Genomic DNA, 144,179 nt, shown 5'->3' with positions numbered 1-144,179 from the left:
CGAAGTGGGTTCATTCAGAGGGAATGTGATTGGGTATCAGAGGAGGGCTGGCATATGCTGTGTGGGTGGAGGAGGCAGCAAGGTTGTGGACTACTTGAATCTGTTGGGGCTCAAAACTGGTGCCCTGAGCCAGCATGAATTCTACCACAGTAAATGTGGTAGGCAACTGAGGGTGGGCAGAGACACACAGGATGTCATACTTGAGACCAATTAGGCTTCATTTAACCAGTGAGTTTCATCACGTTGATTTTCATAGTTTATTCTCATTCCCTTGTTCATCTGTTCATTATAGAACACTCCAGTCAGAGCCTTTCAACTTGCTTGAGCATTTGTTTATTAGCTTAGTGGTGTTGGTTTTGGTTGTCAGTACAGCACTATTCATTTTTGGAGTAGTATCACTTCATACTAAGGCAGTTGTTGCCTATTGATTGAACAGGCCCGTTGTAATTTCTCTGCACTCCATAGCAATATCACTTTTCTTCAACCCAGGAAGGGTTGATTGAATAAGCAAGTTGCTTCCACTTTTAGTCTTTGAGCTGCCACTTGGATACTTACCATACTTTGAATCCACTTGCCAAACTATCATGACCCTGTTATCCTGTGTGCCCACCAGTTATATACATATTATCTTTCCTTACTATCTTGCATATGCTGAATTTTGACTTTCTTCAAATTTGGTTACCTTGGATAATACCATTACTACTTTGGTTTTTAAAGCCTTTAAAAGTCTTTTGGGACTATAAAAGGCACAGGGCTCTAGAAATGGAATCCTCAGATTTTGGTGTGCATAAGATTCACCTATAGCTATATGAAATGCAGGTGCTTGGCTCCATTTCTAGAAAATTCTGATACAATTTATATGGAGAGAGGGGGTTTTGCAAATCTGCATTTTACAGGAGCTACAGTTTCTACTATGCTTAATAGCTATTCTGTGTTGATTCATCATAATGCAACGCAACTATGCACTTAAACAAAAACTAAACCTTTTTTTGAGAATATTAGATTCATCAAACAGTTGCAGAGATAGTACAGAGAGTTCTCATATACTCTTCACGCATCTTACTCTAATGTTACTATTTTACGTAGTACATATGTTAAAACTAAAAAGACAGCGGTGCATTACTTTTAGCTAAACTCCAGACTTTATTCAGATTTATCGATTTTTTTTTTACAATTATGTCTTTTTTCTGTTCTCGGACCTAATCAAGTATATCACATTGAATTTAGTTATCATCTCTCTTCTATGGTCTCTGACAGGTTCCCAGCCTTTCCTTGTTTCCCATGACCTTTATAATTTTGAGAAGTACTGGCCAGCCTTTTGTAGAATGGCCCTGAATTTGGCTTTGTTTGCTGTTTTTCTCATGATTAGACAGACCAGGGTTTTGGGGGTTTTGGGGAAGATTACCATAGAGGTGAAATGTCTTTCTCATCACCTTGTGTCAGTAATGACTTACTGGTGATGTTAACCTTGGTCACTTGGTTAAGGTGAGGTCTGCCAGATTTCTTCACTGTGAAGTTACTATTGTTCCCTTTCCATAATCTATTTTTTGGAATCCAGCCAATACTCCTAAGAGGGAGTTTAAGCCCCATCTCCTGGAGGGAAGAGTATTTACATATGTTATTTGAAATTCTTTGTAAGAAAGATTTGTACCTTTTTCCCCATTTATCTATGTATTCAGTTATTTCTATCAGTATGGACTCATGAATATTTATTTTATATTTCTCTATAACTTTAAAGTTTAATTAATTTTATGACTCAAATTGTTCCAGCTTAGGCCATCAGGTGCTCCTTCAGTTGGGTTCTTGTGTCCCTTTGATCTGCCTCTATCCTTTTGATTTTTGAGTGCTGCCTTATTTCCTGGCCCTACATAATGCTCCAGGCTCATCTTGTGTTTTCATTGCCCCAGGCCTAGAATTAGTCATTTCTCCAAGGATGTCTGGTTTTTGTTATTTTGGAGAACCATGTTTAGAAACTAAGGCCTGGATGCTAGATGTGTTTGTTGCTACTTGGTGTCATTGTTTCTAGTCTGTCCGCAGAGTTATGGAATATATGCATGTATATTAACCAATGTATACACATATCTATAATCCTTTCTATAGGTGTCTATCTCTATACCTATTAAACTAAACGTGAGTTCATACTAATGTCTGACTCTAATCCAGTATCACATGGTTCATTCTAGCTTTTGCCTCTTGCTTATTTGTAACTTCTTTTACTAACAGTGAGAAACCTGACTCAAATTATTTACCATTTATTTACTTATTTGTTCTACACTAGTGTAAATGTGTTTTCATATTTCTTAACTGTATTCCTGTGAGAAACAAACTTACCAACTAAAATGGTGTTTATGTACAGTTATTTTTGCACCTAGTCTTAGATTTACCAATCAGAACATCATTTTCCAAAGTCACTTATGTCAGTTCCTTTTTCTCCACCCCCTTCAGTGCCGTTTTATCATATATTGGGAATACAGTTAAATTTATTTGTCACAGTATGCATTACATCCAGGATACTCTGATTAAAAATTGCATACATTAAAGTTCACCCTTTGATGTACTATTCTACGTGTTTTGACAGATGCGTAGTCATGTATCTTATGCCTAGTACCATACAGTACAGTTTCATCAACCTAAAATATTCTCTGTGAGTGGCCTTTGTAGTCATTCACTCCCAACCTCTGACAAATGCTGATTTGTCTTCCATCCCTATAATTTGTCTTTTCCAGAATGTTGAATAAACGGCATCATACAATATGTAGACTTTTGAATTTGGCATCTTTGACTTAGCAACATGCATTTAGGATTCATCCATGTTGTTCTGTGCATCTATAGTTTCTTCCCTTTTATCCCCTGAAGTATCCATCATCTCGAATACCAAGTTTGTTTATCCATTCACCTGTTGAAGGATAATATGATATGATTATTTCCCGTTTGGGACAATTATAAAAAAAGCTGCTATAACCATTTGGGTATAGGCCTTTGTGTGAATATAGGTTTTCAATTAGCTGGGGAATATGATTGCCTGATCCTATTGTAAAACTATGCTTAGCTCTGTAGGAAACTGTCAAACTGTCTTCCCAAATAACTGTATCATTTTATATTCTCACTAGCAATGAATGTATGTTCTTGTTGCACTTCAACAGCATTTGGTATTGTCAGTTATCGGATTTTAGCTCTTCTAATAGGTGTGTAGTTATATCTCATTGTGGTTTTATTTGTATCTCCCTAATGACATATGATGTTGAGCATCTTTTCATATGCTTATTTGCCATCTGTATATCTTCTTTGGTAAAAATATGTGTATATGTATTTTTCTTTCTTTTGTTCTTATAGATTGTGTGTGTGTGTGTGTGTGTGTGTATACACACACATATAAAGTTAGGTTGCTTGTTTTCTCATTGTTGAGTTTTAAGAGTTCTTTATATATCCTAGATATGAGTCCTTTATACAATATATTATTTTGGAAAGTAAAAAAAATGAAATGGATACAAGGTACAAATAAAAGTTTTAATCAACAGTCATATGAAAAATTTTGAAGCTGCCCAGTTGAACTTTAGGATATTTTAGAGAAGTGAATACTCATTAGCTTGCTAGTTACAGTATTATTAAAGGGAATGGTTGAAACATTGGCTCTTATATAAGTTCCTCAGAATTTTTCTAAGTAAGGAAGCTAAAATTATACCCTTATGAAAATTCTCTTACTATATAAATAAACATGAAATCTACTAAATGTCTTGAGACTTTAAAGCATATTCCTATAAATAAATGAAAATATTTGTGAGATATAAGAAGATCTCTATGACTTTTGCTTCCCCTTTATGCGTTGAATATAGTTTACTTCTGTTTTCTAATTATAATTATACTGTATGAAATAGCAATATTATACTTATTATACAATACAATTATACAATATTATTATACAATACAATTATACAATATTATGCTTATTCTGAGACAGATAACATGCAAAACCATGTTACATAAATTATATTGATTTACAAATAACCCATTTGTTTGATTTCATACGAAATTTAGAAAGAATCTATATTGTGTCCAGTTTACAGAGGAAGAGCCAGAGGCAAAAGAGGCATTTATCATTCCTCATTCACAAGGAGAAACTAAGGCATACTTGTTAGTTAGGTAGAAAACATCATTCAGCTACATCTAACAAAGGAAATGATAAATATTCCCTTGACAAGTTAATAAACATGTTTAGAACAATTAATTCTGTCATGAAAAATACTGTGATAAAAGAATAATCCAAGATGAATCAAATCTTTAGAAAACAGCTTTTTCATGGGCATTGTTGTAAGCACCATAAAAGAGATAAAAATCTAACTGTTATTATTCATGGAAAAATCAAGGATTGCAATTGGATCTATAGAGTAACAAATATAAATCTGTGATGTTAATCACCTACTGCTTAAGAGGTAAATGTCTCAGTTTCCAAAGTCTTATGTATTTATTTATTTATTTTCTTTATTTTTAAAAATGTATTTATTTATTAATTTATTTTTGGCTATGTCGGGTCTTTGTTGCTGCATGCGGGTTTTCTCTAGTTGCAGCCATAATGTATTTATTTTTATTTCTTTGGAGATTTATTTTCTTCTTACAGATCATATGGTATCACCACTGTTTAAAATTCTCATATTATTCTTTCATTTAAAAATTATTTTGCGGGCTTCCCTGGTGGCGCAGTGGTTGAGAGTCCGCCTGCCGATGCAGGGGACACGGGTTCGTGCCCCGGTCTGGGAAGATCCCACATGCCGCGGAGCGGCTGGGCCCGTGAGCCATGGCCGCTGAGCCTGCGCAGCCGGAGCCTGTGCTCCGCAACGGGAGACGCCACAACAGTGAGAGGCCCATGTACAGCAAAAAAAAAAAAAAAAAAAAAAATTATTTTGCTAAAGTACTTAAAATTTTTATACAATATTAAAGGTTACTTTCCATTTACGGTTATTACAAAATGTTGGCTATATTCCCCGTATTGTACAATATATCCTTGAGCCTGTCTTACACCCAAGAGTTTGTACCTCCCACTCCCCCACCCCTATATTCCCCTTTCCCCTCATGTCTGGTAACCACTAGTTTGTTTTCTATATATGTGGGTCTGCTTGTTTCGTGTTATGTTAATTAGTTTGCTGTATTTTTAGATGATACATATAAGCAATATCATACAGTATTTATCTTTCTGTCTGATTTATTTCACTTAGCATAATGCCCTCCAAGTCCATCCGTGTTGCTGGAAATGGCAAAATGTCATTCTTTTTTATGGCTGAGTAGTATTCCATTATATATATATTTGTATATATATATTGTGTATATATATATATATATATATATATATATATATATATCACATCTTCTTCATCCATTTATCTGTTGATGGACACTTAGGTTGCTTCCATACCTTGGCATTGTAAATAACACTGCTTTGAATATTGGGATGCATGTATCTTTTTGAATTAGTGTTTGTTTGTTTGTTTGGTATATACCCAGGAGTGGAATTGCTGGGTCACATGGTATCTCTGCCATTTGTTTTTTGAGAAAACTCCACTGTGTTTTCCACACCGATTTACTTTCTCAACAACAGTGTACAAGGGTTCTCTTTTCTGCACATCCTCACCAACATTTGTTATTTGTTGACTTTTTGATGATAGCCATTCTGACAGGTGTGGAGTGATATCTCACTGTGTTTTTTATTGGATGGGCCAAAAGGTTCGTTCAGTTTTTTCTGTAAGATGGCTCTAGTAGCACTTAGTTGTCTTTAACTTTCTTCAAAACAATTTTGTTAGATTGTATGTGACAGCTGTCATATCAGCATGCATATAAAGAAAGACTTATCAAAATTGGTAAATTTTTGTGTAGCCATTTTAATATTGAAGATGGAAGAAAAAAGCAACATTTTTGGCATATTATGCTTTATTATTTCAAGAAAGGTAAAAACGCAACTGAAATGCACAAAAAGATTTGTGCAATGTATGGAGAAGGTGCAGTGACTGATTGAACATGTCAGAAGTGGTTTGCGAAGTTTCGTGCTGGAGATTTCTCGCTGGATGATGCTCCATGGTCAGGTAGATCAGTTGAAGTTGATAGCAATCAAATCGAAACAGTAATTGAGAACAATCAACATTATACCACGTGGGAGATAGCCAACATACTCAAAATATCCAAATCAAGCACTGAAAATCATTTGCACCAACTTGGTTATATGACTCACTTTGATGTTTGGGTTCCATATAAGTTAAGTGCAAAAAATCTTCTTGACCATATTTCCACCTGCGATTCTCTACTGAAACGTAATGAAAACGTTGCATTTTCAAAACACATTGTGATGGGTGATGAAAAGTGGATACTGTACAACAATGTGGAATGGAAGAGATCATGGGACAAGCGAAATGAACCACCACCAGCCACACCAAAGGCTGGTCTTCATCCAAAGAAGGTGATGTTGTGTATATGGTGGGATTGGAAGGGAGTCCTCTATTATGAGCTCCTTCCAGAAAACCAAAGGATTAAGTCCAACAAGTAGCGCTCCCAATTAGACCAACTGAAAGTGGCAGTCAACAAAAGCATCCAGAATTAGTCAACAGAAAATGCATTAATCTTCCACCAGGATAACACAAGACCACATGTTTCTTTGATGACCAGGCAAAAACTGTTACAGCTTGGCTGGGAAGTTGTGATTCATCTGCCCTATTCACCAGACATTGCACCTTTGGATTTCCGTTTATTTTGGTCTTTACAAAGTTCTCTTAATGGAAAAAATTTCAATTCCCCGGAAGACTGTAAAAGGCACCTGGAACAGTTCTTTGCTCAAAAAGATAAAATGTTATGGGAAGATGGAATCATGAATTTGCCTGAAAAATGGCAGAAGGTAGTGGAACAAATGGGTGAATATGTTGTTCAATAAAGTTCTTGGTGAAAATGAAACATGTGTCTTTTATTTTTCCTTAATAACTGAAGGCACTTTTTGGCCCACCCAATATTTGCATTTCCCTGATGATTACTGATGTTAGGCATCTTTTTATATGCCTATTGGCTATGTGCATTTCTTCTTTGGAAAAATGTCTATTCAGTTCTGCCCATTTTTTAATTGGGTTGTTTGTTTTTGATGTTGAGTTTTATAAGCTGTTTATACATGTTGGATATGAATCCTATATTGGTCATATCATTTGCAAATATTTTCTCCCATTCAATAGGTTGTCTTTTCATTTTGTTGATGGTTTCCTCTGCTGTGCAAAAGCTTTTAAGTTTAATTAGGTCCCATTTGTTTATTTTTGCTTATATTTTCTTTACTTTAGGAGAGGAATCCGAAAAATAGAGCAGAAATAAATGAAATACAGTCAAAAAAAATCAATGAAACTAAAAGCTGGTTCTTTGAAAAGATAAACAAAATTGATAAATCTTTAGCCAGACTCATCAAGAAAAAAAGAGAGAGGGCCCAAATCAATAAAATCAAAAATGAAAAAGAACTTACAACGGACACCACAGAAATACAAAGGATCCTAAGAGACTCCTATGAGCAACTCTATGCGAATAAAATGGACAACCTAGAAAAAAATGTACAAATTCTTAGAAAGGTACAATCTCTGAAGACTGAACCTGGAAGAAATAGAAAATATGAACAGACTGATTACCAGTACTGAAATTGAATCAGTTATTTAAAAACTTCCAACAAACAAAAGTCTAGGACCAGATGGCTTCACAGGTGAATTCTACCAAACATTTAGAGAAGAGTTAACACTGATCCTTCTGAAACTAATCCAAAAAATTGCAGAGGAAGTACCACTTCCGAACTCATTCTTTGAGGCCACCGTCACCCTGATACCCAAACCAGACAAAGATACTACAAAAAATGAAAATTACCAGCCAATATCACTGATGAACATAGATGCAAAAAGTCTCAACAAAATACTAGCAAACTGAATCCAACAATACATTAAAAGGATGATACACCATGATCAAGTGGGATTTATCTCAGGGATGCCAGGATTTTTCAGTATCCCAAATCAGTCTGACACACCACATTAACAAAGTGAACAATAAAAGCCATATGATCATCTCAATTGATGCAGAAAAAGCTTTTGATAAAATTCAACATCATTTATGATAAAAACTCTCCAGAAAGTGGGTATAGAGGGAACCTACCTCAACATAATAAGGGCCATATATGATAAGCCCACAGATAACATCATACTCAACAGTGAAAAGCTGAAAGCATTCCCTCTAAGATGGGAAACAAGACAAGGATGCCCATGCTTGCCACTTTCATTCAACATAGTTTTGGAAGTCCTAGCCATGGTAATCAGAGAAGAAAAAAAAAAAAAGGAATCCAAATTGGAAAGGAAGAAGTAAAAACTGTCACTGTTTGCAGATGACATGATACTATACATAGGAAATCCTAAAGGTGTCACCAGAAAACCACTAGAGCTCATCAGTGAACTTGGTAAAGTTGCAGGGTACAAAATTAATATGCAGAAATCTGTTGCATTTCTATATGCTAACAATGAAATGTCAGAAAGGGAAATTATGGAAACAATTCCATTTACCATTGCATCAAGGAGAATAAAATACCTAGGAATAAACCTACCTGAAGAGGCAAAGACCTGTACTCCAAAAACTATAAGACATTGATGAAAGGAATTGAAGATGACAGAAACAGATGGAAAGATATATCGTGTTCTTGGACTGGAAGAATCAATATTGTTAAAATGACCATACTACCCAAGGCAATCTGCAGATTCAGTGCAATCCCTATGAAATTACAAATGGCATTTTTCACAGAACTAGAGCAAATAATTTTAAAATTTGTATGGAAACACAAAAGATCCTGAATAGCCAAAACAATTTTGAGAAAGAAGAACAGAGCTGGAAGAGTCATGCTTCCTGTTTTCACACTATACTACAAAGCTACAGTAATCAAAACAGTATGGTACTGGCACAGAAACAGACACATAGATCAATGGAACAGGGTAGAGAACCCAGAAATAAACCCACATACTCACAGTCAATTAATCTGTGACAAAGGAGGCAAGAATATATAGTGGAGAAAAGACAGTCTCTTCAATAAGAGGTGCTGAAAAACTGGATAGCTACATGTACAAGAATGAAATTAGAATGTTCTCTAACACCATGTACAAAACTAAGCTCAAAATGGATTAAAGACCTTAGTTTAAGAGTGGACACTATACAACTTCCTAGAGGAAACCATAGGCAGAACACTCTGACATAAATTGAAGCAATAGTTTTTTGTAATAATACTTTTAATAGAATTTTAAAAATATGAACATGTGGTGGGAAAATTTTCTTCGCATTTGCATTTTTTTTCTTTTTTCACAGAATTGGTCATCTGACTGGGTATAAACTATTGGTATAAAATAGTTTTTATCAGGCATTATTCTGTGGACGTCTAGTATCCAGCAGTTCTGGTAAAGGGTTAGATGTACATCTGATTCCTTAGTAGGTCCCTTGTTTTTCTGCTCTGACATCTTTTTAGAAAGCCTTATACTTAAGTTTCTGAAATTTCATCAGCGTATGTTTCGCTATGAATCTTTTTTTAACACTTTGAACTCTGTACATTACTCTGTGGACCTATTTCAGTCTGAAAACTCAGATATTTGTTCAGCTAAGGGATGTCTCTGATGATTTCTTCTCTGTTTCTTATGTTAACTGATTTTAGAACTTCTGCTAGTTTTGTGTTGGACTTAATCACCATATTTCTTAATTATCCCTCATATATTTAATCACTGTAACTTTTATTTAACATTCTGTAGTATTTCCTCAATTTTATTTCCCTTTTGTCTGATTCATTGCATTATTCAGTTCATATACTGAAGATTTAAATTCCAGAAATAGTATTTTAGTTATTTATTTATAATATATAAATGTAATATTGTGTTAATTTTTATAACTTGCTTATTCTGAATTGTAAACACAGATAATATTCTCTTACCTGGTGTATTTCCAAAGGATGTTCCACTTGATATTTGAGAGTTTAATAGGTATTACTTGAAAAACAAATCTTTTCTAAAGTCAAATGAGTTTAGGAAACACTGCGCTTAACAAATATTAAATTTATTTCTTGAATCCGTTATTGTAAATGGCATTTAATGAACTCATGGGCATTGGGAAACTCTTAAGAAGTGATTTTATAGGGCGAATTTTTCAGATTTATTTTACTAAAATATTTATAAATTAAAGAACATATTAAGGCACAGGGCAGTTTAAGAAATGGAACCATGTCACTTTAGAATATACAGCATTGGAAATACATTTTTTACAATCAAATTTTGTTAAATTTAGTCTGGTATAGTATTAGAAATTTCTAATATCTTTGTATTAAATAAATAAATTAAGAAGTACTTTATGAAGATAGGAGCAAGGGAATATCATTTTTTCCTCCATGCCCATTTCATTTCCTCCTCCAGGATTTTGAAACTAATTTATCACATCTTTATTTTGGTGACAGGTTAAAGTTTGGTTGTCTTTTTCTAGATGATAGTAATTATATTAAATGAAGGGAATTAAAGTACTACAGGAAGGCTTGACTAAGTTTACTTTAGCTTTCCTCCTTATCACTATTAGGAAAACAGTATTCAATCAAGATCTGTCGGTTTGGAGACTAACTGTTGACAGGGTCTAAAAAAACACTGTGTTAAAATTATTTCTGGTATAAAATTTATTATAATCAGATCAACAGTGGGCAACAGAAATAGCTTTTTAAAAGTAAAACCAATCAGTCAACATATGTATTGACTGCCTATATATTTGTAATAAGAAGAGCTGTATTGTATATTGACTGTTTTGCTGCCAAATTACAGGAAAAACCACAGTTGTTTACAGCAGTGACTTTTTTACCCAGCAGGATGGACAAAACATTCTCAGAAATGTTATAAATATTTTCAATGTAGTCAATTTTGTGGTTGCAACTGTATTTATTTTGATTGATTTAACTCATGGTTAAGTGTTTGCAAGGCCCTTTGTATGTAAGTCTGTGGTGCATTATTGTGCATTATTGAACTAGAGTTCATTAGGTAATGGAGTTTTATGAACTTTATTAACTTTTTCATTTTCTTACCCAGGAGTAAATAAATAAGGTTCTTGCTCTAAATAATAATTTCATGAACTATTGGTAAGATGACTTTAATTTTAAAAAGGCTAGCAAAAATAAATGAATGAAAAGCTTGTTGCTGTGTTCTGTCATCATCATCTTGCAGAACACAAATTTCATATTCACATTAAAAAGACATATTGCTCAAGTTGATCATTAACTAGGAAAATGAGCCATAGGGTGTACATTATGCTAAAGAACAGTGAAGTGAGAAAAATTCCCAAGACATTTGCCTCTTGAAAACAGCCTATAAGTAAAACCTTTTAAGCACCATGCTGTCATTTGATAAACTGTTATACTGAAAAGGTAAAAGTCAATACCCAAATTTGAGATGTCACCACACACATATACTGTGTGACTTCACTTGTCTGTAAATTGAAGTCCTCTTTTTAATTTTAGTTATAATAGTCAATATTCTGGTAGTTAGCAGGAAGTTAACAATAATAGCTTAATGATAAAATAGCAGCCCTGGGAATTGAGATAATTCATGATCTATATATATTCTCAGTGTACTGCTCCTTCATTTAAGATATATAGGTACAAAATGAATGCAATAAGCAGTCTTTATTTCTTTTGCAGGTATGAAAGACTTGGGCTTCTGTGTCAAAAAGTCCTCAGTTGAAAGCTTGTTCCAAGCTATGTGAACTTGCATATAGTGATTTACTCATCAGAAGAATGGGGCTAATAATACCATATATTATAAGTATTAAGTTAGATGATTCATTTAAAATGATGCTAATGTTACACTTAGCTCATTGGCTTCAATTAATATGTGGTAGCAATTATTTTTAAAAGACTGACCTTGATAAAGTAGTCTATTCATTATGAAAAAACTCAAGTTCATTTTTAAACTTTAGGTTCTTCTGTTGTGAGTTTGGAAGGCTAACATAATACCTTTCCCCCCTTTTTTCTTTTTTTTCCTTTTCCAGCTAGTCACTGAAATCTCATTTATATTTTTTCTTGTAGAAGTGTTAGTAGGTAGCACATTTCCAGCATGTGAATAGCTTTTGGAATCAATAAATCCTGAAGATTAGTTTGAGACAGAGGAACTAAACTTCAAAAAGTAGCTTATCAAGGGCTACATTTATATGGCCTTTAGACATTTCTTATATTATTGTCCTGAATTTTTATTTAATTTCAAGAGTAACTGTCTTGTCTCTCTAAAAACAGCAGAAAAGGAACCTTAGATATTGTCTGTGTTTCCATTACAGATTTTTCTCTCCCAGAGGCTCAATAATAATGGTGTAATAAGTAGTAGATCTTATGGAGTTTTTTAGTCCACTGAATACAGATCCACTAAATATTGGTACTGATGCACTGTACTCTGAAAATTTTGAAGGTTCATCATGCTAAATTTGCTTTTTAAAAAAATTGGAGGAAAGATTGCAAACATACAATATATAGTAGATTTCAGTGGTTTTTATTTTTTATTTATTTTTTAAAATAAATTTATTTATTTATTTTATTTGTGGCCACATTGGGTCTTTGTTGCTGCGCGTAGGCTTTCTCTAATTGTGGCAAGCAGGGGCTACTCTTTGTTGTGTTGTGTGGGCTTCTTATTGTGGTGGTTTCTCTTGTTGCAGAGCTTGGACTCTAGGCTTGCAGGTTTCAGTAGCTGTGGTGCATGGGCTCAGTAGTTGTGGCTCACGGGCTCTAGAGCGCAGGCTCAGTACTTGTGGTGCACAGGCTTAGTTTCTCTGCGGTATGTGGGATGTTCCTGGACCAGGGCTCGAAACCGTGTCCCCTGTATTGGCAGGCAGTTCCTTTTTTTTTTAATTTTTGAATTTTATTTTACTTTTTTATGCAGCAGGTTCTTATTAGTCATCAATTTTATACACATCAGTGTATATATGTCAACCCCAATCGCTGAATTTATCACACCCCCACCCCCACCCCCCTGCAGCTTCCCCCCTTGGTGTCCATACGTTGTTCTCTACATCTGTGTCTCAACTTCTGCCCTGCAACCTGGTTCATCTGTACCATTTTTCTAGGTTCCACATACGCGTGTATGACAGTCTCTAGGTCCATCCACGTCTCAACAAATGACCCAATTTCGTTCCTTTTTATGGCTGAGTAATATTCCATTGTATATATTACCATGTCTTCTTTATTCATTTGTATGTTGATGGCCATTTAGGTTGCTTCCATGACCTGGCTGTTGTAAATAGTGTTGCAGTGAACATTGGGCTGCATGTGTCTTTATGAATTATGGTTTTCTCTGGGTATATGCCCAGTAGTGGGATTGCTGGATCCTATGGTAATTTTATTTTTAGTTTTTTAAGGAACCTCCATACTGTTCTCCATAGTGGCTGTATCCATTTACATTCCCACCAACAGTGCAAGAGGGTTTCCTTTTCTCCACACCCTCTCCAGCATTTGTTGTTTGTAGATTTTCTTATGATGTCCATTCTAACTGGTGTGAGGTGATACCTCATTGTAGTTTTGATTTGCATTTCTCTAATAATTAGTGATGTTGAGCAGCTTTTCAGGTGCTTCTTGGCCATCTGTATGTCTTCTTTGGAGAAATGTCTATTTAGGTCTTCTGCCCATTTTTGGATTGGGTTGTTTGTTTCCTTAATATTGAGCTGCATGAGCTGTTTGTATATTTTGGAGATTAATCCTTTGTCCGTTGATCTGTTTGCAAATATTTTCTCCCATTCTGAGGGTTGTCTTTCATCTCGTTTATGGTTTCCTTTGCTGTGCAAAAGCTTTGAGGTTTCATTAGGTCCCATTTGTTTATTTTTGGTTTTATTTCCATTACTCTAGGAGGTGGATCAAAAAAGATCTTGCTGTGATATCTATCAAAGAGTGTTCCTCCTAGGTTTTCCTCTAAGAGTTTAATAGTGTCCAGTCTTACATTTAGGTCACTAATCCATTATGAGATTATTTTTGTGTACGGTGTTAGGGAGTGTTTGAATTTCATTCTTTTACATGTAGCTGTCCAATTTTCCCAGCACCACTTATTGAAGAGACTGTCTTTTCTCCATTGTATCTCCTTGCCTCCTTTGTCATACATTATTTGACTATAGATTAGTGGGTTTATCTCTGGGCTTTCTATCTTGTTCCATTGATCTATGTTTCTGTTTTTGTGCCAGTACCTTATTGTCTTGATTACTGTAGCTTTGTCATATAGTCTGAAGTCAGGGAGTCTGATTCCTCCATCTCTGTTTTCTTTTCCCTCAAGACTGCTTTGGCTATTCGGGGTCTTTTGTGTCTCCATACAAGTATTAAGATATTTTGTTCTAGTTCCATAAAAAATGCCATTGGTAATTTGATAGGGATTGCATTGAATCTGTAGATTGCTTTGGGTAGTAGAGTCATTTTCACAATATTGATTTTTCCAACCCAGGAACATGGTATATGTCTCCATCTGTTGGTATCATCTTTAATTTCTTTCATTAGTGTCTTACAGTTTTCTGCATACAGGTCTTTTGTCTCCCTAGGTAGGTTTATTTCTAGGTGTTTTATTCTTTTGTTGTAGTGATAAATGGGAGTGTTTCCTTAATTTCTCTTTCAGATTTTTCATCATTAGTGTATAGGAATGCAAGAGATTTCTGTGCATTAATTTTGTATCTGCTACTTACCAAATTCATTGATTAGCTCTAGTACTTTTCTGTTGGCATCTTTAGGATTCTCTATGTATATATATCATGTCATCTGCAAACAGTAACAGTTTTACTTCTTCTTTTTCAATTTGTATTCCTTTTATTTCTTTTTCTTCTCTGATTGCCATGGCTAGGACTTCCAAAACTATGTTGAATAATAGTGGTGAGAGTGGACCTCCTTTTCTTGTTCCTGATCTTAGAGGAAATTCTTTCAGTTTTTCACCATTGAGAATGATGTTTGCTGTGTGTTTGTCATATATGGCCTTTATTATGTTGAGGTAGGTTCCCTCTATGCCCCCTTTCTGGAGAGTTTTTATCATAAATGGGTGTTGAATTTTGTCAAAAGCTTTTTCTGCATCTATTGAGATGATCGTATGGTTTTTCTTCTTCAATTTGTTAATATGGTGTATCACATTGATTGATTTGCGTATATTGAGGAAACCTTTCATCCCTGGAATAAATCCCACTTGATCGTGGTGTATGATCCTTTTAATGTGTTGTTGGATTATGTTTACTAGTATTTTTCTGAGTATTTTTGCACCTATGTTCATCAGTGATATTGGTCTGTAATTTTCCTTTTTTTGTAGTATGTTTGTCTGGTTTTGGTACCAGGGTGATGGTGGCCTCATAGAATGAGTTTGGGAATGTTCCTTCCTCTGCAATTTTTTGGAGGACTTTGAGAAGGATGGGTGTTAGCTCTTCTGTAAATGTTTGATAGAATTCACATGTGAAGCCATCTGGTCCTGGACTTTTGCTTGTTGGAAGATTTTTAATCACAGTTTCAATTTCATTACTTGTGATTGGTCTGTTCATATTTTCTATTTCTTCCTGGTTCAGTCTTGGAAGGTTATACCTTTCTAAGAATTTGTCCATTTCTTCTAGGTTGTCCATTTTATTGGCATAGAGTTGCTTGTAGTAGTCTCAGGCTGTGTTGTATTTCTGCAGAGTCTCTTGTTACTTCTCCTTTTTCATTTCTAATTTTATTGATTTGAGTCCTCTCCCTCTTTTTCTTGATGAGTCTGGCTACTGGTTTATCAATTTTGTTTATCTTCTCAAAGAACTAGCTTTTAGTTTTATTGATCTTTGCTATTGTTTTCTTTGTTTCTATTTCATTTATTACTGCACTGATCTTTATGATTTCTTTCCTTCTGCTAACTTTGGGGGTTTTTTATTCTTCTTTCTCTAATTGCTTTAGGTGCTAGGTCAGGTTGTTTACTCGAGATGTTTCCTGTTTCTTAAGGTGGGATTGTATTGCTATAAACTTTCCCCTTAGAACTGCTTTTGCTGCATCCCATAGGTTTTGGGTCGTTGTGTCTCCACTGTCATTTGTTTCTAGGTATTTTTAAATTTCCTCTTTGATTTCTGCAGTGATCACTTCGTTATTGAGTAGTGTATTGTTTAGCCTCCATGTGTTTGTATTTTTTACAGATCTTTTCCTGTAATTGATGTCTAGTCTCATAGCATTGTGGTCGGAAAAGATGCTTGATACAATTTCAATTTTCTTAAATTTACCAGGGCTTGACTTGTGACCCAAGATATGATCTATCCTGCAGAATGTTCCATGAGCACTTGAGAAAAATGTGTATTCTGTTGTTTTTGGATGGAATGTCCTATAAATATCAATTAAGTCCATCTTGTTTAATGTATCATTTAAAGCTTGTGTTTCCTTATTTATTTTCATTTTGGATGATCTGTCCATTGGTGAAAGTGGGGTGTTAAAGTCCCCTACTATGAATGTGCTACTGTCGATTTCCCCTTTTATGGCTGTTAGTATTTGCCTTATGTATTGAGGTGCTCCTATGTTGGATGCATAAATATTTACAATTGTTATATCTTCTTCTTGGATCGATCCCTTGATCATTAGGTAGTGTCCTTCTTTGTGTCTTCTAATAGTCTTTATTTTAAAGTCTATTTTGTCTGATATAAGAATTGCTACTCCAGCTTTCTTTTGATTTCCATTTGCATGGAATATCTTTTTCCATCCCCTTACTTTCAATCTGTATGTGTCTCTAGGTCTGAAGTGGGTCTCTTGTAGACAGCATATATATGGGTCTTGTTTTTGTATCTATTCAGCCAATCTGTGTCTTTTGGTGGGAGCATTTAGTCCATTTACATTTAAGGTAATTATTGATATGTATGTTCCTATTCCCATTTCCTTAATTGTTTTGGGTTCGTTATTGTAGGTCTTTTCCTTCTGTTGTGTTTCTTGCCTAGAGAAGTTCCTTTAGCATTTGTTGTAAAGCTGGTTTGGTGGTGCTGAACTCTCTCAGCTTTTGCTTGTCTGTAAAGGTTTTAATTTCTCCATCAAATCTGATTGAGATCCTTGCTGGGTAGAGTAATCTTGGTTGCAGGTTTGTCTCCTTCATCACTTTAATTATGTCCTGCCACTCCCTTCTGGCTTGTAGAGTTTCTGCTGAGAGATCAGCTGTTAACCTGATGGGGATTCCCTTGTGTGTTATTTGTTGTTTTTCCCTTGCTGCTTTTAATATGATTTCTTTGTGTTTAATTTTTGACAGTTTGATCAATATGTGTCTTGGCTATTTCTCCTTGGATTTATTCTGTATGGGACTCTCTGTGCCTCCTGGACTTGATTAACTATTTCCTTTCCCATATTAGGGAAGTTTTCAACTATAATCTCTTCAAATATTTTCTCAGTCCCTTTCTTTTTCTCTTCTTCTTCTGGAACCCCTATAATTCGAATGTTGGTGCGTTTAATGTTGTCCCAGAGGTCTCTGAGACTGTCCTCTGTTCTTTTCATTCTTTTTTCTTTATTTTGCTCTGCATCAGTTATTTCCACTATTTTATCTTCCACCTCACTTATCCGTTCTTCTGCCTCAGTTATTCTGCTATTGATCCCATCTAGAGTATTTTTCATTTCATGTATTGTGTTTTTAATCGATGCTTGATTCATCTTTAGTTCTTCTAGGTCCTTGTTAACTGTTTCTTTCATTTTGTCTATTCTATTTCCAAGATTTTGGATCTTGGAAATAGAATCTTGGATCATCTTTACTATCATTATTCTGAATTCTTTTTCAGGTAGACTGCCTATTACCTCTTCATTTGTTAGGTCTGGTAGGTTTTTATCTTGCTCCTTCACCTGCTGTGTGTTTTTCTGTCTTCTCATTTTGCTTATCTTACTGTGTTTGGGGTCTCCTTTTTGCAGGCTGCAGATTCGTAGTTCCCGTTGTTTTTGGTGTCTGTCCCCATTGGCTAAGGTTGTTTCAGTAGGTTGTGTAGACTTCCTGGTGGGGGGGACTAGTGCCTGTGTTCTGGTGGTTGAGGCTCGATCTTGTCTTTCTGGTGGACAGGTCCCCGTCTGGTGGTGTGTTTTGGGGTGCCTGTGGCCTTATTATGTTTTTAGGCAGCCTCTCTGCTAATGGGTGGGGTTGTGTTCCTGTCTTGCTAGTTGCTTGGCATAGGGTGACCAGCACTGTAGCTTGCTGGTCGTTGACTGAAGCTGGGTGCTGGTGTTGAGATGGAGATCTCTGGGAGATTTTCGCCGCTTGATATTATGTGGAGCTGGGAGGTCTCTTGTGGACCCGTGTCCTGAAGTTGGCTCTCCCACTTCAGAGGCACAGCACCGACTCCTGGCTGCAGCACCAAGAGCTTTTCATAATGTAGAGAACATATCATGGGAAGCACATAGACAGTTGTTAAGCTTCTCCACTGTATGATAAAATTCTTGAATTATTACATTATAAACCGGTCCGGGGAGGAAGGCGTCATCCGGGAGCGCGTAAGGGCTGCGCGGCGCAGGCGGCGGGCAGGGCCGAGCGGTGGCGGCGGCGCTGTCCTAGGAGAGGTACTGGAGCCGGGGGACGCCGAGGCGGCGACAGCGGCGGCGGGGGCGCGGGGCCCTCTCTTTGTGTCTTAATGAACAAGGATAACTGGGACTTTTTTGAAGTCTTTGCTTGAGTTGAAGACACAAAATGCAACCTGTACTCTTATAATATGTTCAGTTTATCAGTACACAAACTTATAAACCGTGAATTTCCCTAAAGTTATTATACCATTTAGAAGATGTTTGCTGGGACGTTTACTTAAAACCAAACAATTGAGGTCTATAGGTCCAAATAATTTCCTTCTCTCTTGCTGTCTCCATTTCAGTTTCCTGAGTTTCTGGGAAGGCCTGGTTTCCCCAAAGGAACGATTTCTGGTAGAAGTCTGAAGGTCTGACCCAAGAAAAAAATCCAGTATAGCCAATGAATTGAGGACAAGAAGGTTTCCAGTCAGGAACATTTAATCTCATACATTACAATCACCTTAAGTAAGGTGTGCTGATAGCTGGATATGATTTAACTTCTTGGAAAAAGATGCATATATAACCTGCCCCACAAGGAAGCTGTTCTCAATTCCCTTAGTGGTTGTGGTGTTTATCAGAGAGTGCCTTGGGGGAAGATGAGTACAATAACAGTATGATGCTTTTCTTTTCATTTTTAGCTCATTGTTGCCACGTACACTTGGTGATCTTGGTGCCTGTGGTTTAATCCCAGGAGGTTAGACATGTGGAACAGCACATTAACCCTTTTTAGTATTTTCTCCCAAGACAAATCATTTTTATAGGTTGTCTCCATGGTCTTCTAGTTGCTTATCAAAATTAAGCATCAAGTCTTCTAAGTGAGCAATAGCCCCAGTCAGTGTGAGGAAATCAGCTTGGTTCTTATTGGGGCACAAATTCTTGGTCTTGGCACAAAGTGAGTTCACATAGGGAGTTAGAAGGAGAAGAATGGGACATGCGAAAGGGGAGTTCTCTGTTCTCATTTACCTATGCCTGTTGAAACTCCACTAACAGTTTTATTTTCATTAGCAATTTGTGATAAAAACTTAGGGTAAAGGGAATAATGAAGCTGTCCCATTATATGGCAGGACAAAAGATAGCAGTGACATCAAAATCAGGGCCTATACATCTCATTTGCAGTTATATACTCAGTGTTTAGCATAGCATTTGACCCCTCATCAGTATTCAATAAGAAGATGCGTGTTGAATGACTTAGGGATGAATTAATGAATGAAAAAAGTTAATATGGTAGAAAATGTGTTTTATCCTTGTATTTTCGTGTGTTGACTTCTGTATTTCAAGACCCAGCGCTGTAACTGACACATAGAATATAAGCAGTAAAATTTGCTGAAAGAATGAATGAGTCCCCAGAATTCTAAGAAGAATTTTAAGACCAACACCGACCCCATATCTGCCAAGGTCTATGACAGAAGTATCCAGAGAAGAAAGCCTGATCTCAGCTAGTGGTAGAGCTGACAGAATTTATCTAGTTTTAATAATTTACAGCTCATCCCATTACATCTAGGCATAGTACCTACGTGAGCCATACAATTAAATGTTGACTGAAAAAAAATGCACAATCTAAAAGTTGAGAATTATGTTTTATTTGGAGGACATACTGAGGACTTAAATCAGGAGACAGCCTCTCAGATAGCTCTGAGCGACTGTTCTGAAGAGGTAAGGGAGGGCACAGGATATTTAGGGGTTCTTGCAAAAAAAAAAAAACCCAGGTAGTTGGAACATCAAAAGATTACTGTTAATTAAAGAAACTAGACATCTTAAGTTAATAAATTTAGTACTTTTCTATATATGGTGAGATGCAAGAATCTGGTCTCATGGAAATCATTCCCTTGATATGCACTTTAATTATCTAGGGCCAGTATCCTGTTTTCTCCATCCTGAATCCCCTCAGGGTGCAGCACTGGGGGTGGCTTCAGTGGCTGATGGCTTGATGGCTATAACATCCTTTGTTACTGATACCGCAGGCTACATTCTTTGTCCACGTAAATGACTTGAATATGGATAGTAAATCTGTGGATTTGCAAAACGTAATTCTTGGAGCATTTTTAGAAGGACAAAGTTAAGGGCAATTTCAGAATCACTAGCAGCTAAAATTGCTATTTATACTTTTCCACCGGTAGGTAGTAATCTGCTGTTGCTATCTTCAGTATTCCCAAGGGATAACAAAAGCCATTTAATTCAAGAAAGAAATGTAAACTTTAGCACAATGCAACTTCCACAAAACCAAACACACAAACACACACCCAACTCTCGCAGATATGAAGTAATAATCTGAAATAGAATCCTAGAACTAATTGCAAAAAAAAGAGCAAATGTACTCATATTAGATTTTATTCTTTTATTAATGTTTGATATATATATATATGTATTTATTAATAAAATTCAGAGTTGCTATATGGAGAAATAGCTTTGTACGAATATTGTCTTTGTAGTGTTTATCAATAATGTATGAGATTGCCTCCTATGCTCCTTTTCCTTTATTCTCTTGCAGGCAGTAAATGTAGTTATCAGTTGTTTTTAAAATTTCTAGGCAGCCAAAGGACTAGTATCACTTAAATAAAGAAGGCAAATTGTCCCAAAGTAGGAACAATTTCCCTTCATTATGGAACATAAAGTCCTCATATGAAGGGGGAAGAATTTCATAGCTGAAAGCTTTCAACTACAGAAGATTTATGAGTAACTATGTATGTTGTTTCAAAGTGGACTCTCTATAATTAATGTCTAGGGGTTATCTTTGGTATATAATGGATTTTGATTTTTTAAATATTATTAGATAATATACAGAAGAATATATTTAATTGTATGTAAGTTATGAGAAATAATAAAAAACTCCTGCAAACACACCACCAAAACTAAGAAGTAGAATCAAAACTGCTGAGTCTTCTCTCTGTTCTCTACCCTGATCCCACCTTCCTGCTTTCACCAAAGAAATCACTCTGACCTTAGCTTTATGTTCAACATCCACATAATTTTTATCTGATTTTGCTTATTATTGAGATTTATAAAATTGATATCATACTTTAGTCTTCTGTGCTTGCTTTTTTTACTCAACATTATGTTTCTAAGGTTCATCCACTTTACTTTAACTAGTGTTCATTCATTTGTACTACTGTATAATATTTTATTGTATAAATACAAGAAAATGTGTTTATTATTCTATTAATGATATTTGGGTTGTTTGGGGCCTATTATGGACAATACTTCCATGAACATTTATTTTAATGTTTCCTGGTACACATGTGCAAGATTTAGCATAAGTAAAAGAGTAGACATGCTAAGAGTAGAATTGCTGAGTTGTAGGGAATTCAAATATTCAACTTTAAAAATTCATGTCAAAATGTTTGCCAAAGTTATGGCATCAATTTTCAGCCCTTTTGCTCTATAGCTTCACCAGTTAGAATGGCCATTCTAGTCTTTTGTTCCTTGTATTAGTCTGCTCAGGTTGTCCTAGCAAAATACCTCAGATTCAGTGGCTTAAAAAACAAGAGATTTATCTTCTCACAGTTCTGGAGGCTGGAAGTCCAGGCTCAAGATGTTGGCAGTTTTGGGTCCTCCTGAGGCCTCTTTCCTTGACTTGCAGATGACCACTGCTTTCTTGCTATGTCCTCACATGGCCTTTTCTCTGTGTGTATACATCCCTCTTATCTCTTTCTCTTCTTACAAGGACACCAGTCATATCAGTTAGGGCCCCACCATTATGACCTCATTTAACCATAATTATGTTTTTAAAGTCCCTGTCTCCAAACAGCCACATTGGGAGATGGGGCATCAACATACGAATTTTAGGGAACACAATTCAGTCCATAACAATTTTAATTTGTATTTCCCTAATTACTGATAGGCTGAGAATCCTTTCATCTGTTTAATAGTTGCCTATGTTTCCTATTCTGTGAAGTCCAGAGAATATCTTTTGTCCATTTTTCTACTGTTTATCTTTTTCTTACTTATTTGTATTGTTTTTTAAATACAAGCAAATAATCTTTGGTCAGCTATATATGACACAAATAAGTTATTTCATACCTTCTAACTTTTTTAATGTTGTCTTTTGATAAATAGCGGCTCTCAATTTTAATGAAATCAAATTTATCTTTTAGCTTAGTGTCTTTTTGTTCTACTTAAAATGTCCTTCCCTAGTTTAATGCTACCCAGATATAGTATATTTTCTTCTGAAAGTTCTAGTGTATCTTTGTTTTATATTCAAGCCATTAATGCACTTACAATCGACTTGTCTGTATTATCCAATTTCTTTGTTTTCTTATGAATAATTAAGTTTTCCAGGACCATTTTGGAATGAATGGATTTTTTAGGTGTGTCTGAGCTGTTCTTGACCATTCACATAAATTTCAGAATTGGCAATCCTGTAAAACCTCTATTAAGTATTTTTATTGTAATTGTATTGACTATATAAATTAAGTTGGGGGAAACTTACACCATTATGATGAGTCTTTTCTATCCATAAACAAGATGTACCTCTCCATTTATTTAAGACTTCTTTAATATCTTTCAATAAGGTTTTATTTTCTCCATAAATGTCTTGCACATTTTTATTTAGATTTATTCCTAGGTAGTTTTTTTTTCCATTTTAAATAATTTTTAAGCTCTCTCTTTGTTCCTGGGTTATAGAAATCCAATAGATTTTTGCATCTTGAGCTTATATCTAGCCATCTTGCTAATATTGTTTTTTAGTAAGAGAGGATTTTCTTAGCAAAGAGGAATAAATGTAAAATTAAATAAAAAGGTTATGGGTCAGCTCTGGTCAATAGAACTTTCCATGATAATGGAAATGTTCTTAGTGCTGTCAAAAACGACAGCCATTACTCACATGTGTTTTTAAATTTTTAAATGTAAGTTCAATAAAATTAAAATTTCAGTTCCTAAGTCAAACTTGCCCACATTTCAAGTATTTAATAGCCACTTGTGACTAGTGGACACTATACTGGACATTGTATCTCTAGACTATTAGACTGTGAAGCCATGGCGTCCCGGGATTTTATCTTTGTCAATGGCATAGTGAGATCTTTCATGTGACAGTTATTCTGTTATTAAAAAGAGGGCCTCCCTGGTGGCGCAGTGGTTGAGAGTCCGCCTGCCGATGCAGGGGATACGGGTTCGTGCCCCGGTCCGGGAGGATCCCATATGCCGCGGAGCGGCTGGGCCCGTGGGCCATGGCCGCTGGGCCTGCGCGTCCGGAGCCTGTGCTCCGCAGCGGGAGAGGCCACAACAGTGAGAGGCCCGCATACCGCAAAAAAAAAAAAAAAAAAAGAGAAGTTACTTAACCTAGTCATCCCGAACTTTTTGAAATAATCCAACATAGCTTTCACCATCCATGAATTTCTTGAATCATATTTATGTTTCTAAACTATTTCTTATGTCATGTGTTCACTTTGTAGCAAGTTCATTGTCCTAAAATGGCACATACCAAAGTATCAAGAGGTTCCCTTATTCCTGATAAGCTGTGATTGGATGAAGAAGACCTTGTTACCCTGCCTATCTGATTTTTATTATAATCAGATGTTAATCTGTATCAGTCTCCATATTCAAAATTCACCTTCAAAATTATATGTTATTCCCATGATGGTTGTCTTTATTTCATTTAGCTAGTATCATGACCTTATAAATGCAGTTTTGGTCATTTTCTACTAAAACCTCATATTTATCTGTGTGGAAATACATCTCCTACTTGTTTGCCCTCTTATAAACTCTTCCTGTAATTTAATCCTCATGAGCTTTATTTCCCCGAATTTTAATTACTTAATATTTTGTAAAACATTTAAGAGATCACTGGTATGCTCTTTTTTTCAGTCATCTATACTTTTAAACAGTGTGTTGCAATAAGAAATAGTACTGGTAATCAGAAGACCAGAGTCCTAGTTTTACCCATAAAAATGAACTATATGTGCATTTAAATAAGTTTTATATAAGGTTATATAAGGTTTATTCTGATTCTAAAATTGTTATGATTATTTAGAAAATTATGTTTGAAATATGACATTATTCAAAACCAATAGAGGTTTGAAATCTATTAAAAATCTACAAAGAATTCAACTATTTCACCTTTTTCCCTGATTTGATATTAAACTGTAATCCTTCATCTTTCACTTAACAGCATGCTGTAGCTGCTGTTGACACAAAGACAAAATATAATGTCTAAATATTGTGTACTTGTTTTTAAATGAATACTTTTGTTTAAAATTGTCTTTTACATAGATTCTTGATTCCCTTTTCACAACTTTTCCATTCCCCATGCTACTGCAATCAATCACTCATGATAGAAAATTATTCTCTTTTCTGTTTGCTAAAGCTCTTTTTAAAATACCAAGTTTCAAATGATCATCAATTCAAGAAACTTTGGGAAATGAACCTCATAATTTCCAGAATGAATATTTTGTTTCACTGGCTACCAGGACACCATCCTCTCCTAGATTTCTCCCCTCTCACTCACCATTCCTTGGCAGCCTCCCATGGTGATGCCTCCCATCCCTCAACGTCTGTTAGAATGCCCTAAGGCTCATTCCTGGCCCCCTTCACTCTCCATCTACCTTAACTACTCATGAGTTTTAATCTAGTCCCATTACTTTAATGGGAAGATGACTTATGACTCCCCAGTTCATACTTCTAGCCCTAAGCACTCACCTAACCTCCAGACTCCTAATTCCAATTTCCCACTAAATATCTCCAATCTATGCATAATAGACATTTCAAACTTAGCAAATAAAACTAAATAGTTTGCTTTGATCCATCCATTGCACTCCAGTTTTTCCTGGCTCCATAACTCATCCAGTTGCTCAGGCCAAAAATGTTAGATTCATCCTTAAACTCTCACTTTCCCACAATTCCTATGTCCAGTCCATCAGAAATTCTTGCCAGTCTAACTTGAAAATACATCCTGAATCCACCTACCTCTCACCTTACTCTTGCCGTCTTTTCTTACTCCAAGCCATCATTGCTTGCCTCATCTAATGCAATAGGCAGCCTCTTCCACAACCTCCTTGCTTCCTCCCCTCTTGCCCCAATCCTTATAGTCTCTAACCAATACAATAGCCAGAATAATCACAAAAAAACCATGAATCATATTACATTATTTCCCAAAACCTGTTCCCATCACTTTAGAATAAAAATTAAACTTTTTACCTGTCCCACATGCTTTATTCAGTATTTCTTCTGCCCTACTCTCCAAGCTCGTTTACTACTACTATTCTCTCACACACACATCCAGATTTTCTTTCTGCAGTGGCTTTCCCAACATCAGGGCCTTTGCACTTGCTATTCCCTAAAACCTGGAAGATTTTAAAAATCTGTAAGATTCCTCCAAGCAAGATCTTAGAAGGTATTTACCTTTCATTTTGGAGAGACATTTGGTAGAAGACATTTTTGCAGAAGATTGATACATTTTACTTTGGCGGCTATTCACACATCTGGCAATTTCCAAGTTGGTTAAATAACAAATGTGAATTGATGAAACTAAAATAAAAGAACTGTAGTTGGTGAGACCTATGTGTTTTAAACCGTGAACTTTGAGGAATTGTAGACATGCAAACTACACCATGGTTTCAGTGTTAATGTGTGAGAATTAGCTAAGGTATTTTCCAAATACTCATTACTCTCTAAAGAGCTTCTGAGCAGGAAATCAGAACAGGGCCTGTGGACCTGAATTTTATCTAGTACCACAGTTGATTCTGTTGCAGATGGTTTTCAGTCAGCCCTTTGAGAGACACCAAGCTGGGGTATTTGCCCAGATATGATTACCAATGGTCATGCAAGTCACCAATGAGATACAATCGAGAATCAACAAATGACTGAAAAGAGTGACAAAAGAAGAAGAGGATCCAGTAAGGACCAGTAGAGACGCTATCCCAAGCACTCGTGGCGAGGAGTTTTACAAATCCATTCATATAAATGGATGATAGTTAACAGCCAAATGGCACTGCATACTTTTTTAAGTTGCTGAGTATTAAAGTGTATGGCTAAGCATCATAAGTTTTGTTAAATTATATTTTGGTTGCTATAAAATTAGGTGTACATTGTGTGTCATAGATGTAGGGATACAGATGTGTAAATATATGTCGTTGTTTCAGTTCTTCAGCTGATACTTCATAATGTCTTTGCAACTTCTAAATGAAGGACCTCTTCAAATATTGTTTAGAAAGAAAAGATGCCTGTTCATCCCTGTCCACCTCCCTTTCTTCATCCCCTTCCTTGTCCCTTCCCTTCTTTTTTTTTATATCTTTATTGGAGTATAACTGCTTTATAGTGTTGTGATCCCTTCCCTTCTTGAACAAATTAGTCCATTAAGTGAGGTAAAATAACCCTTTGTCAGCATGGGGGAGGTGGGCATTCAAGGAACCACATGACTTGGCATTGGGTCTCAGAGTCTGAGAAAGGGGAGAGGATGTCTGCATAAGGGAGCCTGGAGTTGACTGCTGAAATCTGATTCGTGTGAAAGGGCATCCACATGAGGAAGTGGCCTTGGCAACCACTCTGTACAGATTGTCATAACCCGTGCCAGGTGGAGAAAATGTGTGGATGGGAAAGTGGCAGCTACAAGAATTTACTTAAATACAGGAAGATTGATCAAATAATTAAGGATATTAAGAATATGGTAATCAGTGTTATTTTAATATCTGTGGAGGGAGTTAAAATATGAAAAGGGCAAAAACTAGAATGAAAGGGTGTTGAAAGGGAATGGAGGATGTTAATGTGAACATATGATTTTCAATATAGAGACATTATAGAAATAAACATAGACTATATGTATGCATATGTTTATGAATGTGTTTGTGAATATGTGTAAATGGTTATGAATATGTGTTTTCATATGTGTGTATGTATATATGTACATAAATCCCCTAGCTCTGCCTATTGAGAGTACCTGGGACCACTGCTTCCCAAGAGCAATGAATACACCTAGTGTCCAGATCTTGGTTTCTAAATACAGCTCTCCAACTGAAGGAACTAAAGGTCTTTGGAGAAATGGCTGATTCTAGAACCACTACAGGGAAAATATAAGATGACCCTAGAACATACTATTGTTTCAAGAAGTAAGGGATCAGCCATAAAAAGAAACGAAATTGAGTTATTTGTAGTGAGGTGGATGGACCTAGAGTCTGTCATACAGAGTGAAGTAAGAAAGAGAAAGACAAATACCGTATGCTAACACATATATATGGAATCTAAAAAAAAATGTCATGAAGAACCTAGGGGTAAGACAGGAATAAAGGCACAGACCTACTAGAGAATGGACTTGAGGATATGGGGAGGGGGAAGGATAAGCTGTGACAAAGTGAGAGAGCGGCATGGACATATATACGCTACCGAACGTAAAATAGATAGCTAGTGGGAAGCAGCCGCATAGCACAGGGAGATCAGCTCGGTGCTTTGTGACCACCTAGAGGGTTGGGTTAAGGAGGGTGGGAGGGAGGGAGACGCAAGAGGGAGGGGATATGGGGATGTATGTATATGTATAGCTGATTCACTTTGTTATAAAGCAGAAACTAACACAACATTGTAAAGCAATTATACTCCAATAAAGATGTTAAAAAAAGAAGAAGAAGGGAGATATCAAAGAATAATTGGGAAACATCAAAGGATATAGAAGCCAAACTGAAGGGGTTTCCACTGGACAAATCTTGAACAATCTAAGCCTCAAAATAAATAATGGTAGAAACGTATTATAGTCAATTGAATAAAATAGGAGTCTATGAGTTCATACTGATTTAAATAATTAAATTGAATAAATTATGTTTGATGAGGAACAGGATATTTACATAATTACAAAGTGCCTTACCACAAAAATTATTAATAATGAAGGAGAAAAAAATAACTTTACAATGGAGAAGACTGGGTGATATACACCTTAATCAAATGAGTAAAATAATATTCCAGTAAGGTTACAAGTTAAAAGTTTGCCAAAATTGTTTGATAGGAAGCAGTGAGAAGAACAGAGCTTTACCACTGTGTTATTCCTGCCAACTACACATATCCTGAATAATCATGAGACAAATACAAACAGCTAAATCCTACAAAATAGCTGATCCATATTCTTTAAAATTTTCTAGTTTATGAAATTCAAGGGAAGCCTGAGAAAATTTTCCAGATTAAAAAACTAAAGGGCTTCCCTGGTGGCGCAGTGGTTGAGAGTCCGCCTGCCGATGCAGGGGACACGGGTTCGTGCCCCGGTCTGGGAAGATCCCACATGCCGCGGAGTGGCTGGGCCCTTGAGCCATGGCCGCTGGGCCTGCGCGTCTGGAGCCTGTGCTCCGCAACGGGAGAGGCCACAACAGTGAGAGGCCCACGTACCACAAAGAAAAAATAAATAAATAAATAAAAAACTAAAGAGACAGGACAACTAAATGCAACATGCGACACTGGGCTGATCCTTTCATTATGAAGGACATGATTGGGATAATTGACAAAACTTGAAAGGGGTCTGAGGATTAGTAGCTCTGTAGTCATGTGTCAGTGTTAATTTCCTGATTTTCATGATTATAGTTGGATATATGTTTGTAGGAAATACTAGAGGATTTGGGGGAGACATTGCATTGTGTTGGCAACTACTCTCAAATGGTTTGGGAAATAAATTATTTTTATTGTCATTTCAACCTTTCTTTAATTTTCGAGATTGTTAAAAGAAGTCAAACAAAGGAGAAGACCCCTGAGTCAGGTAACCCTCCTTTTCCTGGCGACTCCCATAGTTAAAAGCTCAGTTTACAATGGTGGTCAGTTTTGCAGTCTATTTGTGCTAATTTCTGTTACTAACAACATAGCATCTTATTTTCTATTTGAGGTTTTTGGATTTTTCCTAATTATGCTTTTGCTTTTTATTCTATCAAATGTCTATGAATTTAATAAAGTCCTCGGTATTAACACAAAATCAGTAAGATTCATAAAAATAAAAATAAGTTCTTGGAGAAATTTATAAATTTCTACCTGCATTCAAATTGGAGTAAGTTGGCAAGAAATTTATAAGGGGAAAATACTATAAGGAGCACTCCCATTCAGAAACTCAAAATGGTTGCACGTGTTTATCCTGTAAGAGGTCTGTGATGAAACAGCAGGATGAAGGCTGTATGTCCAAACTTAAATGCAATCTTTTAAATCACCTTTCATGTCAGGCCATGTAAGAACTGGGCAATTCAAGAAGTAAATTAGGGCTTCCCTGGTGGCGCAGTGGTTGAGAGTCCGCCTGCCGATGCAGGGGACACGGGTTCGTGCCCCTATCCCGGAAGATCCCACATGCCGCGCAGCGGCTGGGCCCGCGAGCCATGGCCGCGGAGCCTGTGTGTCCGGAGCCTGTGCTCCGCAACGGGAGAGGCCACAGCAGTGAGAGGCCCGCGTACAGCAAAAAAAAAAAAAAAAAAAAAAAAGAAGTAAATTAGAACAATTCTTATTTTCAATAATTTCTTAGGTCAACACTTAGAATAATGAAAAACTTATCTTTAACTCCAAGAAATCTGGACAGTTATTAAAGCAAATGTGTTGTCCTACTGGCCTACACCTGGTTATAAACAGCAGTACGACTTCAGAAAACCCTGGACACTGAGTGGACTTTCTAAATATAGCTTTTTCTTTCTATAAAGGTGTTTTACAAGAATGCTATCTTTTGTGAAAATGTGGCCTTTATAAAGGGTACACTAAGGTCTGTGACTTTTAGACCTAGAAAAGATTTGAAATATTTTCTTAGCCTGGGAATCCACATTTTAGAGGCATAGAAAGAGAAACCCAATGAAATTAAATATTTTGCCCACCATCAAATGGCAAACAAGCAGTAACGACAGCACTCAAGCCTCTGTCTTCTAAATCCATTGAATGCAGCATAAATAGATTGCAATAACTGCTGATTTTCATTGTCCTCAACACTACATTTCTTCTGTGCCTTATCCCTTTTCTTTTAAGAGGGATGACAACATTATCTGCAAACTTTATCTATAACTATTTTTTTTTAATTTTGCTGTTTAGTAACTCATTTTTGAAAAATTCTGTTTCTATGTTGAAAATGTGTAAGGACATTTACCTTCTTTCTTGAAACACCTTTGCCTGCATTTATCACATTTTATTTTGAACTATTGTGTAGCAATAAGTACAAAAGCGCGTCTAGTAGAAGAGATAATGTCAGAGGCAACAAGGTGTGTGTATGGGGGGGGTCGGGGTTAGAGTTGACATACCTTAAGGGAGATGAGGAGAGAGGGAAGAGAATAGAAATTTTATTTATTGGAAAAAATATGATGGCAAGTTAGAGAATTTTGGCTAAACTTAATACAATATAGCTTTCCTTAACTTAAATTCCGGGTTAACTTCCACTGTTTACATTGCCACAGACTAGGGAATAAACAAAGCAAAAAGATTTTTGGTACCACCATTTTGTGTTAATTTCATAAAGATTTCTACAAGACTTTTTAAAAATAAATTGAAAAACGAAAGTCTTGTCTTTAGCTTATTTTCCCTGTGTGCTTGCACTTTAATAAGTTGATAAATGATATTTAAACTCAATAGTTATGATTAATTCTGTCCCACAATTTTTAAAAGCACTGGGGATTGTGTGCGCGTGCATGCGCGCACCTTTACAACCAGTAAAACAAAGTTCTTGATCAAAAAATTATTATCACTTAGACTATTGAATAAAATCAGATATGATAGAGGGGCGAGCTGTTGATAGGTTTAAAAGTCACCCTAGGTGATTAATTCATGCAGCAGTGTTGCACGTTTCTCTTTAGATGAAGCACTTAGAAGTATAACCAAGCTTGGCTCTAATTTCATATCTGAGACCTGTTTTATTTAGAGTTCTTTGGCAAGTGCTTGCTCTGTGTTTTTATAGTCTTTGGTTGTGCTATAAAAATGTCAAAATTATGAATTAACAGATATGCAAAAGTGAAATCCTAGAAGATAGGATAAACATGAAGTCCTCTAATTATCACTCAAATAAGTTTGGTTGACACAGAACTGGGAATCAGATAAAGACATTAATAATTCATAATGCTGAAGTTAAAATCTTCTAGTTACAGTACAAAAGAAATCCTAATTTGTACCACAAGGTAATGAATTCAGTACTTTTCATTTGTTAAATATTTGCTTATTACCCTGCACCGTGCATATAACACTGTTGCCAAATTTGGAGGGCAAACAGGAAAAACAGACACTCTCTACCCTCAAGTTGTTTATACTGCAGTCAGTGAAATTTCTCTACTTTGAGATCTTTTAATTCCTCAGTTCATTGTAACATCTTCTTCAGATGAATTGTTTTTTGTTTGTTAAAACCAATGTTTAGCACTTTAAATAGTTTCTTCAATGTTCCTGATGGTGAAATAGAGTCATCATGCTAATTTCCAATACTAATTATAGAGTTGATAGGAGAAATGCTCAAGATTGATAGTAAAGTGATTTCGATAATCTACAAAATGTCTTGAGGTTTCCCAGATAACAACTTGTCTCCCAGACAAAAATGCACTTATTATTGATATTCCAAGCTTATAAAAATGTTTGTACTTTAATCATATAGCGATTTTACAACATCTTTTCATTCACATTTTAAGATATTTTGTTCAGTAGATTATCTCATTTTGAAACTATTGATTTATATATACATACTATGTAAATATTAGTATATATTTCTCAATGACTAGATTAGTGCTTTCTTAACTACTTAAATTTGTTTAATTCATATTGTTGTTCTTCAGCATTTCTTTTACTCACTGGAGCCTATCCCACTGACTTCAAAAAGCCTGAAAACTCTGAAAATCCCATTTAAAGTAACTGTATGGAAAATCGTTAAAATAACATATAATGGTAGAGAAGAAGTGTATTTAACATTGTGCTGAGATTATTCCATTAATAAAGAGATTAATCAATAATTCTAACATTCAGACATATAATAAAAATGAAAAACAATCATAATACTGAGCAATGACATTTTCAATAAAGGGAGATATTGAATATTGTATAGGAAACGAGAATCTGCAAAGCAGATAAGTTGGCAATGATTATACATATATTTAAAATACGTTGAAACAGTCATAGACAGTTTTTCTTTTTGGATGGAAAGAGGCATATTGAAGTGTTCAAGCACTACTTCAATTGGAATAGATATTTAGACACTATACAGAAAACACATGATTGCAGAAGAGCAGATATTAGCAGGTGTGTGAATGTGTATGTCTTTAATTAATGCATTTTCTTTTATTCAAAAAGGAGGAGAATGCCAAATTTACTTTAAAGGTGGCATTGTGATATGTTAAAGTTCCATTCTTAGACTTTTGCTGCTGTTACTGTTCCTTTAGTATTCACCAAAGAGTACCGTCCTGTCATTTATCCAAGTTAGAAATCTAGAAGCAATCCTGGGATTCTCATTATAGGGTCCCCTACCTTCATGCTCCCCCCTCAAGAAGTAACAAATTCTTGGCTCTCCTATATAGGAAAGCTCTCTCCAATGTACGCCTGCTCTGTAACTCTCCGGGTCTCGGCGCGCGGCTGGGAGAGCCGCCCCCGCCGCCCCGCATCCCCTCGGCTCAGGATCAACGGGCCGCCCGCGCCGCCGCCGCCGCCCAAGTCGGTCTCTCACTCGCCCAGGGCGCGCGCCCGGGCGGGGTGTGCGCAGCCAACTCGGTCCAAGCGGGGGAGGGGAGGACATGGGGCGAGGGGGACGCCACCCAAGTGGTCTGGGGTTCGGACCCAGCTAGGCGAAACGCGCCGGGAATCGATGACGGCTGGGGAAACTCGGGCAAACCTTTCTTGGGGAGTCACCCCTCCGACACCCCACCGCCCAGGCGCTGCAACGGAGGGTGAGCGGAGGGTGAGCGGAGGCTGGGGGAGCTCAAACTTGCGAGAGCTGGAGGAGGCGTCGGGCAGGCGGCTGTCGCCCGAGCGCTGCGCCTGCGGGGGGAGGGGAGGCGGCTGCTGGGAGGGAGGGGGAGGAGGAAGAGGAGGGAACCAGGGAGGGGGCACGCGTTGGGATCGCGGCGCGCGGCGTCAGACGGAGCCTGGGCTCCCAGCGGCGAGGTGAGGCGGAGCTACGCTCCTTGCTGAACGCGAACCGAGCTCGGCGGCAGCGGGGAAGACGCGCCGGAGCCCAGGCCGCGACCGAGAGCGGGAGCGAGGCGGCAGCGGCGGCGGAGGGGGAGCCCGCAAGCTGCCGGGCGGGGAGCCCAAGCCGCGCTGTCGCCGCGCAGGGAAGACTTGGCCAACACACTCACACACACACGTTCACACACCCAGCCCGAGCTGGCGCTCGCGGCTAATCGTCAACATGGCGCTGGGGCTCCTGCCCGAGCGCGCGGCTGTCGCCACCTGCCCGGAAGCTTTGAGCCCGCCCCGCCCGGCCCCGCCCCCGCCCCCACCCGGCCCAGAGCCCACCCCTCGGCGGGGCCGACCGCAGCAGACAGCGAGAGAGGCGAGCGGGTTGCGGGCAGCGGGGGACGGCAAACTTTGCTGTTCGCCGCGCTTCCCCGGCCCGGCCCCTTCTCCCATCGCGAACGTCGCCACCCCACTTTCCTCCAACCCCGCACACCTCTCCCCACCCACCCCACCTCCTGTCGCTCCTCCTCGCCGCCTCGACTCTGCTCCGGGGAAAACTTCAAAGCGCCGGATCGCAGGCTCCCTGCTTACTCCCCGGCTGGGGATTTCAGGTCAGTGCCCGGAACACCTTTCCCCGCGGAGGCCGCGCGGGCTGGCGGCCGTGCGTGCGGCGGGCTGCAGTCGGCCCCCTCCCTCGGGGCCCAGACTAGCGGCGGGTGGCTCTTCTGACTCTCGCGTACCCCTCGAAGCTTGTGCCTCGCGCTTCACTTTGGCTGCTTTGCTCGCTTTCGTTTTTATTTCCTAGCTGTAAGTTATTAAAAATGCAGCCAACCTAAGCGGCCCGGCGTGGGCTTCGGGGAGGGAGGGGCGCGGCGGGGGCGGACTGCCGCCCCCCTGGGGGCTGGGAGGAGAGCAGGGAGTTCGCGGAGTGGAAGTTTGCAGGCAGTGTGTGCCTGTGTGCGCGGGAGCGCGGTCGTCGCTGAGTGCCGCGAGTCGGGCGTGGGGGGCGGGGGGGTGAGCTGGGCTGGAAGTTGGGAAGCTCGGCTCGTCGTTAGCTCGCCAGCAGGAAAGGGAGGGCGGCGGGTTCCCGTCTGCTTTCTTTTTCGACTCGGGAAAGAACTGTAAAAACCCCCAGCCGCCGCTGCCTCGTCTCGCCTCTCCGGGGGCAGCTCGTTCTTGCTCGTGGAACGACGGCGTGTGCGTGCGCGAGGGTGTGTGTGGCGGGCGCCCCGAGCCGAGCTCGACCTGGCCGCCGCTGCCGCGCGACTCGTGAGGGGAGTCCCGGTTTTTTGTTGTTTTGGCTTTCTTTGGCTTGCTCCAAAGCGTGAATCACGTGGATTAAAAAAAAAAAATACTAGGAAATGGAGCAGAGCGAGGGGTTCCGACTCTGCCCGCCCGCCAGCCAGCCAGTCAGGTCAGACGCTTTGTTTTGTAAATGTTCTTTTAAAATTGTAATCTGCCACCCTGGTCCACCCCCACCTTCCCCGCGACGTCGTGGGGTTGGTTTTAAGTTGTGAGACCCCAGGGGTGGGGGTAGATCGTGCGGGGGCGGCGGCGGGCGGGGGGGCGAGACCTGGGTCCTCCTCTGGGTAACGTGGAGTCTGGTGGAAAGCCCTGTAGGTCGTGTGCGAGTCTGCGGCCGGAGGAAGTTGGTCCCACTCGGAGGGCGTGCGGCGCAGAGGCTGAGGGCGAAGAGGAACTTGCGCACCCGGGCGCGATCCTCGGCCGAGGCGGGGAGGGCGAGGCGCCGCTGCGCCTTGGGGCCCGCGCTCGGAGCAGGCGGGCGGCTGCGCTGCAGAGCCTCCGCCAACTAGGGGGCTCGGGGCGGCGGCGACGTGCTCCTGCTGTTTACCAAGCAAGCCCCGGGGCGCCGTGTGCGGAGTAGGGCGGCTCGAGGCACGCGTGGTCCCGGCGGGCTTCGCGCCGCCTGCACTCTCGAGTGGGCACGTCCCCGGGTCCCTGAGACGGCTGAGCCTGGCCTCGTGTAGGCCGAAGCCGGGGCGAGGCTTAATTTGCAGTTAATGAATCTTTTCCAGAAGTCCGCGATCTCCAGCTAGAGGCTGTGAGTGCCCGCGCGCGAGGGCGCGCGCCGCCGGCGTCTAAAGGGTTGGGGGGTTGCGGGGATGGAAGAGCGAAGGAGGGGGGAGGGTTATGTGTATTTAAAAACAAACCTTAAAAAAAGAAACCAGCGCGCTTCAAATAGGTATTCGTACAGCCTCTTGTGTCTAGAGTAGACAGCTCAGGGTTTTAGCTGCTTTTTTGTTTGTTTGTTTTTTTCTTTTTTTGAGAGAAGGCCAGAGGAGGGGTAGTGGTATTTGCTTCTAGGGGTAGTCTCTGGAGAAAAATCCGTAAAATGACTTAGGAATAAAAACGAGGAGGAAATGGCCCACCCCAGAAGGTGGTGGGTGGTGAACGCAGACAGACTTGGGTATTTGTAGCCATGTGACACTTGCTGTGGCACTGGAAACGGACACCGCGGGCCGAAATTAATCCTTAGGAGGTGTTGGATTCGGTTTGGCCAACAGAATTGCTTGTGTGGAAGGCATTTTAATTGTCGGCCTCTGAGACTCCTGTACGTGGACACTTGGAAAACACATTTGCTTCTCGACCCTTCCCACTCCACCCCCGACCCGTTATCTGGTCTGGGCTTTGCAGTGTCGGTTCCCGTGTTTATTATGGGCATGATTTCACCGCGAGGAGGAAGCGGGGAGATGGCGGTGATTAATATGCCGTCCAGGTTTAATCCGAGGCTGGCCTTTAGTGTGCGGGTTTACGCCGTCACTCACCGGGATTGCCTGGGGTAGTGGGGGGGGGCGCGGGGCTCGGGCGCCAGGCGCTCCGCGGGCAGGTCGGGGTTGGGGCTCGGACGGCCCCAGCGCTGTGCTTTGAGGCACTGTCACCAGTAGGTGACTGAGAGTTAATTAGGAAGTGTTCTCCGGATCAATGGGCCGCACAGCTTATTAGCGATTCTCTCCAGCCCTTTGCAGGGCCGGCCGGGCCTGTGCCTCCCACACAGGCCGGGACCCCGCGGCCCGGGCTGCGGAGAGCGCCTCTGGGAAGTGGGGAGGGATGGGCGGCGAGGGGCGACCGGGAGGTGAGTGTAACTTGGCCGGGCGGCGCGTTGCGTGCGGCGCCTCGAGGCCCGCGCAGCCCGCTCTTTCTTCCTGCTCTCGGTCGCCTCGACTGTGTCTTTAACTCGCTCCCGCTCGCGTCGCTGCCTGGCTGCTCCTCCCCGCCTCCCTTGCCTATCTCTTGTTCTCTAAGCACGACGCCTGTGCTCCCCGCCCAGTTTGGGATTAGACAAGATAAAAATCGGACTGCCCAGCGCGCAGAGCTGTGACTGTGCCCCGGCAGCCGGGCTGGCGGGAGCGCTGTGGGCCGGGGCCGGGGCGGACCCGCTGTGCGCTCGGGGCAGCCCGAGCCCGTAGAGTCCCACCCCGACCCTGCAGGCGCGGTCACGCTCCAGCGTTCTGTCTGTCTGGGGGCGGGCCGCGGAGGCGGCGGCAGACTCCCGTGAGCGAGCGAGCCTTTGGGCCCAGCGACCAGGGTGGAGGCAAGGCTGCGAGGGTTTCTCTTAACCCTTTAAAGACGATAGGGAGAGTGGGGGTGGGGAGCGTAGTAGCAATTCCTGGAGGCAAAGTAGCCCCCTGGGGAGAGGAGGCGGGAGTCTGGGCTTAGGGTTTTCCTTTCTCTTCTGTGTATGCAATCTCACATCCTGGTACATTGGGCTCGATTCTTCGAGGAACCAAACGCAGCTGCTAGGTGATCTAATTTGACCCGATACTTCTCAATGGGGAAGGTGTGAACACACACAGTGGGCACCCTCACTTAAGGAAGTGAGTTGGGGAGATGCAGAGGTTAGACCTTACCGTTCCCAGCGGCCCAGTATGTGAAGGTCTGCTCAGAGCTTTAGTCAGTGGGGCCTCTGACCGAGAGTGTTGCCTACCAAAGACCCAAGCCTGAAATGCCTGTCCACTGCGTACAGGTATGCGTCGGAGAGAGCAAAGGGGTCCTTGAGTTGTCTATGTAAATAAAAACACTTTTAACCATGAACTTGTGGAGAGTTCAAATAAGATATGTGCAGGGAGGCAGCCTCCAAACAGGAGTTGGACAGCGATGTGTACAAGGTCGATCATTTGTATACACATCCATGGGGTCAACATTGAATGGGTCTAAAAATTTAATACAACTCTGCAGGCATTGGTCTCGTTCTTTCCCTGAGGTAGACCCCTGAGGTAGGTGGGTTACCCTATAGAGAAATGAATCATTAGTCACATTCCTCTCTCCTTCCCCCTCCTCTTCCTTTTAGGGTTTGTAGTCTTAGGGGATCCTCTAGTTACATTAAACTGCAACCCCATATTGGTCTGGGAACGAGCCCCATTATAGGCAAAGCAAGAATGTAAGTCGTGGGGAGGTGTACGTGTTAGACAGGAATGCACAGATTAAGATGTGCGCCTGAATGACATGTGCTGAGACAAATCAAGACACTTGGGCTCTGGTGCCCACATGGAACAAGAGATAGAGAAGAGAGAAAGAACTGGCCGCGAGGAATGTAAACATGGGTATGCAAATACTGAGACCTAGAGCGAGATCCTAGGAGAAAATTCCAGACTTTGTTGAGCTGGCAACTGGAGCAGAATTTCTGTAAGTTCGTTCGAGAGACAAAAGCCCATTTAAAGGTGTGAAGAGGGTCACCTGGAAACACAAAAAGCATTCACATGCATACATCCATGCTTAGATACACAGGCTGAACGACAAAAACTCCTCAGTGCCTGATGAAGATTTTCCTGCCCGGTGAGACAGAGCAGGGCACGGAAGTGTGGGCCACACAACCACATTCGCACACTCATTCACTGGGAAATACTGTGTCTTCGGCTAGAGGGAAACTGAGGGCGACGGTGCCTAGCTAAGGGTGGATGGCCCTTGGTTACTAAGATTGCTTCTGGTTATAGTTTCTTCCCATCTGGAGTGGGGAAGAGAGTATGTCTTGAGCAGGTAGGAGGATTTCTGAAAGATTTTTGAGTTCTGGACCCTGAGAGGATGGATGGTGGAGGAAAAAGGAGTAGCTTTGCATTCTGGGTCGGAAGCAAGGGATGTTGCGCTCCTCTAAGCCCTGTTTGCTAAGGTGGCGCAGGGCCTAGTGAACTGAGAGAGACTGAACCGAAAGAAGTACGAAGCTCGGCCTCTGGGCGGAATCAAGGGGAGGTATGCTTACTTTCCCTTTTTTTTTTCCCCCTTGAGGAGACCGTGCGGGGACGGCCAGCGTAGAGAGGATTAGCAGGCGCCTCTGTGACCCCAGACGCGCGCGTAAACTCGGCTTGGGTTTGGTTTGCGCGTGGCGTCGGTTTGCCGCGGTCCTTCTTTGTCTGAGCCCAGCCGGGAATTCCAGCTTTTATTGGGAAGACAGCACTCGGGTGGAGCCCGCGCTGGGTTGGGCACGACAGCCGGGGCTGGGCAGGAGGCTCGCCGGCCTCCGAGCCGCCCGAACCCCAGGACGGTCCTCGGGAGTGCCCAGCGGCCCCGGCAATGCCACCTCGGTGGTTTCCTCGAGGGCGGCGGGCCCGGCAGACCCAGCCCGGCGGGGCGTGGGGCCTCACGGGTCCACTTGGGCCGCCGTACCGCCCCTCTCCCCGCTGGCCCCACCGCTCCCCCGCCAGCCCCACCGCTCCCCCGCCAGCCCGAGGCCGAAAGGAGCTCTGAAGGCCCTCTGTTAAGCTCCAGGGTCACACCCGTACCCTGGGGGCCGCGCAGGGGCGGGAGGACCTTCTCCTGGCTGGAGGCCTCCAGCCCTCGGCTCACACGGTTTGGGCCTGGAGGGGCCTCGCCCAGGCAGGGGAGGGGAGGCCTATCCCGACCGGGCTGCCTCGCCCGAGTGAACGGCTGGCAGGATTCCGTCTGTTTGCAAGGCTGGCTGCGCTGCCGGGGCCTGGATGGTGGCGCTGGCTTGAGAAGCAGCCGGGGCAGGAGTGGAAGGTCTTCTCAGGCCACCCCCGTGGCAGCCAAGCCGCCTGTGCCCCGAGCACTTGGCCGGGGACGTCTCCCCAACCTCCAGCCCGGCCCGTCGGCTTTCGCTGGTTGCCCGCCATGTGTTCCTCCGGAAGGGATAGCTGACTTTCTGTTGGATGGGAATTAACCAATGAGCTTCCCCCCACCCCCGCAACGTTTCTGTAGCAGGCCCCCTTTCCCAGCGCAGGCTCATTTCCGCCGGCCCCTATTCGAGGGTGTTGGAATTGGGTGGGGGCGTCCCCGCACTTTGTTATTTCTTAGAACCATGTCTCCCCGGCCAGCCATCGCCCCTCAGCACCCATGGGCTCCGGCGCCCCGTGATTAGACTAGCGGGGAAGTCCGCTAGGAGAAGATCCTGACAGCATTAAATAGAATTTGATCTAAAAGACAGTTTCCAGTATAATCTCGTTATGCATCACAGACTCCCGGTGTTATTTTGTGGAAGGCGGACAATGATCAATTGACATTGACCCGGGGCCGGGCGAGCTTTTAGATGGTAATTGCCATATTGATTTGCATGCAAAAAGGAGACCTGCTAAAGTTAAAGACCGGAAGCTAAATGAAACTAAATTTATTGTCTAGGTGCAAACCAGAGGAACTACTGGGGGGAAGAGGGTGAGTGAAGTCAGGGTGCCAGGGGCAGAGCAGGTGAGAGGCCCAAGAGCTCCGGGAGGTCACAGATTTGGGAGCGATCTTTGCCCTGGTGATTTCAAAACGTGAGGAGCGGGCTTGTTTAGGGTATGGGGACCCAGCAGGGAAAAGTTATAAACAGGCACTATTGCATTGAAGGCACTGGGATCTTTTAATGCTAATAGTAACTGCGAGGGGGGAGGAGAGGTTTATAGGGTTATAGGGGTCTTCCTGCACCATTTCCGGCACCCCCCATTTCTGTTGTTCTACCCGAGCGCTTATAACCGTGCCAAGGGCACCCAAATTCTTGCATCTGAAGAGTTACATTTTTTTTTAAAGACAGGCCTTAAACTTTCCCCGCCCCCCCCCCCCCCCCCCCGCGAGTAGGGGGCGGTTCTGCATGCCGCTGCGGGCAGACCTAGACGTTTGGAGGCTGCGGGAGTTCCTCCCCGGACGCAGCAGCAGCAGCCCCAGACTCGGCCGGACGCCGATCGCTTTGGGAAGCGGCTCGTTCCAGGTGGCCCAAGTGGCGGGGGCGGGGGAGGGTCTGCCGGGGCCAGGGACTCACGGTGCCGGGGGTGGGGGGATCACCTCCCTGGAGGTTGGAAGGGCCTGCACGGAGGGTGTGGAGGAGGGAAGGCGGGGGCTGGAAATCCTGTCCCAATCGGCGGTGATCGCCAAGGCCGGAAAGTTTAAAAAAGAGAGAAAGCCACTGGCTGCAAGCCAGGGGCTGCCGGGCCGCCGGGGCGTGTTTGGCTGACTAGAGGGGTGAGGACCCGGCTCCGCCATCGCCTCGGTCCCTCCCGCTGCGGAGGCCCTGGCTTGCCCCAGGCGCTCCTGGAGCCATTTCACGCATCCGGAGCCTCGGCCACTGGAGGAGCCACCCGCCCGGGGCCGGGAAGCCGCAGGGGCGGCTGAGTGTCCGGCGCTCCTGCCCGTTCCCCTTCCCACCGAGCTGAGCTGGAGACGGCCCTGGGTCGTGGAGCCTGTGGCGTCTGTGGCATCGGGTGTGGATGGTTCCCGGAGCTTCTGAAAGCCCGGGGCAGACCAGGAAATTGAAGATGGGGTGGGGAGGGGATGTTGAGCGCTGATCCTGCGCTGCTGGGATGAGAAGTTGGGGAGAGGAGAGAGAACCCCAACCTCCGGCTTGTCTCGGGACTTGGCTTTTTGTGGGGACCCCCAGGAGTCCAGGAGGGTCCAGCATCTTGCAAGCCGCTTCCCCCTCAGTTGCCTCCCCAGCCCACTTTGGTCCCTGGGTTTTTCATTAAAGTCCTAGGAAAGGTAGATGTAGGCAGTCTTTCCAAAGGGCTTTTGCTCTGTCTAGATAATTTGATTGATTGCTTTATGTGGCAAAACTAGTGTGGCAAGCCTTCTTGTAGTTCCAGGTGTCAGCACTTTTTCCAGAGACCTAAGAGTAGCACCCACCTCCCACTGCCTGTTCTGGGCTCCTGGAGGAGGGGAAAGTGGAGCCTTGTTGGGAATCCCTGGCCTCACAGCAGGGTGTTCCAGTGTAGGGAGATGGGTAGGATGTTGGCAGAAATTTCGAAAGACTTCACATGGACCAAGAGATTTCTGGGTGTAGGAGAAACTAGGATGCGGGCTCCTTGTGGACCGAATTTCATAGGTGTTAAGTGCTATCCTTTTACTCTGTATTGGAGTACAAGGGCTAAGGAAGCCTTCCGAACTTCTTGGGGATTCGGGATGGCACAATTTGACCGATAATTGGCTCCTCTCCGCAACTCCAGGACTGAGTTTGACCGTGGCCCATTTTTACTAGCTGTGTGACCTTGGGGACAGGTTATTTATGGCCTCTGAGCCTCAGTAAGTTTCTTATTTGTCAGACTGGGTATAATTTTCCACCTTTAGGATCAAAGAATACTTGGCACATAGTAGGCCCGGAGGATTAGTAATTGCTTTGAATGACTGGTCAGATTCCTATAGGTTGCTTCTCCGTTCCCTGCTGCCCCTGAGGTGCCCGCCGCCCTCCCCCCGCAAGACCTGCGTAGGCCAGTGTCTGGGGACCAACCTGCAGGTTAAGCTCCCCTCCAAGGGTATTCCTGAGGCTATTCCTCCAGGTCTGCCTCCGTGGGTTCCTCCTTCTTTCCCTTTGTTACAGTTCTTTGCATTCTGGGCTTTAAAGGAATCCATATGAAAAGGCTGGGATTTTTTTTTCTCCCCCTAAGTGGGATCATTTATATGGTTAGGAATTGATTCCAGAACCGGTATCTAGGTGCTCTTTGGCAAGTCCTCCCGTCATTCTTTCGGGGGGAGGGAACAGCAGCGGCTGGAGGGGAGAGACCTGGTGGGAAGAGGTGAAAGGGTCTGGCCCGCTGCAGAGGCCAGAGGTGCTGTGGTTTGTCTGATAGGGATTAAGTCCGGATGTTATGAGGTCTCAGTGTGGTTTTCAATAAAAGTCTGTCAGGGATTGCTTCTTTTCTATGGATATGTATTTTAAAAACTTTACTAGCATGAGAAGAAAACCAGACCTGTATGGATCCAGGCCGGTAGTAAGCTACTGTGATCAGGTTTCCTACTAGACTCCCAGAGGGGAAGTCAGCGTTTGATTGAAGCTACACTTGGTTCTTGACTCTCTGGGGATGCCTGCTCTGAAACAGGAGCCCTCCCTTTCTCTCCTCCCCCCCACCCCCCTTTTCCCTTCTTCCCCTAAAAGCCTTTGTGCTGAAAGAGCTTCAGTAGGCATGAGTCCCTGGTACCTCTCTAAAGAATGCCTTCCAGTCTTTGCTGACATTGTTTTGTGAACAGTGGGTTTTACCAGGCCAGCAGTTTTCCCCCGATCTTAGCTCACTATTTTAGAGGTTCGAGTATGCCCAGGATGCGCCCAACTGCAGTGCTTTCCAGTGTGTGTAGCCAGGGCCTTGCCTGTAATCTGAAAGACACCTTAACCTTTGCCCTAGGTGCCCCCCCGCGGGTGGGGGTGGTGAAGGTGGGGAGAGCAAGGACAGGGGATCTTGTTGAGGGTCTGTTTGTTTTCTCCAGCCACAGAGGCAGAGGGGTGGAGTGGGGCGAGGCCGAGAGTACGTTCCAGCCTTGGGTCTGATTTAAAACTTGGTTTAATTGGAGAAACTCTTAGGCATTTAACAGTTCTGTACAAATGCAAACTTGACATAGCTCTAGGCCTACGTCAATTAGGAAAGAATAAATGAAGTACAGAGATGTCCAAACTATGTAATTCCTAGAGTTGTCTGCCCTCCCGTAAACACATGACAAGTGCCAAGGCATTTCCAGTCAAAACACCCATGGAACCAGCAGCCTCCATCCTTTGTATTTATTATTTTATTAACAGCATTTTACAGAGCATTTAACAAGCACAGCCTGCCTGCTTTCCACCACAGCTCTCAGCAGACTGAGGGGTGGAAAACAGATGGGGGTGGCGAGGAGTGGTCTCTAGAAGAGACTTCTAAGCTGGAGACATCTCTTCAGATGGGCAAGGAAAAGGAACATTTGGGGTTCCTTTCTCCTGGCCCCAAAGAGAAGACAAAAGTAATGCTTTGGAGGAAGAAATCCCCTCTCCCTTCTCCGGAGGAAAGTTGTGCAGATGTGGTCTGTCTAGTCTCCACTTGGATTCCAGAAGGTGTGAAGCAGGGTCTGCTTTCCCAATACTCTGCCCATCAGTTATTGGTGCTTTTCAAAGAATAAGTATTTGTCTGCTATCATTATTCTATATCCTGGTGGAAAGTTTATAAGGAAAACTAATGCCTTTCTTAAGTCATAAAATGAGCCTTGTATGATTATTTAATTAAAATCTATTTAAGGACCGATTAGGCGTGTAATTTGCGCTAATAATGACGATGATGGAAATGTTCAACTTAACCAAAAATCATAAAAGGAGACATTTTGATCAGTGGGGCGACCAGGAAGGATTCAGGGAGTTGGACGGTTTTCCGAAACACGAGGCTTTGGGCTGCAGAAAGTGCCGAGCTGCCTAGCCTCTGGGACCACGGTAGAGAGGGCTGCAGGACCCCAGGCTTGGCCGGGGCAGGCCGACCCACGCTTTGCTGAGCAGAGAAACCGACCCTGGGAGTCTGAACAACCTTTATTCCCAGCTGAGGAAATGGGGGAGGGGGCCTGAGAGGAAGAAACTCTGGGAGAGAGCTGATGAACCCCACAGAACTCTGCGCGAAATGGCTGTGTTCTCTTGCTTTAACAATCAGCAGCGACACACGCATTGCTGTCTAGGCTAGCCTTGGCTGGAGCCTGGAAGGGTGGGGGGAGGGGGGGTCTCTTGTTCTGGAGAAACCTGCCAGCTGCTGGGCTTGGTGCGAAGGCAGACACAATGCTGCTGTTGGTTTGATCTCTAACTGGATTGTTAGTCTGGCTTTAACTGTGTGGTAAGGGGGGAATGTGAAGGCTGTTTACAGCGAGTGCAAATAATGTGACAGCTGTTGGTGCAGGAGCAGCGCTGTGCCTCCTCGGCGCTCACACAATGCGTGCACTGTGCAGGCCCACGGAGAGCTGCAGAGGTGGCCGCCCCTTGCTGGCCCGGGAGCCCTCGGATGCGCTGCGAGAGAGCCCTCCGGCGGCGGCACCCGCACCCCGCGACACGCATCTTTCTGGCTCCTGGGATCGTGGTGGACGTGCGCGCTGGTTGGTGTGTTGTGGATTAGGGAACTTGTTAGGCAGAGGTGGCAGGAGAAGGCCTGCGGGGTCATGAGTGTCAACTGTCTGGAGGGGTTTGGCCGGGATCTGTTGACCTGGGGCCTCAGTGGCTTGTGACCGGGTTGTTAAGATTTGGGAAAGTAACTTTCCACCCTAAAGCAAGCCTGTTGGAAAGAATGTATTAACTGAAGGCTTTCTGGAAATTGCAGAGGCTCTGAAGGCCGTTGTTCTTCCTCTGAAATGGCCCTGTTATTCAGACAAGTTCAAGAGACAGGCGGCCGCTGTGTTCTATGCCCTCGGCCCCGTTTCCTGGATTGGAAACACAAGTGTGTAGGTTCAGGACCCGAAGGGGGGTGAATGGGGGTGGGGAGGGGTGCAAGTCGGCTTTTGATCACCCGCCTCCCTTTGCCTTCCCGGTTTTTAAGAGCGCACTTGCCTTTCAGCTGCAGGACCAGCGGTGCTGTCTTGAGGTCTGCCCACAGCGCCACCCACTCTGTGACTTAATCAACGAGATGCCCACAGCCCGGCCTTCTCTGAGTTCCTGGTCCTCTGCCAGGCACTGCGGGGAGGCGCCAGGGTGGGAGGGAGAACAGTTGGTGGGTGGCAGCAATACCCCGCTGGGCCGGTCCAAGCTGGCAGGCTCAGGATGGTCCTCAGGATGGTCCAGAAGATGGGCCTGCCCCTGGGCTGTCCTGGGGCAAGCTGGGGGTAAGCACCACTCCCCCCAACCTCAAGGTTGAAGGCTTCCGCAACCCTGGCCCCCGGGCTTTGGAGGATCATTTAGAGCTGACTTAATTCTATATCCTGCCCTTCTGTGTGATTTCGGCCCCTGAGTGTACAGCTTGCAGGATATCTGCAAATTACGGGTCCACCTCCGCTCCCCCCTGCCCCCACATCTACTCTCTGAGTTATAATGTGGACTTCTACATCTAGTTGGGTTCCCTAGTGGGGAGCTGGGAGATGCTTCTGGAATGATACATGAACTTCGGTGCCAGTTCTATAAATTGGTCTCTTTTTAGGACGTGTGCCATTTTCTGTAGGAATGTTGCTTGCAAAACGAGTTTCGCCTTGGAGGAAAGGCGGAAAGATAAACAAGCCTGCAACGCCAAAGCGCTGGCAGTCTTTCCCTCCTTCCAGCTCTCTTAAAGCAGCCGGGCTGCATTTCCAGGATTAGACTCGTGCTTGTGAAGAGGGACTCTGGTTGGCTTTTCTTTCCCCCGAAGCAAATGCAAATTAGAGAAAAATAATTTTCTTTCAACGATATGCAACGTATGAGTCACTTGTTATCGTGCTCCGAGGCAGGTCTCATTGGCGCGTCTGCCAGCTCGCTCACATCTGCTGGGCGCTGTTTGGGGCATTTTAACCTTGGTGGTGTCGTGTCTGGTCCCACGGGTCAAGGAGGAGTAATTAAGCTCTGAACAGCTAGAAAAATTCACGGGCCCCCACGTCTACCGCAGTTTTCCCACAGCTTTGTTTGGGGTGTTCCGGGTTCCAAGATGAACAGACGTGGGGTTCCTATTGTTCCTCGTAAAGAAAGTGGGAGCCCCTGTCCTCCTCTGACCCTCATCCCCAGCCTTCCCAGGACTCCCAGGCTGCACACAATCAGCAGGGAAGCCGGGTGCAGGTCACAGGACCCTGTGTTTTATGCATCTTTTTTTTTTTTTTTTTTTTTTGCAGTATGCGGGCCTCTCACCATTGTGGCCTCCCCCGTTGTGAAGCACAGGCACCGGACGCGCAGGCTCAGCGGCCATGGCTCACAGGCCCAGCTGCTCCGCGGCATGTGGGATCTTCCCGGACCGGGGCACGAACCCGCGTCCGCTGCATCGGCAGGCGGACTCCCAACCACTGCGCCACCAGGGAAGCCCCTATGCATCTTTTATTCGTAAAAAGTTCCTTTGTGCTTCCTGTGTGTACTAATGATAGCTGTCGTTAATAGCTTTCTGGTCTAGCTTGTTCCTTGTGGGGGGAGGAGTTTGCAGTGAGTTCACTATTTCTACAAAGCCCTGATGGAGGCTGCAGTGCAGTGACACCCCGTCTAGAGTCGTGGTCTATGGATCGTTTATTCTGGATCTGCCTCCAGGTTGTGTAGACTCCAAGTGGGAACCCAGCCTGTAGGGACCAGACCCGAGGGGGTGTGGAGGGTGGGTGGGCGGGGAGGAGAGGAGTCAGGTTGATTGATTGCTTTCAACCGAGGTTTCCTGTCCTGGGCTGCTGCCTCCTGTTGAGGGACACCAGCTTCCAAATGGGGCCCCCTCTTGCATACACGCGTGGTTGTGTGTGGCACAACCGTGAAAGAAAGTGAAAGGAACAAAAAGCCGAGGCCTGGCGTCGGGAGGGGGGGTTGGCGGGGGGAAGGGGAAGTGTCTGAGGTTGGTCCAAGAGCTGACGGGGGGCCACGGCTCTGTTTTTTGGAAAGGGGGTGTGTGGCGGGCAGCCCCGGTTTGGCAGCGGCTCTCCCGGTCGATCCTTGCTGGTGCCCCCCTCCCCAAGCCCCCGAGCCCCCTTTTACAGTTGGCTACACCTGGCTTGCATCTTTGAATCGGGGAAGGTGGGGGAGGCTTCCACGGAGAGAACACTCCAGACTGGCCGAAGGGAGCGCAGGACGATGGGCCGGAGCGGTCTCCAGTCAGTGCCCACTCCCCTGGGGCGCGCCGCCGCACATCCTGGGTTCTCCGTGCGCCCACCCAAAGTTGCTTTTTGTCAGAGATTCAGCGGCAGGCGCCTGGGAAGGGGGAGCCCAGAGGAGCGCGCGGGCGGGGTGAGCTGGGGTCGGGGGCTGGCCGAGAGAGCCGGGGGTCCTGGAAGGTCGGGCGGGGGTGCGTGTGGGGGGGCGGCCCCGCGCGGGGACCTGGCGTAGGAGGGGCGCGGAGCCTGCGGCAGCGCGGGTGTGTGTGGTGGGAGAGAAAATCCCTTTGCTGCCGACCGATCCGTGCTCGGGGCTGAGGCGGGGGAGGGGGCGCCGCTGCCGCTGCGGGCCAAGTTCACTCCCGACTGACCCGAGTGGCTCGCGGCGCTATCCTGGCGCCCTGGGAGGAGGCAGGGAAGGTTCTGGTTGCTCAAAAGGTCAGGGCCAGCCGCGTGAGTTTCCCGTCCCCCACCCCGTCACACCCGCACTCCTGCTCCGCAGCTCTGTTACTAATGCAAAACTTGGGTCGTGAGTGGGGACGCCTCTGGAGGCGGCGACAGCCATGACTTGGAGTGTGCCAAGAGACAGCGCCTGGGCAGGCTGGATCACTCCTTCCACTCCTCACTCCCCCCCAGCACCCATGCCCGGCTGCAGGACCCGTCGGGCGACCTCCTTCAGCCACACCCCAGGACGCCTGCGACCCTCGCCCCGACCTGGGGGCATCCTTGGGGTTCCCTTCTCCCCACTGCTACACATACTGGGGAAAACATCCCAGGAGGACTTGCCCCAACGCTGCACACCCTGGACCGCTTTTTCTCATCTCCCACCTCCTCGCGGCCCCCAGTGCTAAAATAGGAACTTCTTCTTCCCTCCCTTCCTTGACACCAGTAGAGAAGTGTCTGTGTGTGACTCAGTCTGCGCTTGGAGCAGTCCCAGGAAGGGCTCCCGCGCCATGAGCTTTGGGCTTCCATGAAAGCCACACACTCTGCAGAAGGTCACCCCTCCCTGGCCCCCTCTGTGTCCCTGCCTCAGCCTTCCCTCTGCCGCAAGGAAACTATGTAGCCATTCTGGGGTTGGTTTGTTACGTAGAATGTTTAGTGGAGTCAGATGCTGTTTAATGGGTCAGATGTGGCCTGCACCAGCTATTGCCAGGCAGAACTCGAGTCCATAGTGCAGTTTAATCCTCTGGAAAACACGGTGCCAAATATTTACAGATGAGGGGGCCAGAGTTGAAGAGGTCCGGCCACCTGCCCAGAGACACGCCGTGGATGAGAGTGGGAGCTGGGAGGCTGTGGTGACTGCGCGCGCGCGTGTCCTCCACAGAGAACCAGCCATGCCGGTGCAGCGAGAGACACCCCTTCCCCGAAGAGGTCCCCAGCCTACTGAGGACCGTGGTACATGGCATGCTGGCTGGGAGCCCTGCCGTCTGCCCGGCCTTCTGAGCCGGAAGCTCCCCAAAACCCGTCCAGGTCTTCTTGGTCACTAACTGGATAAATGCCTGATGCGGCATGGGGTGCCTAGAGAGTGAGGCCCTAGGAAGGGGCACCGTTCGTATTGGAGTGGAGTTGGGATGGTTTGGTGGCACTGCTTCCCATTCCGTCGCTGTCACTTGACAAGCGTGCTGTGCAGACTTGAACCAATCCATCAGCGCCTCAAGGGCGGAGGCAGTGGAAAGTGGCCCGGTGCCAGGAGGAGCTGGGGTGGAGAGAAAGGAGAGGTGGCAGGAGTGGCCTGGTGCTGCCTTCCTCCCTGCGCTCACGCCAGCCTCTCACGGCCACTGCTCCTTCCTTTGCAGCCTGTTTGTTGCCTGCCAAGGGAAGTCGCCTTTAAAGAAAAAAAACAAAACAAACGTTCTCTCCTTCTCCTCATTCCATAATGGTGTCTTCATGGCAGGAATCGGCAGAACGGTGGTGGGTGCAGCTGGGGACCCGTGTGCCCCCTCGTGTCTTTTCACAGAGGGCCAAAGTGCCCTCGCTCAGGGATGCCGAGGTTGGGGGGACAGCTCCTAATCTTGGTCCCTCTGACCTCTTTCTGCCAATCAGGCTCTTCTCCCCAGCGTCCAGGCCAAGCTCGGATGCTAATCATAACTCTTGGCTCCCGGACCAGATGACTGCCCAAGTCTGTCGAGGGAGACTCAAGCTCTCCTGTGCTTGCCCCTAGGGCCAGACCGAAAGCCGGAGACCACGCGGCAAGTCTGCGTTTTGCAAGCCGGGTCTCTCCCAGAACTGGGTGTTCAGCGGGCAGCCACCACAATTCCTGGTCTGTTCTTCAGAAACCAGACGCTCTTCCGTCTCCCCGGCTGACCCCTTCTCTTGGCCACCTTCCCTCTTCATCCCTGTCCCACATCCTTGCCCCCTTCTCTCCACTGCTGGAAAAAAGGGTTAAAACCCAGAGCCAGGGTGTAGCTTAGCAGCTCCCACTGGAAACAGGTTGGTGCTTGTAAAGTGCTTTTCATGACTGGCTTCACACATCTTGGCACTTCCAGAAGCATCACCCACCTGTGGAAGAAAAGGGGGGGGTCGTTGAGAAATAAGGGCAGATGAGCCTCTTATATACAGCAGCAAAGCGCCTGCTGTGTCTGTCATCTAAATCACGTCATTTGCCCCCTGCAGCATGACCCACAGCCAAGGGTCAGGGAAGTCACTTTTGAAGAACTTTTCCTTGGAGGTTAAAAAAAAAAGAAGAAGAAAGTAAGAAAGACCCCCAACTATTTCAATAGCCGCTTCTAGAAGAGGAATGGGGTGAGCGTGGCGGTGTCTCTGACCCTATCTCTGTGTCCCTTGCGCCCACGATCCCCTTAGTTAGTTTAGTTCTACATCCCAGAGAGATGGGGGGTGGGCCCGTTCTTCAGTGATGGTGGGGTGTACGCAGTATGGCCTTTGCCCAGGATGAGGGTGTTCCTGCCCAGGATTTGGGCTGTCACTCTGGAGAAGGGCCTCACGCCAGGCAGGGCCCCCGGCTCCTTGGCCCTTTCCACTCAGGTCCATCTTTGGCCCGGAACCGGAAGAGAGTTAAAAGTCTTTAGCTCGTTGCAATGAAATTATGGCTGGCAGTGGCGCCGCTGTTTGTTCAACAGACCTCCACTTTTAAACAGTTCACAAAAAGTTCATGGGGCAGCTGAAGTTTATAAGTGTGTGGGTGTGGGTGTGTGTGTGTGGGTGTAGTCAGCAGGATCCAGTACTGAGCCTTGCCCCTCCTCCTCTTGTTTCTTCACGGCCAGCCCCCCGCCCCGCCCCGCCTCCACTCCCGTGACACCGGACCACGCTCGGGGCCTCAACGGACCACGCTCGGGGCCTCAACCCTCCATCTGACCCTGTGCACGTAAGAACACTTCATCCTGCCACTGGGTGTTATTTATCTGTGCGGCGTTAATATTGAAAACCCCACCAGTCAAGACCTGGAAGGGCGGGGAGAGGCTTTGAAAGCACCCCATGGTCCCAGGTGTCTCTAAAGTGCATTCCCCTCTCATGCTAAGTCCAGGCCGCCCTTTCTAAAGAAAAGCCCTTTCAAGGGAAGGGGGCTGCTGGCCCTTTTTGAGGGGAGGGGAGAGGGTTCAGTAGGATGATTGTGGCAGGGGCCTTTCTGTTTCCTCAGTCAGGTGCTCAGAGGTCCTTGTCCCAAGGTGACAACTGAAGGAGACATGTAAGAGGCAGCTTGTGTAAGTTTTGAAGACTGGAGCACCAGAAGAAGATTGGGGCTTCGAGGGCACACACGCTTCGTCGCTCATCCTTTTCTTAAGGGTTTGATGGAGTGACCCTTTGGCTTCTGGTATAATGTCCAAATTTCATCATGACACCCAGCCAGGGGGTGGCATGGTGTGGTCCTCCCGCTGCAGCCACGGCCAGGACACTTGCACCGAGGAATGTTGCTCCTCCACCTTTTAGATGAGGCTTCCCTGGACATCTTCCTTTTGGTCTTCCTTTTGTAGAAGGGGCTGCAGGGGTTAGGGAGGGGACACTTTGTTGAACGTGCCTTCTGGTCGGCCCTGCACTAGTGGTGGCCTGCCCCCAACTTGATTTGTATGTTCGAAACATGGAAGAACAGCCCGTGAGCCCCCCACAGAACCTTCCTTGATGCCCAAGTCCATCTGAGTCCACCTTTTCGGGGCACTGTGGCCAGCCACTGGAAATGCCCCAGTCTGTCTAAAGAAAGGGACGCTTCCTAAAGAAATAGCTTCTCTAGAATCCCACCAGGCCGGACACAACTGGGAGATCCCTGCCTCTCCTCCAGCTTCATCGTTGAGCTCTAACTACGCGCCGTGTGTCTGCGGCGTGGGGCTCTTGATGAACAGATGGTGTTCTCTTCTGTATAGGGGCCGATGGGGGATGCTGGTGGACAAAAGCCTGTGTTAGGACAAAGAAATGCAGAGGGATAGCCTGGCTGGCTTTGGGATTCAGGTCTCCCAGGTGCTCCCCGACCCCACCCCTAGTCACTCTCGGAAAAAGAGTCCCCAGTCCTTGGTGGCTCCCACCCAACAGACCTGGCAGTCAGCTCCGTGTGCTAAAGTGTAAAAGCAAGCATTTGCGAATTTTTTCCTGCTAACAAAGGAAATGTGTCGACTTGGGGAACATTTGGGCTTTCGGGAGCTGTGTGGGTGGGTGTGTGAGGGAGGAGAAAGAAAAGTTGCCCCCATGAGCTGCACACCAGTGATTTCACACTCAGGTTTGGGTCCTGTGTAAAGAGGCCGTGGCTGGGGGGGGGCCCTCCCCCGCCACCCTGCCCCGGACAAGGGAGTCTGAGCAGGGGAATTGCCTAGGGCCATCGGTCCCAGGCATTAAAGGCTCCCCTACTTATTAACCCAGCATTTAACAGCAGGATATGGAGCTGAAGCACAGTCAAAAGAAACGGCTCAACCTCCAAAGAGCAATTAAAATCCTGCACGAGGATAAATCACGCACCGTGATAATCCTGTGAATAAAATGCAGCTTGTCCTGACCCTTCACTCATGCAGCAAACTAGAATGTGGTGTGGGTGGGGCTGGTGGGCCGGGAAGTTAAGGAGGGGGCGGGGCTCTCCCCTGTGCCTCAGCAGCCTCCCCCCTCTTCCCGCTAGACGGAAAACGGGTGGCTTCTGCTTGCTCCCCGTGGGCCGGAATCTTGCAGCCCCAGCCCCAGCCCCAGCCCGGCAGCCTGGGCTGCTCCAATTTCTGCACTCGCTCCTGATTGCTGGTCCCCAGCGAGCAGGCGTCATTGAATTACTCAGCCCCCTCCCTCTGCAGCTCCCAGGCCAAACCACCCAGGTTTGGGGCTTAATCTAATCTAGGGCTCGGGTGGGGTGGCTCGCCAGCGCACTGACTCTTTTTACCCCTCCATCTGTAAGTCACACGCACCGCAGCCGTGGAAGTGAGTCGTAGTTTGGGCCACCACACCGGACTGTTGTGCCTTTTAGCCCACACCCCACCCCTGTCCCCAATCCTTTCAGCCACAAGAAGAGTCAATGTGGGGCTCCCTGGAATCTAGCACCGTCCACTTTCGATCCAAGTGTGTTCTCCAAAAGGCTGGGAAAGGGGAAGGGAGAAGGGAGAAGGGCAGGTTAAGGGTGTCATGTGCTGTACCTTGAATGGTGTGGCCTGTGGCTCTTGAACTCTCTGCATCCCCAGCGCCTCCTGCCAGGGAAGTTCCACCTCCCTCCTTGAACCTCTGGCTCAGGTGTGTTCCTTTGCTTCTGGCCATCTGTAGAACGTGGAGCAGGGTCTGCCTTCCCAAGTGCATTCTGTATGAAGTGCCTAGAAGGAGGGTTTCTCTTGTTCCCTCTTTGGCTCCTTTTTTATTCAACCTCCTGGGCTTCTTTTTGTTTTAAACAGACTAGACGCTTGAAGAAAAGCTGCCATCCAAGAAGACGACATGCTTTCAGCACACACACCCCCCGCCCCATATGGGAATGTTCACAGCTGGATGAACAGCGAGAGGGTCCGCATGTGTGGGATCAGCGACAACAGGTAAATGCGCGTGTCCGGCTGAGGCCTGGGGAGAGCGTGGGTCCTTCCTCAGGGCTCCTGAGCAGAGCCCCCCCTTCATGTCCTCACAGCCAGAGTGGGCCCTAAGGGGGTAGGGGGGAGATCTCCTGCCTAGCTGGTGGCCCTTGATTTACAGTTTTAACAGGCAACCTGGCTCAGCGAAGCATTGCCGCCCTTTAAGAGGTTAGCCCCTAAAGCGGCCTTTCAGTGCACTTTCGTCCTTAATTTATTATTTCATATTTACGAAGGAGAATTAATCCCAGTCTATATGCTGCTTTAACTCTAAATGTCAGGAGTGTGGGCCCAGGTGGATCGGCCTTCGATGTGCTTTTAAAACAAATAGTTTGCTCAGTAATAAATGGAACGATAGCCACCCTTCACACCATTGAAGCCCAGGGTTTCTCTGCGTCCTCCGCCACCTGTTAAGCGAGGCCACTGGCTCCTGGTTTCAGTCACCCGGCAGCTCTGTTATGCTTCCTCATCAGTAATTTTGGAGTGCGGGGTAGAGGCAGCTAAGCAGTAGATAATTGAAGCTGCTCTTCCGGGTAATGATGAAACTTCTCTCTGCCGCTTGTCAGTGATTTTATCCTGGGGATTTGGAAGTTGGCACCAAGCACTTTCTTTATCGATGCTCTCTGATAACAAGTTCCAGGGGCAGCCGCAAGCAGCCTGGCACAGATGTGTGGCTTCCCCTGGAGCAGCTGACATTTGTATGATATTAGTGTGTTATCCCCCATCATTTTGATAGAGGCAGTCAAATATGGCTTCATTATCACCATGGAAACCAGTTTCATAGGACATGGTACCTAACTTTGTTTGGGGAAAAGTTTTGAAAGCCTGTCCTCACGGGTAACACAGAAGTGATTGATGTAGCCAGCTCGCAGACTCCAGCCTTGAGGTCCCCACTTTGGCTTTGGACATTGTATTACTTCATTCCTGTCCTCAGGTAGAGCTTATAAGGGTCTGCTAGGACAGCAGAGCCCGGACTGTCCTGCCCGGCCTCTCTGGAGGAAGAATTGTGAGGGTGACGTGGTTGTGCAGACTTCCTGCCTTACCCACCTCGAGGACGTAGCATCTGTGATTTCACATCCCTGTTGCCCTGCCTTTCCTTTGTTTTTCCCAGTCCCGTTGAATCACCATTCGGGGACAACTTTCAATATGGGCCATTGGGGAGGATTTTTTTTTTTTTTAAGGGCAGTTGGAAAAACGGAGTTATTAGAAACTGGTCTATTCTGGGGCAATCTATGAAAGATGGATTAAGTGAGGAATGCTTTCATGAAGTTGGTGTGTCCTTCTAAATAGGAAAATTCCTGTAAACGAAGGTGACACTTCAAAGGCCGTACTGGAACTAAGGGAAGACAACCCCTTGAATCACAACGTGGTAAGAGATTAATGGCTTCTGTTGATGTGCTGAGTATCAGTGATCTGTAATCAATCGTGCATTCATTTGCATACCATTAAAGGGCCTTTTGGGGGCGGGGCGGGGTGTTTCAGGGCAGGGCTGAGTAGAAAGCCTAGGCCGCAGGACGAAGCCTCACCCAATTTCTTCCTGGCTCACTTTCTTGGCTGTGCTCGCCATTTACGTCCTCGTCCCCTGGTGACTGGTGGGATACGTGCCGCCTTTTCTTCGATAAGCTACGTGCCACATCAGTGCTCCCAGCTGGATAAATGTGTAGCCTCCAAGTAGACCCTTAGGGTTTCCCTTCCCAGTAAAATATGAAACAGAGCTGTCTTCAGATACCAGGGAGAGGAAGTCAAAAGACACAACTACAGTTTGACCCATGGCCTCTTTATTGATTTAGAAATGAGACAGCTCAAGTCCTTCATTCCTTACTGTCCCCCTGAAGATTGGTTTTTGTTATGTTAAAGAATGCCTCCCCGCTCCATCCGGGGAAAACGCAGTGCACATCGCCCCGCCCTAACCTGACTGGGGCCTGGGGAGGGTGAGTCCGAGTTCTGTACCCCATGAGGGTGGTTCTGAGAGCAGTGGAGTTGGTATCACCTCAGTTGCAGCAAAGAATTTCTGCTGAGAAGGTGGATCTTCCAGAGTTAATAGATGACTGATTAATGCAGGGGCCTCAAGTCTAAGGGGACCAACGTTTTCCGTGCTTTGAGGACACTAGTTGGACAACGGTGAGGCGGCAGGCAGAGGAGGGTTCTGGATAAGCGGGGGCCAAAGACCTTGTGAATCCTTTAGTTTTTAACCGTTTCGGCTCAGATGTTGAGGCTGATGTCCGATTGAGCTAGTCCGCGGTTTCTCTTTGGGATGGGCTGCTTTGAAGGCATGTCCTCGGTAATACCCATATTCTTCTTCTGCGAAGGTGGACGCGACCACGGCCCATCGGATCGATGGCCTGGCAGCGCTGAGCATGGACCGCACGCACCGGCCTGATCCGGGAAGGGCTGCGTGTCCCCGGAAACATCGTCTATTCTAGCTCGTGTGGACTGGGCTCAGAGAAAGGGCGGGAGGCTGCCACAACCATAGGTGGTCTGGGGTTTTCTTCCGAAAGAAACCCAGAGATGCAGTTCAAACCGAATACACCCGAGATGGTGGAGGCCTCCGCTGTCTCCGGAAAGCCCCCAAATGGCTTCAGTGCTATATACAAAACGCCACCCGGAATACAAAAAAGTGCTGTCCCCACGGCAGAAACACTGGGCTTGGACAGACCTGCCAGCGACAAACAGAGCCCGCTCAACATCAATGGTGCTAGTTACCTGCGGCTGCCCTGGGTCAATCCCTACATGGAGGGGGCCACGCCAGCCATCTACCCTTTTCTCGACTCGCCAAAGAAGTATTCCCTGAACACGTACAAGGCCTTGCTACCTCAGCAGTCCTACGGCGTGGCCCAGCCGCTGTATTCTCTGGTCTGTACCAATGGGGAGCGATTTCTCTACCTGCCGCCACCTCACCACATCAGTCCCCACATCCCATCATCCCTGGCCTCGCCCATGAGACTCTCGACGCCTTCGGCCTCATCAGCCATCCCGCCTCTGGTCCACTGCGCAGACAAAAGCCTGCCCTGGAAGATGGGCGTCAGTCCTGGGAACCCGGTCGATTCCCACTCGTATCCCCACATCCAGAACAGTAAGCAGCCGAGGGTGCCCTCTGCCAAGGCGGTCACCAGCGGCCTGCCGGGGGACACGGCTCTCCTGTTGCCCCCCTCGCCTCGGCCTTCACCCCGCGTCCACCTTCCCTCCCAGCCCGCTGCGGACACCTACTCCGCGTTCCATAAGCACTGTGCCAGGATGTCCACCTCGCCCTCGGTCACCCTGTCGAAGCCATACATGACGGTCAGCAGCGAGTTCCCCGCGGCCAGGCTCTGCAGCAGCAAGTATCCAAAGGCTCCAGAAGGAGCCGAAAGCACCCAGCCAGCTCCCGGGCACACCCGGAAAACAGCAGGTGAAGACAGAAAAGATGGCAGCTCACCTCCTCTCTTGGAGAAGCAGACGGTTACCAAAGGCGTCACCGATAAGCCACTAGACTTGTCCTCTAAAGTGGTGGATGTAGATGCTTCCAAAGCTGACCACGTGAAAAAGATGGCTCCCACCGTCCTGGTTCACAGCAGAGCTGGAAGCGGCCTAGTGCTCTCCGGAAGTGAGATTCCGAAAGAAACTCTTGTCTCCTCCAGGAAATGGCTGTGCTATCTATAGATCTGAGATCATTAGCACGGCTCCCTCGTCCTGGGTGGTGCCCGGGCCAAGTCCTAACGAAGAGAACAATGGCAAAGGCCTGCCGCTGAAAAACAAGGCCTTGGACTGGGCCATCCCGCAGCAGCGCAGTTCTTCGTGTCCCCGCATGGGTGCCGCCGACGCCGTGGTCACTAACGTTTCGGGGTCGGTCTCGAGCGCCGGCCGCCCAGCCTCTGCGTCGCCGGCCCCAAATGCCACCGCCGAGGGCAGCGAGACCAGCAGGAGCTCCGTGGATACCACGCCATCCGTCATCCAGCACGTGGGCCAGCCCTCGACCACACCTGCCAAGCACAGCGGCGGCACCGGCAGCAAGGGCGCCAAAGCCAGCAACCCAGAGCCGAGCTTCAAAGCGAATCCCTCGACCACACCTGCCAAGCACAGCGGCGGCACCGGCAGCAAGGGCGCCAAAGCCAGCAACCCAGAGCCGAGCTTCAAAGCGAATGAGAATGGCCTCCCGCCGAGCTCAGTATTTCTGTCACCAAACGAGGCGTTCAGGTCCCCACCAATCCCCTACCCCAGGAGTTACCTGCCTTACCCAGCGCCCAAGGGCATTGCCATAAGTCCCCTCTCCTTACACGGCAAAGGCCCTGTCTACCCTCACCCGGTGTTGCCCAATGGCAGTCTCTTTCCTGGGCACCTCGCCCCAAAGCCGGGACTGCCCTACGGGCTACCCATGGGCAGGCCGGAGTTTGTGACCTACCAGGACGCGCTGGGGTTGGGCATGGTGCATCCCATGTTGATACCTCATACGCCCATCGAGATCACTAAAGAGGAGAAGCCGGAGAGGAGGTACCGGTCCCACGAGAGGACCCGCTACGAGGACCCAAGCCTCTGGAACCGGTTTTCTGAGATACTGGAAGCCGGCAGCACCAAGTTACATCCAGAAGTCCCCGCGGACAAGAACCTAAAGCCCAGCACCAGCTGAAATCAAGGGAAGACCGTCGTCAAGAGTGACAAGCTTGTCTATGTAGACCTCCTCCGGGAAGAGCCAGATGCTAAAACCGACGCTAACGTGTCCAAACCCGGCTTCACAGCTGAGAGTGTCAGCCAGAGTGCCGAGCCCACCAAACCCCCACCTGACCCGGCTCTACAGCCACACCGGGATTTCATTGCCCTGAGAGAGGAGTTGGGGCGCATCAGTGACTTCCACGAAGCCTATACTTTCAAACAGGCTCCGGGCCAGCCAGTCTCCGGCTTAAGCAAGGAGAATGTTCCAGCGGTAACCAACAAGGAGAACCTGGCGACGCCGGTCTCGACTCCATTCCTGGAGCCGACCCTGGGGAGCGACGGCTCTGCGGTCACGTTCGGGAAAACCCAAGAGGATCCCAAACCATTTTGCGTGGGCAGTGCCCCACCGAGTGTGGACGTCACCCCCACCGACACCAAAGACGGAGCTGACGAGGCAGGATCAACCGATGGCAAAGTTCTGAACCCGAAGCCATCTAAGCTGGCAAAGAGAATCGCCAACTCCGCTGGTTACGTGGGTGACCGGTTCAAGTGTGTCGCTACCGGACTGTACGCAGACTCCAGTCAGCTCGGCCGGGAGCAGCGGGCATTGCAGGTGAGCCCCCCCCCACCCGAATTTCAGGAGCCTGACCAGTTGTCAGGTTTTTTTAATGTGTGAAGAGGAGGGGGCCGGGGGTATGATAGGGCAGGACACCGGGCTGATTTGGTTAATGAAGCTTAGGATAATTGAAATGTTTGAAATGTGTCCAGTAAGGGGACGTAAGTGGATACTTTAAGTTATTCTGTAGATTTTAAGCGAACTCCACTCGAATGCTGACAACGGAAGTTTTAATTATTGCGAAGGATGTCTAAAAGACTGCATGACATTTACCTATCAATCGCTTTGATTTCTCTGCCGTTACTGTACGTTAACAAATATACCTAAAAGCGTTGCTTAGAGTGCCTTACGTGATACTTGGTGGAGGTGTGTAGCGGCCGCATGTCTGTGAGATTCGTGCAATTTTTTTTCCACCCAAAAAACAAACAAACAAACAAAACAAAAACACAAACCTTGCTTAAAGGGATAGAGTATGTATTTAACTTGCTAGTGAATGATAGATGTTGTATAGGAATTTCCTTAAGATATTTTACTTTTAATTAAAAGACAAATAAAGCCAAATTGTTTTGCAATGTTAAGAAAACAATTGGTTTATGCTTATAAAAATGGCTGAAGTTATCTAAATGATCCATTGAGTGCCCATTTTAATTACATACATGGAAGGATTACAAGAGGACAGTATTTTGTCTACCCGCTGCTTACTGTGAGGTCAGTTCTTCAAATTTTTATTACTGGAATCTTCCATAAACCTTTTGAGTTAAATTTCATTTCCAAATATACAAAGGGAAGTTTGTGGGCCATGGTCGTCTTTATTCACTGTGCATTTGTTTTCTTTTCTGTTGTGTTTTTGTTTCGCTTTCTTTGCGTCATGTTTTTGTTTTGTTTTATTTACCTTCGAAAGAGAATGTCTGTCTGTATGCCACAGTGTATGTATGGCTATACATACACACCACATATATCTCTACATACATATGGCTTTAGGAATAAAGAGTGTGTGACTAGTTACACATAGACACTCTTACGTTTTTATCGTTCAATTTTAAAATATCTCAGTTGTATCATAAATTGTGGTTGGTTTTGGGCAAACTTTTCTTTGAAGATACCTTCCTTTAAGGTAAGGGCAGTGAAATAGCTTTGGTGGTAAGGTGTGTCTTTTTTCCATCTCCGTTCTCTTTGTAGCGTGCAGTGATGCGCTTCTCAGAGTTGGAGATGAAAGAGCGAGAAGGCGGCCACCCCACGACCAAAGACTCCGAGGTGCGCAAATTTAGCCCCACTGACTGGGAAAGGCTGAAAGGAAGTCAGGACAAAAAGCCAAAGTCGGTTGCCCCGGAGGAGGCCATTGCCGACCAGAACGACAGTGAGAGATGTAAGTGAACCCAGGCGGCTCGCGTGTGGTACCACGTCGGTGGGAACGGGGCGCTTCCGCTCCCAGTGCCGAGGGAGGTGAGAGGAAACAGTACGCTTCCGACGGCCCAGCGTCTGGGTGCTGGCTGTTCGGAGAACGGGCTGCTCTGGCCACCCTTCCCAGCTGTGGATTGCAAGGCTGGTTGTCCTTTGGAGCGTTGCGACATCCAGGAGTGAAGCACCTATGAAATGCTGTTCCCTGGCACGCGTCTCCTTTTTCCGGAGCAATGCTAGTCCTGTAGTTAGTAATAGTCTGATACAGTAGAGCAGAGGAATGGCAGTGCAGGACCTCCGGCGTAGCAGGTATGTGTTCTGTTGTGTAGCAGGTACGGACACGGGTTTTTGGTAGCAGTGGAATGGCACTTGCAGCCAGAGCCAGACCCTCCAGAGTGACAGTCTCCTGTGGGAGGGAGTGGAGGGTACTCGGATTCTCCCTCCAGAGGCAGAGGTTTCGTTCAAGTGCGATGAGGGCTGATGAAGGCCCCAGAGAGATGAGCATCATTGTGTTCTGTGGAGGCTCGTTTGCAGTCATGAGGAGCTGACACCACGCTCCCAGGCCGTGGGATCAACGAGGCCGTTCTTCCCACCAGACGGCTGTGTTCTGTTCTGGAGGCCGAACTGGAGAGAAAGCTCGTGTTGGCCTCTAGTCACACTCTGCGGTCCCCTCAGCTGCTCCCCCACTGGGGTTGACTTCGGGCTTTGCCCTCGAGACTTCCTGGGCTAATGAGATGCGTTGGCAGCAAGTGGAGGTCTTTCTCCCGCTTTCTTCAGTGTGCGTGCTGGTGGCCTGTGGCCTGCAGCCTGCTCCGGACCCCAGAAACCTTACCGGTGATGGTGAGTGAGGGCACCTCGGTGAACGTCGAGGACAGGGTGGGCGTGACATCCTCCTGAGACGGGACGGTCGGGGGTGGTGGGCACGTTTGGGAGGCCCAGGCCCTTGGACCCAGTCGTAGGGTCGGCGTTGGCCCGCACGCTTAGGTCGTGGGTGCCTGATGCAGTTCGGGAGAATTGTGGTCAGCAGCAGCGTGTGCTTCTCTCTGCTGCTTGGAGCACTGCCCTCCCCCAGCTCATCTTTGGGGTCAGACAAAGGCCTGTGGCCAGGGTTCTGGGTAAGCCACACTGGGACTGGTCTGTCCCACGTGGCTCCCGTAGAAGGGGATTTCTGGGGCTAGTCAGTGGCGGCCTTACCCGAGGGATGGGGCTCTCGATGTGCCTGGAGTAGACGATTCCGAGCTCCTCCCCCTCGGGATTGGAATGAAAAACGGAGGGTCCAGGCCACCCTGGAGTGAAGCAGCAAGAAGGCCTCCCTCCTTGCCTGTGCTCACAGCTGACATGCAGCCCTTACCCTCCCGAGTGGCCTCATAACTCAGCTCTTGGGAAGTTTCTCAGAGAGATGTGGTAAAAGTGGGCAAGGCCAAGTTCACGGGGATGCACTTTTCTGAGGAGGGGATCTGCCTGTTCTGGGTGGACGGTGAGGGAGGCTGGAGGAAGGGAGCGGGCAGTTAACCGGCCTCGAGTCTTCTCGCCCTTTTCTCCAGCAACGTGGCCAAACCCAGGGTGGCCGCTGCCCTTCACGTCTCAGTGGCCTCACCCGCCCTTCTTCCCAGAGACGTTTGTGTGCGTCCTTCCCAGTCTTTCCTGCTGAGCGTGGAGACGAGAACTCGGTGTGGCTGATGGGGAGCAGGGCCTGAGCCCCAGATGATTCCGAAAGCCCCCTCCCCCCACCGCCTGCCTCCAATCTCAGACTGACCGACGGGTCTCTTCCTGGAGCACCCGGGACATGGCCCAGTGAGCCATGAATGGCCACCATGGGAGGGCAGGAGAAGGGTTGGGGAAGGTGAGGGGCTCCGTTTGAAAGGTTGGGGCAACGGAGGTGGGTTCCCCACCCACCCTCTGTCTTGTAGAAACGTGGGGTTTGTAAATAGCTGGTCAGGAAAGGTCACCTGAAGGGGCCACTGTTCTTACTGCGGCCTCCACGTCCAAGGCCCAGCAGGTGTTCACTCCATTCAGCTGGATATGAATGGGCCTTCTTGTTCTTGGGCCATCATGTCTTGAGCTGATATGGGCTCAGGTCCTTCTCATGGGTGTAGGTGTGGCCGAGAGCCGAGCTGTGAGCACATGGGAGCTGGGGCGGGGATTTGGAGCGGGCAGGGGTCCCAGAGAGGGTCCAGGATGCCTTCAAGATGCCTTCCCCCTTCTGAGGCAGCCCCTACCCATGGAGGGCCCAGGAGCTTCCAAGGTGGTGGGTGCTGTTTGCGTGGCCCTGGTTGTCCTGGTGCGGGTGCATCTTGTTGCTAGGGGCTTGTTTAAAAAAAGGAATTAACTTGAAAACACAGTGGCCGAGATACTCATTTATTCTTTATGATCACATGGGTGGCTGAGTGAAATTTTTATTTTGGAAGTTCACCAGAGTTTGGAGGTTCCTCAGACTTGGAAGTTCATCACTAGGAACCCTCAGTGGCATTTGAAGATGGGGCGGGGCAAGGTGGCACTGGTCCCTTCCTTCTCAAACTTGGAGTAACCATCTCCCTTGCCAAGCACTTGGCTGGGACAGGCCTAGGACCTGCTCAGTGGCAGTGCCTGGCCAGGAGCTGGAGGAAGCCTCAGTCGAGGGGCTTCATGAAACTTCTTTGCTCAGGGAACTTCTCTTCCAGCTGAGCACTTGCACGTTTGTAAACTACTTTGGAACAGAGATCCCCTGCACTCCTTGTGTAGCAGGTGTAACTTTGAACAAGGTTAGCCCTGACTGGAGGTGCTATTATAGTTAAGCTACAGAGAAGGGGATTTTAATCCTGGGGAGCCTTCCAGCAAGTCAGAACCCTCTCACCTTGTTTAGGCCTCACTGGGCATGGCTCAACAGTGGTGAGGGTGCTTTGCTGCCACAGTGACTTGTAAATGTTGCTGTGGTGATGCTTCTGTGAGGTGATGCTATGGTACAATCATAATGAATTTGGGATATATGTGCTGTGAGTCCTAGGACCATGCTGCAGGGACCACGTTCACATCTTGCTTAGACTGGGTGACCAAGGGCACATGGCTTCCCACTTTTAGAAGGGCCAGAAGTAGCAATGATGGCAAAGCCTGATGGTTAGGATCCCCGTGTATCTATTTATCTCCCCATCTCCTTTGCCCTCAAGGGTCATCCTCCTGTGGGTCGTGGTTAGAACAGTCTTTGAGAAGCTCCAAGTGACACGGAGCCTCTACCCCATAGCTGGTGGCCATGGGCATCTTGGGCAGTCGGGGTGGGTGTCCTTCAGGGTTATTACTGGCCTGGGTAAGGTCACACTAGCGTAAGGTCTTGGGGGGCCTTAGCTGAGGGGAATTGAGATCTTTGCCCTAAAAGGCTCCGGGGTTGGGGGATGGGTGGATGGACCTAGTTTGGAAAAAGAAACTTTCAAATTGGACATGGGGGTTCTTAAGGTAGCCCTTCCATTCCTCCATGGATCCCCTCCCACGGAGCTTTTAGGGAAGGCTGATTGGACCAGAGAAGTGCAATGGTGTAACCAGCAGGGCTCACCTCTTAAAATTTCCTACATTTCAGGCCTGAGATTCAGGCTGGTCTGAAAGTCTTGGCATCTTTTGGTTAAAGGGATTTTTCCAGCCTTTCTCTGTGCTGAGCCCGGCCCGTGATTATGAAGCCCACCCTGGAGGGAGGCTAGCAGTAACATTCCCACTTTACAAGTGAAGGGGGCCGAGTTGTAAAGCGGCGCCATTCCTGCCCGAGTGTTTAAGAGGGTCACAGAGCAGCCCGAGTGAGAGTTGCAGCACGCTGTCTTCACCGGGCCTGCAGTAGCCTGGGCTGCATCACCCGTAAGCACAGGCCAGGAGTTTGGGGTTTCTCCTGCTGCCATGACAGGAGACCCTCGCGGTTGGGGTGATTCCACCATTCCGGCAAGAGTAGATGGGGATCTCTCCCACCTTGGGATACCCTTGGAGAAAAGCTAAGTGTGTTCCACCATTGAGAACACAGGTCAGGCTAGCCCAGGCCAGGGTGAGGTTCATCCCCACAACTGGCTGCCATTAAATGCTGGGAATGCCCCCCAAGAGAGGCTGATCAGGGGACCAGCCGGCTGGGCAGAAGTGGGAGTGATACTTGAAGTGGTCTAGGGAGAGGAGGAGGAATGCGAGCAGCATGTGAGGGGTGTGTCCATGATTTCATCTAGAAAAACGGGCTGTGGGAGCTTAGCTCAGGTGTTAACGAAATACCAAACTCATACACCCACCCCCACCCCCGGCCGGTGATGGACACAGGGTCATCTTCGGGGAACTCTTTAACAGCACAGTGATCATTATGGAATTATTTGTGTGTTAGAAACAATGTGACTAGCAAAGCAGTTGAACTGTTTCTTTGGCTAGAGCAAAAGCGAGGAGTAATGTTAGGCTGGGGTGATTGGAGGAAAAGCCCCAAGTGGATGCTAGATTGAGCAGAGGGGGCAGGAGCAACACAGGCGGAGCTGGGGTGTGAGCAGTTCAGCCCTGCCCGCCGCCCCCCCACCCGCCCCCCCATGAAGGGGGTTGGAGTCTTGTCTTTGAAATGTCCTTAGATGCTTGTTGCCTGGGAAGGAAGGCGTGGAGACGTGCCAGGTGGGTGACTGGTGTCACTGAGGGCCTTCTTCCTAGACAGGAACTAGGAGCAGCCCCTCGATGGCAGTGAAATGCTTTTCCCCCCACGGGTGTGGAAGGAGGACAGACGGAGTTGTAGCAATCTGGTTGAGTTCTTTGAAATTGCCCTTGACCCTTGTGTGTGCACCAGGAAGCCTTTCCTTTCCCTTTGCCAGGCTCCTCTTGCCTTGGTCTCCCCAGCTTCCCAGCCTCCCACCATTCTTTCCCTACCCTTTTTCTTCACCCTCGCCCCTGCTGACCCAAGTGAACATTGGTGCTATGTCTGTGTAGATGGCAGTTGGGGGCTATTTGGTCTGTTGATGACATCAGCCTTTTTTGTTTACTAGCAGCTGTTTCCATAGTCATTTGTAGTTCCGCCCTGATTGGTTGGATAGTCATTTGTAGCTCCGCCCTGATTGGTTGGATCTTACTGTGAGGTCACTCACCCCCCCTTTAAAAGTAAGCCACCTTGGAGAGTTAAGCAGTTAGGGAGTTATCTCACATGCCTATAGAGAGAGAGTGTAGATGCCTCACCTTGACCCTTGAAGGATGGATTGTGAGTGGGCTACACGCCTCATCTTCTGCTTTCTTTGCTGGCTGTGTTCAGCTGTCCTTCCTTTGGGACGTCTTTCTGAGGGTTTTGTGCTTCCGGCGTGTGAGGCCCCTGGTCTCCAAAGGGGGGTGGTCTGTTGGTAGCAGATTGCCTTGGGCATGGGGGTCCTGCCTGCTCCTGGTGACCTTTGTTCCCTCCTTTCCGGGTTGTCTCCCCTCCCCTAGGGGAGTGTTATGATGGAAGCAAACCTGACCCCTTCGAAGCCCCAGAAGACAGTGATCTTCCTGAGGACATGGACACGGAGCCCCCCAGAGAGTCCCCCGCCGACCAGACGGCCCCGGACGCGTCACGCAGCCCCACCCTCAGGCTGAACAGAAAGCGCAAGGTCTCTGGCAATAGGAAGCACACTGAGACCACTGTGCTCCCGGAGAACTCTCTGCTGAAAGCCAAGCCGAGACGGGTCTCCAAAGGTGAGCTCGGTTTCGCTTCGGCCCGCAGGGCACCCTACGGAAGTCCTGGAGCGGAGCAGTGGAAAGTTCCAGTCCCACCCTGGAGCCCTGGGGGGAGCCACTCACACCTCCCCACCCCCCACCCCCCCAAAGCCAGGTGGCGGGGCTGGAGCCCAAAGGTGGCCAAAGGCAAATAGGCCCCCTCCCGAGACTTGGTGACAAGTTCCAGCCAACACAGTGACCACACCCCTCCCCTCCCCCACTCCTGTTAGTGATGTGTAAGACAGTTCGTTCCCCGCCCTGGGGGGCTTCTTCATTAATTTGTAGTTACTTCTCCATTAGCTGACTGGCCTGAGAGGGAAATGACAAACAGTTCCTCTAACCGCTTAGAAGAGCCACATTATAGTGAGCTGACCAACCTGAGGTGTGCATTGAATTAACAGGGCTCCATCCCAGAAAGCAGCGCCGCTTGCTGCACCTTAGAGAACGGCAGAAGCAGCAGGTGTCGGCAGCAGAGAGCAAACCTGGCCGGCAGGGCAGGAAGGAAGTGACCCAGGCGGTCCAGCCTGCGGTCACCCCCCAGGGCAATAGCATCTCCGAAGAGAAACCTGGCAGGAAAAGGGCAGAGGCCCAAAGCAACAGAAGCTGGTTGGAGGAGTCCCTTAAATGCAGTGACAATGAACAAGGTACGCACGGGGCGGGGGGCGCTCCTGGAGGGTGGATCACCCGCCCTCTGTGGGAAACGGCCCTGGAGGGGACCTGAGGGCCATCCAAGTTGACAAGAGTAGCGTGTGGCGAGCGGGGAGTTTTCTTCATGAGGTCCTTTCAGCCTGCACACTTCTTATGGAATGGACAGTGAGGTGGGAGCTCGACTTCCTGGGCTGCTCCTCATCACCCAGCCCGCGGCTGGGCAGGAAGGGAAGTCTTGGGTGACCCCGGGCGCTTGTCAGTGCCCTCATTCCAGCCTCAGGCTGTCTGTCCCCAGTCGCCCTGTCCCGAGCACCCAGGCCCCCCATGGGTGGGGACGGGAGCGCAAAAAGGGCTGGCTTCTGCCCTCTCTTGCGGCCCTTTGAAGCGACTTGCCATTTGGCGTTTCGTGGGTTAGCCCATTTGCCGGTTGAATGTGGGATAATTAAAATATTAGTGCTTTGAAAACATAATTGGTATATCTTTAAAAACTGAAGCTGCTCCACCGATCAGTGCTAACAATGGGCTTTTCTTTCCTCACCGGCTACAACTGTGTAACGCCCGCTGCTTCTCCCCCTGACAGATGTGCTGTGCATGGACGAAGAAATGGATCGGCAGCCTTCGCCCCTGCCGCAGAAATACACCGACAACAGCGAGAAACCATCCGCGAAGCGACCGTGCAAAACCAAGCATTTGATCCCTCAGGAGCCCAGGCGGGGCTTGCCGCTGCCAGGGGACTCCTACGTGGACAATGCGGATGGCAAGGTACCTCTTGCCCCTGGCTCTCCCCCGCCCCCCGGGCCTCTGCAGGCACATCCCGCCTGCCTACTTCTCTGCTTCTGGGGACAAAGCTTTCCTTTTCCTGAACCCCTCCCCCCAAAACGTCCCTGCCCCTTCCTAGGGGACGTGTCTCCTGGGTGGCGGTGAAGTTCCCAGCGAGTAAAAATGCAGCCCCTTCCTCGCGCCCCGCCTCCCTCAGACAGAGAGGAGGAAAAGTGCTTTCCTCCACTCAGGAGCGGCCTGAGCCCAGTTCCGACTATGATCTTTCGCCGGCCAAGCAGGACCAGAAGCCCTTGGACCGTTTGCAGCAATTGTTACCATCTTCCCAGGCCTCGCAGCTGACATGCTCAAGCTCCCCTCCAGAGACCACCCAGTCCCGCCCGATGCCACCAGAAGCGCGGAGACTTATTGTCAATAAGAACGCAGGCGACACCCTCCTACAGCAGGCCTCCCGGCTTGGCTACGAGGTGAGCATCCTTGTGGGTGCCCCGGATCAGGATCCACCGGCTGCTGCTCCTTGGGTGGGGGACACACTGGCTGGGGATGGGGGGCGTGTCTCAGAGCCCAGCCCCCTCCACGTGGCGGGCTGGGCTGGGTGTTCCAGCAGGGTGTTTGCGTTGGCTCCCGCTCACACTGCGGGCTCTTTGGTGGCTTGTTCAGTCGTGGTGTGAAAAGAAAGGCAGGCCTCTCTGATGTTCCGTTCCCGTTCAGGCAGGTAGGCTGCTTCGGCCAGTCCGGCTCACTTATCTCTGATATAAAATCTGACCTAACCCAGGGCTTGGCGACCAGGGGAATTTTAATGAGCCCTTTTGGATTCTGAATAGCAAGAAGGAGAGTAGTTATTAGCTCTACTAACTTGTGCTGTTTGGGGCAGAGTGATGCCCCTGTGGGGTAGCGGGTGGGAAGTGTCTGTGCAGAGTAGGGGTGGGAGTGGGGCAGACCTGAGCAGTCTCTTTCTGAGAGGGCACGGGAGCCGAGGGCTGATGGGCGGGGAGCAGGGGTTGAGCCTTGCACAAAACTCCCTGTCCACACTGCTGTATCCCAACCCAGCACGGCTGATGACAGTGATGGCCTCTATTGCTAGAGCAACATAGAAAGATAGCTGATATCTGCCTAAGCCCGTGTGATCTGTAGTAACTCCTTTCACCCTTTTAACATGTTCACTTGGGAGTAACGCGTACTAGCCCACTCTCGGATGAGGAAACTGAGCCTCAGAGGGGTTAGCTGATACCCGTACAGGTAGCAATCCAGCAGTGCTCCACAGCCCACCACGCTCCTCAGCAAGACTGGCTCACACTGGAATTGCCCTTTTGACAGTTCAAAACCACTGTGAGACAGATGACTCTCCATGCCCTGTGCAGTTCCCCCACCATACTTGTCAGTAGCAATTGTGATGTAATAGCCCACAGGGCAAAGGCATTTTTCTGTGCTGGCATCAGCCCTCTGGGAGTTGAATGGTGACAGTAAAACGCGGTGCAGCAGGCTGAGCGTGGAGGTGTGGCTGAGCACTGGGGTGGCAGGACCCAGGCTGGCCCGGAGCCCTGGCGCCCACACCCTCAGCCAGCTCTGTGCCCCTGTCCCCCGTCTCCCGTCGTGTCCCCCCACCCCGGTCCATAGTGCCGTGAGCCCTTGGAAGTGTGCCTGCCTTGGCCCTAAGGCATGACTGTGGGTGGGAAGTTGGAAGCACTAGGGCTATGCTTAGTTTGGGATGTTTTTTTGTTGTTGTTGTGGGTTGAATGTGCTGTTGTTTATATCTACACGTCTCTTGGAGACCTCTCCATTAGCTAGAGAGCACTTTGTGGTAGTTAGCGCAGTTACTTGCAGGTGAAGTCCAAGGAGCACCCAGTTGGTTTCCCAAGAGCTGAGAGCGGGCGCCTAGGAGGACAGAGCAGATGTTGCACATAGTGTTGAGCTACACCCCCCCGTGGTTGAGAAGATAGTCTCCTTGCTTCCAGCAAACGCTGGAGGTCGGGGGGAGACCCCTAACCCCAACTTTTGGGTTAGGGTTGAGAAAGTAGACTCCCGCTTCCAGCAAATGCTGAAGATGGGGGGGCGGGGTGCTGCTGCACCCACCGTGGAGGGCGGGGCTCCGAGCCCCACCTGTGAACTTGGCATCATTTCCAGCAGCCTCCCTTTGGGACCAGAGACGTCAAAAGACCCTCGTTGGTCCTCTAAGACAGTTTCCATTTTGGTTTGGTGGCTCTGAGGCCTGGACCAAGGGGCACTTGATCCATACTTTTTTAGGCTACCTGGCCTTTGATTGCACAGGAAACCTTGGGAATGTTTAGGGTCGGATTTGTTTTTTTCTTCAAATGTAAATTTCAATATGTAGATTCCACAGATCACCAGTGTTGATGCTGAACATTGTGACAAGTAGATGAACGCTTTCAACTTTGAATCCAACTTTCTGGGATTTCTCTGGGCAGAATTTTAAATGTTGGGATGAAGGCCCAGTTGGGAGATGTGGCAGCTTCAACCTTTTCAAATTGAAGGACAGTTTGCTTAAGCAGATAAGGGTGTGGTTTGGGAGGGTTTTCCTGAAGTTTTGTCTTCAGCATTCTTGGTTATTTTCTTCTGCTTAGCCAAAGATACCATGTGCAGTATAAAGGCTGTCTGAGCTTTATGTCATGATAATCTGGTTCTGGAAGTTTAGAAACACACTCTGGCTTCAGATCCGCGTTAAATAGATCACTTGCGTGGCCAAAGACCTCAAACCTTTCCCTCCTGGGAAAAAGGCTTCTATTTCTTAGGCTGAAACGCCAGTGTGCAACCACATGCTTGTGCCTTTAGCGGTGATGGTTAAATTTTCTATGAACTGATTAAGTCATGTTTTTCAAAAAGTTAATGAGGCATTTAATTAACAACGTCGGGCTTATGGCCTTTATGGTTACATTTTGCGGGTAATGGCATTCGGCTTATAGCCGCTGAACAGAGAGCTGTCCGACAAAAGCAGTTTGACTTTGCTTGGGAATGGCTGGGCTGCCCTTCAGACACTCCCGTTTATTTCTAGCGGAGAAAATAAACCAAGGAATGTGTTGCGTCGACAGACTCGCCCTGCCTCTTCACCTTTCAGTTAGAGAAAGTGTTGGTGGCGATGGTTGCCATCCATTTAGAGGCCATCACCCTCCTAGTTAGGATAGTGTAGTTAGCCCACTTGACCCCCAACAGAGAAGGCCTGTGGGATGCTCGTCACAGCTGGATTGCATCCCTCTAACTGGGGCCCTCTTGGGCCCTTTGAATCTTCCCAGCTGACCAGGTACCAAAGACCTGAGTTATAGGTCTAGTACTTCATGTTAATTGAACTTGGGGTTTAATATCTCTGGGCCTCAGTTTCCAAGTGTTGAATGAGGATGGTACTACCTTCCTTTCCTGGTAGCTCCTGGGTTCCTGTGGGTGACAGAAGACGTCCTCATCTGGGGAAATGAGAAGCACTGTGTAAATAGTGGGATCAACGTGGTTGAGTTAGGACAGCCCGTGGCAAAAAGTCTGACCTGGCCGTGGGGCTACTGCTGCCTTTGCTGCCATCTTCCAGGAGAAGAGAGTTGACTTACCCACCAGCTTGGACGGCCTTTCATTTCTAGGTACCCTTGAATCTGCCCTAGTAGTGATGAAGGTTTCCAGGTGAAGGCCATGATTGTCACAGCAAATAAACCCTGGGTTGAGTAAATTGATGTGTGCACAGCAGTTGGTGGCGTTCAGAGCTGATCCCAGAGCCACGTGACAGGGCCTCTCCCTGGCTGGGGCACACAACTCATTAGCTTGCAGCCGTCCACTCAAGTCTGGCTAGTGAGGGCCTGCTAAAAGAGCAGCAGCTTCATGCGGTATCCTGGATACCAGGGCTCGGGGCAGGTGGCCTGGGAGCCCAGAGGATTGTGGGCTTTCTGGCAGGTTGGGATGTAAACGGAGAAACGCATTCGTGGGCGTGCCTTTTCTCTTCCTCCTCTTGTTTTGGAAGGGAGCTGCTGCAGTGACCTGAAGTAACAGGGCCCCGATGGCCAGGTTTACCAGCATGCCCCATTGGGTTCACGTGGTAAGCAAATGGAACATTCTAGTTTGCTCCCAAGTGAGTGGTCACCTTTGATTGGCGTGTCCTCCAAAGGGCATAAAAGGTTTTACAGAACCCATCTCGCACTTATGAGCAGCTAGAATGACCCCCGTTTTAGGTTTAACAGATAAGTTACCTGAGAGATGTCACAAGGAGGCCTGTTCTGACCCCATCCCATCCCCCCCTTACCCAGCAGACCATGTGTTGGGCCACATGCACGTTCTGCCTACTCCCAGCTCTCAGAACCTGACGGCTCTCTGCTGGGCACGACTTACCCAGTATTAACAGTATAACGTGTTTTCTGGTGGCAAATGCTTTCGATGTGTCTGAAAACTTTCTTAAGGTAATAAAACATTGAATAAGTTCCTGCTCTGCTTACTGGGAGTGGTTCATATTAATATTTTAACAAGCCAAAGAAATAAGGTTAATAACAGTGATTCTAATGCACAGTGTTGACACAGAACATCTCCGGGGGCGGGGGTGAACGTTTTATTTGATTCTTGAAATGTGGAGGTTGCAGCCTGTGGTGTATCAGGTTCCTGTCATTAACTTGGGGCAGAATCAGTCTAAAATTTTCATATTTACTTGTGAGGGTGGAGTGAGGCAAAATAGAGGGTGGGGTTATTGGAGGCATTTTGTGTCATTCCTCGAGGATGGAGGGAGAGAGCTTCTCTTTAACTCCACTTAACGTACAGACAAGAGCATCTGAGGCCCAGGTTCTTATTTGGGGTCTTAACAGGGGGCACGAGGATGTAGCTGACCTGGGTGTCCCTGCTTCTCTAAGCTGGGGAATGTTCTCCAGCTGATTTAAGCTCTCTTTAAGTGTTGGTCATCCATACTTTGATCTAAACTTGTGTTATCGTCCACTGCCACTGACTGAACAGACCCATCAAGTGAGAATGGTCTGTGCTTGGCAATGTGTCATCTAAGGTGTTAGCAACCGTGACACCTCTCTGTACTGGTCACGTCGGCCCCTGGGCTGAGGGCTTCCATCGCTATCCGAATGCGTCCTCTCAGCAGCCCTGTGGAAGCTTGGAGAAGTTCAAGGGTAACTTGCCCATGGCCAGGCCACTGGTGCAGCAGAGCCTTAGACAACACTGTCTGCATCTCCAAGCCCTCTCACCCCCCACCAGGATGCCTGCCGCCTGCCCGCGCCATGGTGGGCTTTTGGCCCCAAGGATGTATGCCTTTGAAAGTGGGCACCGGCAAGCTATGGGGAGGTCACCCTTACAAGGTTCACTGTATGGTTGTCTGATGGTATCTCCTCTCCTCTCCTCTCCTCTCCCCGTAGGAAGTGGTCTTGTACTGCCTGGAGAACAAGATTTGTGATGTGAACCACCGCGACAACGCGGGTTACTGTGCCCTGCACGAGGCTTGTGCAAGAGGTTGGCTCAACATCGTACGACACCTCCTTGAATATGGCGCCGATGTCAACTGCAGTGCCCAGGATGGAACCGGGTCAGTGGCGGTCTTGCTCTTGGCCTGGCCCTGCTGGGGCATAGGCAGTGGTTCTCAGGGTGTGCGGGGAACCCCAGAAGGAAAGATGGAGAGTGAGTGCCATGTAAGCACACTGGTGGCGGAGTCCTCTAGAATGGAATCGGACAGATCTTTCTGGCAAATTTACATAGAACTTTAAAACTCTGTGACGCTCTTATAGACAGAAGTCCCTGAAAATGTTGAGCCTGCATGAATAATCAGGGGTGTTCTCTTTTAAGACCCTGGACTCTTCACCAGCGTCTGTTGAATCTCAATCTTGAACATATATGTGAGTTGAAAGTTGCAGGAGTACAGACAGGTCCAGTGGCAACTGGCTTGATAGGACCTGCCGTGTCCACCCACATCCCCGGGCCTGGCCCCCACTCTGTCCTTGACCTCGGTTTATTGGCCAGAGGCCCATGTCTGAGTCAGCCCAAGCATCTTCCTGGTTGTACCTGGGATGCCACCACGAGGCAGGGCACTGGGGCTTTCCTGACGGTCATAAAATGAGCAAAACCGTAAGGTATTTGGTGGTTCATGGTTTCCAAATAGCATCCTTTCTGGATGGGATTGCGGACAGTGTTCCTGACCCCAGCGGACACGGGCAGGAGGACTCTGTATCCTCCTGAGAACTCGCCCTGCCTGTCGACTGCTTCTGGGCGAGAGGGTTGATCACTCATCTCCAAATTGGTTTCAGGAGAGGTTCCACTTTGCCCCTAGTTTCTTTTACCAACTGCACTTTTTGGGTTTTGTTTGTAATGGTGTAACAATGGCTTCTCGTATCTGCTTCCGTGGTGCTGGGGTTCTTCCCCCCACCCCGCCGTATGTTACCTTCTTACAGTCTGTCACTATTTAAGTTCATTGGAAACATTTTCATCGTGGCCTGAGTTCCTCCTTGGGCCATGCATTAAGAGAGATTTGCATTGAAGAATGAGGCCTGAGATGGTCCCTTCACCTGTCCCGTAAAGGGTTATGTGTTGAAATAACAGAGTAATTTGTCGCAGCGACCGTACACTCACCTCCTCGGTGAAATAGCGCGCCTACGAGGCTTGGCCGCACACGCTCGATTTTGCCCCGTGTCCTTAGAAGCAAGCGTCGCGTGCACAGGTGTAATCCTCCGCACCTCTCCTAGGCCTCTCCACGATGCTGTCAAGAATGATCATCTCGAAATTGTCCGCTTGCTCCTCTCCTACGGTGCTGTTCCTACCCTGGCTACGTACTCAGGTAGAACCATCAAGAAAGTGAACCACAGCGAACTTCTGGAGAAGTTCTTAACAGGTACGGCAGAGGTCAAGACACGGTCTTGTTCAAGCATCTAGACGGTGACTTCACAGCCTTTCACCTGGGTTCCCCCTACCCCCACCCCCCGTTTACTCTAAGTGACCCTTTACTGGGAAAAGCGGCCCAACGTTAGTCTGTCAAAGAAGAGATACATACTTTGAGTTTTGCGAGGTGGGGGGCTGGAAAACTCTTGGCTAGCCAGGCTAGCTTTTGTTTGGCAGGCTGGGGCGGTGAGGCGGGCAGTCCCTCAGGAAGGCGGGTGGACGCGTGGGGAGGTTTCAGTCAGATACCTGGAGGCGTGTGCAGTGGGACTTGTCAGGAGGTGACACCAGCCCCAGCGTGAGATGTTCCCGAACTCCAGCAGCATTTGCCTCTTACCAGCAGGCGTTATCTTGTTTCTCTCTCTCTCTCTTCCCCTCCCCCCACCTCTGCAGACTGTTTAAATAACCTGCAGGCTCCTGACGACGGTAGCCCCGGTTGCTCTTCGGAGTTCTCTGGCAGCTCTGTGTGTGCTGAACAGCCTTGTTCGTTTCAGTTGGGCTTCTGGGGGTGGTGGTGGTGCTGTGAGCAGGACTTGCTTGGGAAAGAATTTTTCCAGAGTCCTTTTTGGCGAACAGCTGGAATCTTGCTCCAGCTTACTGACCTCTCTCTTGTTTGCCCCCCCGGTTAGAACCAGATGATGAAAGTGGTTATGATGTTTTAGCAAATCCCCCAGGACCGGAGGACCAGGATGACAGCAACGAGGCCTATGGTGACCTATTGGAATCTGAATTTTCCGAAGACCCCCTTTTGCCGTGTTATAACGTCCAGGTGTCCGTCGCTCAGGGGTGAGCGTGGCCAGCATGTGGTCAAGAGCCAGCCCAGCTGCTCTGTGGGGTGGCAGGAGTTAGAAATCCCCTTCAGTAGATGAGGTTGGCTGGGTTGGGGGGTGAGTGAATTCCTCACCAAGTGTCCACCGACCTCACATAATGCAGTGGAACTTTTCCAGAAAAGTTTGGGGGTGGGAGGGCTCCCCAGCCAACTGCCCTCATTGGAACACACCCCTAGAGCCCAAAGGACACGGGAGTCAGCGACTGCAATTGCACAGTTTCAGTCAGTAAACTCTTGGGGAAGGGATCCTCCCCAAACGGCTACCATAGGGGCCTTCCAAGGCGCGTGAGGTCCACGGGACGATACTGATGTGTACCCGCTTCTCGTATAAGATTAGAGAAAGCCGTATGTGGCACCTGGGATCTTATGTGTCTTCAGATTTGCATAGATCGAGTCTTGTCCCCACGGTCGGGCCACTGTGCCCCATGACCAACCCTTTGGAGTGAACACATCAGGAGACCTTGCTCTGCTGTGTGTTGACCCCGGTGCTTAAGGAGTAGCATCCTCCTTGGACTCTGAGGCTGGGAACGTGTCTGCCCTTGTGGTGACATTCTATTCGGGATAGAGATGATAAAGCGTGGCAGGGTATCAGGAAGGATTGTACCACCTCCCTTCTCGAAAAAGCCTCACTCCCGGCAGCATTGAGAGGCAGGTTGGAGGTGTGGGAAAGGCAAGGAAAGCCAGGTGACCTCGAGTGTTTCTCATGCTCTCTCCGTGAGGGCCGGAGGAGAGGAGAGGTCAAAGAGGTGTTTGCCATCTCCCTTGGGTTGGCATACAGACTGGTTTTCCCCAGTGACTAGAACGGGGTGCACTTACTTGGAGAGGGGTGACCTGAGTTGTGACCAGAGCCAAGGCAGCACTGGGGTGGCCTGCAACGAGGCTCGTTCAGGGGCGCTGCTCCTGCTTTTGTCTAAGTTGGCTGGTCTGCCCTAGGTGGTCTCTTAACACATGCACATGAGTCCAGAGTTCCCCCGCTAGAAGTAGATCTTCCGGGCTTCCCTGGTGGCACAGTGGTTAAGAATCTGCCTGTCAGTTCAGGGGACACAGGTTCGAGCCCTGGTCTTGGAAGATCCCACATGCCACGGAGCAACTAAGCCTGTGCGCCACAGCTACTGAGCCTGCACTCTAGAGCCCGCGAGCCACAACTAGAGAAAGCCCGTGCGCAGCAACAGGCCCAATGCAGCCAAAAATAAATAAATAAATAAAATTAAAAAAGAAAAAGAAGAAGTAGACCTTCTAAGGACAGTGAGAAGTGGGGTGGGGGTGGGGTAATCAAAGTGGAAGTAGCAGGCCCTTTCACCGCCAGGAGACGGGTAGTTCATAGTTGGGAGCGCCTCTAATTTTGCCGGAAACTCAAACCACTGTCCTTTCTCTGGTGTAGGCCTCGTAACTGGCTGTTGCTCTCAGACCTGCTCAAGAAACTGCAAATGTCCTCCTGCATATTCCGCTGCAATTTCCCAAATGTGGAAATCGTCACCATCGCGGAGGCCGAGTTCTGCCGGCAAGTGTCAGCAAGTCTCTTATTCTGTTGCCCCAAAGACCTGGAGTCCTGTAATCCAGAAAGTAAGGAGCTCTTAGATCTGGTGGAGTTCACGAACGAGCTTCAGACTCTGCTGGGCTCATCCGTGGAGTGGATCCTCCCCAGAGACCTGGACTCAGACGACAACTGGTGAGCTCGCCAGGGCCCGCCGTGTACAGTGTGTCATGGTGTTAATCCTTGTGCATATGTGTCATAATACGACTATTTCTGTAAAGAAAGGACACTATGAGACACGACTCCAGTCGGAAGGACTTCATGTTTTTTCTTTTTAAAATTTTAAGTCAGTTTTTATGAAGTTGTTAATAAAGTTTCTTTACTTTTCAATGTACACATGCTTTGGAATATGTTTGTTTTTACTCGGAACAATTGTTTCTTTTCTTTTTTAAGGAGAAAAAAAAAAAGGCAAAGGAGCTCCACACTTTGACTTAATTTCATACAAAGCTCCGACGACAGAGGCCATAACTGTTGAGAGTTGCTTTTGGGGCAAATTAAACCAGTAAAATTTTAAACTCTTCCTCCATATTAAAGGGATTGAATAAATTGGCCACTTTGGTGTACCTGTGTCCTGCGAATTGTCCAGTTGGAGATGGAGGTTTAGAAAGTGAGTTTCAGTCTTGTTTAAGTCTCTTCCCATCAGACTGGTGTCGTGATTTCCTACACACCATGTTACTTCCTGTCTACCTTTCCTTGGTGTTCATGCCTGGATTGTCTCCTATACCTGCTCAAACCTTGGTCCATTCTCATTTGTACCATGGAAGTTTGTCATGCCGGATACTGTCAGAACTAATTTTACTTAAGTTTGTGTTAAGGTGCAAAGCACATGTTTTGTATATTTTCTGTTTTTTGTGTTTGTGTATATTTTATGGTTTCGCTTCAAGAAATTTTATGGGAAGGGAAATAGCAAGATGTAAAGAGCAAAAAAGTCATCATTCTCTTTCAATTGTTAGAACATCTATCTGCAATCATAATTATGATGCACTGTGGTATGTGTTAAAATAGGAAATACATGTAACGTCCCGTAGGAGCAGCAAACTCAGTGGTGTTGGTGAGGGTGTGTCATGGAAGTAATCACAAAGCAGGTGACTGTTGGTTGGGGTCCTGAAACATTAGTGTGCCTTCCCTGTGTCCAGTAGTGGTCTGGAGGGGTCAGGAAGCCTGCCTTTGAATTTGAGGGAACAGAGGGTTTGAGGTCCTCTCTCTTCTATTGCTCTAGTACACTGCACAGCAGCAGTATACTGGGTTTATAGTTGACGTTTAAATCGCTGATTGATCATTAAGATTGGGATGTATCTTTGGAAATGAAAATAGGAAGAATCGTATGCTTTTTCTTTTTTTTCCTATATCTGAAAAGGTATGTAGTACTTTGCTGAGTGGTTGGGAATCAAGTTTGCAGTATTCAGTGTATTCAGTTTTAGTATCTAAGTAGAATTAAACTGTTGCTGTAAACTGGAATAGCACTTTGTTACTGACAAGTTTTAGAATGCATGTGTTCGTCAATTACCTGTTTGGGAAGATTGTAGTTAATGATTTTGAGAATGTGGCTATAAACTTCCAACTGACTCAAGAAAAGCAAATAAGTCAAGATTGACAAATGTATAGGCTCTTCATCTTATTGTGTGTGTGGGTTTTTTTTTTTTCCTTTTAGTTATTTGTCAAGGTATAAAGAATTCTATCACACTTAAGACAAGTTAAGTAAACTTCACGGGGTGTATTCTGACATGGCATGGAGCCGATCCCATGGCCTAGATCTTAAAGGTGATTTTATGTTTAAACTTTCATGAAAACATATGTGATTGAAACACATTAATATATTGATACAGAGGGCAGTTAATTTTTGTCTTTTTTGTGTGTGTGTGTGGTACTGTTGTGGCCTCTCCCATTGCGGAGCACAGGCTCTGGACGCACAGGCTCAGCGGCCATGGCTCACGGGCCTAGCCGCTCCGCGGCATGTGGGATCTTCCCGGACCGGGGCACGAACCCATGTCCCCTGCATTGGCAGGCGGACTCTCAACCACTGCGCCACCAGGGAAGCCCTAATTTTTGTCTTTTGATACATGTGAGCGCAGCTTTCATTTTGCTGAAAGAATGTGACCAGTTTTCAGTTTGGGATTCTACCATTTAGTAAAGATAGTCCACTTAATTTTAGAAATAGATTTAATATATAATACCTAATAATACTTTTATGAATGTTTTTTTACTGAAAACTTTTATTGTAATACTCTGAAGAAACTATGCCATTCTAGTCTTCAAGACTTAAATGAATCAAGTGTTTATTAGCTGTTGTAGTTTTTAAACTAATAAAAGTCACTACATCAGCAATTTGTAAATACAGTTTTTAAAATAATGCCTTAACAACTTTACAGTGGTTATAATGACTGTATTTAGGCCTAAAGTTAGTTAATAATTTGACATGAAGGCTTTTTAATAGTTTGATGGTGCAGATAAGGGATAGGTAAACTCTGGCTGGTGGGCCAGATGCAGCCCGTCGCCTGGCTTTGTAAAGGAAGTTTTTCTGGAACATAGTCGCACCCGTTGTTTACATGGTAGTTATGGCTCCTTTCACCCTACACCAGTGGGGCAGAGTAGTTGCAACAGTAACTGTACAGCCCACAAATCTGGAAATGTTTAAATTTAGATTTTAAAAATTGAAAAATTCTTTGAGCCTATACAGGGCAAGTGCATTGACCCCTGAGGTAGAAAACAGTCAGGAACTTGGGTGCGGAAGCCAAATGGCCTAGGTTCAAATCCCCTTTCTCCCATTTCATAGCTAGTGACCATGGGGCAAATCACTTAACCTCTATGCCTCCTTATGAGGTTTAAATGCACTTATTTGTATAAATAGTGCCTGGCACATACTAAGCGCTGTGTAAGTGATTGCTGTTGTTTCTGCTTGGAGTTTTAATAAGTTATTGTTAATAGAAAAATGACACTAATGATTTTCCTTTTAGAGTAACAAAGGCACTTTGAGTCTTTTACTTTTTCAGGAATGTAATAAGACTTTTTTCATTGACAGTCAGTGTTCCCTGTTACCAAAATTTACTTTATGAATATAAAGAATTGAATGTCTTCAGGACAGTACTTTTGCTTAAATGTCAAACCATTATTTTCCCAAGGTACATCAAACTGGCTCTGCATAGCCCAGGCCTCTAAAGCTTGTGTGCACACCCTAGGTAGCATGTGAGATACATTTTGTAAATATAGTTTTTTAAATAATGCTTGAGACTTCCCTGGCGGTCCAGCAGTTAACACTATGTGCTCCCAATATAGGGGGCTTGGGTTCGATCCCTGCTCAAGGAACTAGATCCCAAGTGCCTGCCATAACTAAGAGCCCACATGCCACAACTAAAAGATCCGGCATGCTGCAATTAAAGACCGGCACAGCCAAACAAACAAACAAACAAACAAACAAATAAATAAATCTTTATAAAAAATAAGTAAAATAAAATAATGCCTTAGGAGTTAGGAAAAGAAAATATTAGAACATTTTTACCTTTGTATTATTTTTAAAAATCTGTGTAGTTTATCATGTACATAAATTATAGGTATGGAACTTTGTGTATATAATTTGTTAATAAATAAGATGCATATTAAAAAGTTTTCTTATGGTTTGCCCAGTCAGGTGTTTGGAGGCCATTGGAGGACAGGATGATGAAATATAGGGCCTCAGCAAAGATAGAATTTAGAACCAATTCCCTGACTTAGAAGATAAGGAAAATAATTCATAGACTGTAATTGAGTTGTCCAACTTTGCATAAGTGTTCAGAAACAGGAAATGCAGTGGCTAGAATCTAATCACTGACCAAGCAGAATCTGGGTCACTGGACTCGTAAACCAGAAGTGACTGTTGAATTTCTCAGGTTGATGCTCCTGGCATATATGCTTGATCTGTGTGTGTGTGTAAATCTCTGACAGAATAAGCCATACTCAGGCACACCCTGTTTCCTTATTCAAGCATCTTAATTTCATCCCATTAAATCTTTGAAGTATCCGACTACCAGAAGGCATGAAGAAACCTGGGCTGAGAGTCTTCATTCCAGGAGACGTGATCTTGACTGCATGGCTGGTTTGAGGCGCATCACTCTGAACTGCAACCCGCTCATTGGTGACCTGGGTGCAAGTGCTTTGGCAGAATCTCTTAGTGAGGATTTATGGCTTAGAGGGAAATTCTAAAATTGAAAATATTGAATTTTTAATATGAAATATGCTTAGCTTTTGGCATGATACTATTGTGATAGGATTTTTTAAAGCCTCATTTTACTGATAGCTTTTATTTTGCTTTTCAACTTTCTCTCAGAGTTGCATATATCCTTTACAGAAAATACAGAGTAACAAGAGAACAATTACCTATAATTTTAATACCCAGATATAATCACTGTTCATTTTGGTGTATATACTTTCAGTCTTTTTTTTTCTACAAATATATATGTACACTTAGGGATTACAAAAATAGAATTGTAGTATACTTGCTATTTCATATGCCTGCTTTTTTCACTTAATGATGTATCATGTAGTATTGCATCGTATTGATGTCCCATAGTTTAATCAATTCTTTGCAATTCTATTTAGACAGTTTGCTTTTCCCTGTCAGAAACAATGTGAATACGTTGTATATACATCTCTGTGTGCATCGGGATTACTTCTGTAGAATAAGGTACTACAAGTGGAATGACTAAGTGTGACCTATTTTTAAGACATTTGATACACATGGCCAAATTACCACCCAGAAAGGCTATGCCAATTTGTAGTCCACCCCAACAGTAGATGGGAAGCCTGCCTCTCACAAACACTGGCCTGTAGCACTTGTAAAAAAATGTAAAACTACAAAAATGAGTACCTCTCCATTTTCTATGCAAGTGGGATTACTCCAAATTTTATAACTTTTTTCAATTAATTCAGTATGAGCATTTTAGCAAGTCAGTAAATTTGCATCTCCTACATCATTTTTTGTGATTGTTCAGTATTCCATTATATGAATATGCCACAGTGCACATAGCTTATCCATTCTTGTATATAAGCTTTGTCCAGTTTTTCAGTTACAAATAGTACTCTGATATATATCCTTACCTATATCTCTGACTATTTCTTTTGGTTAAATTCTTAGAAAGAGAGTTGTTGGATCCAAAGTGTATAGACATTATTTAAAGGCTTTTCTTACAGAATCGTGGCTTCATCTGATAGGAGAATAACCACATTTTGTTTTATTTTGTATTCATCTGATTGACTGGTGAGGTTTACTGGCTGTTTGTATTAATTTGGCTATTTGGTTAATTATACCCTGTGTCCATTCTTCTGTAGTGAGAGTTTGTAAGGGTTGTATCATATCCTGTCAGATCCGTATGTCTGACTTGCTATTTCTGTGCGTCATGGGGGTGTTGAAAGACTCCAGTTATTTTAATGTGATGGTCCACACAACACTTAAACAAAAGACTCATCATAGTTTCCTTTCATGTAATATTTTTTAATCCCTGTGCTTTAGTGATGATCCCTTTGGTTTAAATGAGTAGGTTGTTCAGCCCCAGAACTACTAGAATTCATGATCAGTTTTTCTGGGTTTTGTCTGACCTTTTACTGCAAGGGTTCTTGACCATCATACTTTCATGATAGGTTTTTAGTATGTATTCTCTATTCACACATTGTTGAAAGTTTTTATTATTTGTATCCTCTTAGACTTGTCTTTTTTTCCTCTAAAACTAACAGTTATTACATTTCTTCTATTTTGTTTTCCCCTTTGAACTAGTTTCAAGTGTGATTTGGAGCTGAAGATCATGATCAAAAGAATGCAGTGCATTTCTGAGCTCCACCAGGTTTTGCTTGTGAGGTTTACATGCCCCTGCCGCCCTTGCTAATTATGAACTGAGATTCATTTTGTGATGCTTTTTGCTCATAGGTTATATACAGTTATTCTTCAGTTCTGTAATTGTAAAATATGTTGTCTGATTTATTGGTACTAAAGCCAGGGTTATCATTGCACATCCAAGAAGAGGTTTTTAAATTGGATTATGTATTATGTGTGTGCGTATATGTCTCTGTTTTTTTCCATACCCAAAATTACAAACCTGCCATGACTTGTCTTGTGCAGGACTCTTCCACACGTGAGAAAATGAGAGTTGTCTATATGTTAAATCTGTAGAGTTAGCAAGTGACCTTTTGTCTTTCATCGAAAGCACTTGACCTGCAGCAGTGCGGCCTCACCAGTGAAGGAGCAAAGGCTTTACTAAAGGCCCTTGAAACCAACAGAACTCTGCTCGTTCTGGATATAATAAAAAATCTGCTGGTTGGTATGTGGTCACTTTTTTAAAATTGATAAACACATAGCAAAACAAAAAGAATTTGTTCAGGTATTGACAGTTTTTTAAAACTTAATGTGTTTAACTTTCCTCATCATATCCAGTTGGCCCTTGAACAACGTGGGGTTAGGGGTGTCGACCCCTACGCAGTTGAAGATCTGGGTATAAGTTTATAGTCAGTGGTTCCACATCTGTGGATTCAACCAGCCTTGGATCATGTAGGACGATAGTACCTATGTACTGAAAACTATGCGTGTGTCAGTGGACCCGCGAGGTTCAAACCCATGTTGTTCAAGCTTCAACTGTACTTTTCTAGTGTTGCACTTCCCTTATGTTTTTAGCAGCTACTGTACTAATTAAAGTGAATTATACTTGTCAATTTTTCTTATCTCTACTCTGAATAGAGGTGAACCTAGATACTAAGCCTGCTTCCACCAAGAGCATTCTTTCTTTCCTGTGCAACCTCTGAATTCTTGCCAGGAGTACTTTATTCATTTGTCAGATTCACAAGTAAGTTTGTAATCATCTTCTGTGTGCCAGAGATGGGTTTAGGGACCACGGATAAAGCAGTGAACCAGACAGACAAAAGTCTTGCCCTCATGGAGCTTACATTCTAGTGAAGGAGATCAGATAGAAATGAGTAAACAGATAAGTCATATAATTTTAGAGGGTAGGAAGTGCAAAAATATCTTAATGTAAGGAGAGTGAGGGAGAGCAGGTAGGACTCCATTGGATAGGTTTGTTAGGGGACAGCTTCACTGGAGAAGTGGCATTTGAACGGAGACCTGAATGAAGAGAGGAGCAAGCCATGGAAGATGTGGAGTAAGCACATTCCAGGACAAGGAGGCAATGAGTATGTAGGCATGTAGGTGGGTGGAGTATTTAAGGAAAAGCAAGGAGGCCAATCTGGGCAGAGTACTGAGTGAAGAAGAATGTGGTAGGACATGAGGTCAAGGAGCTAGCCAGGGGTCTGCTCTTGTAAAGTCTTGAAGGCCAGAGTAAAGATGTGGATTATTCTAAATGAGTAGAGGGGTTTGAACTGGAAAAAGGCATGATCCAAATCGTATCTGAATAAGGTGACCTGGTATAGAGAAGGGACTTGGGAGGATAAAGAAGAGGTACAGGGGTCTTCCCTGGTGGCGCACTGATTGAGAATCCACCTGCCAATGCAGCGGACGCGGGTTCGTGCCCCGGTCCGGGAAGATCCCACATGCCGCGGAGCGACTGGGCCCGTGAGCCATGGCCGCTGAGCCTGCACGTCTGGAGCCTGTGCTCTGCAACGGGAGAGGCCACAACTGTGAGAGGCCCGCGTACCGCAAAATAAATAAATAAATAAAGAGGAATAGGGAGACCAGTTAGGAGACTATCACAGTGCTCCAAATAAGAGATGTTTATGGCCTAGGTTAGGTTGGAAGTTTGCAGCAAGTGAAAAGTGGTTGAATTCAGGTTGTGTTTTGAGGGTGTAGCTCTCAAGACCTGCAGATAGATGTGAGGTATGAAGGAAATAGTAACAAGGAGACAAGTCGTTGATGATTATGTGTGCAACTGGGTAGTATCCCTTAGAAGAAGGGGGCTGATGGGAGGAGCAGCTTTTGAGGGAATATCAGGACTTGGTTTGTTATCTTGGATGCCCTGGTTTGATATCTTAGATGCTCTTTAGGTATCTAAGCGTCTGGACGGTGCTCAGACTGTACTTTGTATCCAAAGGTATCCAAAGCCACTTCAGATGCAAAATGTTTCAAGTTGACCTTTGCTGCTGCCAAAATAGTAGCCACTGTGGGCAGTCTGCAAGATGGCATCTTAGGTTTCTGAGGAAGAAATTAGAATACACAAAGGGGGAAATAAGTGTATTATTATATAATGTAGATTTCATATTTAAATGTCTGGGAAAAGCAATAATTAGTTGGCTTTTGGTTTTAAATGGAAATAGCCACTCATTGGAAAATAATTACTCTAATTTCAATTCATTTTACTTTAGATCATTCTGTGATGAAAACAGTTACCAAACAAGTTCTCCAGATGGAAGGAGTGCCAAGTCAGAGGTATATAACATGTTTCAGTTCTCTCGGAAGAATTCCTCTTTAATGGCTTGGTTTTCTTTCTTTCTTAAAAGAAAATTATCAAGGTACTTTCTGCCATCTTAAAACTAAGATTTGAGTCAAATCAAATGGCTTTTCTGTTTTTGAAAATGTTGTGTGATGCTTTAATTTAGGTTCCCAGATATGCAGATTGAAAACCTTTTAACTTTTTATTTTCTGTAACATATTATCGTTAGTCACAATAGTCTTTTTTTTTTGGAGATAAGAATGAATAGCAGGAGCAGCATTTGTGAAACCAAATCTAATATGAAACTGACTCTTTCTTGTGAGTAAATTTGAATTTTGAAACAGCAAAACAATAAGGTTTAATAAAAAGCAAAATAAATTGTTTATGTTTATGATCTGCCAATTTCCCACAAAGAGTTTTGTGGTGACTTTAGTTATATACCAGATACATTAAAATCACCAGTGGACAACACATCTTTTATTCAGGTGCCCTCTGAAAGTTTTAAAACTTTGTTGACTTCATATCACTGAACGGTCCACTTTAAAATGGTTAAAATTATAAATTTTCTGTTTTGTGTCGTTTACCACAATTTTTAAAAAATGTGTTGTTTGAAGATTTTTGGGGTTTATAAAGGTATTGTATTAGCATAAAAAAGAAAAATTTAAGAGACCACCTCTAATCCCATTATCCTATCAAGCAATATTTACATTTTAATTTTCTCTTCCTGCTGTCTATAAACATAGTTCCACATAGCTTCATTATAATTTGCCATTCTTATCTTTTCATACTAAATTTCAATTCTGTAATTCATAGTTATACTTTTTAACATTGCATTCACAAGGTTTCATTGAGTTGGTCAAGTTTTTAAATTGGTGAAAAATTGGAAATAACCTAAAATAAACTATTGTAAACATCTTCATAAATACAGCTTTTTTTTTTCTACTTAAAGTTGTATGTTTTTGATTCTCTATTCATCAACTTGCTTGGACAACAGTGTATTAAATAAGTTGTTAAGAGTGTTTATGAAGTCAAAAAAAAGCTTATGATCGTCTGCCAATTGTTATTTCAAGAGAGTGATATTTTAATAATCAAATAGTACATTCAAAGAAGTTAAGATTTGTGATATCACACTAATTAGATATTATTATTAAAAATTTATATCATATGTAAAGCATTCTTAAAATAGCTACCTTGACTTTTGCTATGATATTAGAAATGGAAATCTATATAAATAAAACATGTATATGTAAAACATATTAGGAATTCTGTAAAACTAGTACAGAATAATAGGGCATCATGGAATGAGAACAGTTAAACATTTTTTTTTAGTTAGCATGATTAAACAAAGTGGAAATGTAACTGAAGTATACAAACTCATTGAGCTCTTTTAAGAGTAATTTTATTTCTTGGGCTTTTTTTTGTGTTTGCCTCAGTTATTTGGAGACATAGAAGTAAGCCAAATCAGTATCTGGGTATATACCTAGATCCAGGTGAGTATAGGGGTGAAATAATGGTGTGAATTGTGTCACATTTATATTGTACTTATGTATGCCTAATAAAAGATGGGAACTTTTATTAGAAATTTTTTAATCTCCTAACAAGAAAAGTGTAATTAAAAAAATTTTAATACAAATGTATTTGCATTAGTTTCTGAAAGTAAAGGAAGGGTATACACATACATACCATATGCATACAAACATTTTTTTTGATGGCAATTAAGTTAAAACACAATAAAATAGCACAAAATGAACTGAGCTCCTATATATTTTTAAGAGGCATGTAAATCACACAGGATCGTGTGTTGATTATCAATAAGCTACACTCTATGAAATATTTGTCCTATATTACCGCATACACTCCATTTTACCCTGCATCCTAATGCTGCTAAAATATAGTAGAAAGCAGCAGCATAGCACAGGGAGATCAGCTTGGTGCTTTGCGATGACCTAGAGGGGTGGGATAGGGAGGGTGGGACGGAGGCTCAAGAGGTTGGGATATGGGGACATGTGTATGCATATGGCTGATTCGCTTTGTTGTGTAACAGAAACTAACACAGAATTGTGAAGCAATTATACTCCAATCAAGATCTATTAAAATAAATAAATAAAATAACATAAAATACAGTAGCTTTGAAGGATAAATATAACCATTTTAACCTATGATGTTTGTTTTCAGTAAATTCAAATTAAATATTTAAATGTGAATTTTAATATATGGCTTGTTCTAAGTAAAATATTAACACGTAGGTCTAGTTTTTGCAACCAAATGCCTCTTTACTACTGAAATATAGGGTAAGTCTCCACATTTCACTCTTTCATCCAGTGGGTTTCATTTGTTTTTTTGTGTGTTTTCTATATGAAATCAAAGGAGCAGTGAAGGTTGACAGGCTTATAGGAGGGTAAAATTGACTCACCTACCCCCCAGCAACTTGCAGCCTTATAACTTGTATTGTTTTTACATAGAAAAATTCATCTTAAATTTAACTTTTGGTCTACTTCTGAAGATTCTGTTTGGCAGAAGTCATGGGTGTATCTGTGTTTCTGTGTCCTTGAGATTCAGAAATGCCAAAGGTGTTCTACGATTCAGGAAACTTGAGTGTTTCTACATGATAGATAAAATGTATCATACTTTGGGATTTTTTTAAAACTTTTATTTTTGCATTTCTGCACATCTCAATACTTTTGTTTTAGTTAAAATAACTTGTTACTGTAGAGAACTTATATTTTTTTAAAATGCTGGCTTATGTAAAACCTTTGTACAAAACCGATCCTCTTTTTAATGGGCTTGGCATCATTGTCAAGTGCCTTTTTGATTCCTTTCGACGTGTGCACGTGTGACAGTTGCTCTGTAGACCTTTGGTGCATCTTGATTCCTTGTTTTCATGCTTTGTCAAACGTAGTCTTGGCCACAAAGAAGCCTGTAAGTAATGGAAGGAAACACTCTGCTGGTCAAGAATGTTACCCTCCTGAAGCGCTACCACCTGGAGTGTCTGGTTTCCGGCCATTGTGTCCTGCAGAAAGTGCAAAAAGCAACAGGTAACCTGTTTGCATTCCCTGTCTTTTTCAGTCATTTAGAGTTCTTTATTTTGGAACTTGTATTATGTGGGTGGTCTCTGGTGCTTTGTGTAGGGAAAAAAGGTAACTCACACATGGCTTCTGCCTAATGAGCCTTCTAAGGAAGAAAAATTAAAAGTAATTGGGAGTTTCAAGTTGTTTCTCAAGTGTCACAACAGAGGTAACTCCGTGGGAGTCTTGAGGAGACTAAAATGATCACCAATTGTGCATGTGAGAAAAGTTTCATTAAAGGCAGATGTAGTTGAGCGAAGCCCTACAGCACAGAAGTAGGAATTTGGATACGTACGAATGGGAAAAAAGACATTTTAGGCATGGGAAATAGTTTAATGCAGAATGGATGAAAAATATGCATTAGACCTCTTCTAAATCAACTGGCTTATTAACTCAGTAAATCAGATTTAGTGAGTCAAACTAGCATTAGCTGATTTCTTATCCAGGGGATAGCTGTTCATAGTAATATTTGTCACAGAACAGTAAATAAAATGGTTGAATTATAGCTTTAGGCTTGCTAAGTGAAATAGATGGCTCTAGATGATCTTCAGGTGACTTACTTGGTAGTAATCAGGAAATTGGGGATTAACAATTGCTTAAGAAAACAAAGAGAATTGATTTTAAATAGTACTTGAAGTAGTTACTGTGTAAAATATCTGTTCAGTTGCTCATGTTAAATGGATGTTTCTAATCCCCACTGGACAACCGACTACTTTTTTGCAAATGGTAATGTGAATTGCTGTTGCATAAACTATAGTGTTGAATCCCCAGTGTTTGCACTTGAGTTTCACAGCTCTGTGGTTTCCTGTCTTCTTCCTGAGACACTTAATTGCAGGTCCATCCTCGTCACACAGGGTGGTAAATTAGAGAACGATTAATATCACCATTTAAAGAAGAGAGGCTGAAATCTCAACCGTCCTGAACATAGGAGCTGAAGGGGCCTCTCAGCAGTTCAGAGAGTTATTAGCAAGCCAGTAGGCTGAATTCTGTTCTGTTTTCTCCGTAGCAGAGCCCTCCAGGTCCTTGTTTTGAGCTTATTTATTTTTATACACAATTCTGTATGGATACTGTTCATACTACTAAATAGTTGTATTAACTGGGTTTAACTGGTGATGTATTTACATGAAGATCTAACTTCGTTTTGTTGCTATCTTTTTAGGGGCTTTCCATTCATCAAAGCTCGTGATGTACGTAATCAGTTGGTGGTGTGTAGCTATCATATTTATGATATATAGGGCTTGAATTGGGAAAGGTGGATGGTCATTCTTCTTGCTTTTTAAACTGACAGAGCCTTCCAAGAAGCATTTCCCTCTCTGAAATAAATCCATGTAAAACATGTTTGGTCGCTCTCCCAATGCAACTGTGTAGTTGTGTGGATTTGGCACATAACGGGCAGCCTTGTGGTGATGTCTGTAAACAAGGAATCCTGTTTTCCAGTCCGCAAATCAGCTGTTACCCAGTGAGACGAACTTGACTGCCATTTCTGACCCCTCACATGGAGCTGTCATACTCAAGAATGTTCACATATTTTCAAGAAACGTTGTTTGCGGGCTATATGTACAAATTCCTGATCTGAAAGCCAATATACAGCAACATCTCCCAAACCTCTGCTCTCTCACCAAGGCCACACACATTCCCTCGCTTATGGCCTCGTGGCAAGCGAATACTGTCAGTATCAGATTCTCCTTCCCAGTGGTCTTGGGAGACTGCATAGTGGCTCTGTGAAAGGCACCACTGCTGAGGTTGAGAGAAGAGCATCTTGGGTGTCAGTCCTGGCCTTGCATTCCCAGAGAGAGGGGTGTGCACCACGTTCTCTTGTTAGGGTTTTCCTATGCTGCAGGGTTTGCTGCTTGTTGTCAAAATGATGTCCTAGTGACTTGTCTTCTTCGTGGTTATATAATCCCAGCACAGTTCTTTATGATCTGTAGACTTTTATGGGGTTGTGGCCAGGTCAGTTTTTAAATGTTTGGAAATGTCCTATTGAACAACATTGCAGTGGCAGTGAAGCTTGCTGGGAGAATTGTTGCCCTAGTTTTGGCTTAAGGGTGGTGAGAAGATGAAATTTTTGATGGGTCAGTTTTAGTTGTGTATGTGTATGTGATTTATTTTTTTAAATTCTAATGTCTATTATTCACAGCTTAGATATGTTGACTTCCTGATTATTCATCAGTCCCTTTACTGATGTATTTTCCTCTGAAAAACTACATTTTCTTCCAGACTGTTTTTGTCTGATGGTGAAGAATAAATTTTTCATTTGCAGTATAAAATTGATTTGAGAAAAAATGTTTACCTTGGATGTTCACTTGGCTTCTGTGAAAGAAACTTAATAAAATAATATGGGCAATTCCCATTACTAATCCTAACCACGTACAACAGAGGTCTGTACAGTAACATAGCAAAAATAAGTTACTGTACTTTTACTTAGTCATTGCCTGTTTTACACTAAAGAGCAGTGAGAGACATTTATAAATAATGATACCTCAGATCACTTTTGTTAAATGTCCTCTAATATTTGGATATTTGGTATCTGGCTTGTGTTGTCTTTTATGCAATCTTGTCTTCTTTCTTTGCACTTTAGTTTAACAACTCTATGGTTTCCTATCTTCCTGTGACACTCAGGTCCATCAGAATTTCCTGTGACGGTGACAGTAGGGAGTCCTTCCTCCTCAGAAATCGAAGAGGTCGATGATTCCTCAGAACGTGTTCAGGAGGAGCCAGAGAAAATCCATTTGAAACAAGAAGTATTGCAGGTACAAAGTTATCACTTTAAAGCTATAGAGAAGATTATTTTTCAAACGGAAGGCTGATTGCAACGTAGCACAGCTTGTGTGAGGGTTCTGTTTTCTCATGCCATCTGCATTGTATCCCCTTGAATGATTCCTTAAGCTTAGACCAAGGTGAATGGTGGACATTTGAACTCTAAGAAATTAAAATCAAAACATGTAGTTAGTAATATATTTTCCTTTCCTTAGAACCTTAGTATATTAGATTTAGGGAGAACCTTAGTGATCATAAGATAAGGAAATTGAGTTCTGAATGAATACAGTCAGCTGATTCAGTGCTCTTGTTTTACAGATGAGAAAATGGACAGTTCTAGTTGAACTCTCTTTTTATAAGAGGAAAATATGGCCTCATTTTAAATAAAAGTAAAGTTGAAAAAAGTTTTGATGTTGATAGTCTCCTTTCCTAAAATCAAAAATATCAAGAAGCTACATTCTATTACCAAATCATCCTGACCTCTAATGTCATTCCTTACTTTTGTTTGTATGGACAGAAAAGAAAAATTGATTTTTATAAGAAATTTTTACACCTCAAAATTAATATATTTATTTTATTTCAACTTTAATGCAGAGCTGAACATTTCTAGTAAATAAAGGAACACCATTTGTGGGGGACCTTGTTTTTGTGCTACAAAGTCCATGTTTAATTTTTTAAAATTATTTAGTATGATTTTCTCTTCATATGAAACATGACACTTGACAGGTTTCAGAACTATTTATCCCATTATTGTACGACTACGGGAATTACTCTTTGATTTTCAAAAGAGAAAGTTAGATTTTTATTTTTTAATTAAAATTAATGATAATATAGAGAAATTTTAAGAAAAGAACTTAGAAAATTATGAAATGTTAGAGTAGGAGAAATCTATAGTTCCTGTAGAGTTACTCCCTTTCGTTTTATAAATGAGCACCTACAATTTGTAGAACGTAAGTGGTTTATTAGTAAATGGCAGAGTATGACAAGACCCTAGAGCATCCAACCTGCATTCCTTGTTATTTTAGATGTGGTGTATTCATTTCCTTCACGAATAGACCACAAGATTGTATTTGTAAAAGCAGTAATAGACACTGGGGAAGTCCAAGAAGTTTAAACACTGGGACCACAGAATAGCAGATTCAGAATGCACTGAGATCTTTTAGCTCTTCTCTGTTTTGTTGTTTTTTTTTTTTTTGCGGTATGTGGGCCTCTCACTGTTGTGGCCTCTCCCGTCGAGGAGCACAGGCTCCGGACGCGCAGGCTCAACGGCCATGGCTCATGGGCCCAGCCGCTCCGCGGCATGTGGGATCCTCCCAGACCGGGACACAAACCCGTGTCCCCTGCATCGGCAGGCGGACTCCCAACCACTGCGCCACCAGGGAAGTCCTCTTCTCTGTTTTGACAAGACACTACAGTGATGGTATCAAAGTGTTTAAGTATATATGCCCACAACAATCAAGAGATTTCAACATAGTTTTGAAAGACAGAAGACAGGTGGAAGAGTGTGAAACTGAAGCAGTAGAACAGAGGAAAAGCATCACCTAGAATATGCACAGGGACCACGTGCAACTGAGGAGGATTCTGACCCCACCTGAAAAAGTAGCCCCATGCTCAGGTGCGCAGGTAGGAGAAAGGGTGGAGTTAGTTAAAAGTGTGACTGAGATAGGGGAGCTCATTGAAGGGTTGTGTTTGGAGGAGTGGACTCCCAGCCCCGCCCTCACCCTCCTGAAATGAGATGATTTCATTTTGAAAACAGTGAAACTGGCGAGAACTGGGGCAGCTAGTATGAGTTTTTACACCCTAGAAAACTGTGTTTGGGGGAGATCCTGTTACAGTTACTGCCCGCTTCTTCCTTCATAAGAAGCCAATCAATCGTTGACTTCAGGGAGCTTCCTGCGCTCATTCTTAAATAGAAAATAAGTGTCATTTGCCTGTTGAGTAAAGCTTACAACATGAGAGAGGGGGAAAGAGTGCAAACATATCCTAGTAGGACCAGGGACAATTTAGGGAACAGAATAATTTAAGAAAAAACCCTAATTAGTATCCTGAGAGAGGTTTAGAAAGAGCTAGCAACTATAAAATAAGACAAGGGTATTAATGAAAAGGAGAATGGTCAGAAAGCAAGAGAGTTCTCCTGGAAATGAAAATATGGGTGCTGAAATAAATTCAGTAGGAATTTAAAAAATTTCTCAGTATATAAGAAAGAAAGACACAATGGAAAATGTGATAGAAATATGTTAGAGAGGCTGCATCTGGGAGATCCCACATGTTACTATTAGAAACTCCAGACCCAGAAAAACAATGGAGGGAAGCTGTCAAAGGGCAACAAAATTCCCCACAGCTGAAAGTAGACATCAGGCCTCAGATTGAAAATAGTTACGCAAGATGAGCAAGAATAGACTCATACCTAGGCACCCTTCATTGTGAAACTTTCAAATACTGAAAAAATAAATTAAAATAGAATAAAATACTGAGAGGATACATCCATTCCAGAGAGAAAAATACTGGTCACCTAAAAAAAAAGGTTAAAATCTGACTTTATCATACTTGTCATGAGCACCATGGATCCTGGAAGGCACTAGAAAGATACCTCCAAAGTTTTTCAGGCACATAATTTTCACCCTAGGGGTTTGTATCCAGCCAAACTATCAGTCATACGTGGAAGCTGAAGAAGATATTTTGTACCCAAAGAAATTTGAAAAATTGACCTCCTGTGCTACACCTTAAGCTATTTATAGACATAATCCAGCAAAATGAGGCAATAAACCAAGAAGGAAGGTAATAGGGGATTCAGTGCAGATTGCAGCTAGTCTAGAGTGGAGAGGCTTCTATTGATTGTGTGATTGAGAGCTTAGAAACACCTTGAGGCATATTGTACTTACTAGGTGTTAGGCACTGTTGGAAGGGAGGAGGGAGAGGAAGAGGAGAAGGAACTTGAACTCCAGAGGAGAAAAGGCTATACGGACATAAACCTGAAGCACACTGAACTATGGTTGATTTTTAACCTAGTATTGGTGAGGAAGGGAAGAATCCACTTCAACTTGACACTATAGATGTCCCCCTTTTCAGTGACACACAGGGGTAATGACCACGTATCTAATTTGTTGTCCAAACCAGAACTTGTCCAAACTCCTTACACTTCAATAGTGTAAGGAGGCGCTCTAATGCTGTAACATCAGGACAACAGGTATAAACTGGAACAGCCCAAGGCGGCTTGGGGTATGTGGTCACCCTGCACAAGGGCAGTGACACTGGCACAGTATGGAACGAGGTGTAGTCTATACACAGAGACACAGTACATCTGCAGTGGGCAATATTAATTTCATTGTAATAATGGCAATACTGTCTTGGTTTGCAGCTTTTATTGTCAACGTGCATGTAATCACAAATAACTAAAGTAAACTATACTTAGTATGTATTAGTATTAACTTGGTATGTACTGAAATGTATTGTGTACTAGTATGTACTTAGTATATATTAGGCTCTAAGTGTTTTTGCATATATTAACTCATTTAATCCTCTGAATAGCCTTATGAGGTTGGTGCTAATATCATTCCCACTTTTGAGAACAGGAAGCTAAGACAGGGAAGGAACTTGCCCAGGCTGTACCTAATATAAGGTTGGATCGAGGCTTTGAGTTTAGGCTCTCTGCCTGTTCTCTTAAACCTTACTCCGTACTGACTCTCAAATAACAGAAGACTTAACTGCACATAGAACAGAATATAAATTTCAACTTTGACAACATAACAGCTAGGTTTGGAAGGTAGACAGAAGGTAGAAAAAAGGGAAGATGCTATGAATGTCCTCATTTTACAAAGCGTGACGTTGAGAGAGTTTCTAGTTGATCAACAATGTAGGTTTTTAAGTATATCACTACAAGTGAAAGAGATCATAAGCAGTGGAATAACTCATGATGACATAACTTTACTGAGCAGTGTGGACGTAGGAAAGAGTGTAGAGGAACTAAACGCTTATTAGTAAGTTAGAAAGTGAACAGATAATGCCTCCAATTTAGTGAGAAAATAGTCATGGAAGAGTATTACTTGGAAATGGAGAAGAATTCAAAATAACAATAGTTGGACCTCCCTGATGGTGCAGTGGTTAAGAAACTGCCTGCCAAGGCAGGGGACACGGGTTCGAGCCCTGGTCCGGGAAGATCCCACATGCCACGGAGCAGCGAAGCCCGTGCACCAGAACTACGGAACCTGTGCTCTAGAGCCCGTGAACCACAACTACTGAGCCCATGTGCCACAACTACTGAAGCCTGCGCGCCTAGATCCTGTGCTTCATAACAAGAGAAGCCACCGCAATGAAGAGTAGCCCCCGCTCGCCGCAACTAGAGAAAACCTGCACTGCACGCAGCAACGAAGACCCAATACAGCCAAAAGTAAATAATAATAATAAAATAATAAAAAATAACAATAGTTGACGTAAACCTCATAAAAAAGGAAATCCATACAGCCAGTAAACACAGAAAAGTGTACGACTTCATTAAGTAACAAGTGAAAAGTGAGTCAAAACCAAGGAAACTACATGTCAATCAGATTGACAAATACATAAATAAAAAGTCTGGTAGTATCAGGTATTGTAGACCTGAAGTACTATGGGAATCTTCTACCCTGTTTATACTGGAGTATAAATCGACACAACTACTTTGGAAAGCATTTAGCCCTCTCCATCACCTGAAGGTATATAAATAGCCTGTGAGCCAGCAGCCCTCACCCCCGCCCTGTGTAAATGCACCAGAATAACGGGTACAGCAGGATTCCTGTCCATGATTTGCATTAGCACAAACTGAAAGCAAACCAAATGTCCATTAAGAGTCAAAAATTAAATAAATGATGTGTATTTGTACAGTGGGAAAACTCTCCAGCAATAAAATTGAATGAACTAGAGCTACAGGCAGCAATGTGGATGAATTTTTTAAACCAATGTTGAGAGAAAGAAATAAGATAGAAAAGACTTCATATACTATGATCCTGTACATAAAGTTAGATGTTGACACAACTAAACTCTTTTGTTAGGGATGCATGCAGGTTAAAGGAAATGACTGTCAAGAAGTGAGGTTGGTGTTTAACCGGGAAGAAGGAAGGAGCTTGTGATGAGAAAAGGATATGGGGGGTTTTTGCGATGCTGACAGATTCGAGTAGTGCTTATGTAAGTATTCTCTTTTTATTTGTCACATTGACAGTTTTGTTCTGTGCACTTCTCAGTACACATATCGTATTTTACAATTAAAAACTGCGTAAAGAATCGGTCGATTCTTGAGTGCTGGATGTGGGAGTGGGATGAGACCGTTTCATTTTAAGTCCTTCACTACTGTTTGCATTCGCATGTTCATTCATTCAGCATTAATTGCACATATTCTATGTACCAAGCCCTCTTCTAATTTTATATGTGTTTTAACTCATGTAATTCTCACAAGAGCTCTGTAATATGGGAGCTTATCTCCATTTTATAGATGAGGAAGTTGAGGCCTAGAGTTATACAACTTGTCCAAGGTTATGTAGCTAATGGGTAGTGCCAGGCCCATTTGCCTCAGAGAATCTGAATATTTACAATATAATCTAAAAGAGAAATTTAATGACTAATTATAAGCAAAAAAATTGCACATTAAAGAAGATGACAAGTTTTCATCTATCCAGTTAGAGAAAAACACACAGTCTGTCTTTCACACACGTACATCTTATATGTATGTGTGTGGCAGGGATTCTCCTTATTAAGCAATTATTTATTGACCGTCTACGTTGTGCTAGGCACAGGTGCTGGGGATAAACCTTAATAAAATACACCCCCTATCTTCAAATAACTTGCACTCTCAGTGAGGAAGTAAGCCAACAGTTACAGTAGAGGTTATATACCAAGTGATACATCGCTGATGGCAGTGTAAAATCTCAGAAATCGTTTGGAAAGAAGTCTGGAGATAGGTACCTCAGAGCCTTAAAAATGTTCATTTGCTTTGATCTCAAACTCATTTTTATGGATTTATTGTAAGAATGTTATTCTCAATATGGAAAAAAGCCTTCATGCATAAAAACGGTTATTTTGTCTGATAATATTGAAAAGTTGGAAAGAATTTAAATGTGTAAAATGGTTAACCAGTAAACCCACTCAGTGGAATATTTTGTAGCCCACACAAAAAAATCAAGGTTATGAATCCCCTGATTATAGGAGAAATGATTGATTTCAATGTTAAATGGAGAAAAGTTGAACATAAAATTTGATATCCAATATGATGGGAGCTTTGTCCCAGAAAAATCACCCTAGCCGGTGTACAGAAGGGTGGAATGGAGAGCAGATGGCAGGAAGGAAAATTATTCCAAAGCCTTATCATTAGTTTTATTTAAGTAATAGAATATCAAGCAATTTTACTTTCTAACTTTTTTGGTTCCATATTTCCATGTAAGGGACATGAATTCTGAATACTTTGTAGGAGGAGGGTACACTTTTTCACAAAAATTGAACACTGTGTTCTAATTCCCTCCATTAGAGGGAGAAACTGTTGCATGTAATTGCACTTTGATGTGCTATCTAGAACCAGTCAGGAATTTTAGTCTACCTTCCTCTGACCGTGCTGAGGGTTTTTTGTTTTTTTGTTTATTTGTTTAGAATTTCTTTGAAATCAGTTTTAGAAGATTGATTAAACCATTATATTAAAAGTAGAGGAATTTTGCAATTTTTTTCCCTTTTTCCTCATTGAAAACTTGACTGGGTTTGGTAATGAAACATTAAAGAATTTGAAGTTCTTAGACTCTCAATTTTTTTTTTTTTTTTTTTTTTTTTTTTTGTGGTATGCAGGCCTCTCACTGTTGTGGCCTGTCCCGTTGCGGAGCACAGGCTCCGGACGCTCAGGCTCAGCGGCCATGGCCCCCCGGCCCAGCCACTCCGCGGCACGTGGGATCTTCCCGGACCGGGGCACGAACCCGTGTCCCCTGCATCGGCAGGCGGACTCTCAACCACTGCGGCCACCAGGGGAGCTCTCAATTTTTTAAACATGTTCTGAATATAAAAATATATGTTCATTGAGCAAATGTTTGAAAACAATGAACAACTTCTTGAAGGAAATAAAAGCCACCTCTGCATGTACACACACCTAATCTGCTCTTTTGTCTTAAAAAAGTATCCGAAATATTTTGCCATGTCACTAACTACTCTTCTACATCAGAGAATTTGATTAAGCTTATGCATCATCTCCCAGGAAAAACGCACAGATATATTTTGAATGTAGCACTCCTGAAGCCCATTCATGAACTCTGGTTGAGACCTCTTGTCATTCTTAGTGGCTTCATAACGCATTCCTTCAGACGATGAGCTGTTTTTATTTAAACCAGTCCCAATTCAGAGGCTCTTAGCTTTCTTCTAGGGTTTGGTTATAACCAATCTTATGACATCATGTTGGTAGATAAATCTTTGCCCACATCTTTGATTTCCTTAGGGTAAACTCCTGATGTAGGATTGTTGTTAGGTACCAAAAGCTACTCTCCAGAAAGTGATACCAGCTCCTCTCCCAATGATGGCAGGTAATAGAGTTCCTCACTCTTTTTGTTCAAAGCAGTTAACATGTATAAATATACCTTACTGTTTTCATAAGTATAGGTATTATGATTGTTTATCACTGCATAAGAAACCAGCCCAAAACAGTGGCCTAAAACAATGACAATCATTTATTTTGTTCACGAACCTGGAGGTTGAGTAGAATATTAATTCTTTTACTACACTCTTACTGACTGAAAACAATACCTGTTTGACTAGCTCAGAGTTCTGTAGGTCAGAAGTCCAGGCACAGCGTGACTGGGCTTCCTGCTCAGATATACACGGGAACATGTGGGTTCCCTCCTGAGAGTGTTAAAGCACGTGAAATTTAAGTGTAAGATATTGAGCCCCAAACATTGGATGTTCACCATAGTTTGTGTGGGCCACAGAGCTGAAATCAAGATGTCAGTCTGGCTGTGTTAGCGTCCAGAGGCTCTGGGAAAGAATGCCTACAGGCTTCTTCCGGCTTGTTGGCATAATTCAGATTCTGCAGTTGCAGGACAGAGGTCCCCATTTCCTTGCTGGCTGTCAGTCGGGGGAGAGTTTCAGCTCCTAGAGGCCTCTCGCTTGCCTTCTCTGCCACAGCATTGGACTTCTTCAGAGCCAGCAATGGAGAGTCTCCCTCTTGTCCCTTTTGTACTTCAATTCAGGAAGAGTTCAGGTCCTTTTCATGGGGTGCCTGAGTAGGCCACATCCACCTAAAATAATCTCCCTATCTTAAAAGATCAACTGATTTTGAACCTTAATTCCATGTGCAAAATCCCTTCACTACAGCACCTACATTTAGAGTTTGATTGGATAAGTGGAAGGTTTGTGTACTTCAGTAAGTGGTCATCTTGGGGGCTCTGTCAGAATTCTGCCTATTGCAAGCAGTGTCCCCACTTCAAGGACCGAAGTGTCTTAGTTCCTAAAACTCCTAAGATAGTTTATCAGTGTTCATTTTATTTCAGTGACCTTGGTGAAGGGAAGACTACCACTTCCGTGAGCAGGAATGGCAGCCAGCTTACTGAGTCCACAGTGTGGCTCTGCTACTTAGTGGTGTGACCTTGGCTGTGCTGCTCTACTTACTCTACTTCTCTGCCTCTGTTTCCCTCATCTGTAAAATAACATGGAGTTAGTGATCGTTCTTTCCTCGTACGATTTTTTTAATAAATTTATTTTATTTATCTATTTTTGGCTGCGCTGGGTGTTTGATATTGCTCACGGGCTTTCTCTGCTTACGTCGAGCAGCGGCTACACTTCGTAGTGGTGTGCGGGCTTCTCATTGCGGTGGTTTCTCTTTTTGCAGAGCACGGGCTCTAGGCGCGCAGGCTTCAGTAGTTGTGGCACGCGGGCTCAGTAGTTGTGGCACGTGGGTTCTAGAGCGTAGGCTCAGTAGTCGTGACGCACAGGCTTAGTTGTTCTGAGGCATGTGGGTTCTTCCTGGACTAGGGCTCGAACCCGTGTCCCCTGCACTGGCAAGCGGATTCTTAACCACTGTGCCAGTAGGGAAGCCCCCTCTTAGGGTTTTGATGATTCGATTATTTAATACCCAGGGAACTCCAGGAACAGTGCTTGACTGTAAATTGCTTTAAAAGTGATTACTTTTTTATTATTTTTTATTTTATTATTTTTTTAAAGTTTTTTTGGGGGGGCAATTTATTTTTATTTATTTATTTATTTATTTATTTATTTATGGCTGTGTTGGGTCTTCGTTTCTGTACTAGGGCTTTCTCTAGTTGCAGCAAGCGGGGGCCACTCTTCATCACGGTGCGCGGGCCTCTCACTATCGCGGCCTCTCTTGTTGTGGAGCACAGGTTCCAGACACGCAGGCTCAGTAGTTGTGGCACACGGGCTTAGTTGCTCCGTGGCATGTGGGATCCTCCCAGACCAGGGCTCGAACCCGTGTCCCCTGCATTGGCAGGCAGATTCCGAACCACTGTGCCACCAGGAAAGCCCCAGTGATTACTTTTTTAAAACATGCTTTTGAATCTGCAATTATGCAATTCAGGTATGCTAAGCAGGTTCGTTAATAGGACTTCCTGCTATAAAGAGACCCACAAATAAAAATAGAATTTTTCTTTCTTGGTCGTAACTTCTTATTTCTGACTTACTATGTTATATGCATATGCCTTTTATGGTGGCCTGCCACAAATTTATGTTGGAAAGAGTGGAATTTAAATAAATCTTTGCAAATTGGATAGATTTTGATCATTCATTTCACTGGCATGGTATGATATGACCAGTAGCAGACTAAAATCTGAGTTCACTTCTGGCTCTGCCCATAAATCCTGATGAGACCAATAGCTGGAAAGGCTTTTGGTTATTATACTATGAATTAGTTATAATATTGACTCTGTTTGCTTAGGAAACCCTGGAGAAGTGCCTAAAGCAGTTAAAGGAGGAAAGAGTAATAAGACTGAAGGCTGATAGACGAGTCAGTGAGGTAAACACGTTTCATCTGCTTTTGAGAGTGTTTTGGTTTTATTTTGATTTGATTTTAAGCCATATACACATATTTTGTAAGCTTTAAAACTGTAATATGTTGCAAATTGGTGGTATCATATGGACTTTTGCGTTTACTGGTATTTAGTGATCATATGATCTATATTCCAGAAAGCATGTTTTTAAAGATGTGAAAATCTGGTTTTGTGTATGTGTGTGTGTGTGTGTGTGCTTTTATATGACATTAGCTTATTTCCTGTTCATGATTCTTTGATGCAAGAAGGCACTTTCTGTGCATGTATTGTATATACAGTAACATAAAAGACATGATGAGACTCTCCTGGCAATGAATTAGGAAAGTGAATCATTTAAATAAATTTAAGATATTGGAAAACTTCTAAGAATGCAATGAAAGATAAAAATATATACTATGAGAATTACATTAGGTAATGTGCATGAAAGCAGGGCATAATCTAAAAAGTTCTATCTACATATAATTTATCACAGGGTGAGTGTAGGGAGGAATTTTTGAAAGTGCATCCATTGGATTGGCAGACACTCATTCAATAAATGTTGAGCACCTGCTCATGTAAGGCAAAAGGGGCATCATGAACATTAACGGCCTTTCTGAGAAATACGAGAGTTGAGCTTACAGGGGGTTTTAAGTGCGTAGATGCTGAGCGGAAGGGGAAGAGTGCACGGGGGTGAATATGTTCAAGAAGCCAAAGAAAATATTGGTGATCGTACATTTAATAAATTGGGTTGGGTATGATTTAGGACTTTTAAACGTAAGCATTAGATATTTTATTCACTAAAGTTAATTCTTAACATTCAGCAGAGTTGAAATATGTTTTGTTCAAATCAGATTCTATAATTCACTTTCTAATTTAAGGGAAACTTAAAGCAGGTCATTTTCTAATGTGGAATAAGGCTCCATTATGAATTGAACCAGTTAGAAATGTGATCTTTTGTGAAAGATCATTAATAAAACGGTAACTTTGGTTTATTTATATACCACCTAAGTGTTATATAGGAAACTTTGTTGGGTGCCTGTGGGTTTTGGTTATTATGTGATATGGTCTCTGTCTTTACTGGCGGAGGGTTACATTAATTATAAATTAATTCCATTTTGAGTGTTTTAGTTTTGTACCTTGAAACTAGGCAAGACTACTTTTTGTTTGTTTTTTGTTTTTTGGGGGGTTTTTTGCGGTATGTTAGCATCTCACTGTTGTGGCCTCTCCCGTTGCGGAGCGCAGGCTCCGGACGCACAGGCTCAGCGGCCATGGCTCACGGGCCCAGCCGCTACGCAGCATGTGGGATCTTCCCAGAGTGGGGCACGAACCCGTGTCCCCTGCATCGGCAGGCGGACTCGCAACCACTGCGCCACCAGGGAAGCCCAAGGCAAGACTACTTTTGATGACAATGAGAAAAAATCATGTCAGACGTTTTCAGTCTTCTTGTATAGCTGGAACATGAAAATGCCCAGTTAAGAAACAACTTTCTCTTTGTCTGAAGCCCTTCATGCCCACTCATTGACAAGCATGATCCTGGATGATGAAGGTGTTTGGGGCAGCACTGAGAATTCTTTTCAGAAGTTCCATGCTTTCCTGGTTCTCCTTAAAGATGCTGGGTTAGTTCATTTCTCTTCATGGCATTCTTCTCTTTGCGACTCTAATGGTAGTTTGCTGAGGAACTGGAGCAATTTTCATCACTTACGTGGCTATATTTAGCCAAATTTAGTGTAATTATAGGTAATATAGTTGACATTTTAAAATGAGGAATTAAATTTTTTAAGAAATGCATATAGGGAAGCCTGCTTTGGTAGAGTGGGGAGCCCAGTATAAAAGAGTAACCTGTAGACAGAGTAATTAGTAGGTATAGTTGTTTTGTAAAGACTAAATTAAAGGCAGTTTTCATTGAAAATAGTCGGGAATGCATAAGAATTTTCCTATCTTTCACTTCTTTTGCTTGTTTGATAAGTTTGAATTAAAGTTATCTTTGCCTTAGACATAAAAATGATTATTAATCTGCAGGGGAGATAAAGGTCAGTGGTTCTCAACCGGGAGCAATTTTGCTGAAAGAGGGAAGTGGAGATTGATAGTTGATGGAGTGGTGTTTTGTCAGTGAATGAATTGGTGTTGGTGTTGGGAAGGAAGGAACAAACACATTCTTGGAAACTGGAGGAAAGGTGGTAAAGAAGTGTAGGAATGGAGGTGTGACAGGCAGTGGACAGGGTGCATGGAACATATTGAAGCTTCTAGTGAGACAGTGGGATGTCTCCTAGAGGATGAATCTGGAAAGGGCTGAGGATTTGGGGGAGAGAGAGGCTTGTAGTCTGGAGTAGGATGTTAGCTTTTAAGATTTTAGAAGTAGGGCTTCCCTGGTGGCGGGGTGGTTGAGAGTCCGCCTGCCGATGCAGGGGCTACGGGTTCGTGCCCAGGTCTGGGAGGATCCCGCATGGCGCGGAGCGGCTGGGCCCGTGAGCCATGGCCGCTGAGCCTGCGCGTCCGGAGCCTGTGCTCCGCAATGGGAGAGGCCACAGGAGTGAAAGGCCCGTGTACCGCAAAAAAAAAAAAAAAAGATTTTAGAAGTATTTCATGATTGTAAGTCTGGGGAAATCTAAACTGCTCTTCTGTGATTATAATAACCTTTGTCTTTTCTCCTTTCCTCCTCTCGTCTAGGCTTGGGCAGTTGGCCACAATGGCTGGTATAGATCAGTCAGATTTTCATTTACTAGGTTGTCCCCCCATGAATTCTCCTGTTAGTAGTCCACCTAAAGAAGAAAAGAAGGCACTTGAAGAAGGAAAATCAGAATCAAAACAGGGTGCCCCATAACAAATGCAAAATAGCCAAGTAAATGGACAGAACAGCACTTAATGATTCTAAGAGTGATTAGCAAAAAGGAAATGACCAAGTCAGGGAGAAAACAATAATGATCAGTCTCTAATAATTCACATGCTCGGGAGCTAGAAGACTCTGGAGTCCTTTCCAAATCTGAGATTAGTAAATGTGTGCCCATTTCATGATACTGTACTTTTGTAAATAAGGAGACTGGAAGTTCTTGAGAAAATTTATGAGTTAAAGCAAACTATCCTTAATGAAGCAAGAAGACATTAGAGAAAATATTCCAGATTTTAAATTGTATAAATGTCTATTCTGTTCATATTTTATCTAGGTTTCTATTTGTATGCAGTCAGCTTACAATGAAGGAACACTAATGAAGGTACACATACTGATATAATTTTTAAAATAAGTAGTCCAGGCATAGCTAATAGGTAACATATTAGAGTGAATCACCTGGTTATGGGAATGGGAGGGGAAAACCTGTCAGCTTTTCCTCCAGCCTCACTTGGAGCCCCCATCAGCCCATCTCAGAGTGGTCTTGGGAACTGACAGCTTGAGAACACAGTCTGGTCACAAACTATATACGGTTTACATGTGCCTGGAGGATAGAAAAGACATTAATTATCCTACAGAATAGGGTTTTATGTTTAGTGAGGGAAAGGAAATGGGTAATAACCACCCCAATCACCAAAGTCTGAAAACGTAGCGGACATAGCCTTGGATATAGCTAGGTTAAGCTGAGAATCACTTGGCAAGATATAATTACAAAAAAACTGGCTCTGAAATCTTCTGATTAATCAATTGACTGTGTTAATAATAAGATTACAGAGTAACATTGAAGTTTTGAACTCTACTTTTTAATGGTTGGCTTTGTTCATCACTGAATTTTTGTCTTGTCTTTTGTCTTCCCCTCCACTTCCCGAAAATTACAGGTGATGCTAGGATTCCTTTGCCTCTCGACTCCTTCCGTGTCCCAGCGTCTACTCAGGAGGCCTTAGAAACTTCCAAAGACAACCTGGGGTCGCAGGCACAGAGCAGCGGCAGGAGTCTTTTGCAAATTTCATTGCTAGAACATGTTCTCCTTCAGCAGACGTCATTTCTGGAACTGGAAGTCAAAAAAAAGAAGAAGAATTATCTAGAAATAGCAGGTCTTCTTCAGAGAAAATGAGCAAAGCAGGTGAATAGACCAAAAACTACTCTGCTAAGAAACAACCTGGGAAGGACCTGCATTCCTGCTCTGACTCACCTGTAAAGCAGAAAAGCAAAGGAATTGGGCAAAATAATTCTTTGGTTAATAAACCAATTAAAAGTGAGTCTTCGAAAAAACACATTTTTGTTAAGAAAGAGAGTAGAATAATGACTGTTTCATCAAAGACAACTAAAAGTAAACTCAGTGTACTAGAACAGTCTGAAAGTGATACTCTTGGATCTGATTGTGAATTTCAAGAAAGCATCCATACTCTATCACGCCTAACATAGGTCTAAATCTTTTAAAATTATGTTTTTGCCTTCAAATTTTCATAAATTACTTATGTTTTTATTATAGCATATGGTGTTTTCAGTTACTTGACTGGAAGCCATTAGAGAAAGATTTTTTTATCTATACTTTTTTATTATAATGAAAGTTTTGGTGTACTTTTCCTTGTAACACTTTGCACCATTCATTCAGCTAGTGTTTACTGAGGGCTTCATATGTACAGTACTTTTCTGGGTGCTGTTGCTTTCAGCAGTGAACAAAATAAAGCCTTTACTCTCCTGGAACTAGCACTCTGTGGTGGGAGAAAACATAAACAACAAAGCAGGCTAAGGGTTAAAAAGAGATGGGAATAATAAATGGAATAGTTTTACCATTTGGTTAAACATCAAACTATTATATAAATCACACGGCCAGAAGCCATTGACATATTTTAATTCATAATAACCAGAGAGCCTCAAACATTTACCAAGGCACTTAACCGTGTTTATGGATTACAGCAACGCTCTGAGGTAGGGAACTCTTACCATCCCCATTTTATAGATGAACAGTCTGAGGAGACATTATGTGAGTTGCCCAGAATTACACAGCTATAAGTAAGTGGGAAGTTGCAATGTGACCCGAACCCATGCTCTTTTTTTTTTTTAATGTATGGACTTTATTATCTTTCATTTGTTTCTGATTTATGTGAATTTTTTCTTTAAAGATTTTTTCTGATGTCAACCATTTTTAAAGTGTTTATTGCATTTGTTACAGTACTGCTTCTGTTTTATATTTTGGTTTTTTGGCCTCAAGGCATGTGGGATCTTAGCTCCCCGACCAGGGATTGAACCCTCACCCCCTCCATTGGAAGGCAAAGTCTTAACCACTGGACCACCAGGGAAGTTACCCTTATGTGACTATTTTTCTAGCAATTTTTTTAAATTTTATTTTTTATTGACATACACTTGAATTACAATGTTAATTACTGCTGTACAGGAAAGTGACCCAGTTACACATTTATGTACATTCTTTTTCATATTCTTTTCCATTACGGTTTATCACAGGATATAGAATATAGTTCCCTGTGCTCTACAGTAGGAACTTTTTGGGTTTTTTTTAAATACATGCACTTTTTAAAAATAAATGCATGTATGTATGTATTTTTGGCTGTGTTTGGCCTTTGTTGCTGCACGCGGGCTTCCTCTAGTTGAGGTGCACATGCTTCTCATTGTGGTGGCTTCTCTTGTTGCAGAGCACGGGCTCTAGGTGCCTGGACTTCAGTAGTTGTGACATCCGGCTTAGTTGCTCTCTGGCATGTGGGATCTTCCCGGACCAGGGCTTGAACCCATGTCCCCTGCATTGGCAGGCGTATTCTTAACCACTGCACCACCAGGGAAGTCCCACGTAGGACCTTTTTGTTTATCCATCCTGTATATACACCAGTTTGCATCTGCTAATCCCAAACTCCCAATCCAACCCTCTCCCACCCCCTCCTCCTTGGCAACCGCCAGTCTATTCTCTATGTCCTTGGTTATGTTTCTGTTCACACATAGGCTGTAACCAGGCTCTTAATTACTTTGTTATCCTGTTCCCTTGTTAAGAAGGGTTTAAGGAAGGCACTGAGAGAGAAGCCAGTGACCACTAGAAGTGCAAAAACAGTGGGGCTGTCAGAAAGCACACCTGTCTCCTTCCCCCATCGTGAGCAGAATTTTTAAATGGCAGAGTATGTAAGAGTATGTGATGACATCTCTGGATTAAATTATGTCTCCCTGGTAAAACATGTACAGATAAGTCTTTAGTTCAATCAGAGTGAAAGGTGAGATCAGAGAAAAGCTGGAGTGTCAGATTTCTTGTAGAAGGTCCTGCCTGATTGTTACTAAGAGGGCTACTACAGTACTAGTTAGTTCATTAGTCATGGGTTGAGTGTTAGAGGAGTGAAACAATGAGCAAGATGTAGTGTTGGCCCTTTAGCAGTGGAGTCAGAGGGGAAGACGCACAGCAGATGTCTCATCCTGAACGTGACCTGCTGTGACGGGCATATTCAGGGCGTTTAGTCAGTGTGGAAGAAGAGGGGGAGCCGTGAGGCAAAGAAAAGTCATCAAAAGAGGCAGTCCCTAAGCTAAGTCTTAAAGGACTCGTGAGAAACTGGTGAGTCAGCCGGTGAAAGGCAAGGATACTCAAGGCAGAGTGGACAGCGGAAGTCCAGAGCCTTGAGTGTGCGAGGGGTGTGTTACAGAGCCACAGGCACAGGCTCTGGAGGATCAGTGCAGTGTCCCCAGGCAGCGGCAAGTGCCCCTAAAGGAGGCAGCGAGGAGGAGGGGAGCAGGTCTTAAGCATCCATGTGCGTGGAGCTGGTTTCCTCAGAAAATAGCTAAGAATGGAAAGGACAAGTTCAGGTGGCATTTTAGACCACTGACGTCAGTATGGATGAGGAATCTGAAGAAGCCTGGAGATAATTATGCCCCACTCTTCTGAGGAGCAGTGCTTTATATTTTCAAGTGGGATTTTCACGCTGCCACCTCCTCTCCTGTCCCTACTGAAAGGTTTATAGGCCGGCAGAAGGGAGAACCTGGCTTAAGTAAAGTTAAGCAGGTTCCTTTACTGTACAGCTTCTCGGGGCTGCTGTAGGCTAATGTTCATTCTGGATCGTCACAGCAGGCGTATGGTACACAGCCATCCTCAAAGCTATTTGACCCTAGAGTCCTTTTTTAATAGAATGTCTAACAACTGGTTCCACCGAAGAGCAATTTCGTAACTTCTAGACCAGGTAATAGCAAGAAGAAAGGGGTCTGAAATAAGGTATAGATGAAGGGAGGAAATAAGTTCTAATTGTATTTAGGAAATTACCAGCAAGACTTGACCTTGGGAAGTAAGGAAGAAGTAGGAGGCGGAGGCTGAACCCCCATCTGTGTGACTAAGGTTGGGTGGTGGTATCATTGAGTTTGGAAATAGGGGATAAAGAACTGAAGTGGGGAAAAGACTTTAGTTCTGGACATGTAGAAGTTTGAAGCACCTGTAGAATTCAGAAGACAAACTGGTAGATAACTGGACATGCACGTGAAGACATGGAAAGATAAAAATTTGAATGTCCTCAGCACATATCAGCAGTCATTAAAATCATGAAAATGGATGAGATGTCAGAGAATTGTGAGTCCTGACAACGTTTAAGTGATAAGCAGAGAAAGAATTCTGGGAAGGAGAGAGGTGACAGAGATTCAAGAAGGAGGAAGGAGATGCCAGCGTCGTCCTTCAGAGACTGTGAGTGTCCATTGGATTTGGGCAGTTAGGTCCCCAGTGACCTTAGAGCAGTGCAGGGAAGTGGTGGACAAAAAGCCAGATGGCAATAAACTGAGGGCGTAGGGCTGCCTGTCGGGGCCAGGCGGGGCTAGTGAGGGCAGTGGGAATAGGCTGCTCTCAAGGAGTTTGGATGAAAAGAGAAAATAATTAGCAAAAAAGAATTTTTTAGAATGAGAAGGACTTCTATTTTACATGTTGAAATGAAGGAACCAATAAAGGAGATCCTGAAGATGTAGATAATAATTTAGAGAATTGGGGAAACATGGACATATGAATAAGAAAAAAACCTTGCACAGTATATAAAAATCACTTGTATCCTTCGAGCTGGATGGATACTGGTAAGTTTGGGAGGAAATAAAGGTAAGAAGAGATAGAAGTTAAAGAAGTTTATACTGATAGCCTCAGTTTTCTTTGACAAAGATTTTTCAGAGACACATATATACACATACATAATTACCGTTCGAAAATTCTTTCATAGTTACATGTTTTATTAATCACGCCAGAGAAAAGTCACTGATTTTCATTTTGTACAGCATTATCTTGTAAGGACAAGATACACTGACAACTTCCATGCTTTTTGCATATCAGAGCTGACACTCAAAGTATCTGCATAATTGAATTTTCACTTCTTATTTGTAATAAGTTTATCCTTAGGAGGATACTTTCATAGTGTTTGATCACAGATGAGTTTGGGCATTGCTATCACTCAATAATGTGAAGCATCTGTCAGGTTCTCTCCTACACTATATATTCATATTTTGTCCGTTAAGCAAATATTTATTGGCGGCCTGTGGGAATAAGATACACCTAGGTCCTCTTTCCTTGGTATATTCACAAAAGCCTCTGAAACTAAATTTCCAAGTCAGGCCATACTAAGGCCTGGCATAATAAGTTTTCATTGTTAACAGTTTTTTTGTGTTTGTGGGGGTTTTTTGTTTTTATTTTTTTGAAGCAAGGATAAGACACTGTCTTAACTCAGTAGTTGTCCATTCATTAATAAGTCAAAGAAGACATTGATGAAGCATGGTATTTTGAATATCCTTTCCACAGAATAGGTAATGGGCCATCCTGAAACTCTGGTGAGATGCTTATCATTTTCAGATTTTGGAGTGGCTGAGAAAACCCTATTACACCTTGAATTATCACTAGAAACATGAATTCAGCCAAATAAAAACAGTGCCTCTGCCTACTGAGGTGGTCAATTTCCATCTCAACAAAAGTGACCATTTCTCCTTTAGATTAAAATCAAGAAAATCCCCTCTGTCCAGGATGCAATAATGGGGTGCCCGAAAGAGGAAAACTGAAGCTATTCCCTCTTTACACCTGAACAGTGAATTCATTCTGATATCAAATATTTGTTATGATTCTGTTATGACCAGGTGCTTTATTGTTTAGAGATCAAGTTACTGTTCATTCTTGGTAAGTAAGAAAAATCCACGTTTTAGGACTCTGAATAGTAACTTTATATGTATTATATATATATATATTAAAAATAAATATGTATATTATATGTAATATATATTCCACCTATTCAACAAAATTGTAACTTTCATCATCTCTTACGAATGATGAACTGTATTCACTCTTTGGAAAGGGCTTATAGGGAATTAAAGTCTCCATATACTTTTTATATAAGACCGTGGAAACCAAATTCTCAACTGGGAGCAAACTTAGGTTTTGCTATGAAGGTTTATGCTTGCCTGGCCTTAGAGGGGTAGGCCAGGAACTCAAGTTTTTTTCCTCTAAGTTACTTTCATTGATGCCACCCTGAAAAAATTTGGAGGGAGTATTTTTGAAATAGCTTTATCTCAGTAACCCTTTAAAAAGGCTTCAGGGTATGGGGAACATAACTGTCAAAATGTTCAAGCAACTCTTGTTGATTTAAGTGTAATGGATCAGGAGCAATACAGGAAGGAGCTGGGTACAAAAGACAAAAGGCGTGAGGCTATTTCAGGTATTGTTTTTGGCTTATTGTACAAAACAGAGAAAGTCTCATACACTCGCGCAGCCAAGGTCCCCTACTGTTCTCTCCTTTTAGTAGAAATAAAAGAGAGCTCGTTTCTCAATAGCAGCATTCTATCCTTAAGTGGGTACACAGTGATATTCTGATGGTCTCTGGAGCAGAGAATAATTCCGTGGCAGCTCTGACCTCCAGTCACCGGGTCCTCTGTAACTTAGTCTTTCATGGCCAAGGACTATAATCATTATTTCGATTTATATTTAGCATCTCAAAATGGAAAGGATTCCATGGACAACAAAACAGGAAGTGATTTCATGAAGTGTTTTAGTATGGATAAAACAATAAACTATAAAAATACAAATCATCAGTAAAGCTTTTTCTTTCCGGAGAACTATATTCAGAAATTAATGTAAGCCTCTAAGGTGCGCATGTGTGTTTTTTCACCCATGATCATGTTTGTATGTGTGCGCATTCCACTGCTACAGGAGACATGCAAAATGATATCAGATTTGCTACTATATGCAGTACTGGTTTCTCCCAAGAACTGTGTGCTCGCAGGGTTCGTTCAGGAAGGTGAGTGTCCTACCACCTCATCACAGTCATATCTCATCACCTTCGGCAGGAACAGTTGACACTTTAACCTCACATGCAGGCTTATTAAATTAGTATTACTCATCAGAACTTGCTTACTAATAAAACAAGCTGAATTAGCCACTGCAGAATCATATTTGGAAATTCAATGAAAATCTTACCTTTTTAATAAAGGCCCAGAAATATTATTTCAGAGCAGGTGGTACAGAAAACTGTGGTCAAATTTGACATTCATTCATCATTGAAGTGTGGAACGTGACAGGTGAAAATTGATATTGATTTCCTTCCTCTAATATTTGGAAGAGTTCTAACAGGTAAATCAAATGAGATAACAAGACATATCAAGTCTCACTCATTTCTATGATCACATCCTCCCCACATATCACTCCTTCGCCTGCCATGTTTTGAATAATTCAATGCCCATAGTCTTTCCAGTCCAGTGTATTATAAGACACACTCAAGCTGGGTTTCAATCATATTAGACTGAAAGCTGAACATTTTAGGAAGGATTATTTAAAACCAAATGCGTCTTGAGCCCAACAGCCTATGAAACCAAACAATCCTGGGAGTTCAGTTGGATTCAGAAAATTCAGTAATCCTATTTGATGTATGTTCACCGTATCAATATTAACAACCTTCCACTGGATTTCAGCACTGATTTGAGAGCTGAGTTACTACTGGTCTTGTATTTTACCTAGTTGTGAAAGCACTGAGAGAGTTGTTCTTGGGTTGGACTTGACCTGCCTCTGGGAATGCTCTCTGTTATATCCATATTGAAAAGCTTTATTCAAGTGCCATTTCTCTGCCTGCCTTCTCTTCACTTGCACCCCTTGGGAAAACGAAAGATGCTCAAATATAGATGTTAACACTGCAGGTGCTCTGCTTGGCAATGGTGTCTTTCAGCTTCCCAATAAAAAATTATATTGCTGACCACCCATTTGACTGAAAAGTGACTCATTTTACTGACAGATATCTGGATTGAGATGCCAAAAGAAATAGGTCATTTCAAATTTCCTTTTTAAGTCATAGCTTTGTGTTGCAACACTACTTGTTCAAAACTTAGATCATGAAGGTTCCTTCCTATGACCTCCAAATAATTAAAATGTTCTTCAATACGCTATATAAAAAGCAAGCAGAGGGGCTTCCCTGGTGGCACAGTGGTTGGGAGTCCGCCTGCCGATGCAGGGGACACGGGTTCGTGCCCCGGTCCGGGAGGATCCCACATGCCGCGGAGCGGCTGGGCCCGTGGGCCATGGCCACTGGGCCTGCGCGTCCGGAGCCTGTGCTCCGCAACGGGAGAGGCCACAGCAGTGAGAGGCCCGCGTACCGCAACAACGACAACAACAAAATAAATAAAAAAAAGCAAGCAGAATATTCCTAATTATCAATCTTTCTCTTGAGTCATATAGTTCTTGTAATTTCAAGGAAGAGAAACTCAAATGTAAAGTGTTACAATAGCCAAGCATACCAGCACTATTATCTAACCATTCAGCAATTTTCTCTGCCAAGTCACTCTGAACCTTAGACTACTGAGGATGTCTTCTTAATTAATTTTTAAGGTTCTCCTCTTTTGAATTAAAAAATGGTCACAATTTTATAAGTAAAATTAAAGAAAAATACCAAAGAGAACATCTGAGATGTTTCCATTAGGCATTATATATATATACATAAATTTAATATACATATATACATGCACTGGGATACATCTCCATCTTCTGTGTCAGTCGGACATAGGTCCATTTTCTTAGGAATAGGGAACTCCTTTCACAGTGGAAGTGAGGAAATTGGCTGGACCATCCTTCTTGAAAATAATTCTGTGAAGCCGCCATTCCTTCTAGCAATCTACTACTCCATCAGTGTGTAGTTCATCAAATTCAGGTCTTCTGAAGCCAGGCTAGAAATACAAAGTGAGGTGGACGACTAAGGTAACTGACCAAAAAGGAGGAAAGGAAGAGGAGCAAAACAATTTCCCAATTTCATTCTTTCCCATATTCTCTGTGCTTGACAAGGGAAAAAATATTCGGGTCTCAGTGCCTCTCATTCTTAGCCATTGTTAGTTCAAAGTCTGAGAAAAAAAAAAAGGTAAAAACGAAAATATGGAGTCCAGAATTCCCTTAGCTCTCTTGCATGCAATATCACAACTTAAAAGGCCTTCCAAAATGGAGGGATAAACTTTTAAAAATATAGCCCAATCTTTTCAATCTAAACAAGTAAACACTAAAAATATATTTTAGAAATCCAGCAAACACACTAACCACAGTCAAAGCAAAGGAAGGCTTATGGCTTACCAAATGACAGTGGCTGTCTACAAGAGAGAGAAAGAGAATAGTCCAAAATTCTATATGACCTGGCAGAGCTAGGAGGGTGCCCTGGTTAGGGTCTTTCATATACAATTATTCAAGCTCAGACTTGATCATCTGTCAGGGATGCTACAGTAGGGAGAGATTTGCCATAACTGTGAGACTCAGCAAGATCACTTCCAACTCTAAAACCTACAACTTTAATTTAATCACCAACACCAGCCATCATTAAGAGCGACCTCAAATAACTCCAAATCTCTTCATCTACTCACATATTCTTTACACAGTCAACAGACCTCGAGTGATTACTACATGCCAGACACAGTTCTAAGACCCAGAATAAGGGATAAGAAAGGTAACAACCTCTGTCACTGGGGGGCTTGAGTTCTTTGGGAAGAAGTTCATCTAAATACAAAGAGACACCAAAGATAATATTTGGTTTGATTATTATTCTGTGAAAGAAGTAAGGTAATCTGTTAAATTGGGACTGAGTTAGGCTAGTAGGACAATCAAGGAAAAAATATCTTTAAGAGATGAGTGCCAAAGAATAGAAAGGAATCAGTTATGGAAAATTTTTCTGGAAATAATATTTCCAAAACATGGGAACAGCGAATACAAAGTCCCTGAGGCAAGATGAAGCTTAACTACAATCAAGGAGCAAAAAGAAGCTAAAAGGTTAGGTCAGGAGATAACCACACAGATTTACACCAGCTGGTCCCTAACTTCAAGTCTACGTGGGTATATTCTTCAGGTGAGTTACATATATATCATCCAAAAAACAACAAAAAAAATGGACTCCAAAATTACCCTGGAAATTCTGAGTGAGATTCTTTACAAAGGCACAACCATATTAAAGATCACAGCCATCATTCTCCAAACTCCACTCTGGGCATCACTTGCAGGCATTTAACGGGGGTGTTTCATATCCTCTCTAAAATATTGGGCAGGAAGAACAAACACCCTAGCATGTCTGCACTGTGCACCTAGTGTCTCACAATTGAAAAGTAGCCGGAGCTCACCCTGCTGATGGCTTTGCTGGGTGTTTTTAACCATTTATTAAGAGTCCCATCTCTTTTAAGAACTGGGATATATTTTTTGAGGAAATAAACTACAGGAAAATTCAACTGACAGAGATCATACTGTAGTTGACTTTTCTGTTCTTTGTTACATTTATTCGTTGAGACAAACGTCTGTTCTTAGTCTTTTTTTAATGGCTCTGTTAAATAGAATGGACACAGTACACTGCACATACTTAAAAACACAATTTAAATTCTGAAATATGCATATACCCATGGAACTGCCAACACAATCAAGAAAAGGAACATATCCATCACTTGCAAGTGTTTATGCCTCATTCATAAAGCCCCTTTTTTCCCCTCACATTCCAGCCCTCCACATCCCCAAGTGAGCACTCATATGCTTTCTTTCATTAGAGACGTGTTTGCATTTTTCTAGAAATTTAGATAAAGGGATTCACACACTGAGGACTCTTTTATCTGGCTTCTTTCACTCAATGTAATTATTTGGAGAGTAATTCATATTGTGGTGGGTGTCAATAGTTTATCACTTTGTTTTGCTGAATAGTGTTTCACTGTATGGGTATACCACAGTATATTTATTCATCCTCTTGTTGATGGGTGCTCGAGGTTGTTTCAATTCTGTCTATTAAAAATAAAGATGCTATGATGATCCATGTACAAGTCTTTGTGTGCACATATGCTTCCATTTTTCTTGCGTAAATATCCGGGTGCAGAAAGGCTGGGTCATACGGTAGGTGTACGTTCACCTTATGAAGAAACGGCCGAACTGCGGACTGAAGTGACTGCACTCTTGCCCTCCCACTAGCATGTAAAAGCCGCGCAGTTCCTACACTGCCTCACCAGTACCTGGTGTGGTTGGACTTTTCTAAGTTTAGCCATTCAGTAGGTGTGTAGCGGTATCTCCTGGGGCGTTCATTTCCATAGAGCTAATAATGGATTACATTGAGCAACGTCATGTGCTTATTTGCGTCCGTACACCTCCTTGGCAGGATCTCTTTTTAAATATTCTTACCCATATTGTTAATTAAAAAATGTTTTTCTAATTACTGAGTTTTGAGAGTTCTCTACGTGTTAGAGGCACAAGTCTTTTCAGGTGTATAATTTGTAAATATTTTCTTCCAACCTGTGGCTTTTCTTTTATTAATAATGGCTTCCAAAGATGAAACCCAATTTATTACTTTTTTTCTTTTATGGATCTTGTTTTTGGTGTCATCTCTAGGAAATCTTTGCTTAACCCAAGGTCAAAAAGATTGTGTCCAAGTTTTAGAGATTTATGTTTTGATCTACATTTAGTTAATTCTTTATATGGTGTGAAGTAGGGATCAAAGGTCATACTTTTGCATATGGTGAACTGGGCACTATATCCATGTACGACATGCTTCCAGCACCATTTGTCAAGAAGACTATCCTTTCTCCTCAAAATTGGCTTTGCACCTCTGTTGAAAAATCAATTGTCCTTATATGTGTGGATATGTTCCTGGGATCTACATTCTATTTGATTGACCTATTATATCTGACTCTTGGTTATAATATATTCTTTCACTGATTTCTTTTCACTTGCTCATGTAAATAGTCTCCCAGTGATATAGCCTTACCATATGACTGGACATACCTAGATATACCTGAAATGCATTTGATAAATCGATGGAACTTGCACTCAAACTAGGGTTACTTTCCAAAAACTCTTAAAATGTTGAGGTGTAAAAACGATGTACTCTACAGCCTTCCTGCCTCAACCAAGTGTATGTTAACACATCCCCACACAAGCTATTTTGCATGTGTATGGGGCTGTAGAGTCTGGGGAGTATGAGAGTGGTATGTGCTGTCTATCCCAAAAGATCATCATAGGAGGCAAAGGAAACATTAAGGAAGTAGATAAGAATAGTCAAATGCCGAATGTTAACATATTTCTCATGCGTTTTTAATATTTACATTGAGATAAATAAGTAAATTATTATAAAATAAAATACAAAACTTTAGAGAATATTTCAAAATGCTCTTTTTTGCCAGATGCAACAAGATACTAGGAATAGAGGGATTTTCTGGAACCGGCTTATCTTTCCTTTTCTTATCACCATCGAGTGATGGGGTTGTATTTTATTCAGTGTATTGTACATGTGGGTGTGAAGAAGATGGAAGTTGTCTCAAAAAGAGAAATGAGCAAAGAATATATGTCGTCAACTTGTCTAAAACACTTTTTCATGTTCTGACTCATTTTTCTTTGTATTGGCATTTCAAGGCATTTTGTTTTTTAGTGACTATTAAAAAACCTTGATAATTTCAGTGAAATCCCATGAAGATAATATAAACAACAGTCATGGAAAATGAAAAGATGATAATAGCAACCAGCACTGTGCTATTTCTTGTCAGTGTTCTTTACTATTTAGAATAGTAACAAATCCCATATTAATTTGACTTTTTGAACTTCGGCCTTTACTTTGGTGGAAGAAATTCCTTACACTTTGCTTATTATCTGTTTGCAATTAAAAACAATTAATGACCATACTTTGATATGATCATCTTAGAGTTGTATAGAGGGAGGATAGTTATGCAACTATTTATATATCTATGGGTTCAAGGAAGTTTAAAGGCTTGATATTTGAATCCTGTGGAAAGTAGCCTCCTTTCCCAGAGGGAAATGAACATATACATGTACTTAATGTAGTTTAAACTAAAGCAACACCTGTTCGTAGAGGCACCTTCTATTCCAGGTATGTTTAGGTATAGGGAAGGGGAACAAGAGCTATAAAACATAATTCTTGTGTATAAGAAGTTTACAGGGGCTTCCCTGGTGGCACAGTGGTTGAGAGTCCGCCTGCTGATGCAGGGGACACGGGTTTGTGCCCCGGTCCGGGAGGATCCCACATGCCGCAGAGCGGCTGGGCCCGCGAGCCATGGCCGCTGAGCCTGCATGTCTGGAACCTGTGCTGCGCGTCTGGAGCCTGTGCTCCGCAACAGGAGAGGCCACAACAGTGAGAGGCCCGCGTACCACAAAAAAGAAAAAGAAAAAAAAAAGTTTACAGTTTAGGGGGGTTGAGGGCACTCAATGACTCAATGCGGATGAGCCTGATGCAAGTTACGAAAAGGTCACCCTTGAATAAACTCTGCTTTAGGAAAGACCAGCCTACTCTTATTCTGTTAAACTCTTTAATGTGGTGCTCAATATACCTGAATATCAATGTCAAAGGCCACTTTAGAAATGTTTCCAGGGGTGCTAACAGCCAACAAGTTAATATGATTCCTATACACTTGACACAACTCACCAGAGGTCTTGAATTCGGTGAGCATATTGGCCTCCTTTAAGAAAGATCACCCGTTAAACTTCGAATGCTAAGTGCTAAGAGAATGAAGTAAGTAATAAGTGATATTCAGGTTCAGAGGCGGAAGAGAAAAGACGTCTCACCTTGAGTAGAACATTTTGTTGGATTCTCCAAAGTGGCAAACAATAAGGAGAACACTCAATAACTAAGACTGAATAAGTTGAGAAATAAGATGAAAGCCTAAGATGGAGGTCAAAATGTCCCCTAGATTTAAGGATACATTTAGGCTGAAAGGGAAACTATTGAAAAAGATGTAGAAAGTGCTAAATATTTCACAAAAAATTATTAGAACAAAAAATGTATTAGAATAAACTTAGCAAAGTTTGTTTGCAGAATATGAAATCAACATACACACATCACTTGCATTTCTGTACATTAACAATGAACAATCTGAAAAAGAAATTAGGAGAACAATTCCATTTACAATACCATCTAAAAGGATAAAATACTTAGCAATAAGCTTAACCAAAGACATGAAACACTTGTACACTGAAAACTACAGCAGTATTGAGAGAAATTAAGGAAGACATAAATAAATGGAAAGACATCCCATGTTCATGAACTATTGTTAAAATGTCCATGTTACACAAAGCTATCTACAGATTTAATGCAATGCCTATCAAAATCCCCTGTTTTTGCAGAAATAGAAGAAACCACTCCAAAATTGATATGTAACCACAAAGGACCCTCAATAACGAAAGCAAACTTGAAGACCTCACACTTTCTTTTGAAATGAAGTTTTCTTGTTATTGTGGGTTAAAAATCCAGTCCTAAGTCTCCATAAATTATCCTCCTAAATTTACATTTTGGTTCATTCTCAGTGACAGGGCTTTCAGTGCCTGAGTGGTATTGAGGGCCCCTTCAATATCTGTAGCTTGGACTCCTGTCACTGACATGGTGTGGGTATCTCACAGCCTTGGCTGTTTTTACCAGTTTATCAAGTCCCAGATGAACCATGCTCAGAAGGGCCCCACACTTGCTTGGTTTCATGCTCTGATATTGCTGTCTTAATATTCTTAATGATTTTATCTTTGAACTTACGTTCTGTAAGTAAAGTTTATGGGACAATAAAATATACGCATGAGCAGAGGAGACGTGTGCAATATGTGTGTCTGCCACCATTCCTGCTGCCCCATTCACATCTAGTTTTCACCCTGCTTGTGGTGTGCTTTCCATGACATGCTTATTTGGTACCCATTTGGAGTCTTGCTGTGTTCCACCAGAATTCTGTGCTACTGGTCACATCCAAGACTAAGTGAAGGTGTTAACACATGTGGAGGCCATGCTTTCCATTTGAATCTGAACTTACTTCTAACACAGAAAGAAAGTGTTGTTTTTTAAGAAACAAGAATGTCCAAGGAATCTTATCATATCCTTTCTTACTCGTGTTACTTCCCAATATTAGCCAAACAGTCTGCTGAAAAAGATGACATGTATGAAAAAGAGAAGAGAGAACAACCCACAGAACCCATTTAGGACTCATCCTAATCTAGTATGATGTCATCTTATCTTGATTCTATCTGAAAAAAGAATTTACTTGGGCACATTCACAGGTTCCAGGTGAACATGAATTTGGGGAGGACACTATGCACCCCAGTGCAAATACTTTCAACAAGACTTTTTCTTTGCAGTTTGAACAAGAGGCACTATATTTTCATTTTGCACTGGAGCCCACACATTATGTCACTTGTTACTGTTAGAGCCCATGTTGGAAAATGGGGCTTCATGACATAGCCAAGTGAGTCTGTCAACTGAATTCTAGAGTTATCCAGACTTACCCACTTTGTTGCAGCAAGTTGGTTCCAGGCAAAGCCAGGTGAGAGGGGCATGTCCACAGTGGAGCAGAGAACTTCTGTCTCTCTATCACCAGACTCACTCCCAAGATGAAGGAAAGAAGAGCTTAGCAAAGCATGGCCAGTTATTCTTCCCAACTTTGCCCGTCAGGTAGGTCACCTCACCTAGCCAGTGTCAGTGAACATAAGAGCAGGGAGGTTAAAAGTTACACTAATCAAATTCCCTTCACATGCTGGTACCCGTAAGAATGAGAAGGGAAACTGTCACTAATGCTCCCCTGGTGTTTTCAATCTCTTAACCCACTCAACGATGCTTTTAAGCCTATAGTTAATGGAATATGGCTCTCCCTTCAGGAAAGAATAGACCTTTATCAGGACAGCCCTGCTCACACTTTTATGGGGCTACTCGTTTGAGTGGCCTCCAGGAACTGCTGGTGGATGCCTTAGAGTTTCATCCCAGAAGTCTCTGATATGGGTGAGAAATTGCATTAATTCAAATGAACTCCAAGGCTACTCATATCCAATGATCAGAAACAACTTTTTGTTCTACCAGCCATCCACAACATAGCTAACCATAGACATTTGATGAGGTCAAATGACAAACTAAGATTAAATACATAAAAGCATCCAGTAATACAATTCAGAAATCATAGAAATGTTGCAAATTTGTAAGTACACCTTTGCCAGTATCAAATTCTTCACAGACGAATTAAAAGGGCACACATGACACGCTCTTATGAATTAAGGTTCCAAAGTATTAAATCCCAATTTTGAAATCAAGTTTCCTTGTTACTGTGGGTTAAAAATCCAAAGTCCTAAATGTCCATAAACAATCCTCCCAAATGTACATTTGGTTCATTCTCAGTGACAGGGCTTTCATTGCCTGAATGGGACTGAGGGCTCCTTTAGTATCTGTAGCTTGGACTTCTGTCACTGACACGGGTGTGGGTCTCTCAGGGCCTTGGCTGTTTTATAAGTTTATCAACCCTCTCATGAACCATGCTTTTAAAGAGTCTAAAGAGTTACTAAGATACAATTTGATTTTACAGCACTATCCCCAAAATTTAAAAACAATCTCAAAAGCAAGCCAATCCCCAACTCTTAGAAGAGTGAAACTAGGCACATTTTTGTTCCCGGAATCCAGTAAAGACTTTGATCAAAGAACATAGCGGAAACTCAATGGCATTTGAGAGAAAGAGAAAGTCTCTTTGGTTTTAGCCTCACTAGAATGTCCATTAGTCTATGCCATTTAACTGAAATTTCTGACCTGCGAACTTCGAACCAGGAGGAAACTTTTAGCTTGACATTGATTTGTCACTGAATTTGCCATGTGCAGTGCACAGCCCTGAGCATCTGTCACACATGGACTCTTGCGTTATCCTTCCTCTTTGATGACCTTGTTGTTTACACTGCAGTACTGAGCTGTTTATGGGTTCTGTCGAGTGACATTACACCTCCAGGTCTGAGGCGTAGATTTGACAGTCCTATGCCGCCATGGCCATTTTCACTGCCTCCTGCTATGGAACTACATAGACCAAAGGCGGCTGCCTTTAGGACAACATTTCTTTCTCCAATATAATTGACAAATCCAGTGTCAGCTTGGGTCCACATGTGAAGGGCGTCACTTGAGCCTACGGTAGACCATATGTGTCAGTGCCGACAAGTTCTATAAAACATGTTTTCCTTATAATTGAGTCTTTGTCTCAGTCAAGCCTGCTTGGGAAAAACTGTACCTGAAGAGTAAGGCAAGGTGGACGGCTGCCTGAGACTTTCCTGCCCTGTAAACTCCTGCACACTCTCAAGTCAAGTGCCAGGTAAAGGTCTCTGTATACTAAAGACCCTCCAGGTGCCTTATTCATTCCGCTCCAGGTATTGCTCAGTCACCTGCAACTCCCTAATGCCCCTTTTCTTTATATCAGACCTTTACTTAAGTGGCTCGAAAGAAACAGCCACTCTCCCACACCATAAGCTGCAGCCATCAGCCAAAATCAAAGTATCTTATGGCTGGTGTAGTGGGTTGGATGGTGGCCCCCAAAAGGATATATCCATGTCCTAAGCCTTGACTGTTACCTCATTTGAAAAAAAAAAGGGTTTTGCAAACGTCATTAAGGATCTTGAGATGGGATTTCCATCCTATATTAGCTGGATGGGTCCTAAATAGAATGACAATTGTCCTTAATATACAAGAAGGGCAGAGGGATATTTGAGACACACAAAAGAGAAGATACAGACACAGAAAGGGGGTGATGTGAAGACACAGACCAAAACTGAGTGACGTGGCCTCAAGCCAAGGAAGCTGGCAACCACCAGAAGCTGAAAGAGGCAAGGGATAGAATCTCCCCTAGAGCATCAGTAGGGAGAGCAGCCTTGCTGACACCTTGACAGCACACTTCTGGCCTCTACAACTGTGAGATCGTAAATTTCTATTGTGTTCAGCCTCCAAGTTTATTAGTCTCCCAGCAAGCACGGCACATTTATACAGCATGCATTAAACGTTTTCTAAGCTTCAGCAGTTTACTGCACAAACCTAAATATTTTCAAACAGTCAAAGGTTTCAACATCCCACCATACATTAAAGACCAAGGCAGTAGACTACCTTCCTTGGCAGTAACAAAAGATTTTCCACATGGACATTTTCCTCTCCAAAATGTCTGCTCCTTTCTTTTTATTTCTCAGTGTTCCCAGGTAATGCACCAAGTGTCAGGAACTTCTAATTACCTTTCAGCAAGTACAATGCCTTAATTCCATTTGGTTTGGAATAAATTAGGAAATAAGATAAAAGAGAAAAGATGGAGGGCCGAATATTCCTGTTACTCTTGATAACCCTGGCTTGAGAATCCAGTTTGAATGAAATGATCACATAACTGAACCGCAGAATTGGGCAGATTTACTAACTAGTAATACACAGAATGAGAGAAACAGAAGACACTCACACTCTCAAGGGAGAGAACAGAATTAGTCAAGGCAAGCATGCTCACTTAATTCTTTTCAAGCTTTCTATATAAGTCACTTGATCACCCTGGGGCAGAGTCAGTAAAGAAGCAGCGCTGATAGGACCCTACGAGCTCTCTTGACAGGACTGAAACATCAGGAGCAGGAAAGCAACATTCCCTCACTCCCCACCACCGCCACCCCAGCAGTAAAAATATGATCATCCACATAGACAATGTAAAGAAATCAGAAACTACGCTAACTCTGATTCACTCTTAGTATACCAACAGCTAATCGGGAGCCTTGTGAAAAAACATCTTGATTACTTGCTAATAAAACTCCTTAGGGGCCTGGGGGAAGATGGTGGAAGAGTAAAACACGGAGATCACCTTCCTCCCCACAGATACACCAGAAATACATCTACACGTGGAACAGCTCCTACAGACCACATACTGAACGCTGGCAGAAGACCTCAGACCCCCCAAAAGGCAAGAAACTCCCCATGCACTCTGGGTAGGGCAAAAGAAAAAAGAATAAACAGAGACAAAAGGATAGGGACGAGACCTGCACCAGTGGGAGGGAGCTGTGAGGCAGGAAAGGTTTCCACACACTAGGAAGCCCCTTCGAGGGCAGAGACTGCAGGTGGCAGAGGGGGAAAGCTTGGGAGTAGCGGAGGAGAGCACAGCAACAGGGGTGCGGAGGGCAAAGCGGAGAGATTCCCGCACAGAGGATGGGTGCCGACCGGCACTCACCAGCCCGGGAGGCTTGTCTGCTCGGCCACCGGCGCGGGCGGGGCTGTGAGCTGAGGCTCGGGTTTCAGGTTTCTGTCGGGAGCACAGGGAGAGGACTGGGGTTGGCAGCCTGAACACAGCCTGAAGGGGTAAGTGCACCACGGCTGGCCGGGAGGGAGTCCGGGAAAAAGTCTGGACCTGCCGAAGAGGCAAGAGACTTTTTCTTCCCTCTTTGTTTCCTGGTGCACGAGGAGAGGGGATTAAGAGCGCTGCTTAAAGGAGCTCCAGAGACGGGCGCGAGCCGCGGCTAAAAGCGCGGACCCCAGAGGCAGGCGTGGGATGCTGGGGCTGCTGCTGCCACCGCCAAGAGGCCTGTGTGCGAGCGCAGGTCACTGTCCACACTCCCTTTCCGGGGAGGCTGTGCAGCCCGCCACTGCCGGGGTCCCGGGATCCAGGGACAGCTTCCCCGGGAGAGTGCACGGCACACCTCGGGCTGGTGCAACATCACGCCGGCCTCTGCCGCCGCAGGCTCGCCCCGCACTCCGTACCCCTCCCTCCCCCAGGCCTGAGTGAGTCAGAGTCCCCGAAGCAGCTGTTCCTTTAACCCCATCCTGTCTGAGCGAAGAACAGATGCCCTCCGGCGACCTACATGCAGAGGCGGGGCCAAATCCAAAGCTGAGCCCCGGGAGCTGTGCAAAGAAAGAAGAGAAAGGAAAATCCCTCCCAGCAGCCTCAGAAGCAGCGGATTAAAGCTCCACAATCAACTTGTATCCTGCATCTGTGGAATACATGAATAGACAAGGAATCATCCCAACTTGAGGAGGTGGACTTTGAGAGCAAGATTTATGATTTTCTCCTCTTTTCCTCTTTTTGAACAACACAATAAGTGAAATGAAAAATACTCTAGATTGCATCAATAGCAGAATAACTGAGGCAGAAGAATGGATAAGTGACCTGGAAGATAAAATAGTGGAAATAACTACTGCAGAGCAAAAGAAAGAAAAAAGAATGAAAAGAACTGAGGACAGTCTCAGAGACCCCTGGGACAACACTAAACGCACCAACATTCGAATTATAGGAGTTCCAGAAGAAGAAGAGAAAAAGAAAGGGACTGAGAAAATATTTGAAGAGATTATAGTTGAAAACTTCCCTAATATGGGAAAGGAAATAGTTAATCAAGTCCAGGAAGCACAGAGCGTCCCATACAGGAAAAATCCAAGGAGAAACACGTCAAGACACATATTAATCAAACTGTCAAAAATTAAATACAAAGAAAACCTATTAAAAGCAGCAAGGGAAAAACAACAAATAACACACAAGGGAATCCCCATAACGTTAACAGCTGATCTTTCAGCAGAAACTCTGCAAGCAAGAGGGGACTGGCAGGACATATTTAAAATGATGAAGGAGAAAAACCTACAACCAAGATTACTCTACCCAGCAAGGAGCTCATTCAGATTTGATGGAGAAATTAAAACCTTTACAGACAAGCAAAAGCTGAGAGGGTTCAGTACCACCAAACCAGCTTTACAACAAATGCTAAAGGAATTTCTCTAGGCAAGAAACACAAGAGAAGGAAAAGAACTACAATAACGAACCCAAAACAATTAAGAAAATGGGAATAGGAACACACATATCGATAATTACCTTAAATGTAAATGGACTAAATGCTCCCACCAAAAGACACAGATTGGCTGAATAGATACAAAAACAAGACCCATATATATGATGTCTACAAGAGACCCACTTCAGACCTAGAGACACATACAGACTGAAAGTAAGGGGATGGAAAAAGATATTCCATGCAAATCGAAATCAAAAGAAAGCTGGAGTAGCAGTTCTCATATCAGTCAAAATAGACTTTAAAATAAAGACTATTAGAAGACACAAAGAAGGACACTACCTAATGATCAAGGGATCGATCCAAGAAGGAGATATAACAATTGTAAATATTTAGGCACCCAACATAGGAGCACCTCAATACATAAGGCAAATACTAACAGCCATAAAAGGGGAAATCGACAGTAGCACATTCATAGTAGGGGACTTTAACACCCCACTTTCACCAATGGACAGATCATCCAAAATGAAAATAAATAAGGAAACACAAGCTTTAAATGATACATTAAACAAGATGGACTTAATTGATATTTATAGGACATTCCATCCAAAAACAACACAATACACATTTTTCTCAAGTGCTCATGGAACATTCTGCAGGATAGATCATATCTTGGGTCACAAATCAAGCCTTGGTAAATTGAAGAAAATTGAAATTGTATCAAGTATCTTTTCTGACCACAACGCTATGAGACTAGATATCAATTACAGGAAAAGATCTGTAAAAAATACAAACACATGGAGGCTAAACAATACACTACTTAATAATGAAGTGATCATTGAAGAAATCAAAGAGGAAATTAAAAAATACCTAGAAACAAATGACAATGGAGACACCACAACCCAAAACCTAGGAGAGGCAGCAAAAGCAGTTCTAAGAGGGAAGTTTATAGCAATACAATCCTACCTTAAGAAACAGGAAACATGTCGAATAAACAACCTAAACTTGCACCTAAAGCAATTAGAGAAAGACGAACAACAACAACAAAAAAAACCCAAAGTTAGCAGAAGGAAAGAAATCATAAAAATCAGATCAGAAATAAATGAAAAAGAAATGAAGGAAACGATAGCAAAGATCAATAAAACTAAAAGCTGGTTCTTTGAGAAGATAAACAAAATTGATAAACCATTAGCCAGACTCATCAAGAAAAAAAGGGAGAAGACTCAAATCAATAGAATTAGAAATGAAAAAGGAAAAGTAACCACTGACACTGCAGAAATACAAAAGATCAGGAGAGATTACTACAAGCAACTCTATGCCAATAAAATGGACAACCTGGAAGAAATGGACAAATTCTTAGAAATGCACAACCTGCCAAGACTGAATCAGGAAGAAATAGAAAATATGAACAGACCAATCACAAGCACTGAAATTGAAACTGTGATTAAAAATCTTCCAACAAACAAAAACCCAGGACCAGATGGCTTCACAGGTGAATTCTATCAAACATTTAGAGAAGAGCTAACACCTATCCTTCTCAAACTCTTCCAAAATATAGCAGAAGGAGGAACACTCCCAAACTCATTCTACAAGGCCACCATCACCCTGATACCAAAACCAGACAAGGATGTCACAAAGAAAGAAAACTACAGGCCAATAACACTGATGAACATAGATGCAAAAATCCTCAACAAAATACTAGCAAACAGAATCAAACAGCACATTAAAAGGATCATACACCATGATCAAGTGGGGTTTATTCCAGGAATGCAAGCATTCTTCAATATACGCAAATCAATCAACGTGATATACCATATTAACAAATGGAAGGAGAAAAACCATATGATCATCTCAATAGATGCAGAGAAAGCTTTTGACAAAATTCAACAACCATTTATGATAAAAAAACCTGCAGAAAGTAGGCATAGAGGGAACTTTCCTCAACATAATAAAGGCCATATATGACAAACCCACAGCCAACATTGTCCTCAATGGTGAAAAACTGAAAGCATTTCCACTAAGATCAGGAACAAGACAAGGTTGCCCACTCTCACCAATCTTATTCAACATAGTTTTGAAAGTTTTAGCCACAGTAATCAGAGAAGAAAAGGAAATAAAAGGAATCCAAATCGGAAAAGAAGAAGTAAAGCTGTTACTGTTTGCAGATGACATGATACTATACATAGAGAATCCTAAAGATGCTACCAGAAAACTACTAGAGCTAATCAATGAATTTGGTAAAGTAGCAGGATACAAAATTAATGCACAGAAATCTCTGGCATTCCTATACACTAATGATGAAAAATCTGAAAGTGAAATCAAGAAAACACTCCCATTTACCACTGCAACAAAAAGAATAAAATTTCTAGGAATAAACCTACCTAAGGAGACAAAAGACCTGTATGCAGAAAATTATAAGACACTGATGAAAGAAATTAAAGATGATACAAATAGATGGAGAGATGTACCATGTTCTTGGATGGCAAGAATCAACATTGTGAAAATGACTCTACTACCCAAAGCAATCTACAGATTCAATGCAATCCCTATCAAACTACCACTGGCATTTTTCACAGAACTAGAGCAACAAATATCACAATTTGTATGGAAACACAAAAGACCCCGAATAGCCAAGGCAATCTTGAGAACGTAAAACGGAGCTGGAGGAATCAGGCTCCCTGACTTCAGACTATACTACAAAGCTACAGTAATCAAGACAGTATGGTACTGGCAGAAAAACAGAAAGATAGATCAATGGAACAGGATAGAAAGCCCAGAGATAAACCCACACACATATGGTCACCTTATCTTTGAATGTACAGTGGAGAAAGGACAGCCTCTTCAATAAGTGGTGCTGGGAAAACTGGACAGGGACATGTAAAAGTATGAGATTTGATCCCTCCCTAACACCATACATAATAGTAAGCTCAAAATGGATTAAAGATCTAAATGTAAGGCCAGAAACTATCAAACTCTTAGAGGAAAACATAGGCAGAACACTCTATGACATAAATCACAGCAAGATCCTTTTTGACCCACCTCCTAGAGAAATGGAAATCAAAACAAAAATAAACAAATGGGACCTAATGAAACTTCAAAGGTTTTGCACAGCAAAGGAAACCATAAACAAGACCAAAAGACAACCCACAGAATGGGAGAAAATATTTGCAAATGAAGCAACACACAAAGGATTAATCTCCAAAATGTATAAGCAGCTCATGCAGCTCAATAACAAAAAAACAAACAACCCAATCCAAAAATGGGCAGAAGACCTAAATAGACATTTCTCCACAGAAGATATACAGACTGCCAACAAACACATGAAAGAATGCTCAACATCATTAATCATTAGAGAAATGCAACTCAAAACTACAATGAGATATCATCTCACACCAGTCAGAATGGCCATCATCAAGAAATCTAGAAACAATAAATGCTGGAGAGGGTGTGGAGAAAAGGGAACACTCTTGCACTGCTGGTGGGAATGTGAATTGGTACAGCCACTATGGAGAACAATATGGAGGTTCCTTAAAAAACTACAAATAGAACTACCATATGACCCAGCAATCCCATTACTGGGTATATACCCTGAGAAAACCATAATTCAAAAAGAGTGATGTACCAAAATGTTCATTGCAGCTCTATTTACAATAGCCCGGAGATGGAAACAAGCTAAGTGTCTATCATCAGATGAATGGAAAAAGAAGATGTGGCACATATATACAATGGAATATTACTCAGCCATAAAAAGAAATGAAATTGAGTTATTTGTAGTGAGGTGGATGGACCTAGAGTCTGTCATACAGAGTGAAGTAAGTCAGAAAGAGAAAGACAAATACCGTATGCTAACACATATATATAGAATTTAAGAAAAAAAATGTGATGAAGAACCTAGGGGTAAGACAGGAATAAAGACACAGACCTGGGGCTTCCCTGGTGGCGCAGTGGTTGAGAGTCTGCCTGCCGATGCAGGGGACACGGGTTCGTGCCCAGGTCTAGGAAGATCCCACATGCCGCGGAGCGGCTGGGACCGTGAGCCATGGCGGCTGAGCCGGCGCGTCCGGAGCCTGTGCTCCGCAACATGAGAGGCCACAACAGTGAGAGTCCCGCATACTGCAAAAAAAAAAAAAAAAAAAAGACACAGACCTTCTAGAGAATGGACTTGAGGATATGGGGAGGGGGAAGGGTAAGCTGTGATACACTACCAAATATAAGGTCGCTAGCTAGTGGGAAGCAGCCGCATAGCACAGGGAGATCAGCTCGGGGCTTTGTGACCACCTGGAGGGGTGGGATAGGGAGGGTGGGAGGGAGGGAGACGCAAGAGGGAAGAGATATGGGAACATATGTTTATGTATAACTGATTCACTTTGTTATAAAACAGAAACTAACACACCATTGTAAAGCAATTATACTCCAATTAATATGTAAAAAAAAATGTCAGGAAGAACCTAGGGGTAAGACAGGAATAAAGACACAGACCTATTTGAGAATGGACTTGAGGATATGGGGAAGGGGAAGGGGAAGCTGTGACAAAGCGAGAAAGTGGCATGGACATATATACACTACCAAACGTAAAATAGATAGCTAGTGGGAAGCAGCCACGTGGCACAGAGACATCAGCTCGGTGCTCTGTGACCACCTAGAGGGGTGGGATAGGGAGGGTGGGAGGGAGGGAGACGCAAGAGGGAAGAGATATGGGAACATGTGTGTATGTATGACTGATTCGCTTTGTTATAAATCAGAAACTAACACACCATTGTAAAGCAATTATATTCCAATAAAGATGTAAAAAATATATATAAATGGTTTAAAACAGCACGTAAATATCTATGTATTGCTAGAAAAGAGATAATTTAATGATGAGCTTTCTTTATTAGTCATATTTTATACTGTTAGAAGAATGAGACTGTCAACTGAATTCTGTTCCCCCAAAATTCATATATTCAAGCTCTAAGAAAGTGATGGTATTTGGAGATGGGGCCTTTGGCAGGTAATTGGATTAAATGATGTCATGAGGATTAGGCTCTATTAGTGCCCCTATAAGAAGAAACCAGAGAATTTTTTCTGTCTCTCTCCAACATGTGAGGACACAGTGAAAAGACAGTTGTCTGCAAGCCAGCAAGAGAGCCCTCACCAGGCAATGAATTGGCCAGCACCGTGATCTTAGACTTCCAAGCCTCTAGAACTGTGAGTTGTTAAAGTCACTAAGCCTATAGTATTATGTTATGGCAGCTTGAGCTATAAGAGTACTAAATGGAAGAGACATGGAGGAACCCTAAACGCATATTGCTAAATGAAAGATGCCAAACTGAAATGGATACATGCTGTATGATTTCAGCTATAGGACATCCTGGAAAACGGAGGGCACTTAAGATATTCTGTATGACACTGTAATGGTCAATGCTTGTCATACATTCGTCAAAACCCATAGGATATACAACAGAGTAAACTGTAATGTAAACTATGGATATTAGTTAAAAATAATGTATGAACATTGGCTCATCAATTGTAAAAAAATGCCCCACACTAATGCAAGACGTTAATAATAGGGGAAAGTGTGGTTTGGGGAATAGATGTGAGGGGGTGTATGGGAACTCAATACTCTGCTCAAAAATTCTCTTTAAACTTAAAACTACTGTAAATATAGTCTACCAATTTATTTAAACAAAATAAATCTAAGTTGCCTCATCATATTGTGAGGTTAGTAACCATCTTATAGTTTTTCTATATTCTATTTCTATTTCTAAAGACCTACTTCTTTAATGTTCATTTCTATCTTCTTTTATCCTTGTAAAAAATATATCAAATGTTTTGTATTATTTCACCTCCCAGCCTATTATCTTTTTAGTTATATGTCTTTCACAAACATTCATTAGAAACTACATTAGATATCCTTGACTTATTACACTCTATGCCCATTACTATTTTCACCACCTCCCTCGTAATGCTTGAACCTTGGCTATGACCCATTGTCACCTCTGGACAAATAGTTTCTGCTCTATTTTCTGTCTTCTGTCCTTCTGGGCCACTTCTATCTACCATCATTACCCAAAGAACTGACTTTACAGATTCTATATGCCAGTGTGTAAGACTTGCAGTGTTTTAACAAGTATCCCAACTTCATGATGGTGATTTGGGGTCATTACTAAAGCACTCGGGATCATACATATTCTTTTAAGGTAGTTTTACAGGACAACGCACATTGGTATTTTTCTCCTATTAACAGAGTAGGAAATTGTGGGTTGATGTGCAGTTATTTTGATTAAGAAAGCAAGATATGAACACTGCTTCTTTGCTGGGGTACTTGGCACTGCTCTTTCTCGTGCTGGGACATATTTTGCGCCTTTACAGCCTTGCATCTAGGCGTACTGATCAGACTAATGTTTGGCTTTATTGGATACGTTGACCAGTCTGATTGATATTCTGGTACATACAGGGTACTTGGTCATGGTTGCTCACCTCTGAACCTCAGCTTCATCACCTGCAAAGTTCAACTAATAGCATATCCGCTTTGTGGGGTTTTTAGGGATTTGGCAAGCGTCATAGTGCCTGGTACATGCTAGAGACTCAGGTGATGCAGTAATTACTCAAATGTGCATTTTCAGTGGATCCTTCCCACCTGGACAGGGTGACTTAGCCTTGGGAGAGTAAGAGCAGGACAAACAGCAAGGGCAGCATGGGCCAAAGGAAGGAGGTGAAAACTGACATGCAGGGAGCCCTCTTGCTGGTATCACCAGAGGGCCCATAGTGAGCCAGGATGTGGGGAGAGACTGGCCGCTCAGTAAGACCAGGCCAAGAAAGGCCGTGTGAGGGGGCTTAGCTTTTACCTTGTGGTAGAGGCCATCCAAAGGAGAAAGTGGAAGATGGGTAGGTATAGACTTCTCCCTTAGGAATTGTCCTCAGGGTCTGTTTATCTCCTGGCAGGGTGCGTTCAACGAGTTGGCCTCACCAGCACATTCTAGAGAGGACTGGCCAGGTCTGACCTTCTGGAGATACAGCCCTGACCTCCTGGCCACCTCACTGAGGAGAGGGCTCATGGGGGAATCAGCTTCACTCTGCATCTGTCCACCAGTCCTGCACCCTGGACTCCAGGACCACTCACTTGCAAGAGGCACATCCAGCTGCCAGAGGAAGTGACATTTCCTGACTCATCTGGCTAAGAATGAGCAGAGTATCGCTGACCATTCCAGGGGAGTAGATGCCACAGAAGATCAGGATGCGGACAAGCCACAGAAGATCAGAAGGAACAAAGGTCAGTCCACGTGGGAGTTCACATGGGTGCCTCACAGTCCCCAACAGGCCCTCAAGTTTCCCTTCCAGCCCAACACACACTCCACCTGCCCACAGTCACCTGTGCCACCATCACAGAGCCCCACAGAGCTCCAAACATCCTCAAACACACAAACTCCCTACTTATGAGCAAATGCCTGACTGTGTGCCCAGAACCCTCCTGCTCCAATATACATGCACTACAAAACCCAATAAAACCACAGCCACAGTCTTGAATACAAAATCACACCCCCAACGGCCCCTGATAATCAAACACCTAAATCCTCATACCCCACAAAAATCCACCCAACCCCATATAATCCCTCAATGCAAACACACAAACCCTTCAACAATAGCCAAATATATTCAAACCAAACTCACAGACTTCTTAATAGAAGACACAACCCCCCAAATCCAAGTAGAACACATACAGTCCGCACACAGATGTCAACATCCACGTATGTACAATGCCTCAGAAGCTGAGACAAACACAAAATACCATCAGAGAGACACAATGTTTCCAACCTTCTCCTACATACTCCCCCCGGAACACATCATGACCTCACACCCCCGATACAAACACACACCCATCTCCCTCTTGAGACACTATAAACCGCCTGTCACACCCCCTGATTATACACACACAGCTAGCGGCCCCAGTTTACACTGACAACCCCAATCTCTGCAAATTCCTCCACATCAAAAATACACTCCCTGGACTCTTACCCTACAGGATGAGCATGTGTATAACCCCTGCACTCGGAATACACACGGATCCAACACACAGAGCATTAAAATGCACACCCCTACCTCTTCTCAAATGCCTGCACACATAGCCTCAAAACACCCAGAAGCAGCCCACCACCCAGCCACACCATGCTACACCAACCGTACACTCACAAAGGCACTCATGCCCCTCATCTCTCCCCAGATCACACATACACAGTCTCTACACAGCTTTACTATTACCCCAAACCATCCTATGCCCGAAACATACATCCAAGAGTTGCCCACACAGCCCTAACCGATGATAGAGGCAGCTGTACCAGGGGCATCACGGTACCCTGAACGGGCAAATGCCGCTGAGGTAAGTGCCTCCTATGTTGCTGCATTTCTTGCTGCTGTTGCAAGTCATCCCTTGACCCCACCCAGGCTGACTGGGACACCCTAAACAGGAAGTGGCAGCGTATGAGTCAGGAAGAGGAAACTCCATTCCAGGTGTTCCCTGTCACCATCCATTGCACCAAAACATCAGATGACCAGCATGAACAAGAAACAGAGACATGTAACTATACCATGGTTGAAAGGCAAATTTTTCTAGAAAACATTTGTCCAAGGGAAGGGGGAGAAGGGTGTTCCCCCTAATTCTAAAGCCATGCAGTTACAATTCAAAGAAATGGCAGATACGGTCCAACAGGCGTGGGACTGCATCCATGTTGTAGCTGGATACGAAAAAGATAAGTTTTCGGAAGCCCCAAATCTCGCTTGCCAGTAAAGGCACATGGGCCCCGCTGCCCCATTGGCCAGGAACCCAGCAGAGGACCCTTAAGGGATATAGGCACTTCTGGGACCCTTACTGAGCTCCACCAAGGGGTGGTGCCATCACACAGCTCCATCCTTCATGAGATGACTAACAGACCTCCCTGTATTGGCAGCTCTGGAGATCGGGGGTCCCTAATGATGTCAACTTGAGACCGCCCAAGCACAAGTTAGAAATTTTTGCTCAGGCACTGCAGACTCTTCAGGAGACTGGAGTGATGGGTAGCCGTCACCTCTCCGAATCCTCTACCCTGACCTCTGCCAACGCCTCTGCCTTAGGGACCTGGCAGATCCCTGGAGCGTGGCCTTCCTCTGGGACACTTGCCCATATACTTCTCTAATTTTCCTTGGGACACACATGAACAAATTTTCTTATGGCTCTCATTGACAACGGGAGCTCAAATTACAGTGCCTCCTGGGAACCCCTCCAATTATAAGCAAGGGCCACACTTTAGATTACAAGGCATAGTAGTCAGGGGAGTAGAAAGCATTCAACTTCCATTGAATGTCACTACTGAAACAATCTTTATTAAAAATCTTTTAGTGGTGGTAGCCCCTTTGGCCCTACCCTTTCCCGTTACAGCTATGGATGCCTTGATGTACTGCAACGCCATTTGGAACAAACCCAAATTCCTGGCCTTCCTGGTGGAAGCTGAAACTGGGAGCCCATAAGACTGCCACCTAAGACAGTAAATATCCCCCAATAACATGTATGACAGGGGGCTGTGGGATTGCAGCCCATAATTCAGAATTTATGAAAAGAAGAAGTCATTAAACACACCATTTCTCCTTTTCAATTTCCCCATTTGGCTGCTATTAAAGCCTGCTATTAATGAGTGGTGACTTATAATCAACTACTGAAATATAAGTGCTGCTCCCCACTATTAAGGCTCCCATTTCCAACATTGTCCAGTTCATTAAGGATATCCAAAGGGCTCCAGGGAATTACTTTGCTGTGACAATCTAGCTGTTATGTTCTATTCAGTACCAGTTATTAAGGAGTCCCAGCTGCAGTCTACTTTTACTTCAGAAGGCACCCAGTATGTTTTAACCTGTCTGCCTACTGGCTATCTTAACAGCCCAGCTATTGCCCACAGTCTTTGCTGGCAAGACCTGGGGTCCCCTTGCACCGTCTAGCACTATACTGAGGTTCTAATCCAGAGCCCCTCAGGAGACTGGTGCACAAGGCCCTAACATGGTTGGTGACCCATCTATAACATACAGGTGGGCTATTTATTGCCCCACATAAAATTCAAGGGCTGTCCACAACTATTAAATTTCTGGGCATTAACTGATCCTCTAAAAGCCAGAAAATTCCTTTTGCAGCTAAACCTCAGCTGTTAACTATTCAGCCCCCCAACACACTATAGCAAGCCCAACACATCTTACTTAGGTCTCTCCACACTTTGGAGGCAACGAATACCACACTTGTCTATCATTCTTAGACCCATTTATGCAGCCACGTACAAACCCTCCATAGTTTACTGGCCAAGAGCTAAACAATAAGCTTTATAGCAGGCACAAAGCTCAATTAGTCAAGCCCTCCCACTGGTTCCCCCTGGCTGCTCCTTCTGGGCTGAGAATGGACTATGTGTCCCGGACCCTTTGGACTAACACAGTTCCTCCTAGCTGCCTGTGGGCTTCTGCACCAGACGGCTGCTCTCTACACCACTACACCCCCTCAGAACCGATTTGGGAACTGGTTCCTTGGTTTTGGTCTTGGTTTTGTGTGCACTGATGCCAGAATTTGTTTGCGTCTTTTGCGTTTGGGTGTACAAAATGGGAAATACTCCATCAACCCTGAAGGAGAGCCCTTTGGGGCCTATAGTAGATAAATGGGTGTAACATAGCCCTGAGCCTATGACTAAGAAAGACATGTATACTATTGTAATAGGGTGTGGACCCAAAATATAGGATCACAAGGGCGGTAGCCCCTAAATGGCTCACTCAATTTTTATAGGATCTCGCAGTTAGAAGTGTTTTGCAAAACAGCAAGCTGCACCGGCAGTTGTTCCACCTGCCCACCCTCCCCCCATGCCGCCATCATATTCACCACCTCCTGTTTCCCCTACCCACGGGGATCAAATAGAAGTTTCTGTGTTAACCCCCAGAGGACAGGAGCCTGATTTAGTATCACCATCTAAGACTCCACAAGCCACCCAATTTGGACTGGGAGCCACATCCACAGCAGGGCAAGTTCCCTTGTGCGGACATCCTATAAGAGGCCAGGGGACTCCCTTGGCCTTGAGGCGTCCGATTCTAATTTCCCCACAGGAGCCCCAGGGAACTTTGACAGTGGGGAACGAGTTGATTGACTCTCCAATAGATACCACTCCCCAAACCCTCCCTGTTTATCTTAAGAGGCTTGTAAATATTAAACAAAGGGGAAACAAAGTCATCCTAGGAAAAACTTGCCTGTATCTTTGAGATGCAAATGTCCTTTCTGGTCTTCTCAGGAACTCTCATCTCTGCCATCTTTCTAAAATGCACCTTTTTGAAAGAGGGTAAAGTAATTTAGAAACTGACTTATCAAGGATAAATAAAAAACCTAAGTGTCTTTTCTGTAAAAATTCAGCCATATAGACAAGTGAGTTGGATTTGTTCCATCTGCCAGAAACCTAATTTGAATCCAACCTCTTTTTGTAAACTGATGGGCTTCACATGGCTGTACCTGACTCAGTGCTGAAATTCTGAAATGACAACCATGACGTCTCTGTATGTTTGTGTCCTTGTATGTGTCTTTGTCTTTGGATAACATTGCTGAGGTTGATTTGTGGATGAGCTCTATTTAATTGGCTTAAAGAAAAGTAAGCACTTACACACCAAACTATTCTAAATACAAGAGAAACTGAGCTACATGAGCTTCAGGTTCATGTGAACTGGGAAATAGTCAGTATTAATTAAGACCTGGTATTAACGTTCGTTTCTTGATCTAATTAATATAGACATGCTGTTAGAGTCATCAACATTAAGTATAATACTTTTATTGTGCCTACGTTTAATATAAGCTAAATAAAATCTTGTTATATCTGTTGCAAATTTGTCAGCAAGGAAATAACTTGATGTGAAGAAACTTTTAAGGAAAGAAAATGCAAATGAGGTAAGAGCTTTAGGTGAACTTTTTAAAATACTTATCTTTTAGGAAGGTCTATCTAAAATTAATCTCTCCAGATATTTGACCACTTGAAAGTCAGAATTGTGCTAAAGTAAGTGACAGAAGGTTTATGGAAAGTGGACCCTGAAAAAAAGAGTTCTGTACGTGGTCAGGACTAAGTTTAAAATAAGTTTAATTGAGTAAATACGTTTTAAAAGTAAGCTGGTGCACAACTTGAATTTCGCTTTTCTCTCTGTTAAGAAGACAAGGTTTCTTAAGATTTTGGACTGCCTTTGATACCAGATTTTAAGTTTTTCTACCTTTTAAGAGATCTGTTCTGTACTTGCCTTTGAAATCTTTTATTGTTACTTTGGCTAAGTGAATAACTATTGTTTCACAGTGACATGGCATCCTATCTGTTTTAAACCCTTTTCTTATTTTTTTGACAAAACTTCCCAAATCAAATTATAATGAAGTTCCTTTGACCTCTAGCTAACTTTGGGGTGCTTCAAAGGGCCCCTGAAACACCCCAAAGAGAGATATTAACTAATTAGGTTGAATGACACAGGAAGTGTTGTCAAATAAGCAATAAATCTTCTTAGGTTCTATTCTATGCCAAATGACACAGGTATTCTACAGATTATAAGGAGTTCCTAAAATCTGGTATGTCCTGGTAAAATGTTACCAGTCAGAATTCTCTTTATTGTCTGAAAGTGTTGCATGTCACCGCAGTAACCACGTTACTTTCTCAATTGCACTGTAATCAGATTGAAACGTGCCTTCTTAAGTCTTTCACCATTGTACACAGTCATGGTTTCACTCTGATGCCTTTGCAAAAATGCTTCCTCTTCAAGAAGATTTATAGAAAGGACCTTTGCATAAATACAAGTTTCTGATTTTCAAACCATAAAGGTGAACTGGGTAAGAACTTGAAGAATTCTAATGGGAAACCTGATGGCTTCATAAAGCTGTTAACAAAAACGATTAGTTGCACATGCCTGGGTAAAAGGGTTATACTTATGGTTATAATTTTGGTTATAATTATGGTTATAATTTTTATGGTTTCTATCTGAAAAATGACTGTTTTAACTCTGTGTTTTCCAGGTGTAAGCAAAACGCTCCCCTTCAACTCATTATGATTTACAGTCATTTGTTAAATTATACCCTTGTAAGCAGAATTGAAACACTTATCTTTTTCTCTCTACCTGGGTGATCCTGCCAGTAGCATATGCTTGTCCCAAAGATTAAGCCATGCACGTCTAAGTACGCACTGCTGGTACACTGAAACAGCGGATGGCTCACTAAATCAGTTATGGTACCTCTGGTCGCTTGCTATTGCAATTGGATTACAAGTAGTTATACTGATCATTGTTCTTTGTTTCCAGATTGTTTGCTCTTTGTGTCTCCCTGCTGTACTGTGTCTTTGTTAACGTTACTAGCTGCATTACTTATATCCTGTCTACTTTATAAGACTGGCGTCTCTTACAGTACCCAGTATGGAACCAGGCCTCCAACAATACTTCAATGGCTAAACATCTTGAGAAAATAGACCACATTTATAACATGAAATAATTGTAATAGTGTGATTCTAGGTACAGGAGGAAGCAACAAGGGAAAATGTCTCCTGGATCATAATTAGATAGAGGATCCAGAAGATCTTTAATTAGCAATAGGGCCTAATCCAAAAACTAGCACCTGGAGTGGCATATCAAGAATTCTCCCCTGACCTGGGATGAGCCTCCCAGCGCCGTGGGACAAAATTTGATCCTGAAACGTCTCCCAAATATGGGTCAAAATCCTGACCAAGAGGAGAGGATCTGAGAAATGGAATATTTCCTGACACATCAGTCATTAGCGACTGCAGCCTCCCAACGTGAGCCGGTGAGCCCTGACGAAACTCAGGATATGAGAATATAGGATACAGGCCCCGGATAGCTGAGGCACATATCAAATGACTGACTTCAGTGAGCCCAGACTCTGGCATCTTCCCGTCCATAGAAAAGTGCTGAATTCCTTAACTTGAGATGCTGCCTCCCAGGCTTGAAGCCCTCAAAATTCCCATCAAAGAGGTCGTAACTCTCAACTTTTAGGCTGAGAATATTTTTTTAAGGCTACAGGTGTAAAGGACACACTTTCCAGAGAGGAACAAAACAAACAAAAACCCAACGTTTGGAACGCTGGCACCAATGGTGGACACTCCCGGAAAGATCCATCTGATGAAGCAATTAGAAGGGCCGTCACCCCCTTTTATCCACAAGACTGTGGAATGGACATTGACAGTAGGGAATTGTAACAGGGAAGAGCCAAATCGGACTCCACATGGGATCTGTTCCTTTTACTTTAACCTTTGCTTTCTGCTGCTTTTGTTCACTAAAAGGATACTGTCTGTTCCTGTACATAATGGCCTGCCTCGGGGAACCCTGTCCCTCTGTCTGAATGTTAAGCCAAAGTGCCTTTGTTCAGGGAAACATATGGACTCCTTCCACCTGTGGATGGCTACAATTAAGAAGAAATTAACACATCTCCTCCCCGAGGCTGGCCATTCCAGGGGCTATTCGCACAACTTATGGCCTTCTTACTTTACCTCCTCATCTCCTCCCCATCTCTGTATTATAAAAGAAACTGGCACCCAAACCCCGATAAGATGGTTATTTTGAGACTTTACTCTGCCATCTTCTCGGTCTGCTGGCTTTCTGAATAAACTCATATTCCTTGCCTCAACACCTCATCTCCGATTTATGGCCTGTCGTGCGGCAAGCAGAGCAACCTTGGACTTGGTAACATCTTTACTCAGGACACGGTGACACAAAGTGGGACACTGTTTTCTGTTTGTTTTGTTTTTGTTTTGGGCCGCGCCATGTGGCTCGTGGGATCGTAGTTCCTCGACCAGAGATCCAACCCGCGCTCCCTGCAGTGGAAGCTCGGAGTCCTAACCAATGGACTCCCAGGGAATTCCCATGGGACACTGTTACCTGGCAGTCACGGCCCTCACCTTTGTGAGGCAGAGGTAGTAGTGTAGCAGGATTGAGAACGGTGTGACGTTTAAAGATTAGGTGGTGAAAGCAGGATTTCACAGGAAGTTAATCCAGTGATACTTGCGGAGAAATGTTGTCAACTCAGCGTTAAGAAGACTGTGGACAAGGTGTGGAGTTTGCAAATAAACTTCATTTTCTAGAGTCAAATCTGCCAAGGCTTCGACTAAATTTGCAGTTGTGGCTATAACCTTAAGACACCTGAGACAGGCAAAAGCAACTGAATCAAGTTGTATGCTGTAACAGGCAATAGGCCTGTGTTTACTACCATGCTCACACAGTTCTGCGCGGCCTGATTATGCCTTTCATGCACAAATAAAGTAAAAGGTTTTGAATAACCTAAAGTTAATCTATTAAGTAGAGATCTCTTTTCGAACTTAAAAGGGCTAATATACTTTGCCTCCAGTGGAGATCTCACCTTAAAGTATCCGGATCGGGCTTCCCTGGTGGCGCAGTGGTTGACAGTTCACCTGCCGATGCAGGGGACACGGGTTCGTGCCCCGATCCGGGAAGATCCCACATGCCGCAGAGCGGCTGGGCCCGTGAGCCATGGCCGCTGAGCCCGCGTGTCCGGAGCCTGTGCTCCGCAACGGGAGAGGCCACAACAGTGAGAGGCCCGCGTACCGCAAAAAAAAAAAAAAAAAAAAAAAAGTTTACGGATCAACCTGAACCTGATCATTTGGGTAACCCTAAGGCAGGCAGCTCTTGCAGTGCTTGTTTTAGCCTTATAAAAACCTGCTTGTGTTTATCTTCCCAAGCAAAGGATTCAGGAACTAAATCTTTAATAAGTTCACAGAGTGGAAGAGGTAACAGAAAAATTTGGAACCTAGAGCTTGCAATAACCAGCTAAACCTAGAAATCCACAATGCTAGCACTTAGTTGTGAGTCTAGGAAGTTCCTGTATCAGCCTAATTCTCTCTGGAGATAGCTGAATTCCTTCAGTGCTTAGATTACGTCCTAGGTAATGAACAGCGTCTACGGATAATTATAATTTTTCCTTTGTTCTTTCTCAGCTAACTGTTGCAGCAAATAAATGGAATCTTTTATGAATGCCTTATGGAACCTTTACAGTAGCTGAGTACCGCAAGAGGTTATCTCCATATGGTAAAAAGGCTGATTTCTCAGGGAACTAGAGGGTAGTTAAATCTTGGTGAAGTACTTGGGAGGAAAAAAGAAGGAGTCCCAGTGAACCCTTGAGGCATAAAAGTGCAGGTATATTGTTGATTGTTCCAAGTAAAGCCATGTAGATATTGGCTGTTGGGTCTCCGGGATGCTGAAGAAAGGTGAACAAAGGTCTCCAACTGTAAACCATTTCAAGTCAGTTCAAGCTTGTGACACAAGGGTGGCTAGGTTTGGAACAACAGGAAAACAGGGAAAAACTATTTTTATTAACAGCTCCCAAGTCCTGGACAAATCGCCATCCTGCCAGGTTTCCAACCAGGCAAGATTGGCATGCTGCAGGGACGAGTACACGAATGATTACCTCCTGGGCAATTAGGTCTTCTACAATAGCTATGGGACCTTGTATGACCGCAGGCTTTAATAGCTCTTGAGGAAACCTAGGGAGAGGTTTAGCTACATCTATCTGAATCTTTATAGGTTTGCATTTTTTTATTCTTCTCATGTTAACACTGTCAGAAGTAGCCCCCAAATTTGCAGGCATCTCCATCCAATTAGGGAACTTTTGTTGAACTTCTGCTTTTAGGTCCAGGACAGATTGTAAGGAACATAACTGATCAGGTTCACGTTGATCAGGAAATTTTAAGGTGAGATCTCCACTGGAGGCAAAATGTACTGGCCCTTTGAAGTTAGAAAAGAGATCTCTACTGAATAGATTAACTGGGGCTATACTGCATAGCAGAAAGGAATCTTGGTTGAGATAAAAATTCTCTCTGAACTGTATTAGGTACTCCCACTATGGAAACATCCTCTTTACTCAGAGGGACCTGTTGTTCTTTGAGGGTGGGATTTAGAGTAGAAAGCACAGCTCTGGTTAGGGCTAGGGGTAGGGTGTTAAAGGGTTAGGTAATTATGTTTACAGTTAGGGTTAGAGTTTAATGTAGATTTCAAAGTAAAATATGAGAGTGGGGTTTCAAGTAGAAAGCATAGCTCCAGTATCAACTAAAATTTGGCCGTTTTTCATTATATTTTCCTCTGGGCTGTTTAAGGTCATTGCTGCTAATAGTTTACCAGAGAACCTCTGGAGTTCTGCCAACTAGGGGATAGGGTCACGGGGGGCCATCCCTTTGAGAAAGATACCAGAGCATTTGTGAAGAGTTTGCATAGGACTTTTGAGGACACCTCTTTTTCCAGTGTCCTCACTGATTACAAATGAAACATCAACTTTGGGTCATCAAATTGATCATGGACCCCTAGGAGGTTGTAATGGGGGAGGCCCAGGTGTCATTTTGTGTTCCTTGCCTTAGAGCTGTTGTAACTGTAAGGCTATGAGCTTGGTGGATTTCTGTTTGTGATCTTGCTCCAAGGTCCTTTCAAAATGCTCAGCTATAGTCAGTCAGGCCTATAGCCTCCCACCCTCTTTTCTGCCCTTTTATCAATCCACTCATCTCAGAAGATAATCCACTTACAAAGAGGGCAGTTAAAGCAGGCTGAGTGGCCTTTTTATCCCTTGGAACACCAACTGCTGTAAAAAGAGAGCTTCCAAACTGGCTCTAAAGTCTTCCACAGATTCACCCCTCTTTTGTTTGTATGAGTGAATAATAGAGCAATCATTAGGCCAATTAATAATAGACCAAGTGTGAGCAGGGAAGATTTTAGGAATAGCTTATAAAAGGTTAGTTGTTATTCTGCAAGCCTTTTTAGGTTGAGGATCTTGAATATCATCCTAGGGATTATGTCATTTTGCTTCCCACATCCATTCTGGGGCTTCCCCCAGTCCTACCAACATGTGTACAAGTGGATAAAGATCTAGCAGTTTGGGGACATACGCCCTGACAGTGACTCTAAGTTCTTTAAAAAATGTTGGGGGTTCCTCCAAGGTTTAGAGAATTCTTTGACTACAGCTCTCAGTTCAGTCTTTGACCAAGGGGTAAAGGACACCTGAGGGGGCTCACCTGCAACCTCAGGTAGTTTTACTTTAAATGGCAATTGTTAAATATTCTTTTTGGAATAGAGAAGTATTTCAGACAGGAAATGAGTAAAACAAGAGTCCTCGGGTGACAACGAAAAGGGGGGGACAGTAGGAGGTACATCTGCAGTCACATCCGTCCTACGGTCTTTTGTCTCAGGTACCTTTTGTCTCTTTAATTTTTCATTAGCTTTTTGTTCTAAGTCTCTAAACGAAGCTATTTTGGAATCTTGAAACCGTCTGTAAACTTTTACATACCAAGTAAAGCAGGCATCTCATTCTCCCTGTGCAATCTGTGAACCCTTGCTCTCTAGTGGTTTCCTTAAATGTACAATCTTGTCTCACTGGAACATGCCCCACAATGACCACTGTAATTCTAGATCAGTATTAGTATAATTTTTCCATCTTTCTAAATATCTACAACCTCCAGGACCATAGTTCTTAAATATAAAATAAGCAGGTGTGCCAGAAGCTGGCATTCTCAACTCTTGGGCGATAAAGGATCTCATTTCCTTAGCTAGCCTTTGTCAACCCAAAAGAACACACAAAAAACCTGCGCCTTAATATATCAGCAGTAACAAAGAGATGTTACTATGTCCTGGACAAAAGAAGGCCTGGTATGCACCACCACCGATTCCCAGGGATCCTTGGACTGAGGAAAAAGATCCAAACGGCAAATCCCAAGGAAGGGGGACTGCAAACTGATTCCAAACAAAATGGAGAACTATAGCCACCACCAACAGCTCCAAGCATGGAAACTGGGGGCTGATTCCAAACAGATGGGCAAGTGCAGACTACACAGTCAGCAGTGCCCAGTGTGGAATCCAGGGAACAAAATTAGGGGCTATGGTTTACCACTCAAAAAATATACTGGCAATAACCAAGAGATGTTACTGTGTCCTGGGAATTTCCATCTGAAAGGCTAGGGGTTTGGCCTCAAGGAGAATCCTCTACCAGCCAAACTGACCTGCCCTGTAAAGGAAAGCCAGTTAGATTGGGAGCACAAACGCAAAGAGAATGGAGCTCAAACCAAGAGGAGCTTACCAACAACCTTCAGGAATGGCAAGAAAGACAGTGAACTCAAAGGAGTTGTGGGCACCACACCTGTTCCTCCTTGTCCCAAATGTTATCAGAAATTTGCTTCAGATCCCATCACTGCCACCAATATATTTACCTTTTTCTTTTTAAAACGATAAGCATTTAATCATAAAATCATCTTGTTAGCAGTAGCAATCATAAGAGTGGATTTTAGAAAAGTGCACATACATATTTTTATACACAACATTTCTGGAAAGATACATACTAAACTGTTAGTGGCCACCTCTGCATGCCCCCAATGTATTAAAAAACAAAATTTAACGGAGTAAATTGGAAGATTTACTTTGAATTTTGAATAAATTGGCCTTATTAAACGATTCATGAATCAGGCAGCATCTCATCTGATAGAAAGGGAGATACTCCAACGGGTTACACAACATGGAAGGCTTTCTTTTTTTTTGGCCATGCCACATGGCATGTGGAAATCTTAGTTCCCCGACCAGGGATCGAACCCATGCCCCGTGCATTGGAAGCGCGGAGTCTTGGCTGCTGGACCACCAGGGAAGTCCCAGAAGACTTGTATAGTAAGGAGGGTGGGACAAGGAAAGAAAGTCATCATCAAGGGAAAAAATGGAAGTTCACTGGAGGAAAGTAAAACTTCAGGTGACAACGGCGTCTCATTGGCTAAACTGCGGAATTTTCTATTAGCTATTTCTATTTTCTATTTCTTGTTGCTGGCCAGGAAGGAAGTCTTCCCTCCTCCAGCTGGGGTAGTAAAGTGGTTGCACTTCCTCTTTGGGGTCAGTAAATGACCTCTTCCTGTTGGGGTAATTGATGATGAGTGGCACGGCATGAGAGCTCCCTCTACGGGCCTTCCAGACTCCAATTCT

General features: G+C 43.9%; 2 protein-coding genes and 1 long non-coding RNA gene across 4 annotated transcripts in view; 2 read left to right on the top strand and 1 right to left on the bottom strand.

Annotated features, from left to right (window-relative positions):
- Positions 1-33,434: 33,434 nt before the first annotated feature.
- Positions 33,435-76,540, top strand: LOC308610429 (BCL-6 corepressor-like). Its single transcript, XM_081259568.1, is given in 19 exon segments — positions 33,435-34,128; positions 50,009-50,137; positions 50,561-50,717; positions 50,991-51,054; positions 53,200-53,334; positions 54,655-54,733; positions 55,674-55,730; positions 55,732-56,967; positions 56,969-57,964; positions 57,968-58,603; positions 59,786-59,972; positions 65,390-65,635; positions 66,058-66,300; positions 66,885-67,066; positions 67,315-67,548; positions 72,418-72,584; positions 73,735-73,880; positions 74,554-74,710; positions 76,135-76,540. Coding segments are annotated over 15 exon segments (4,953 nt in total). The 5' UTR covers positions 33,435-34,128; positions 50,009-50,137; positions 50,561-50,717; positions 50,991-51,054; positions 53,200-53,239; the 3' UTR covers positions 76,427-76,540.
- A 7,978-nt stretch (positions 76,541-84,518) lies between these two features.
- Positions 84,519-95,594, top strand: LOC308610424 (uncharacterized protein). Of its 2 annotated transcripts, XM_081259564.1 has the most exons (5): positions 84,519-84,622; positions 86,060-86,116; positions 87,526-87,661; positions 90,311-90,441; positions 95,473-95,594. In XM_081259564.1, the coding sequence occupies exons 3-5, from the start codon at positions 87,553-87,555 to the stop codon at positions 95,548-95,550; spliced, it is 318 nt and encodes a 105-aa protein (XP_081115690.1). In that variant the 5' UTR covers positions 84,519-84,622; positions 86,060-86,116; positions 87,526-87,552; the 3' UTR covers positions 95,551-95,594. The 2 variants fall into 2 exon arrangements, with proteins under 2 accessions (XP_081115690.1, XP_081115691.1); XM_081259565.1 differs by lacking the exon at positions 86,060-86,116.
- Positions 95,595-135,372: 39,778 nt separating this feature from the next.
- LOC308610422 overlaps positions 135,373-144,179 on the bottom strand; it is an 8,928-nt gene continuing 121 nt past the window's right edge. The window contains exons 2-3 of the long non-coding RNA XR_014014543.1: positions 139,124-139,225; positions 135,373-135,527 (exon numbers count right to left, since the gene is read on the bottom strand). This is a non-coding gene — a long non-coding RNA (uncharacterized lncRNA). The remainder of the gene's footprint in view (positions 135,528-139,123; positions 139,226-144,179) is intronic.

The sequence above is a fragment of the Mesoplodon bidens genome (assembly GCF_964165515.1).
Source record: "Mesoplodon bidens genome assembly, contig: HAP1_SCAFFOLD_493, whole genome shotgun sequence".
In the NCBI taxonomy this organism is placed as follows: domain Eukaryota; kingdom Metazoa; phylum Chordata; class Mammalia; order Artiodactyla; family Ziphiidae; genus Mesoplodon; species Mesoplodon bidens.
The sequence above is the reverse complement of the archived record's forward strand: the minus strand, read 5'-3'. Positions and strand labels throughout refer to the sequence as shown.

Excerpts from the sequence above, each read along its gene's own strand:
- LOC308610424 (XM_081259565.1), top strand. The coding sequence starts at position 87,553 with ATGGAAGGAAACACTCTGCTGGTCAAGAATGTTACCCTCCTGAAGCGC. Across the intron at positions 87,662-90,310 it reads GAAAGTGCAAAAAGCAACAG|GTCCATCAGAATTTCCTGTG; the intron begins GTAACCTGTTTG and ends TGTGACACTCAG. Across the intron at positions 90,442-95,472 it reads TGAAACAAGAAGTATTGCAG|GGATGCATGCAGGTTAAAGG; the intron begins GTACAAAGTTAT and ends CTCTTTTGTTAG.